This window comes from Monodon monoceros, unplaced genomic scaffold, assembly GCF_005190385.1.
Source record: "Monodon monoceros isolate NGI ecotype Baffin Bay Population unplaced genomic scaffold, NGI_Narwhal_1 Super_Scaffold_5, whole genome shotgun sequence".
NCBI lineage: Eukaryota > Metazoa > Chordata > Mammalia > Artiodactyla > Monodontidae > Monodon > Monodon monoceros.
Window position 1 is genome coordinate 68,791,526 of NW_021703782.1, and position 144,179 is coordinate 68,935,704.

The 144,179-nt window shown below is 39.9% G+C and overlaps 2 protein-coding genes and 1 non-coding gene across 4 annotated transcripts; 1 reads left to right on the forward strand and 2 right to left on the reverse strand.

Moving 5' to 3' along the window:
• Nucleotides 1-22,502: 22,502 nt before the first annotated feature.
• On the reverse strand, nucleotides 22,503-54,681 carry NMRK1 (nicotinamide riboside kinase 1). 2 transcript variants are annotated; one of them, XR_003790870.1, is made up of 10 exons: nucleotides 54,462-54,681; nucleotides 41,681-41,734; nucleotides 37,687-37,777; nucleotides 37,345-37,393; nucleotides 30,476-30,623; nucleotides 30,324-30,395; nucleotides 29,594-29,700; nucleotides 27,387-27,470; nucleotides 23,087-23,197; nucleotides 22,503-22,949 (listed from the first exon to the last, which is right to left on the reverse strand). XR_003790870.1 is itself a non-coding variant. In XM_029203711.1 (9 exons), exons 2-9 carry the CDS (start codon nucleotides 41,707-41,709, stop codon nucleotides 23,178-23,180), a joined length of 600 nt encoding a protein of 199 aa, XP_029059544.1. In that variant the 5' UTR covers nucleotides 41,710-41,734; nucleotides 54,462-54,681; the 3' UTR covers nucleotides 22,512-23,177. The 2 variants fall into 2 exon arrangements, 1 of the variants encoding a protein (XP_029059544.1); XM_029203711.1 differs by having other exon boundaries at nucleotides 22,512-23,197.
• A 46-nt stretch (nucleotides 54,682-54,727) lies between these two features.
• On the forward strand, nucleotides 54,728-103,586 carry OSTF1 (osteoclast stimulating factor 1). The gene is made up of 10 exons (XM_029202967.1): nucleotides 54,728-55,191; nucleotides 76,635-76,681; nucleotides 82,697-82,747; nucleotides 85,498-85,561; nucleotides 87,438-87,491; nucleotides 89,148-89,255; nucleotides 90,367-90,416; nucleotides 93,443-93,521; nucleotides 96,719-96,817; nucleotides 103,069-103,586. Exons 1-10 carry the CDS (start codon nucleotides 55,158-55,160, stop codon nucleotides 103,125-103,127), a joined length of 645 nt encoding a protein of 214 aa, XP_029058800.1. The 5' UTR covers nucleotides 54,728-55,157; the 3' UTR covers nucleotides 103,128-103,586.
• TRNAV-UAC lies at nucleotides 81,621-81,692 on the reverse strand. Its single transcript has one exon. It is a non-coding gene; the product is annotated as a tRNA-Val (tRNA).
• Nucleotides 103,587-144,179: the final 40,593 nt, after the last annotated feature.

Below are 144,179 nucleotides of genomic sequence, written 5' to 3' on the forward strand. Positions count from 1 at the left end.
TACATTTGTGACTCTACTTCTGTTTTGTAAATAAGTTCATTTGTACGCCCTCGTTTTTTTTTAAATACTTTCTCTAAGCAGTATTTAAATAGCCTATATCTAGTGGAATTTCTTTCAGGATTTCTAAAATGTACTGCTTTTACAAATGTCCTTGAGTTAAAGTATACAGTGAAAAAATGAAGCACAATTCTGGGTATAACTTTATATAATAAAATATTTAAATTCTCAAAAATAAATGAAGTGGCTTCATTTTCATAATAAATTAATAATTGAAACAAGGCAATGCTAAAAAAAGTACTGTGGTTATTCTGTGTTAATGTTACATTTTAATACAATGTTTTTATAAAGTTTAAAGTTATTTATTTTTTGAATAGTAATGCAGTAATACATGGTTCAAAATTCAAAAGGAAAATGCAAAGGGTTACAAATGTAAAGTTTCTTTACCCTGTCCCTAACCACCAATATCCCTGTCCCAGACACAATATATCAATTCCTTGCCTGTTCTTCCAACTTTTCTATCCAGTACCTTTTTTCTTAGAGTCTGGTGTTTGGAAGTTATATATAAATTCTCATAATATTAACTGTTACCAATGCTGTTTTCATATGCACACACAAATTATACATGTCATAATTTGTGACATATATCATGCTAACGTTTAATATTTTATATTTTAATTGTTTTTCCCTATTGTATCCCCTTATTTGTTCCTTACCTCAACTCTGTGAAGTAAGTCTTGTTATATTCCTTTAAGAAATGAAGGCAGACTCAGCAAAATTGTCTTACCCAGGGACACATAAATAGCAGAGCTAAAGTACATTTATTCATTCATTCTTTCCAGCAAATGTGTTGGTTGCCACCTATGTCTCTTGCACTGAGCTAAAGGCAGCTAGAAGCTTGTGGAAACATGGACTTCTCATTTTCACTTTGCCAGTAAGTAAGTGTGACCTGTTTAAAAAAGTTACTTGAGGTGTCGACTGTATTGTTTCTAAAATGGATGTAATATTACCCTTCCTACAGGGCCATTGGGAGAAATAAATGAGATAAAGAGCAAGAAATGCCTAGTATATCAGCTTAATAAATGTTTTCTCTTCAGAATACATTTTTGACCTTGTTTTAAAACACTTTTCTTAAGACTTCCTCTTCCTAACTTCTTTGCAATGAGTTTCTCCTATAGAAATCTTCCCAAACAATAGAGCCCTTTGGGCTGAAAGTTTGGGAATGTCTTCATCCCAAGGTCAATTAACCTCCAAGAATTAATAACCAAAACATACTAAGCATCCCTTAGTTTTCCCAGTCCTACCAACAAAGTTACGTCTTCATTATTCTCAAGGTTGTTTCATAATGAATAAATGTTTATAAATAAAGGCTTAGAAATCAGCAGGCCTATTCACCTGTTAATCATATTTCTATTCGCCTCATGTTCCCCAAGTGGATATCTCACGGAAAGTTGGCACTTAAATATTATGTTGGTTTACCTTTTAACCAGTTGCTTTCCCTACTAGACTCTTAAGTTCTTTGAGGGTGAGATGCATATATTGATCTGTTTTGTTCAAGACCATAACCCCAACATCCAGCACAGTGTCTGGCATGTGAAGATTTTCTAAAACCAGTTTATGGATTGAGTACAGGAATTTACAAGTGCCAGGCACTGTGCTAAACACTACATACATCATTGCCCTTAACTTAGTACTTAAAATAGTATTGTAATTCCTGTTTTTTTTTTTTAACAGATGAAATTTAAAGACTTTAAGTAATGCTATCAAAGCATACAGCTCCTATATGGTAAAGCCCAGATTTGAAAGCAAGTGGACAAAGCCCAAAATACTATTAACCACTGGATCTACTGCCTCTATTGAAGTTGATCTTTTTTATTCTTACATCAGTTTCATGAAGTCCTTTTACTTTTGGAAACCTTGCAAATAATTGTTATTTACAGTAATTTGACCTTCTAGGTGGGCGAGAAAAGGTATGTATACTTTACTTACGAAAAGCAAGAGACTAGATTGCTCAAGAAATATGTTTATGGAGATAAACTATTTCTTACTCTTTATGTTTAAATATCTTGTTTTTATATCAACAAAGATTCAAATTGCTATTGATCTAAGCACCTCATGGAAAAAGGGGACAGCAGCTAGGGACTTCCTCAGCTTAATATCAGGGTCCCCTTGTAATCATTATCATTCTGGGGTTTACAGTTTTTCTTCTTGGAATCCCTCTATTAAGTCTGCTCTTTATAAGTACTGTCTTTGACTGAGAACTAGCTAGTTTTGCCTTTGTATTCTTTGTTCTAATACCTGGATTTAGGCTAAGAATATCATAATTTGTCTTTAAATAACGACCATACTCTCCACTGTGGAACTAAAGATATGACTCCTGTAATGATCTCTTTTTCCCTCTAGAGAATCTTTATCTTCTTAATCCCAGGAGCCACTTCCAGTTGCAATCTTTGTGTACACATTATTTTAATGCTCTCAATAGTTACTCTCAAACTTGGGAAAATAAGTCATAGATTATTTACCGTACTGCTAGGAGTCACTACTTCTTTCCAGAAGCACTAAAGTAGCCCTGCAAATAAGTTTTCCCATCCTCTAAGCTCTAAATCATTTTTTTGTTGCTGTTGGGAAACATTTCAAGTTAAAAGAATCATTTGAACTGACATTATTCCATGCTTCCCTGTCCAGAAATCCAGGGCCAACCGACCCTATTGGCATATACCCACGCATGTTTAGGGTACCAGTCAAGCAAATGTACCCCCACCAAAAATTTAAGAAGAGTAACATATCTATTACTTCCCCCCCAATATCACACCCCAAAAAAGTGTCAGAGTAGTCATTGTGGAGGAAAATCAAAATTTGCACTTCCTTACACTTATTTTACAGGTTATCTTGGTGGTGGTGGTTTAAATTACCTATGGTGGTGAAGATGGGAGTACCGCAATATTTTCAGGCAAAAGGCCTATAACAGTCATCTAAAAGACCTGCTAGTACCAAGAATTTGTGCTTTGTCTGAGCACCTCCTACAAGTAAGAAAGGCACTTTCTGCTTCCTTCTTCTCTGCAGAGGCAGTCTCTAAGATCTTGTCCTGGTTTCTGTCTGCCCCTGGCACCTATCTGCCCCTTACCTTTTCTGAAATTATCAGTATTAATAAGGAATAATATTGGGCTAATCTGTTTGAATTAGCAGTCACTATTGTACCTCATCCTGACTCCTGGCTCTCCCTTTAAAAATCCCGTCAGTCACTTGGAGGTTTCCCATCTATCTAACCTTTAATGAGCTATAGCTGTGGTCTACATTTGCTGCTCAAAGGTGTGGACCCTATTCCAGCACCATGGACAAATCCTGGGAGCTTAGAAATGGAGTATTTCAGGCCGCACCTACTGAATTTGCATTTAAACAACACGCCCAGGTGTTTGATAGGTACGTTAAAATTTGAAAAGCACTGCTTTAGAAACAACACAGAACATACACATATGAATCCCTTTACTGATGATAGATACATGTCTCATTGTATCTTTCTCTCTGAGAGCCTATATTAGGTAGACTGCTCTCAGTGATATGAACAGAACACCCAACTAAAACTAGCTTAAATAATAAGGACATTTACTATCTAAAAAACCATGAAGTTCCAAGCTACATCACCTCCAGATTATCAACCCAGTCCTTCCCATCCTTGGGATCTGCTATTTTCAGTATGCTAGCTTAATCCCTCACAATCGTAAGATGGCTGCCACAGTTCAAGGCATCACACCCAGATACAACAAATTCAGCAAAGAAAGCCTGTTTCCTCCTATACGGGTCTCTTTTCTTCAGTAGGAACACTTTTCCTGGAAGCCACCCAGCAGACTTCCCATAGTGCTTCACATTCCCATTTCTAAACTAACAGTAGACAACAGATATAGAATTACCTGGACAGGCTTAGACTAATTAATATCATCTTCATAATCCTGAAATACAATCATAATTTTTTTTTTTTTTTTTTTGCAGTACGCGGCCTCTCACTGTTGTGGTCTCTCCCGTTGCGGAGCACAGGCTCTGGACGCGCAGGCTCAGTGGCCATGGCTCATGGGCCCAGCCGCTCCGCGGCATGTGGGATCTTCCCGGACCGGGGCACGAACCCGTATCCCCTGCATCGGCAGGCGGACTCTCAACCACTGCGCCACCAGGGAAGCCCACAATCAGAATTTTTATTTTCGCCTAAATTTATCAGGCCCCTCTTACCAAGAAGAAAACTAAACACTCTAAGCTAGGTGGGGATGGGGGGAGTTTGCTGCTAAGAAGGCAAATAACAGTACCTTTATCTTCACGTTTAAACAGAAAAAAGAAAGTAGGAGTGACAGAAATCCTCTCAAAGAACAAATCCTCTCTGATTTAATATATACCCACACTGTAAGCATAACTAACTTAATATGTATATATAATTAAGGTTTGGCTTTAGTTTCTTTTATTGTACTCTATGCTCTATGCCAAATGAATCCTTGTATGTAATTTACTTGCTAATAAATAGGCTGACATAAAAATTATTGGGGGCAGGGCTTGGCTGAGGTCAAGAATCTGGTCTATTGCAACACTTCCTAACTTATCTGCTAGCCTCCAGATTTCCCTCACATACGAGAGTGCCACAGGTATATGAGAGACTTCAAATGATTCTTTTCTCAATAAATAGTTTTCTTTTTTCAAAAGTGAATTGAGGGGCTTCCCTGGTGACGCAGTGGTTGAGAGTCCGCCTGCCGATGCAGGGGGCACGGGTTTGTGCCCTGGTCCGGGAAGATCCCACATGCCGCGGAGCGGCTGGGCCCGTGAGCCATGGCCGCTGAGCCTGCGCGTCCGGAGCCTGTGCTCCGCAACGGGAGAGGCCACAGCAGTGAGAGGCCCGTGTACTAGAAAAAAAAAAAAAAAGTGAATTGAGTAGGGACTTCCCTGGTGGTCCAGTGGTTAAGAAGCCGCCTTCCAATGCAGGGGACGCAGGTTCAATCCCTGGTTGGAGAACTAAGATCCCACATGCTGCAGGGCAACTAAACCTGTGCACCGCAGCTACTGAGCACACAAGCCACAACTAGAGAGCCCACGTGCCACAGCTACACAGCCCACACGCTCTGGAGACTGCGTGCCACAAGGAAAGATCCCGCATGCCGCAACTAAGACCTGATGCAGCCAAAAATAAGTAAATAAATAAATAAATACTTTTTTTTTAAAGTGAATTATGTTGCTCTTCTGATTCAAATCCTGCAGTGACGTTCCACTGCCTATTGATTAAAGTCTAAGTTCTTTAACATAACATATAACATCCTTCCCAGTGGGCCACAGGCAATCTTTCCAGTTATGTCCTATAAGTCCCCACCCATCCCCTCACCTTATCACCCACAATCACTCCTTCCCCTATGATCTCAGAGCTCTCCTTCCTCTGTTACTGAGTGCCTCACACTCCTTTGTAATTAGTTGCTAAAATATCTGGTTCCCCAGAAGAATATGAGCTCATTTATCTTCTTCATTTTGCATGACTGAATTTTCTAATTTTTCTACAAAATTTTATACCATAAGTTTTATATCAGCATTTTACTAAAAGTGTGCCTTAATAAAAAATATGTTGTAAACAAGCTTGCAATATTTTGGATGGACATAAAAAATCTTGGTGGGAGGAGGCATCAGGCTGCAGAAGAAGGAAGTATCTGTGGTGGATGTGATGTCCATGTTCAGATTTAATGTCTTTTCAGAGAGAAAAAAAAAAAAAAAGCCTTTTTACCTTCAGCCAAAGGCAGAATAAGAGTATGATGTCATACAGCAGAAAACTGAAGTTCTGAAGATAGAAGAATTTCTTTTGCAGAATTAGAGCCATCCAATAGATGAAGATGAAGAAATGAAAACTTACAAGCTGGAATCATGGCTAGGGAAGTGGCAGAATTCCATTATCTTACTAAAATCTCCAGAAAAATCAATGTTTTTTGGTGCGAGGTAATGTTTCTTTCCCGCTCTTGACCTGTCCATCTATGAAAAGGGAGTTCAGTCAAGCAATACCCCTTGACTTTCTCTACTCCTCTGCCTGGGGAAGGTGGGGTGTCTCATCTGATTGGAACATCTGGGAGGAATAAACTGGGCGTGCTCAACTCAGCTCCGGGCCTTATTTATCTTGCCCCTCTTGGGAGTAAACTTGCTTATAGTAAGCACAATTTCTTCCCTGTTACTCATGCCATAAAATCCTTCCCAGCTGGAAAAGCTGTCCTGGTCCAATACTGCTATGACTATATGAGTAAGTCTAATTCCGAATGGAGTTAGGAGGCCCATTTGACTCTCATGTAAAGATATATTCTCCAAGGTAGGCTTTATCAGTAAAAGAGGGGATATTTGGACTACCATCTGCCTCTGCTTTGTCTTATTGCTCAATTGTTCTGAACCCAGGTGGGAAAGAGGGGAGTGTAGTAACTATGTTTTTTGTATTCTTTTTTTTTTTAAGTTTTATTATGGAAAATTTCTAACATGTACAAAGTACTGAGGATAGCAATGAGAACTACCACACAGCTTAAACAGTCATCACTCATGGCCAATCTTGTTTCCTTTGTACCTCCCACTCTCCATTATTCTGAAGCAAATTCTAGATATCACATTATTTCACCCCTAAACATGTAGGCACACGCCTCTAAAACTAAAGAATGGGAACCAAGACATTTGGTGTCTATGCCTAGCTCAGTGGGTGGCAGTCCTCTGTATCTTCATTTCTGCAATTTGTTAAATACGATTTATAGGTGGTTGCAATGAAATTTTTTGTTTTTTAAGTAACCACAATCAAAAAGGAGGGCTAAATCCTCACAAGGCTCCAGGAGGGGAGCTCACCCCATAAATCCAGGCTGGCAAAGCCCAAGGCACCACTCAGGAACAATTCCCTTCAAGGTGGGGATCCCAGGCACTGCCCATGGTCCCTGGCCGTCTAGGGTGCAGTGGGTCCTTGTCCCCCCCTTATCTTCCATATTCTTGATGCTCTGCCACCTGGGGCTTCACTGACTGGGGAGAGACTGCTCCTCTCAGGGCTAGCTAATTGTCCAATAGCTAACAAATCCCCTGAACCTTTCATATACAAACGGGCCAATCCAGAACCCACATGCATCCTTCAACCACCTTCTTTATCAAACTCTCACACACCAAGTCAATATTCCCCTGCCCTAATCAACCCAGCGCCAGGTACTAGATAACTGGAGACAGTCCCTACATCCCAGAGCCTGCTGAAATTATTCAGACTAGCCAATCCTAAGCATGCTTACTCTGCCTTGCCTTTACTATGGAAACCACAATAAACGCTTTTGCCCACGCCTTCCCCTTGACCACCCCCATCTCCTGATTGATCCTGATGCTTCCCAGTATGGCCCTATGTGGTGAAGCATGCCCCTCTTCTTGAAGACGGTAAGTAAAAACTATCTTGTCAATGGCGTCTGTCTCCTGATCTCCTGGATAATACCTGGATAATAATAAAACCTACTTTTTAAAATGGGGATACCTGGATAATAATAAAACCTACTTTTTAAAATGGGGAGCGGTTATCAGGCTCCTCCAAAGGCCCCAAAAGATATCTTCAGGAGGTGGTACAAAATGTGTCTTTATAACACACTCATTGATATCATTTCCCCTTCTTTCTTGCCATATTTGTTTTTAAATCAGTAAGGTGGGAACAGAATTACCCAAAGAGCTAGGCCCTGATGAGCAACAATTTGCCCAGTTTTCATTTATTCTTGAGATTCTAACCACTGATTTCTAAAGAAAAATAACATTTCCAATAGTTTATCAGTCAATCTGCACCTTAAGTATAAAAAATTCTTAAGTGCTGTGAACACAAGAGAAATGTAATTCATGGTCCAAGCGTTCAAGAAGGTTATGGTACAGTGGGGAAGTAAAACTAGGAAATATTAAACAATTGAGATGATTTAGTGTTAAAGCAGTAGATTAAGTAAGGTATAATGGGAGTTAAGGAAAGGGAAGAACGGTTTGAAAGTAGCATGAGAGCTACATCTTAAAGGGTAAACTTAACTTGAAGAGGCAAAGAGGTGGGAGTATTCTTTGCAAACCAATTCAAATTGGTTTAAGTCAAAACGGAAAAAAATATTTATTGTTTCTTATTACCAAAGAGATCAGTCATATGTAGATCGAGAAGCTCAATTATATCATCAGGAATCTGTCAGTTGCTGTTTCTTGGCTTTGTCAAGCACTACTTTTTCTAAAAGTTCCTGCTGAAGGTTCAGGCAAGGCTCACATTGGGCCAGCTTGGGTCATATGGGGTTTTTTTGTTTTTTTAATTTTTTTAATAAAGTTATTTATTTTTGGCTGAGTTGGGTCTTTGTTGCTGCGCGTGGGCTTTCTCTAGTTGCAGCGAGCTGGGGCTACTCTTTGTTGCGGTGCACAGGCTTCTCATTGCAGTGGCTTCTCTTGTTGCGGAGCATGGGCTCTAGGCGTGCGGACTTCAGTAGTTGTGGCTCACGGGCTCTAGAGCACAGGCTCAGTAGTTGTGGCACGCAGGCTCAGTAGTTGTGGCTTGAGGGCTCTAGAGCTCAGGCTCAGTAGTTGTGGTGGACAGGCTTAGTTGCTCCGTGACATGTGGGATCTTCCCAGACCAGGGCTTGAACCCACGTCCCCTACATTAGCAGGCGGATTCTTAACCACTGTGCCACCAGGGAAGCCCCAGGTCATATGTTCTTTATTGAACTGATTGCTGTGACCAAGGGGTCATGGTCCTCTGATTAGCTGGGCTTGGGTCACATGTCCACCCTAGAGGTGGCTGTGGAGTCAGCCCCATGCAAACCTATGGAGCAAAGGTAAGAGTTTGATGATTCCCAAAGGAAATTCTGAACGATGTTACCAAAAGGTAAGATCAATTCTGGACAGGAAAGTATAACAATCTTTGGCGTGGTGCGGGAATAACAGCATGAGCAAGGTGGAAAGGAAAGCAAAGACCTGTCTGAGTATAATCCATATCAAGAAACAGAGGAAAATTTTGATAATTCAGGTGGTATAAAATTATTAGAACCTTTAAAAGTCAGACTGAAGAGACTGAATGACTCACTAAGCAGTGGAGATTCATTTTAGATTCTGAAGCAATAGAGTGATATGGTAAAAACAGTATTACAGAACAATTAATCAGACAAGAGCCAGTAGCTAAGCTGTTGTCAGGAAGACCAGATGAGGAGATTGTTCAAATAATCCTGAAATGACATGATAAAGATTTATGCTAGACAGTAATAGTGAAGGGAAGAGATTAAGGTAAATCTAGATATTACTTTCCAAGGAAGAAAAGACTAAATTGAATACAGGGATGAAGAGAAGAATCAGAAGGGATGACAAAGGTTGTAGCTACAGTTACAAAACTATTGCTAATAGAAATTTATAAGGAGAGTGGGTTTCCCTTTCTCCCAATGCTCCCACCTACTCTCTTAGCCTACGATTTCTTTCAGTAGCCTGGATATAGACTGCTGAAGGGTCTAAGTACTGAAAGATTATGGTACCTAACTCCACCGTCATATGTGATTCCATATAAAAATATTAAATGGTAAAATAAGCATAAGAAGTCCAACGGTCATGATTTGTCAAATGATGTTTTTTTTACAATCACAAAATTTTCTCATTAGAAATTTACTGGTGACCTAAATATGAATGAAATCCAAAAAACGTGATATATGAATACATATAGCTGATTCACTTTGCTGTACAGTAGAAACTAACACAACATTGTAAAGCAACTGTACTCCAATAAAAATTGTTTAAAATTAAATTAAAAATAAAAGAAATTTACTTATTGATACCCTAATTCACATTTAGTTTATATAATCCAGCACTACTTGTTAGTAATTATGTACTTATTTTCACCCTCAGGTTGAAAACACAAATTTTTAGACTAGTTTTTTTTTTTTTTAAGCAACTTTTAACAGTACCCTAATACAGCTGAAATACTTCCCCCCCACCAAAGGAAATGAAAACAGGGTATCGAAGAGATATCTGCATTCCCATGTTCATACCATCATTATTCACAATTGCCAAGACATGCAAACTACCAAAATGTCCTTCAACGGATGAATGGATAAAGAAGATGTGGTACACATATACATATAAATAAGAATTCTGAAATTCTTATTTATAACTGTCAGCTGTTTAAAAAATAAAAGCTTATTTATATAATCTTAGTAATTAGGACTATTCAATTGGGGGTACTAATTATACATAGGCAGAGGGAAGAGAAAAGAGGGAAGAGGAAAGATGAAAAGTACATGAGGTAAAGCTATCTCTTGATGGGGGATGGGACTCACATTAGCATTCAGGCAAAGACATTCATCTTCCCTTCTAGCTTCCCTTCTCTGGTCACTAGATCAGAGGATGGATTCCTCATTTTAGGAAGCTAGAGAGATTCAATGATTTGGTGGATAGAATACAGAGACTGTGAGAATTACCGAAGGAGTAAAGTCTAGAATGGAAAAAGAAAGCTGAGTAACAGCTCCTAATTTAAAAACTATTGATTACTGGATTGATGGAGCATGAATTGGAGTCATACTTGAATGTCTTGTCACTAACCTTCCACTGCTACAAATTTTAGACATTTTCTCTAAGTAACTAATATTTAAATAATGAATAAAAATAAATTTAAATAACAAATATTTAATGAACACACATTCTGTGCCAGATTACTATGTTAAATGTAAAGCGTTTGCATGGGTTAAAAATGTAATCTTCATAGCAAATTTATAAAGTAAATTGATCATTATCATTATCTCTATTTTATGAACAAGGTAACTAAGCCTCAACATAGATAATAACTTGCTTGAGGTCACAGAGCTAGATTTGATTCTGCTCTATGTGATGGACACTAAGCCCTGGTTTTCACTGCCACACTATACTCTTTTCCAAATAAATAATCTCTTAAATTTCTTATAGCTGGGTGACAATGCTCTGGCCTGAAAAACCAGGATTTTTATTGCTAAAGGAGGGGCAGTGGGAAATTGGGAGGCTTTCTCTGCCACATTCAATAAATCAGCACAGTTTTTCCTCTACTGTTGGAACAGATCACTGTTTCTTCAGCTGAGCACCAGATGAAGTAACTAGCTTGCATTTAGGGGGTGTATTTTCTAAAGAGTGAACCACATTTAGCATTGTGGGATGCTCATACTATATGTGTATGTGAGGCACTAGTGGGAGATCGTATAAATTCATGTCTTATCCCATGGTACCTGCCAAACGTACATTCATTTTCTGTCTTTCTGCCTCTCTTTCTCCCGTTCCTCCTTCCAGCTATCCCTCTCTCCCTCTTTACTAAGATTCTATAGTTAATTGGAATTTGTTGTAATAGCATATGATTTCTCTTCTGGTCTCTTTTTCCTTTTTTAATATTTATTTGGTTGCGCCGGGTCTTAGTTGTGGCACATGGGCTCCTTAGTTGCGGCAGGCAGGCTCCTTAGTTGTGGCTCACCGGCTCCTTAGTTGTGGCATGCGAACTCTTAGTTGCAGCATGCATGTGGGATCTAGTTCCCTGACCAGGGATCGAACCCCGGCCCCCTGCATTGGGACCTCGCAGTCTTAACCACTGCACCACCAGGGAAGTCCCTCTGGTCTCTTTTTTATCTACCTTTTGAAATAATTTTCACTTTGTAAAAGTTACAAGAGTGGTACAGAGAGTTTTCATATTCTCTCCACCCAGCTTCCTCTCATGTTAACATCTTGCTTAATCATAGTACAATGATCAAAACTAAGAAGTTGGTACGGTAGCATTAACTACAGAATTTATATGAATTTAATCAGTTTTTCCACTTACGTCCTTCCACTGGTCCAGAATCCAATCCAGGATGTAGCACTGCATTTACTCATCATGCCTCCTTTGTCTTCTCCAGTTTGTCACAGCTCCTCAGTCTTTCTTTTCCTTTCATCATCTTGACACTTTGGAAAAGTACCGATCATTTGTTTTGTAAAATAGCCCTCAATTGGGCTTATCTCATGTTTAGATTGAGGCTCTGCATTTTTGGCAAGAATACCGCAGATGTGATGGGCCCTTCCCAGTGCACCATGTTGGGGAGTACATGATGTAAATGGCATGTTTTTAATCAAGGGAGTGGCCTGATAAAATCTACAATTTTGAAAGGTAACTCTGACAGTGAGGTGCAGAGTAAACAGGAGTGAAGGAAGGTTGTTGTCAAGATACCAATTAAGGGGAGGTTGTCATAGAATAGGCAGGGTATGAAGGTAGTCTGAACAAAGACTGTGGCTGTAGGGATGGGGGTGAAAGTCTGAATATGAGATTCCCAAAGTAAAATGAATAGGATCTGTTTCCATGAGTGAAATGAAGTGACAGAGGAACTGAGGATAATTATTAGGATATTAGGATATCAGGTAGATGGTTGACTCCATTATCAATTGGTGGCCAAGATCTTTGTAATTCACATTCCCTAATAAGATTTTTTTAAAAAATAATATGCTGGTGTGTGGCTGCAATAAGATGTTGTTTGCATGTTTCTGACAAAAAGATACAGAAAGAGGGCAAGAAAGGTCTTCGGCCATTTATTTACTCCTGTTTTCAAGTTTCAGGTTTGGAAATTCAGCGTCTTTGTTCTGTATCTATGAGTGAGAGAGAAGTCAGCATCTCAACACAGCCCTCATTTTCACTGGGTAAAAGGGACTTTTCATACATACTTGACAATATTTGTGGAATAGTGCATGAAAGGGTTAGTATGTCTGAGTCAGGGGCAAGGGAGACAACAGAATGTGATGAAAGCCACTGAAAATTGTCTCATGGCCAGAAGTATTTCAAATAAACTGGCTCTGGTCTTAACCTGGAACAGTGAAGCCAAGATGGAAATTCAAGATGAAAGCAGTGAAGTTTAACCTTTCTTGCTCATTTCTATGTTAGAGATAGAAGAGAGGAAGAAACCTCGGATTTTCCTGATGTTGGAGAAACCTACCTGAGCTTCCACTGACCTAAAAGCTGACCTCACAGTGCATAATGGCGGGAAGAAGGGAGTTTAGCTGATTTGAAGCCAATGGATTATAATTGCATGTTAAACATTCATACTTCCCAATAAAACAGAGGTTTTTAACGGGGCTGCACATAAGCTTTTTAACTGAGCTGCACATAAGGTTTATCTGCAGAGCTTTAAAAAACTACAGATGCCCAAGACCCATCCCAAGGGATTCTGGTACAGAAGGCATATTATTCAGAATTTCTTTGACTGAAAGCAGCAAAAGAGCAACTCAAATCAGCCTCAGCCACAATTTGGAGTGAGTTGTGAATTATTATCTAATGCTGCATAACAAATTAACCAACTCAAACCTTAGCAGCTTAAAACACACCTTGTACAGTTTCTGTTGATCAGGATTTGGGGGCTGGCCTAGCTGGGGGTTCTGCCTCAGGTTCTTCCACGAAGTTGAAATCAAGGTGTCAACTGGGCTTCAGTCATCCAAAGGCTTGACTGGGGTTGGAGGACCCACTTCCAAGGTGGCTCCGTTACATGGCTGGCAAACCATTTTGCCATGCAGGTTTTTTGCACGGGGCTGCTTAAGTCTTCTCACAATTTATTGCCTGGTTTTCCCCAGATCAAGCAATCCGAGAGAACAAGGCTGAAGCAGCTTGATACGATTTTATGGCTCGGATGAAGGTGTCTTTGAGCAGGAGGAGGGGCATCATCACAGGTGGGATGTCTATTGTCGCAAAGACTGAGGACCATCCTAGAGCAAACATACCATATGTTCCAACACACCCATTCATTGTTTATAGGGTGAAAGTGATTAAAATGAGTATCAAGGGAAGGCTTGAAGGGGAAAGTATAATAATTTTAAAAACCTCAAGGGTTATGACTCACCTCTAACTGTGGTAATAGACTTAGATCTGTCTCAATAAGCCTTTAACATTTGCAGATCCCTTTAGAGTTTCTCAGATGATTTCATAACATCTTATTTGATCTTAAGAACAATGTTAGGTTTGTAGGCTGGCATCAGGAGGATTGGGACTGAAAGACAGAGCTAATAATAGTGAACACCCACCAGATGCCAGGCATTTGACTAGATACTTCATATTCATAAACTTTTAAACCAAATGCCACGAGGTCAATATTAGTAATTTCAATTTTGAAGGAGGCTTAGCTTCCTTGGGCTCAGAGAAGTTAAATGACATGCCCACAGGGCTTCCCTGGTGGCGCAGTGGTTGGGAGTACGCCTGCTGATGCAGGGGACGCAGGTTCGTGCCCCAGTCCGGGAAGATCCCCCATGCCGCGGAACGGTTGGGCCCGTGAGCCATGGCCGCTGAGCCTGCGCGTCCGGAGCCTGTGCTCCGCAACGGGAGAGGCCACAACAGTGAGAGGCCCGCGTACCGCAAAAAAAAAAAAAAAAAAAATTACATGCCCATAGCCGAGCATTGGAGCCAGAAGGGGAACCCAGATTTTCCTTCTCACAGTCCTACATGCTTTCCACTTGGCTGCTTCCCTTTCCAGCATAACAACCGCTGCTGCTACTTTCTCCACATGCTACACCTTTGACTTAACCTTCATCTTATGGTAGCATGGGACTCCCCAAAAGACAGAGGACTCAATAATTGCAGGCTGGTGCAGGGGTGGTGGTGGTGGGATGAACTGGGAGATTGGGATTGACATATATACACTAATATGTATAAAATGGATAACTAATAAGAACCTGCTGTATAAAAAAATTAATTAAATTCAAAAAAAAAATTGCAGGCCCAGACTTATAGTACTCTAAGAATGGTGTTTTTTGGGTTTTGTTCTGCCTTGTTATTTTGGTGACCACTTCATTACAAGCCTATTGGAATGAAAAAAGAAAGGCAGAGAAAAACTATATTGAACAAGAAAAGATACCTAGTTTGCAGTTTATACTGAAAAAATCCAATTCTCTAGGAATGTCTACCTTTGTTTGATTTTTATTAAAAATCTGTCTCCAAAGCAGACAACTTGAGTGGCCACAAATAACATCTTGGCATCTCATTTTCCCTTGTTGTCAAGTTGGGTAATATTTCTTAAGGTTGGCCTAACTTTCATGGGTGTGGAAGGATAGATGGCATGAAAGATAAGATGTACTTTGTGTTCCTACACGTGTTTGAGTGAAATAAATGATTTTCAAGAGGTAAACATCATCTCTATTACTAACGGCCTCAAACTTCTAACTGTTCTTCTAACTTATAAATATGCAATTACACCTCCATGTTGTTTGTGGCTTAGTAAAAGCAATGTGCAATAGTATTACCTGAGATAATCCAAAATAGATGTCAAGTCTCCCACCAAATAAATCTGCTATTTTTAGCAGCTGTAGGCTAGCTAGGCAATATTGCCTCCATCCAATATTGTCAGGGTAATCATAGCACCTTTTCTGAGCTCTGTACAACCTTTGCTTCAGTAAGGACCACATCAAAACAGAGGTCTGGAGGTTCTCTCCTCTTACATACCCTATATATCCTGGCTTACAGGATACTCAGCCAGTCATATCTTCAATGAAGTCTTATCCCTTAACCCCCTCATTCCAGTCCTACCAGTCGGGTACTCAAGCATTCCTGTTATTATGGTAGAGTATAGTAGTTAAGAGCATGAAATTGGAAATCAAATTTGGATTTGGCTCTGCCACTACTTGTACATCCTTGAGTCAGTTATTTTACCTCTTTGGGTCTCAGTTTCTTCATCTGAAAAATAATATTATCTTCTAGTAGGATTTAATGCGTATTAAATGAGATAATATATGTAGGGAGTTTAGAATGATGCCAGGTATATGGTAAGCACTCTACAGGTGAGACCTATTTTTATTATTGCATGTATTTTTCATAAAGCTAAGTTACCTCCTAAAAATTTGAAGACTCAGGAAACTGATTGTTTAACCAGTGGGTCAAATAAACATTTATATGCTGCCTACTGTAATTAGTATTATTGGGCTAGACAGAGAAGACATGAGGATCAGCATAGACCTAAACAAAGTAGCTTTAAGTGTTGATGTCATGAATCCCTGATGCCTTTCTGCCTTATTCTACCACATCCCCCATTTTTAAAACAGCGAAAGGGACAAAAAATGATTACCAGGGGAAGTAAGTTCCAACAGAGTCTTCTGCTGGGTCTTTTACAGGGTTGGGGGAGAAAGAGGGGGGGTGCAGGGAGAGAGAGGGAGAAGGTGCATAGCAACTCACTCACAAAGATAAGTTCAAGAAGTGTGTTGAACATGGAGTCTTGAGTTGAGTTGCTACAGATTCCAGGTCTCCTCTGTCAGCCTCCTATTTTGTTGACATCTGAGATATTATAATAAAGTGAGCACGGAATGGTCCAAAGTTAGAAGGCTACTCTGATTGGTTCTTGGATTTTTAACTATGAAGGCCTTTCATAGTGTATAAATGGGGTGGCCAAGAGCTGCAGAGGTATAGTTGCAAGCTAAGCACAATGACAACAGCAAGCCGAGTCCCAGAGTTTCAGGGCTAGCCTCATAATACAGAGTAGCACGGTGATTCACTATTTGGGGTCATAAAGTCTTGGGTTCCAAACCTGGTTCCAACAAATGTTAGCAGTATGACTCTGGGTAGTTACTTTATCTTTCAAAGCCTCAGATTTATACAGTTGTTATGAGAATTAAATAAAGTAATGCATGTAAGGTACTGTCAAAACATACTTCCCAAAAAGTTAAAAACATGACTCTCATACAAATATAAAGTGAGCATGCGTCAAAGATTCATTTCACATGTTAATGAGAGAACTGACAAGACGGTTTAAAGAAAACTGGAGAGAGCAAAGTATTTACAGTGGTTAAAGAAAAAGGCTTGAAAAAGCTGGCTAATTTAGATACAAAACTGGTTAATGTACAGGGCAATAAAACTGTAACTTTTGGGGTTGTCTTCTTTACCAGATAAATAATTTGCATCTCTAGTGAACAAATTTCATTTTCATCACAATCAGCAGTTGTTCTCAAGTGGGGGTGATTTCTCTTTCCAGGGGACATTTGGCAATGGCTGAAGACATTTTTGGTTGTTATAGCTGGGGGGTGAGGGTGTGTGTGAGTGCTACTGGCATCTAGCGGGTAGAGAACAGGCATGGTCCTAAACATCCTTCAACGTACAGGACAGCCCTCCCCCCCGCAAAAAATAATTTTCCAGCCCCCAATCCCAATAGTGCTGAGGTTGAGAAACCCTGTGTATCAAGTTCTACAAGTTAACATCTACTCTTATGAAATTTAAAATATCCTAATCAAGAGAAAATAGCAAGTCAAACAAAGATACACACTCCCAGAGAACTGGCTAAGGTGGGTTGGCTAGAAAATGCTTAGATAACTCTGAAAGGACATGCGGTAGCCCTTTTGCCTATTTCCCAGTTTTGGAAAGTTTTCTTGACAATACTTGACACCATACCTGAAACATGGTAGGTGTTCAGTAAAGGTTAGTTATTTCTATAAATTTATAGGCCACTAGATAGAAGTCCAAATGCCCATACAGTAAAATAAATACCATACTTTTACAGAAGCATCATCATTGTTGGAAATATTTTCCCTGTTGGATTTTTTCATCATGGTCACTTTGAAGTTTTAAGAAAGTCCTCCAATATAACCTTCAGACTTACAGATGATAGATCTATTAAAAAAGACAAGTCATGTTTAAAAACTTTCCTGAAAGCCTCATTCAAAACACTAAGCCCCTCCTCCTGCATGAAAAACTTATTGTCAAATTGAGACTATCCAAGATATCCTTAGGAAATCCATTTAAAGTCTGCTATAGAAAGGATAGTAAGGTAAAGATCATAGAATTGCAGATCGTGGCCCTTTTTATTGGCCAAAATGTGTATGTGTGTTTTTTGGGTTTTTTTTGACATTTTAAAAATTGAAGCATAATTGACATACAATAGTATATTAGATTCAGGTGTACAACATAGTGATTCAATATCTATATACATTACAAAATGGCAACCACAATAAACCTAGTTACCGTCTGTCACCATACAAATTCATTACAATATTATTGACTGTATTCCTTATGCCATACATTACAAAGGTAAAAAAAGAAAAAAAAGCAGCCACGCAATTTCCCAAGTTTGTCTTGTATAAATCAGTTGAAAAGTATATCCAGTGGTTGTATCTATCAGTCTGAGTCCAAAGGAAGAGGTTTTATTCCCCCCCCACCCCTTCCCCCCTTATTAATGACAGCCAGATCTTGTTGGAGAAGGCACTGCCATGGCTCACTGAGTGTCAAGGAAGCAGCTGTGGTGAAATGCTGGCAAAACTTGCTGGAAATATATCCCCTGGAATTTTGGGGAAATCCACCCTCTAGGCTGCCATGGAAAAGCTGTTCCCCAGCAGATGTCTCACCAGAGACACTCTGCTGCATTGCCAACCCACAGGAACCTAAAAGCAAAATCCATTTCCTGCAACGGCTCTCCAGTGCCCTCTATTGACAATGCTTAACATTGTTCCACTCTGCAAAGGAAAACTATTTAGAAGGCCCAGATTCATTTTCACAGAAAAAGCAAAAAGGCAGGATTTGGAGCTAAGAGTGAATAAAATCAATAACTGATGCAAGAGTTATTCTGTAATATTTTTAGGATCTGACAACACTGATAATTTCAGTCTGGTAGTGTCTGAATAACAGCCAGTTTGGGCCCTCCTGGGCCTGCAAGGTGCTTATTTGCCCACTATAGAGCAGTAACTCCTCCTGGGCCCTGAGTAGGCAATATCGACATCACCTGGGACCTTGTTAGAAATGCAGATTCTAGCACCCTACCCCAAATTAACTGAACCAGAAACTCTGGGATTGGGGACCAGCAATCTCTGTTTTAATAAGCCCTGCAAAGGATTCTGGTGCATGCTAAGGTTTGAGAACCACTGTTATAACAGTAAGTTCTAGGAACTTGCTGTGCAGGCACAAAGAGGAGAGTCAATAAGGATTTATCTGTATGAGTTTTAGTCTCAATTTATTTATTTATTTATTTATTTATTTGGCTGCTTTGGGTCTTCGTTGCTGTGCGGGCTTTCTCTAGTTGCAGCGAGGGGGGGCTACTTGTTGCGGTGCACGGGCTTCTCATTGCAGTGGCTTCTCTTTGCTGTGGAGCATAGGCTCTAGGCACGCGGGCTTCAGTAGCTGTGGCACATGAGCTTAGTTGCTCCGCGGCATGTGGGATCTTCCTGGACCACGGCTTGAACCCGTGTCCCCTGCACTGGCAGGCAGATTCTTAACCACTGTGCCACCAGGGACGTCCTTAGTCTCAATTTTTAATCTTGAAGAAGACAACCTAACTTCTCTGGGATCTGGAAGCTAGCACGGAAAATAATATTTTAATCTCTACTTTTACATTGATGATGTGTTTCTGGACTCGTGGGCATGAATGCATCAGCTATGTTCACTTTGGTAAGAAATTCTGTTTTTGATGTTCTCTTATCTGCAGGTCATGCTACCTTGATGCAGGCCCCAAAGCTGCTATTGCAATTTTCATCTGTTTCTGTGAGTACACAGAAGCGGAGAGTAATGCCCATTCTACATTTTCCATACCCTTGCTTTTCCCTAGGTCTCCACCATGACTGCAGTTACTGGAAGAAGAGCTAGAGCCACAAACCTAAGGCCAGCATAGCAGACAGTGGCATGGAGCTCACATTAGCTCACCACTGCTCCTTGCCCCTCAGATAACCTCATGAGTTGGCTTGCCTCCTTGACAAAGCTCCAACAGCCCAGAACAGAAAGCTTCATTTTCCCGACATAGGCTTTGCCTTTCCAATTTGCTCCCTTTGAAGGAAAGATGGTGAGATGCATGCTAGCAAGATATTTTTCTGCCGTTTTTCGCTTTAAAATGAAAAATATGTGTGTGCGTGTTCATGTGGTGTAGGGATTATGTCCTGTCCCTGGTCCTGCCAATAACTAGCTGCATGGGGTTGGGCAGGTCACCAACTCTGGCTCTAATTTCTACACATAAATATAGAACATTAGACAAGTTGATACTGCTCCAACATTTTATGATTCTATGCACTACCCAAGCGTATCCTTAAAAGGTAACTTGGTGGGCTTGAATCTCACCCTTTACTGTAACAGTCTGTGTATGAGGCCCTCTTCTAAATTTCCTCCTCTGGGTTTAACATTAAGCACAATGAAACCTTCCTACAGCAAATTCATCCTATAGGGATTGAGGTTATTTATACATAGAAGGTGAAGTCTTCAGCAGATTTGCTCCTTTTCAATAAATAAAGAGCATGTGTCTTTCTAAACAGATATCTATCCCATTAACTGCTTTGATAAGAGTAACTAAATGTGAAAGCATACACTGGAAATGAAGCACTAGTATTCTTTATTTCAAATTCCTGATTTATTTCTCACTCATAGTAGTAAGCAAAAATGTTTACTTCTTCCCCGTTTGAACGTTTACTTTTTTTTTTTTTTTCAGTACGCAGGCCTCTCACTGTTGTGGCCTCTCCCGTTGCGGAGCACAGGCTCCAGACGCGCAGGCTCAGCGGCCATGGCTCACGGGCCCAGCCGCTCCACGGCATGTGGGATCTTCCTGGACCAGGGCACGAACCAGTGTCCCCTGAAGCGGCAGGCGGACTCTCAACCACTGTACCACCAGGGAAGCCCTGAACGTTTACATTTTTAATGTTTGTTAAAGTGTTTTTTTTTCCTCAAGATAAAGAGTCTTTCTCTGACCTGTTTTCACATGCTGAAATGGGGGGAAATGACTGTCAAGTATGATGCTTCTCAATCAACAATTGCCCTCTGTGGGGGATGGTATTTCAGAAATTCTTGGAAAAAATAAAGTTTGAAAAGTCATATCTAGACTTTTACACTAAAAAAAAAAAAAAATCCTCTTGTTTTGATAACACAAATTACATCTATCTAAGCTTGCTAAAATCAGAGCCAGGGAGGATAAGCAGAGAAAAGGTTGTGCTAATACTTGGTGTTGCTTACCTATTTTCTCCTCCTTCCTTAGTAAAAGCTTTTTCTTTCCCGTGGCAACATCCCCAGACAATGAAACACAATGAGCTCAAACCTCTCAGAACGCCTCTTCCCAGCCTCTCTTTCAGTGAGAAGTGGCCATGGAGGCAGTTCTGGCTGTTGGGGTCACTGCTGGGTGACTCTGGGAGGCCTGCGGCTGGCTGTGCGTGCTCTACCCAGCTTCCTGCCTTTATAATTGACACTGTGCGGGGAGCTTCTGCTGCCTTCCTGTGACCTCCTGGGGTAGCTCCGAAGGCAAGGATGAAAGACCCTGGCTTTTCCATAACACTTTCAAGTTGCTAAATTTCAGAAAAACAGGTCTTCAATATGTAATATTTGGGACTTACCCTAAAAAGTTATTTATAGTTTATCTGAAATTCAAATTTAACTGTATGCCCTCTAATTTTCTTTTTTGTTTTTTTTCCCCCTAAATCTGACAACGCTAACCCTAACCCTAACTCTAACTCTAATCCATAATTCTTGGTTATGTAAAAATAATAAACCCCAATAAGCTACTATTAGTCAAGTAACACGTTGCTTGCATGTGAACTCATTCCTGACATAGTAGTAATTTATAACAAGTACCCAACATTTATTGTGTTCATTATGTGCCAGACACTATGCTAGTTAGCAGGGGTGTGTTTGTAATTAAGTCACAGAGGTAGGTCCTGCCTTCAAGCAGCTTGCAGTCTAGCTGGAGAGACAGCCACTAAATGAGTGATTCTGTAAGCAGCAGTATAACTACAATTGTGATTAACGCTTTGAAGGAAAAGTAGAACTTTGAGAGCACCTATGAGGGCGGGGCAAGGAGGAGGGAATCCTCTGAGAAGCAGCATCTTCTGAAGGAGGAGTTGTTAGCAGACTAATTGGAGGGAAGGGTTGCAGAAGTTTGCTCTAAGTATCGGGAGCAGCACATGAGCCCGCTGTGAAGCAGGAAGGGTCCTGGTACGTTTGAGGAGAGGAGGTCCCAATGGCTGAACAGCAGTGGGTTGAGTGACTGGAAATGAGGGTAGAGAGGCACTCATAAGCTAGATCAGGGAATGTCTTGGGGGCCATATGAAGGATTGTGAACTTTATCCTTACTCTCCACTAAACCCACACTAAGCACTGTTGATATCCCCTTCTTATAAAGAGGAAGTATAGACTTTAAATGGTTTGATCAAAGACATATAGCTATTAAAAGGATGAACTTAATTTGAGCCCAGGTTTGTTTTTTTTTTTTCAGTGTGTGTGACCAAAAAACCCCCTAGTCATTGGTGAGTGTAAGCTAGTTACAAATTTCTAAGTTCTGAGTGCTGATCAGATGAGTCTGTAGAGAATGTTTAAAGTTAATGTAAGAATATATTTTATATTTGTAAGGACTGAGAGGGTGTGAGCAATCTATCTATTATTAATAAATAACAAGTTGATCACTAATTTAACTTTCAGCATTGAATGAGGCCTCAAAAAAACGATACGATTATACAGATCTCCTGTTGTGTTTTTCAATGAAAGCTCCCCTGTATTACATATCACTGAAGTAACTGTAACTTATTTCTGCTATTTTAGACCAATGGTTTGACAAAAACAAAATAAAACATGCACATAAAAACCTTATTTGTAACAAAGTCTCAACATAAGTGACACAAATGATTCAGTGGTTTCAGACACATATAAAAAACAGTAACAGCGGCAACAAGGATAAAACACAAAAAAGATACTGTTGGCAAATTGTTGATTTATTCAATATGATTACCAATATGACTACTCCTGGTAATCCCTTTATTTGCAGGAGGTGGGCATTGGTATGGGATGGTAACCAATATTTTTAAAAAATTAAAAATAGAGAAATATCAAAAGAGTACATTGTATGTGAGGTAAATATTTTATAATTCTTGATATGATACATGCAACACATATAGATACATACACACAAACACACACATCAATAGATTACATATATACTGGATTGTGATCTATATCTTATTCCTTACTCCGGGTCCCATTCAGAAGAGTTTGACAATCACTGGTCTAGAGAAACTGACTCACTCTTTGTGAGCTATGCTGTGTCTTGTACTTCCTGGAGTGAGAAAAAAGTTAAAGTAAATTCCTGTCCACTGTCATGGATAACTACTTACTTTTCCATGTGTTAAGGAAATCATGTGTGATAGAACAAACAGAGAAGCAAATAAACGAAACAACAGGCTGTCATCATACCGAAGTACACATTGTATCTTGGTTAAGGTTCTTGCATAGCTTCCTTTGAATTTCCTAATTCACTCCAGGAAGGATTCAGTGCATTCCAACTCTACGCTGTCACTTGCAGACCTGGGGAATAATTATAAATAGAAAAGAAATTAATGGAGAATTCCAATTGTTATTTTATTAAATCTTCACACTAACATCTAAGGATGTTAAGATTACAGGGATTGTGGGGCAAGAAATGCTGGTTTTCTGTAAAGAACTAAATAGAGTCCAAGTCTCATTCATTTAATCCTCGTGTTAAATTTAAGCCTATTTTCAGCTATCAGATATCCAATATCATCTGCAATTGATAAAATAATCCTTGACTTCAAAGAATGAAATAATCTGAGAACTAGAAGAAAAACACAAAAGGTGGCTGGTACAGTAGAATTCTTGTTTTGGAATGTTATCCTTGGTTTGAGGAAAGAAGTATTCTTACCTTCAATCTTTATTTTTTTAATATTTTTTATTTATTTAAAGTAAGGAAGCCTTGCTGAATACTTAGTGACTTTGGCTTAGAAACTCAGTGATAAGCCTACCGCATTCTTATTACATATCTCATGCTGGAAAAGCACACCTATTTTAGGATACTATTTAATCTTTGAAGCATGTAAAATATAAAAATGATGATACTCTTTGACCAAGCAAGTGCTGCTTCTGAAAAATTTTAATTCAAGAAGAAGAAAACCAGTAATTTGTGCAGATATTTTTACCGCATGTTATTTGTCAATGTAAAAAGCTTTCTAACACCACAAAACATCCAACAATTAGGAAATGGTTCGATAATTTTGTTAATTTGGATATTATACTATATAATTATACTACTATTACTCTGTAACTGGAAACTATTTTAAATTCAATATAGAAAAATATCCCAAATTCATTTTATTAAATTTTTATTTTACAATGTTTGTTCCTTTGATTTGACATCTTTCTTCTGTAGTGAGATGTCACTGTCAGGTCTTATAATTTACTTTTAACGAGCAAAACAGAACTCAGCCTTGAATCCTTCAACTGGGAGAACTATTTAGTCTTATTCAGTTTCATTACATAATGGACTCTATAAAGCTTATTAAATATTAAATACTAATTTAAAAACAAAAGTAAGCATGGCAATTAACTATGTAAACCATGTAACCATATAAAAGACTGATGGGAATAGCAAAAACATTGGATATGTACTTATCAAAATGTTAACAGTGATGATTGGTGGGAATATAGGTGATTATTTTCTCCCTAAAAGATTAAAATTTTAAAAAAATTATTATGTTTTTATAATGAGATGAAAATAAACATTTTATTTAAAGGGAGTTTGAATGTTCCTGGTAGCTAGGGCTGCCTTGTCATAGGGAGAATAGGTAATGATTAGATTTTGCCTCAAAGTCTGGATTTAAATAAGGATTAAACATATAACTTTATAAACTTACTCTCCTGGGTTATTTGTTTCATTAATAATTAAATTCAATCTTTGTTGTTTGCCTTTCATTATTATTACTTAATCACAATTATGATTCTATATGCTTAGAATAGAAAATTAGTTAAACAGTTTATGAGATGCTATCAGAAGCTTGAGGTGTAGTCGACTGAAACATTGGAAAGGTCTCCTGGCTAGCTCAGACCCATACTGAGGGTTGAACCAGGCTATGCTGAGGATCCCTCCAGGCTGGCTTTGGCAGGTACTGTGGTTGAAAGAACTAGGAAATGTGATGTGTCATAAATAATGCAGTAACTTATTTATGCAACTGGAAAAAATGAACATAGATCTTGGAGGTAGGAAAAGCTGATCTTCTTTGGATTTTACGTCTTTTCTAACATTTTGCTATTATTTTTTTTTTCTTTTTAAGCTTTATGCAATATCTTGAACACAAGCAAGATAGCCTTACAAAGGAATACTTCCTTACAAACCTCTAGGATGTAGGCAAGGAAAGAGGAGGGTGTCACACACATAGAAATGTACTTTGCTGTGGGCTTTCAGCCCTCATCAAAACATGCCAGCTATTCTTGGGCCTTGGACCAGATAGCACAAGCTGGTACTTGGTATGGAATTAGGTGCAATTTGCCTGAGCTACACGATCAAGGCTCCTTCATTTTTTTATAAATAAATAAATTTATTTATTTATTTAGTTGCAGCGCTCTTCGTTGCGGTGCGCGGGCTTCTCATTGCGGTGGCTTCTCTTGTTGCGCAGCACGGGCCCTAGGCGCGCGGTCTTCAGCAGTTGTGGCACGAGGGCTCTAGAGCTCAGGCTCAGTTGCGGCTCAGGGCCTTAGTTGCTCCGCGGCATGTAGGGATCTTCCCAGACCGGAGATCGAACCCATGACCCCTGCATTGGCAGGTGGATTGTTAACCACTGTGCTACCAGGGAAGTCCCAAGGCTCCTTTACTTTTATCAGCAGGTGGATCATAAGGGCAAACTTCAGCGTGTGACTTGGTCATTAAAGGAAAATTGGACCCAAGCATTAGCCATTATTGAGAGTATGGAAAGGTACAGATGTCCAACTGCTGAAACACCCAATAAGTATCTTATCAAGGTCAGCAAGGGAGCCAATAACTCTCAGAGAAGTGGCTCTGGCTCAGGTGCTATCGTTTACAAAGGCTGAGCCCCTGTCTTCACCCTACACTCTGTATCCACTTATGCTGGTGCCTGAGCTTCATTATGGGAGGCCTATCAGAGTAAAAGATGGCAGGGGTGAGCAGGCATACCTGAGCAGGCAAGGATTTTTTTTTTTAAACATCTTTACTGGAGTATAATTGCTTTACAATGGTGTGTTAGTTTCTGCTTTATAACAAAGTGAATCAGCTCCTGGCAAGGATTTTAAGTTCCACTTAAAGGAAGAAATTTTAATATGGTCCTGAAATTTCTTTAAATAGGTTCATGTCTACATGAAGGGCTGACCCTGAAATTGGGAATGTGTCAGGATCAATGAGCTACCTGGCTGGGCTTAGACTGCTAGTCAGATAGGAATTTACTGAGGGCATAGGAAATCTAATTCTTATTGAGAGATTTTGAGATTCGGACTGGGGGATTTGTTTCTCACCAAAAGAGCATGTAATATTGTTCACTGCCAAACTGGCTCATATGTCATCTCTTGAGCCAGCTGATGACTGCATTTTGTATGTTAGCCATGAAAACCCTTTTAGTTCAAACAGTTCCAATGAAACAGCTAGATCTATAGTTTTGTTTTCCCAGCACACTTTGTCATCCTTCTTCTTCTGGTTTCTACCTCCTGCCCTGCTTTCCCTTGGGGAATTTCTCCCCTTAAGTCAGGAGGTCTTAGGAGAGGTACTCAATTACAAGATGAGTACATGATCCAGTCCTAGCCAATCAGAATAAACCATCTCCTCAGGCATAGTGACTGGTTTAGCAAAAGTCATGTGACCCAAGCAGGACCAATCAAAATCTTTCCTGGGACTTTTCCACTGGGCTAAAATGGAAAACTGCTTTAAAAAATGTTCAAAATAAAGAATTTTAAACATATGCAAAACTAGTGAGAACAATATATAGACCCCCTGTACTCAACACCCAGCTTCAACATTTATCAACTCATAGACAATCTTGAAAAAGAATAAACTGTCTTTTTACTGGGGCTGTTGGACCTAGGAGGATGGTGTTGCCAAAAGACATCATATCTGTCAGTGGAGACAGACTGACTTCAAAATATACCCAAACAGAAAATGAAATTGAGGCAAAACCATGAGGACCCCATTTGAGCTCCTTAATACAGCTAAGCCTGAAGCCATTGCCACTCCTGTACTTTATTTCTGCTTAAGCCAGATTTAGGAGGATTTCTGTCACTTGCAAAATGTATCGTCTGATATGAAAACCTTGAAGAAACACTCAGTAAGTAATTTAAAAATTTTTTTGTTTATTTTGGGAAATAGAATTTACGAAAAGTCTTTAGGAGGAATAAATGAGAAAGGGAACTTTATACATATTAAAAGAAGATCACCAGCATTTTAACTTCACTAGACTCAAAGGATAATTTCAGTCCCATTGAAATAACAGCCATCTACTAAAAATTTTAAACTAAATAACATAAATATCATTAAGAGATATAACAAAGGGTGAATATTTTCACCCTTAAAAAAAACCTCACAAAGTAATCAAGTCCCTAGACCCATTCAGAGTGTCTGATTCTGTACTATCTTCAAAGCAATGCATGAATAGATACAATCACTCCTACATTAGCTGTCTGGTATACCATTCTTGGGTATGTAATGAACTATTTCTCCTGGCTGCTCCTTCACAATCCACTTTGATTGGACAATACTTACACTTTTGCTTTGCTAGTTCTTGTATTAGGTCTTCATACACTTGTGAAAAGAGGTCCTCTTCAGATTTTGTTCCATCTAGGTAAACTGAGAAGGGGGAAAAGAGAGCAGTTTAAATGCTAACAGGCTTATTAATACAGGATGCTTACTCTGGCACTTGGCATCTCTTGAGAACACCAATAGGTTTAACCAAAGAACCCAGGAACATAACTTAAAAAGAAATTAATAGCCATTAAAGAGAGAAGTATATCACAGCCAGGTACAACGGGTAGGAAATTTTGATTTATTGCAGAGAAAATTCAAACTAGCTGATGTGAAAATTAAAAAAGGAAGAAACAGAGTTAAGTGGCACTGTGCATATGGCACTTTAGGAGCACTGAAGAGGTCCCTTCTCAAAACAATCATTTATGGCATTCCCTGGCAGTCCACTGGTTAGGACTCCAGGTTCAATCCTGGTCCGGGAACTAAGCTCCCACAAGCTTCACAGCATGGCAAAAAAAAAAAAAAGAAAGAAAGAAAAAGAAACCACTTAAGGGAGTAGTTCTTGAGCTTACTTATACATCAGGATCACCTGTGAGGCTTCTTAAACCATGCAGGGGGTCTGAGTTCACATGTGTACTGAATCTGAATTCTCCAGGCCCATGAAATATATATTTTTAACAAAACTGGCATAGTCAGTTTGGGATAAAAAGCAGAAGTTATGTAGGTTAAAGGAAAGAAAGGGCCTTCTAGTCAGAAAACTGCAGAGGTTAGGGAGGTAGGAGGAACTTTGCCTGTTAAGGAAAAGATGCTCAGTTTGGAAAGGCTAGAATGTGGGGAGGCAGGAACAGTATAGAGATGAGATTTTAGAGCTGTGCCTTAGTCTTTAGTGGCCTTGAGGTCTGGCTGTTTGGATTTTATACTGAAGGGCTGGAGACTCTTTGAAGGTATTTAAGCAAGGTAGGAGCATGGTTGGATTTGCATTTTAGATGGAGAGAGAGAGGGGTAGTAAGAAGACATCCCTGCAACCAATGGTCCATGTTGGGAGTGGTGTGGCCAGAATGTCACGAGAGGCTCTGTGGATGGGGAAGAGGGGTTGAACTGGACTGAAGAAGGGATCATAATAGCCGCCAGATCATGGGGAGGCCCTGTGTGCTTTCTGTAGCTACCAAAGAGGCCACGAGGCTTCTCACAATATGCGCAACTCCCTTTATTCTGAAAAGATACGTCAGTTTTGATTGCTCTACCCCATCCAAAACCCTTCTCTCTCCAGCCTCCTGCATCTTCTCCACGTGGTACTCTATATCCCAAGGATCCATTCTTGGCCCAGGCCCATAGATCCAGATATTTATTTCTAAATCACTGCTTTAAGTCCCTCAGGCATCTCAACTTCATTATGTGCAAAACAGACTCGCATTCCTCCTTGCAAATCTGCGACTCCTTCACTTTTTCCTATTTTCTGAAATAATGCCAGCCAATTCCTGAGCTGTTGTCCTTGTTACCTCAATTGCCCGCACCCTCCATGTCTATCCTATCATGCAGTTCTTCTGAGTACATATGTCCAATATTGCACCCTCTACATCTACCTTTCACATAGCCAGAGGGATCTTACTAAAACAAAAATTTTATATCTACCATATCCTTGTATAAAGCCTCTCTGTAGAGGGCTTCCCACTTTCCTTAGGATAATGACCTAAGTCCTTAACTGGTCTACGGTCTTGCAGGGTTTGGACCCTTCCTGTACCAGCAACATCACCTCTTGCCTTGGCTTTCTCTACCACAACCTTCCTTCTGGTGCCCCTTGGTCTTTTCATGCACCATACCCACCATCTGGGGTGACCTTCTATCTCCCCAAGTTACCTCCCTTTGTCCAGTTATATCTATCATCTCGTTTAAATATGGCTTCCTCAAGGAAGCCTTCCCGGATTGCTGAGACTTGGGCGGTCCCCCTGAAGCTCAGTGTCACAGTACTCAGCACAGCTAAAAAGGATAATCTTGTGCGTCATCCATTTAACATCCATTTTCCTGATAGAATGCTGGTTCATAAGAGTAGAGACTGAGTCTGCCTTATTTCCCTTGATATCACCAGGGTAGTGCCTTGTACATGGAAGGCATTCAATCAATATTTGCTGAATGAATGACCATCTAGAAGTTGGCAAACTTGCACAAGAGCCATAGAGAAACAGAAGGCAGGAGAGCCAGTGTGGAAAAGGGGAAAAAAAGGCACTTACCGATTTCCCATGAGATGTTCTCCATTTCTTTTCTGTGCTTTAGATACATGGGCCACACGTGGCCCTCAAAGTACCCTGGGGTGTCTGGAGGCTCGTAGATCCTTGTACTATCAAAATACGTAGGAAACTTTACGTTGACATAAACACAATTAATATAGTAAAATAATGGTCAGGACAACGGGGAAATCACTCAGAGACTGAGTCTTAACAGGATTACGACTACACTTTTTAGACTCAATGCCAGTTACAAAGACAACACCCAATGGATTTAGTCCCCTGATCTAAAAAATGAACTCTAATTCACTACCATTCATAATTATTTTCCCCCCTCTAGTGATTTATAAAAGAATTGAGAGACAAATGTTAATGTAAATAATGATAGAGATACTGATATGTTGTAGTAAGCTTTAAACTAATCGGTGTTCTCTGTGGCTGTAGCAGAATACAGGCCCCCTAATTTAAAACCATAATCAACATGGGATTGCTTCATATGAGGATTTAGGAAAGATAAGCCAAAGAGCTTGTACAAGAGCCTTTTCTTAGAAAAGTAATTTGCATTACTCCATGTGGGTGACCATTTATGGAAAAAGGTCTTGCTCTTTGTATGAAGAATTGAGGCTTCTCTTGCTTGAAAAACGACATATACACATTGCTCAATAATGCTGTTTCCTTGTTTTTCCTAAAGTTTGTCTTTTGAATTACAATCCACAAAGGCAATTTCAAAACTTACCTCCTCCTCCTCTTACATTCTTCATACGGAATGGTCAGAAAATAGCTTCTATTCCATATAGTGTCAAGGGGCCTAAATTAACAGCATATTTAGTGCACAAAGTTTTTTTTTCCCATTCACTCAGAGTCAATATTAGAGTGGGGAATGCTTACTTATAATTATAGAGAAGGAAACCTTCGATAATTAAGATGGGAATTTCCTCAGTGTTTCCCCTGTCCCTTGATGCCAGAGGGTGTGCTGCGCTTTCCATCCAGCGGGAAATGGCGGACATCATCTCCTCCATGTTAAGTGCTTCAAGCACTTCAAACAAACACAAAAATATGAAATCAATACAACAAAAGTTTTACGCTGTGGCTTTTTATGATGAGTACAGCCAGTGGTCTATAAATATATAAAATAACACTATTTTATTTACCCTTCAAAACACCTAATTAGGGACTTTCCTGGTGGTCCAGTGGTTAAGAATCTGCCTTCCAATGCGGGGGACACGGGTTCGATCCCTGGTCTGGGAACTAAGATCCCACATGCTGCGGGGCAACTGAGTCTGAACGCTCTAGAGCCTGCACGCCACAACCAGAGAGCTCACGTGCCGCAACTACTGAGTCCACGTGCTCTAACTAGAGAGGAGCCCACATGCCACAACTAGAGGGCCCACGCACCACAATGCAGAGCCTGTGCACCGCAACTAAGAGCCTGTGTGCCGCAGCTAAGACTAAAAAAACACCAAGTTAACAAATGTTTTAGACAAAAAATATAAACTCTAATATTGATAAAGTGGTATGCTTGATATAGTTTCATCCTGGAAAATTGTATTTATCTATTTATTTATTTGTGGCTGCACTGGGTCTTTGTTGCTGCACGTGGGCTTTCACTAGCTGCTGTGAGCAGGGACTACTCTGTTGTGGTGCGTGGGCGTCTCATCACAGTGGCTTCTGTTGTTGCGGAGCACGGGCTCTAGGCCTGCAGGCTTCAGTAGTTGTGGCTCTTGGGCTCTAGAGCGCAGGCTCAGTAGTTGTGGCACACAGGCTTAGTTGCTCCGCGGCATGTGGGATCTTCCCGGACCAGGGCTCAAACCTGCGTCCCCTGCATTGGCAGGCAGATTCTTAACCACTGCACCACCAGGAAACTCCTGGAAAATTTTAAACATATACAAAAGTAGAGCATAGAGTACAATGAGCTCCCATGTCCCCATTACCAGCTTTGACAATTATAGACTCATTGCTTTATTTATAACTTCTATTCTCCCTTGACTATATAAAAGTTTAACATTTTTGGATAACAAAATATTTATAAATTAGTTTGAAAGATATGACACACTGGTGAAAATACCTGCAATGTATTTGGCAAAGAATGGATATCTTTAATATATAAAGAGCTCTTACAGATAAATAAGAGGAGGAAAATCATTAAAAGAATTTACAAAGGATACAAGTATGTCACATTCAAATTCTAAAATGTGCATACTTTTAGAGTTTACAGTTGTTAATGCTAGAAAAGTACCCTATAACAGTGATTCCCAAAGCATGTTATCTACACTAGCAGCATCAGCATCATCTGAGAACTTATTAGAAATGCAAATTCTCAGCCCCACTCCAGAATGACTGAACTGAGCCATCTGTTCTTAAAGGTTTTTTAGTGGAAGGTTTTAAAATTATGAATTAATTCATTTAAAAGATATAGAGCTATTAAGATTTTCTCTTTTTTTCTGGTGTTTGTTTTGGTTAATTTGCATTTGGTAAGACTGTCAATTTCATTTAAGTTTTCAAATTTATTTGCATAAAATTCTTCATAATATCCTCATCTTTTTAATGTTTGTAGTATTTGTAGTGATATTAACCTTTTTGGTTTTGATATATGTAATTTGTGCCTTCTCTATTTTTTTTATTGATCAGTCTTATTTAATTTTTTTGAGGACCACTCAGATTCTTCAATCTGTAGGTTTATATCTTATGCCAAATTTGAGATGTTTTACATCATTACTTATTTGAATACTTTTTCAGCACCACTCCTCCTCTCCTTCTGAGCTTCCAATGATATAAATGTTAGATCTTTCATTATTGTCCCACATTTCTGCTCATTTTCTTTCTTTTTGCCTGCTTTGTGTCTTCATTGCTGCACGCAGGCTTTCTCTGGTTGCGGCAAGTGGGGGCTACTATTCATTGTGGTACACAGGATTCTTATTGTGGTAGCTTCTCTTGTTGCAGAGCACAGGCTCTAGGTGCATGGGCTTCAGTAGTTGCAGCATGCAGGCTCAGTAGTTGCAGCATGCAGGCCCTAGAGCACGTGAGCTTCAGTAGTTGTGGCACATGGGCTCAGTAGTTGCAGTGTGAGGGTTCTAGGGCATGTGGGCTTCAGTAGTTGTGACGTGTGGGCTCAACAGTTGTGGCTCGCAGGCTCTAGAGAGCAGGCTCAGTAGTTGTGGTGCACGGACTTAGCTGCTCCACGGCATGTGGGACCTTCCCGAACCAGGGATTGAACCCTTGTAACCTGCACTGGCAGGTGGATTCTTAACCAATGCACCACCAGGGAAGTCCCTCTGTTCATTTCTTTTCAGTCTACTTTCTCTTCCTTGTTCAGATTGAATAATTTCTATTGTTCTGTCTTGAAGTTCACTGATTCTTTCCTCTGTCATATTTATACTGCTGTTACACCCATCCAGTAAGTTTTAAAATTTCAATTATTGTATCAGTTTTCAGTTCTAAAATTTCTATTTGGTTCTTTTTCACATCTTCTCTTTCTGTGTTGAGGCTTTCTAATTTTTCACTTGATTCAAGAATGGTCACAGGTCTTCCCTGGTGGCACAGTGGTTGAGAGTCCACCTGCTGATGCATGGGACACGGGTTCGTGACCTGGTCTGGGAAGATCCCACATGCCGCGGAGCGGCTGGGCCTGTGAGCCATGGCCGCTGAGCCTGCGCGTCCAGAGCCTGTGCTCCGCAACGGGAGAGGCCACAACAGTGAGAGGCCCGTGTACCAGAAAAAAAAAAAAAAAAGAATGGTCACAAATGCTCACTGAAGCCTTTTTATGAATACTGCTGTAAAGTCCTTGTCAGAATTCCAGCATCTGTGTCATCACAGTGTTAGTGTCTAATTCTCTTTTCTCATTCAAGTTGAAAGTTGCCTGGTTCTTAATATGACAAATGATTTTTAGTCTCATCCTGGAAATTTTGGGTATCATGCTATGAGGCTCTGGATCCCATTTAATCTTTTTTTTTGCAGGCAGTGTCCCTGTTTAGGTGTAGTGTGCAAGTCCAGGTGGGGTGGATGTTCAGCTGCCTGCTGGGCCTCACCAATACTGAGGTGGGGGGTGACTGTGGGGGGAAAAGAGGAAAGCACGCAGGTGTGGCTTCATTACAGTTCAGTGAGGATAGAAGTTCAGCTCTCAAGTGGGTCCTGCTGACAGTAGTTGACACTGCCTGGTTAAGGAAAGTGGAGTGCCAACTAGCACCACCTCACACTGCCTTATTCGGTCTCTTTGCTGCCAGGTAGGTGTGGAAGTTCAGCTCCGTTTGGCACCACTGATATGATCCCTATGACGATGTGGAAAGCCAACGCACCATACCTTGCTGGTGCTGATGGGTCCAAAAGTCTAGCCCTCCACTAGGCCCTGCTAACACCATGAGGGGAAGTTGGTTTTTCCTTTTGTTTGCCTACAGTAAGGTGGATATTAACAAATTAATTTTCTATTCTGTTAGGCCACCCTTTTTCTAGTCCTTTGACTATACGGAACAGGTTTCTTGGGAATTTTGGGTTGTACCTATTGATGGTTCCATGTTGTACACTTCTCCATCACCAGTCACCCCCTTCCAGATATATGAGAGACAGACAAAAAACAAAAATCAAACAGGAAACTCACAGCTATGTCATTCCTCAAGATCCAAAGTCCCCAGTCAGTCTTCTCTCTTCATCTTTCAGAGTTTTTCCTTTTTGTTGTATTCCATCCGTGGTTTTTAGTTATAAGAGGGAGGAATAGCAAGGAATGGGGCCAAGCCATCTTGGCTGGAGCCAGAAGTACCATCAGTTTTAATGTATTTCCACTATCATTCAGTTAAAAATATTTTCTAATTTTCATTGTGATTTATTCTGCGACCCCTGGGATATACAGAAGTGTTTTGCTTCAGATCAAATGTGATGATGTCTGGAATTTGCTTCAAAATAATATAGAAGGAGCAGGAGGGTGAGGATATGGATGAAATATAATTGGCCAAGAGTTTATCATTTTAAAAGCAGGATGGTGAATTCATGAGAGTTCATTATGCTTTTCTGCCTTTCTTTGTGTATGTTTAAAATTTTGCATAAGAAAAAGTTTTTAAGAATCAGAAAAAAGGTACTGATTAATTTTCAAACACTTGGGAATTTACTATTTACTCCTTTGCTATTGATTTCTAATTCAGTTATCTGTGATTAGAAGATATCTCTATATTACTTCAATACCTTGAAATGTATTAGGACTTGTTCCATGTCCTTGTGTATGCCTTCCATTTTGGTTAATGTTCCATGCGTTCTTGAGGAAAAAAATGTGTGCTCTGCTGTTGTTGGGTACATGTTCTATATATGTTAGTTTGGTCAAGTTTGTTGTGTTGTTCAAATCTGTTAGACTCATAATTTTTGTCAGTTTGTTCCATAAGTTACTGAGAAAATTGTATTAAAGTCTCCCACAATACTTATAGATTTGTCTGTTTGTCCTCTTAGTTTTGTCAGTTTTTGCTTAATGTATTTTGAGGTCATTATTATTAAGTGCATACAAATTTTAGATTTTTTATATTCCAGTTGAATTGATTCATTGAGCTCTCTTTATCTCTAGTACTACTCTTTGCCTTAAATTTTACTTTGTCTGATATTAGTACAGTTACACTAATTTTCTTTCAGTAGGTATTTGCATGGTATATCTTTTTCTAGCCTTTTACTATTTACTTTTCTATATCCTAATGTTTAAATATATCTCTTACAAGGAGCTTATAGTTGGCTTTTTAAAAAAAATCCAGTCTGACAACTTTTGAGTATTTCATTTTAGTTAATTTAACTTAATATAGCTACTGATATGTTTGATTTAAGCTATCATTTTACTATCATCTTCTATTTTTCCACCATCCTTTGATATTTTAGTTCTGTTTTTTACCTCTTTTGCATTTATCAGTTATATTTTAATGATTCTACCTACTTATAAATGTGATAGCTATATACTTTATTACTATTGTTATTATTTTTAAAAATATTTATTTCATTTATTTGCAGCAGGCGTGCTCCTTAGTTGCGGCAGGTGAGCTCCTTAGTTGTGGCGTGCAAACTCTTAGTTGAGGCATGCATGTGGGATCTAGTTCCCTGAGCAGGGAACGAACCCGGGCCCCCTGTGTTGGGAGTGCGGGGTCTTAACCACTGTGCCACCAGGGAAGTATTGATAGCTATATACTTTAAAACTATTGTTTTGGTAGTTATCACAAAGATTTCAACATTACCTTGACTTACCTTAAATTTGTACATTTACCTAAAAGTTCAGATTTCTCCTTAAGATAGATTCCTGGAAGTGGGACACCTGAACACATGGCATGAATATTTTACCATCTTTGGGACATGTGCTCAACCTCCTTTCCAGAAAAGGTTGTACCAATTTATATTCCCATCTATAAGTTTTTGTTTTATTTGGCCTATGCCATTACTAATTATTAATCTTTTAAAAATCTGTTGATTAGGTAAGCGAGGAAAAAATAAGTTATAATTCTTTGACTACTTTTCTCTTTTTCAAATTAAAAAAAAAATTTGGCCACACTGTGCAGTATGCGGGATCTTAGTTCCCCAACCAGGGATCGAACCCGGGCGCTGGCAGTGAAAGTGCCAAGTCCTAATCATAACCGCGGGCCTCTCACCATTGTGGCCTCTCCCGCCGTGGAGCACAGGCTCCGGACGCGCAGGCTCAGCGGCCATGGCTCACAGGCCCAGCCGCTCCGCGGCACGTGGGATCCTCCCGGACCGGGGCACGAACCCGTGTCTCCTGCATCGGCAGGCGGACTCTCAACCACTGCGCCACCAGGGAAGCCCCCCTTGACTACTTTTGAGGTTGACTTTTTATTGTACGTTTATTAATCATATAACCTTTTGCTTCTGTGAATAATTATTCACATCATTGGACATTTTTCAATTGGGATATTAGTGTTTTTCTTATCAGTTTGTAAGAACTTATTTAGATTAGGAGTAATTCTTCGTCAGTTGTTGAAAACCGTTTTTCCTTGTTTAACTCTTACTTTGTAATAATCTTCCTTAATAACCTTTAGAAAAGGGGGGAGAGAAGAAAAAACTATCCTGGCTGCAGCTCAAGACACAAGAATAGATACAGCCAGTCAAGGATTTTGCCTCTTTTAAAACTATCATGTTTCTGTAAGAACTGATTACACAACATTTTTCCTCCAAGGTTATCAAAGTTAAAAATAAAGAACAAATTTTATGGCTCTTTAAGAGAGCTCTCTCTATTGCTAGTTTGCATAAGCACTCAATGATCATCTTGTTAATTATAAATGTTGATAAGACCATTAAATATAGTTTACTAGTACGGCATTCCTTTGCAGGTCTATATAGATGTTTTTCTGATGGACTTTCCTCCGCTGGCTTCAAAGCAGTGTTAGACTGGGCAAGAGGGTAAAGTGAATCCATCTAAAAAATATTCACTATTCTTTTTGAGCAGTGAAAAGACTCAGTACCTTGGTCACTGAGAAAGTAAGCTCAGAAGATAGAGAGCCCTAAAGTTCGCTACAAGCAAGAGGAGTAGACTAACAGAGACCCACCTTATCCCACCTTCAAAAGAAAAATTTATTTTCCAATGTTTTCAGTTTTAATTATAAAAGTGGGGAAAAGGTTTCATTTATTTAAATAGCTGAACATAAATCAGAAACCCTTACAAAAGCATGCTTAAAGTACAGCAACATAATTTAAACTTATTTTGAGACTCTCTTCAGAGATAACAAAGTTATTTGGGTTTGAAAAAGGAAACAAACATTATTGCATAATGTTTTGTAAGCTCATCTACTTACCATCATACTGAAGAAATCCATTTTCATCTGTCTCTATCTCAGACTCTGGCTGGAAAAATAATAAAGTACCCATAAAAACTGTGCAGTACAGAAATAATGCAATCATAGAATGAAGAGTTGATAAACCTTTATTTTAACAAATGCTTTGGATGGTGAGGATAAATAAAATTAGATTAGCTCCCATAAGTGTGCCATCTAGTGGAGAACTAACACTACTGCATTGAGCCTCCCTTCACTACAAAAGCACAATCACTCAGCAAATGCTTCTGGATGTAATTCAATTAACTTTGCTACTATGACTTCTTTTGGTTAAATAAATTATCTGAGAAGTTTTATAGATACCTTAAAGAAATTATCCTGAGATATGATACTGCAGTTTGGAAGGCGTTTCTGCAAATTCTTAGCCAGTGTTGTCTTCCCACCATTTGTCACACTGAACAACAACAAAAAAAGAAAACAAAGTAAGAAAATACCAAGAAGGAAGATGCATTAAAAGAACATAAAACATTTTAAAGTGATCTTAGAAAAAGGATATTTAAAACAATATGTAATATCTAAGAAAAAATATTTCTTTCATAGATAGGACTTTGTTGGCAAAAATCATAGGCTCAAGATGCAACAAATGATAAGAAATAAGCTGGAAAGGATGGAGCAGAAAGGTAACTAATATTGGGCAAGTGAACTGCGTAATACTAAGACTTAATTACAGCTATTGCATTGGAAGCAAAATAATTTTTTGTCTATGCTGAAACATTCACAAGGTTCACATGCCACACAGAGAATATGAGTAGCACACTTTAGTGCAAGTATATAAAACTGCACGTGGTCACTGTGATTTTGTTTCAATGCACAGTGAAGAAAAATGGAGGAGTGGCTTATTACAAGCCCACCTATCATGACTTTTCACCTCCTTTGGAATGCCTCCTTTTCCCCAATCTCTCTCCACTTTGGCGCTGGTTGGGAGGTCCATTGTAGCTTATCACATCCTGTCAGTTACTTGTCCCCTCTGGCTGGACTGTGACATCAAGGAGAATGGCGACCCTGACCAACACCTCTGTGTATGTATCCAGTTTTCCAGTACCCAGAACCATGCATTGTTGGGGGGGAAGCACTTCTCCACTCAGTCACTCAGAGAGTTTTTTTTTTAAAACCTGGGGCTTATGTACTTCCAAAGAGTCTATGGACAGATTCAGGATCTTTGTGAACTTGAAAGATATTATATCTTTATTTTCAATAAATTCTAACAGAATTTTGGCATTTCCTTTAATTAAAATATAAGTCACAAGCAACAGTATTATTAATAGTACCTGTGGCTTTTTCACCAACAGAAATCACAGACAGGTATTTTCATATCATGTTGCACTTGGGGCAGACATCTTGAAGTATCATTGACACTCTATTACTTGAAATTTACAGCAGCTTTTAGACTCACCACAGGACACAGTTATTTAGTGAGTTAACAAAGAAGCATGTGTATCATAATGCTACAAATTTTCTTTTAAAAATATTTTTATAACTATATTATCATAACTGGTTTCCTCTGTATTTCTGTATTTTATTTTGTGCATTTAAAACCACTACTCGGAGGAAGCAAGACTTCGTCATACCACCAAATGTCTACAGCACAAAAAACTTCTGACTGCACATGAATTGTGCTTATTCCGAGGTAAGATGAATTGCAGTATGTTTATAATCTAGAAAGGGGAAAGGAACTAATACTTATTCATCAAAATTGTTTATTGGATATAATTCAATTATTAGCCAAATATCTTACACCTACAAAGTATTAACAGAAGAAACTTGATTCACACTTTTTTTGTTTTTTCTGTTTAACCTTAGATCACACAATTGGGTAGGATATGGGCAATCTCCTTAAAAATGGAAAAGTGGGTGGGTATTACCCTATGCATTGAGAAAATACTGTTATGAGAAATTTTTTCCCCCTTTACCGAAAATGTCTGTAATCCATGTTGAATGCCCATAGTTCGATTATTGAATTTTGGTTTAAAATACATAGTAAACAGGGATAACTTTATTACAGTATGAGCAACCTGGCTAGAAAATGTATCATTTTCTAGACTCACCTCTTTAGTTAAGATCATGCAATTGAACCAACAGTAATTAGATCCCTTCTCACTGACTTAGTTAGAGCCAATGAGAAATAAGCACCCCATTTTTGTAGACCTGGTAGAGATGGACCAGCTAGAAGGCAGTCCAGGTCAGAAAGATGAGGGAGGGGGAAAAGTAAAAGCTGTATTCTCATAAAACTTGCTCAAGGTAACGACTAGCAAGTAATGGAGATGAGATACAAAGTCCAACTCTAACACCCATGGAGTTTACATTTTTTAACATTAAGGAAGGAACTTTGTGAGAATGATGAAAGTTGTAAAATCTTTCCCCAGAAAAATGAACATCTTCACACATGCATTAAGTTTTCAGGAGGTTCATGGATGCCACTTGAATCCTCTAGAACCTTTACTATTCCTTGCAGTCTCAACTGAATATTTAGTTCATAGGGCAGCAAGTGGTAAGTACATGAGAGAGATACAGCACAGTGAGTTTGGAGGAAGGAAGGCAGGAACTGCAGCTGAGTCTGGCAGGGGCTTTGCAGAAGCAGCAGCACTAAAATGAAATCCTGGCACTTGCTGAGGAAGAGACAGTGAAGAGAGGCTTTCTTAGGAAGTTATGCATAGAACCAAATGCACGTGGCACGAAAGCATGACACAGGTTTCTAGACAGAGGGCATTATACTGGAATATTGAGATGAGGAGAATTTATTCACACACGTGCAGAAGAGAAGTCGGATTGGATTCTGTAGTGGACCTGGTAGTGGCCTCCCCAGGTTCCACCCCAGTTTCCAAGGTCTGGTTGGGATTGACCCCGCTCTCAACTCCAGAGCAAGGGCCCCAATGGCCTAAACCAATCAAGGCAATCCCCTCGCTTTTGCCACAGTAACTGTGGCTATGTGACCCAGGTGGTCCTGTCAAAGACCCTTGACCTAAGGGAAGCAAAGCACTTTTTTCCCCCTAGTGACAGGCTAAGGAGAAGCATGAGGTCCCAGGAGCTGCTAGTAGTCCCTTGCAACCAAAAAATGCAGCCAACTTTAGGATGAATCCAAAAGGAGGAAGACACAGAGAAGAGGCAGAGAGAAACAGAGTCTTTGGTGACACCACTAAGCTCCTGTATCAAATCTTTCCTGTACCCTGCCTATCTGCCCACCCCGAAGCTAGTCCATTTTATTATTTTTGGATGGTCCTCATATATCAGGAAATTTAGACTGCATTTTAAATAACTGGGAACCACCAAATATTGTTCATCAGGTGAGAGAAAATTTAAAAATTCTGTATGAAGATGAAACTGGCAGAGGTATGCAGGGAAAATTAAGAGGAGGAGATTGGAATTAGGGAATGAGGGCTTGAATTAGGATGGTGGCAGTGAGTGTGGAAAGGAAAGGAGGGATGAGAAGCAATGCAGAGAAAAACTGAACTTGGTTCTGATTAGATGCGAGCAAGTCAAGGCAGAGTTCTGGCATTTAATTCATTCAATGTTACTTCTAATTGATTAATTAGAAGTAATTAATCTAATTAATTAGATTAATTGTAGTTATGTAATGCAATAATACATTGATTTCCCCCAAATTATAAACCTTTAATTTCAATAGTCTTAAGTATTTTATTAACTAGACTACACATAATGTGAAAGGACTCAGAAGAAAGATGAACATAATACACTAGCAAAACAAATAAACAAATAATGTCCTTTTAAGTCGCTGTTGTCTTATTTGATTGCCCACTTCTTGGTACCATGGGTAGGGTGACCATAAAATTTAGGACACTTCTGAGAGGGAGAGGGGTGAATGATTAATAATCATGCCAGGGAAATAAGGACTACCTCAAGATGAAAAGTATGGGGAAAAGGGGTAGAGGTGAGGTGATTCCTTATTCCACATGTCCAAAGCTGGGCATAACTGGCAAGAAATGATAGATTTTCTCCTATGTCACACTGGAGAAGCAGCCATACGGAGAACGATAAATCACCCTGAACCAACGTAGCATTAGATCAGGCCTTGCCTCTGGTGTCAGCTTTAGAAAACAAACAGTAAAGCAGGTAAACTTTGTGTACCGACTCCCCTGTTTCTGTTTACAGGAAACTCTCCCATTTCCTGTTGGCATTTACATAGCCAGTGCTCCACCGTTTTAAATTCAAGTGTCCTGTTCTCTTTTCTGGGACTCAGGAATCCTTCTCACTGCTTCTCCTTCCCCCACCACATCCACATGGAAACACCCTTTGGACATCCTGAGTATCTCAATCAGCTGTTTGTAGCAAAATTACTCACCCACCGATTCCAATGACAAATGTTTTCATAATTAGCTTTGAAAATCACGTCTTCCTAAAATTAAAAAAAAAAAAAATCGAAAGCACATCACTTAGGTGTCTAAAGAGATAAGAGTCCTAACTTACAAGGGCCAGCTGAGGGGGAAAGATGTCAGTGATCTTTGGGTTACCCCCCTAGGATTACCCACATTCTGTGGGAAAGTTTCACACTATACTGGCTTCTCTCTGCCACAGTCTCCTGCTATGTGCCAACAGCTGGAAGTGCTCAGGGCCTGTAAGCAAGTCAAGTGAACTAAAGGGGCCCCCATGGCCAAGCATACATCCTTGAGGGTCTGTTTTCAAGGGCATGGAAGAGTTGCTGAGCCACAAGGCACACTAGAGTTTCATGCTCCCCTCAGGCAGGTGGCCTGTCACCTGCATGACTCAGTCACCCAGGGATGACCCATTACCCCCAAGGCAGAGAAGTGGCAGAGATGGCCTCTCTCTCCTTCTGAAATGAGGAGACAGTCACTGCTGGCCAGAGGCAAGAGGAAGTGAATTCCCTTTAAGTATGCTATTTCCTCACCCTAGGGCCAGGGTAGACAAGCTTTCAAAAATGAGCCAGTTAGTAAATCTTTGAGGCTTTACGGGCCAAGAGACAAAATCAAGATTATTATGTAGGTACTTATATAATAAGAGAGAAAACATTTCCACAAACTTTCTGATGGAGGTCAAAACATAATAATTGAGTACAATTTTTTTTTCCCGTAATTCATGTCTACAAATGAAAATAGAATTCCTTTTCTATTGGGATAACATTTCCCTTATTGGATATCAGAGTGAGTGTCTCCTATTACAAAAGGGACTGTAGGTGTTCAGGCAGAAGGCCAGGTTTTATTTTTTTGATTTTTTTATTGAAAAAAATTTCTTTTAATATTTATTTATTATTTGGTTGCACCAGGTCTTAGTTGTGGAATGCGGGCTTCTTAGTTGCGGCATGCACGTGAGATCTAGTTGCCTGACCAGGGAATGAACTCAGGCCCACTGCATTGGCAGTTCAGAGTCTTTTTTTTTTTTTTTTTTAACATCTTTATTGGAATATAATTGCTTTATGATGGTGTGTTAGTTTCTGCTTTATAATAAAGTGAATCAGCTTTACATATACATATATCTCCATATCTCCTCCCTCTTCCATCTCCCTCCCACCCTCCCTATCCCACCCCTCTAGGTGGTCACAAAGCACCAAGCTGACCTCCCTGTGCTTCACAGCTGCTTCCCACTAGCTATCTATTTTACATTTGGTAGTGTATATATGTCCATGCCACTCTCTCACTTCATCCCAGCTTACCCTTCCTCCTCCCCGTGTCCTCAAGTTCATTCTCTATGTCTGCGTCTTTATTCCTGTCCTGCCCACAGCTTCTTCAGAACCATTTTTTTTTTAAGATTCCATTTATATGTGTTAGCATATGGTATTTGTTTTTCTCTTTCTGACTTACTTCACTCTGTATGACAGAATCTAGGTCCATCTACTTCACTACAAATAACTTAATTTCGTTTCTTTTTATGGCTGAGTAATATTCCATTGTATATATGTGTCACATCTTCTTTATCCATTCATCTGTCGATGGACACTTAGGTTGCTTCCATGTCCTGGCTATTGTAAATAGAGCTGCAATGAACATTGTGGTACATGACTCTTTTTGAATGATGGTTTTCTCAGGGTATATGCCCAGTAGTGGGATTGCTGGGTCGTATGGTATAGTTCTATTTTTAGTTTTTAAGGAACCTCCATACTGTGGCTGTGTCAATTTACATTCCCACCAACAGTGCAGGAGGGTTCCCTTTTCTCCACACCCTCTCCAGCATTTATTGTTTGTAGATTTTATTTATTTTTTGGCTGCATTGGGTCTTTGTTGCTGTGCGTGGGTGTTCTCTAGTTGCGACTAGGTGGGCTACTCTTTGTTGTGGTGTGCAGGCTTCTCTTGTTGCAGAGTATGGGCTCTAGGCGCGCAGGCTCAGTAGTTCTGGCACACGGCCTTAGTTGCAGCATGTGGGATCTTCCCAGAGGAGGGCTCGAACCCATGTCCCCTGCGTTGGCAGGTGGATTCTAGCAGTTGAATTCTTCACCACTGCGCCACCAGGGAAGCCCCTGTTTGTAGATTTTTTGATGATGGCCATTCTAACTGGTGTGAGGTGATATCTCGTTGTAGTTTTGATTTGCATTTCTATAATGATTAGTGATGTTGAGCATCCTTTCATGTGTTTGTTGGCAATTTGTGTATCTTCTTTGGAGAAATGTCTGTTTAGGTCTTCTGCCCACTTTTGGATTGGGTTGCATGTTTATCTGATAATGAGCTGCATGAGCTGCTTGTAAATTTTGGAGATTAATCCTTTGTCAGTTGCTTCATTTGCAAATATTTTCTCCCATTCTGAGAGTTGTCGTTTCATCTTGTTTACAGTTTCCTTTGCTGTGCAAAAGCTTTTAAGTTTCATTAGGTCCCATTTGTTTATTTTTGTTTTTATTTCCATTTCTCTAGGAGGTGGGTCAAAAAGGATCTTGCTGTGATTTATATCATAGAGGGCTCTGCCTGTGTTTTCCTCTAAGAGTTTTATAGTGTCTGGCCTTACATTTAGGTTTTTAATCCATTTTGAGTTTATTTTTGTGTATGGGGTTAGGGGGCATTCTAGCTTCATTTTTTTACATGTAGCTGTCCAGTTTTCCCAGCACCACTTACTGAAGAGGGTATCTTTTCTCCATTGTATATTCTTGCCTCCTTTATCAAAGATAAGGTGACTATATGTGCATGGGTTTATCTCTGGGCTTTCTATCCTGTTCCATTGATCTATATTTCTGTTTTTGTGCCAGTACCATACTGTCTTGATTACTGTAGCTCTGTAGTATAGTCCGAGGTCTTGGAGTCTGATTCCTCCAGCTCCATTTTTCTTTCTCAAGATTGCTTTGGCTATTTGGGGTCTTTTGTGTTTCCATACAAATTGTGAAATTTTTTGTTCAAGTTCTGCGAAAAATGCCAGTGGTAGTTTGATAGGGATTTCACTGAACCAGCAGATTGCTGTGGGTAGTATAGTCATTTTCACAATATTGAGTCTTCCAATCCAAGAATATGGTATATCTCCCCATCTGCTTGTATCATCTTTAATTACTTTCATCAGTGTCTTATTGTTTTCTGTATACAGGTCTTTTGTCTCCTTAGGTAGGTTTATTCCTAGGTATTTTATTCTTTTTGTTGCAATGGTAAATGGGAGTGTTTCCTTAATTTCTCTTTCAGATTCTTCATCATTAGTATATAGGAATACAAGAGATTTCTGTGCAGGGCTTCCCTGGTGGCGCAGTGGTTGAGAGTCCGTCTGCCAATGCAGGGGACACAGGTTCGTGCCCAGGTCCAGGAAGATCCCACATGCCGCGGAGCGGATAGGCCCGTAAGCCATGGCCGCTAGGCCTGCGTGTCCAGAGCTTGTGCTCTGCAACGGTAGAGGCCACATCAGTGAGAGGCCTGCATACCACAAAAAAAAAAAAGGAGATTTCTGTGCAATAATTTTGTATCCTGCTACTTTACCAGATTCGTTGATTAGCTCTAGTAGTTTTCCGGTAGCATCTTTAGGATTCTCTATGTATAGTATCATGTCATCTGCAAACAGTGACAGCTTTACTTCTTCTTTTCTGATTTGGATTCCTTTTATTTCTTTTTCTTCTCTGATTGCTGTGGCTAAAACTTCCAAAATTATGTTGAATAATAGTGGTGAGAGTGGGCAACCTTGTCTTGCTCTTGATCGTAGTGGAAATGGTTTCAGTTTTTCACCACTGAGGACGATGTTGGCTGTGGGTTTGTCATATATGGCTTTTATTATGTTGAAGTAAGTTCCCTCTATGCCTACTTTTTAGAGGGTTTTTATCATAAATCGGTGTTGAATTTTGTCAAAAGCTTTTTCTGCACCTATTGAGATGATCATATGGTTTTTATTCCTCAGTTTGTTAATATAGTTTATCACATTGATTGATTTGCATATACTGAAGAATCCTTGCATTCCTGGGATAGACCTCACTTGATCATGGTGTATGATCCTTTTAATGTGCTGTTGGATTCTGTTTGCTAGTATTTTGTTGAGGATTTTGGGATCTATGTTCATCAGTGATACTGGCCTGTAGTTTTCTTTCTTTGTGACATCTTTGTCTGGTGTTGGTATCAGGGTGATGGTGGCCTTGTAGAATGAGTTTGGCAGTGATCCTCCTTCTGGGATATTTTGGAAGAGTTTGAGAAGGATAGGTGTTGGCTCTTCTCTAAATGTTTGACAGAATCTGCCTGTTAAGCCATCTGGTCCTAGGCTTTTGTTTGCTGGAAGATTTTTAATCACAGTCTCAATTTCAGTGCTTGTGATTGGTCTATTTATATTTTCTATTTCTTCCTGGTTCACTGTTGGAAGGTTGTGCTTTTCTAAGAATTTGTCCATTTCTTACAGGTTGTCCATTTTATTGGCATAGAGTTGCTTGTCGTAATCTCTCATGATCCTTTGTATTTCTGCAGTGTCAGTTGCTACTTCTCCTTTTTCATTTCTAATTCTATTGATTTGAGTCTTCTCCCTTTTCTTCTTGATGAGTCTGGCTAATGGTTTATCAGTTTTGCTTATCATCTCAAAGAATCATCTTTTAGTTTTATTGATCTTTGCTATTGTTTCCTTCATTTCTTTTTCATTTATTTCTGATCTGATCTTTATGATTCCTTTCCTTCTGCTAACTTTGGAGTTTTTTGTTCTTCTTTCTCTAACTGCTTTAGGTGTAAGGTTATGTTGTTTATTTGAGATGTTCCTTGCTTGTTGAGGTAGGATTGTATTGCTCTAAACTTCCCTCTTAGTAGTGCTTTTGCTGTATCCCATCGGTTTTGGGTCATCGTGTTTTCATTGTCATTTGTTTCTAGGTATTTTTTGATTTCCTCTTTGATTTCTTCAGTGATCTCTTGGTTATTTACTAGTGTATTGTTTAGCCTCCATGTGTTTGTATTTTTTACAGACTTTTTCCTGTAATTGATATCTAGTCTCATAGCGTTGTGGTTGATAAGATTTCAATTTTCTTAAATTTACCAAGGCTTGATTTGTGACCCAAGATATGATCTGTCCTGGAGAATGGTCCATCAGCACTTGAGAAGAAAGTGTATTCTGTTGTTTTTGGATTGAATGTCCTATAAATATCAATTAAGTGCATGTTGTTTAATGTATCATTTAAAGCTTGTGTTTCCTTATTGATTTTCAGTTTGGATGATCTGTCCATTGGTGAAAGTGGGGTGTTAAAGTCCGCTACTATGATTGTGTTACTGTTGATTTCCCCTTTTATGGGTGTTAGCATTTGCCTTATGTATTGAGGTGCTCCTATGTTGGGTGCATAAATATTTACAATTGTTATACCTTCTTCCTGGGTTGATCCCTTGATCATTATGTAGTCTCCTTCTTTGTCACTTGCAATAGTCTTTATTTTAAAGTCTGTTTTGTCTAATATGAGAATTGCTACTCCAGCTTTCTTTTGATTTCCATTTGCATGGAATATCTTTTTCCATCCCCTCAGTTTCAGTCTGTATGTGTCCCTAGGTCTGAAGTGGGTCTCTTGTAGACAGCATATATGCAGGTCTTGTTTTTGTATCCATTCAGCCAGTCTATGTCTTTTGGTTGGACCGTTTAATCCATTTACATTTAAGGTAGTTATTGATATGTATGTTCCTATTACCATTTTCTTAATTGTTTTGAGTTTGTTATTGTAGGTCTTTTCCTTCTCTTGTGTTTCGTACCTTAAGAAGTTCCTTTAGCATTTCTTGTAAAGCTGGCTTGGTGGTGCTGAATTCTCTTAGCTTATGCTTGTCTGTAAAGGTTTTAATTTCTCCATCAAATCTGAATGAGATCATTGCTGGGTAGAGTAATCTTGGTTGTAGTTTCTTCCCTTTCATCACTTTAAATATGTCTGCCACTCCCTTCTGGCCTACAGAGTTTCTGCTGAAAGATCAGCTGTTAATATTAAGGGGATTCCCTTGTATGTTATTTGTTTTTCCCTTGCTGCTTTTAATATTTTTGCTTTGTATTTAATTTTTGATAATTTGATTAATATGTGTCTTGGCATGTTTCTCCTTGGATTTATCCTGTATGGGACTCTCTGTGCTTCCTGGACTTGATTGACTGCTTCCTTTCCCATATTAGGGAAGTTTTCAACTATAATCTCTTCAAATATTTTCTCAGTCCCTTTCTTTTTCTCTTCTTCTTCTGGGACCCCTATAATTTGAATGTTGGTGCGTTTAATGTTGTCCCAGAGGTCTCTGAGACTGTCCTCAATTCTTTTCATTCTTTTTTCTTTATTCTGCTCTGTGGTAGTTATTTCCACCGTTTTATCTTCCAGGTCGCTTATCTGTTCTTCTGCCTCAGTTATTCGGCTATTGATTCCTTCTAGAGAATTTTAAATTTCATTTATTGTTTTGTTCATCATTGTTTGCTCTGTAGTTCTTCTAGGTCCCTGTTAAACATTTCTTTTATTTTCTCCATTCTATTTCCAAGATTTTAGATCATCTTTATTATCATTATTCTGAATTCTTTTTCAGGTAGACTGCCTATTTCCTGTTCATTTGTTTTGTCTTGTGGGTTTTTACCCTGCTCCTTCATCTGCTGTGTGTTTCTCTGTCTTCTCGTTTTGCGTAACTTACTGTGTTTGGGGTCTCTTTTTCGCAGGCTGCAGGTTCATAGTTCCTGTTGTTTTTGGTGTCTGCCCCCAGTGGCTAAAGTTGGTTCAGTGGGTTGTGTAGGCTTCCTGGTGGAGGGGACTAGTGCCTGTGTTCTGGTGGATGAGGCTGGATCTTGTCTTTCTGGTGGGCAGTACTGCATCTGGTGGTGTGTTTTAGGGTGTCTGTGACTTTATTATGATCTTAGGCAGCCTCTCTGCTAATGGGTGGGGTTGTGTTCCTGTCTTGCTCGTTGTTTGGCTTAGGGTGTCCAGCACTCTAGCTTGCTGGTTGTTGAGTGGGGCTGGGTCTTAGCATTGAGATGGAGATGTCTAGGAGAGCTTTCGGTGTTTGATATTATGTGGAGCTGAGAGGTGTCTGGTGGACCAGTGTCCTGAACTTGGCTCTCCCACCTCAGAGGCAGAGTCCTGACACCCAGCTGGAGCACCACCACCCTGTCAGCCACACGCTCAGAAGAAAAGGGAGAAAAAAAGATAGAAAGAAAAAAATAAATAAAATAAAGTTATTAAAATAAAAAAATAATTATTAAAAATAAAAAAATCAAAAATTAAAGAAAGAAAGAAAGAAGAGAGCAACCAAACCAAAAAACAAATCGTCCAATGATAACAAGTGCTAAAAAGTATACTCAAACAAACAAAAAACGGACAGACAGAACCCTAGGACAAATGGTAAAGCAAAGCTATACAGACAAAATCACACAAAGAAGAATACATATACACACTCACAAAAAAGGAAAAAGGAAAAAAAAAAATCTATATATATTAAAAAAAAAAAGGAGGAAGAGAGCAACCAAATCAATAAACAAATCTACCAATGATAATAAACTCTAAATACTAAACTAAGATAAACATAAAACCAGAAACAAATTAGATGCAGAAAGGAAACCCCAAGTCTACCGTTGCTCCCAAAGTCCACCGCCTCAATTTTGGGATGATTCGTTGTCTGTTCAGGTATTCCAGTGATGCAGGGTATATCAAGTTAATGTGGAGATTTAATCCACTGCTCCTGAGGCTGCTGGGAGAAATTTCCCTTTCTCTTCTTTGTTTGCACAGCTCCTGGGGTCCAGCTTTGGATTTGGCCCTGCCTCTGCGTGTAGGTCACCTGAGGGCGTCTGTTCTTGGCCCAGACAGGACGGGGTTAAAGGAGCAGCTGATTAGGGGGCTCTGGCTCACTCAGGCCGGGGGGTGGGAGGAGTACAGATGTGGGGCGAGCCTGCCGCGGCAGAGGCCAGTGTGACGTTGCAACAGCCTGAGGCGCACCATGTGTTCTCCCAGGGAAGTTGTCCCTGGATCACAGGACCCTGGCGGTGGTGGGCTGCACAGGCTCCCGGGAGGGGAGGTGTGGGTAGTGACCTGTGCTCGCACACAGGCTTCTTGGTGGCGGCAGCAGCAGCCTTAGCATCTCATACCCGTCTCTGGGGTCCGCTCTGATGCGCATAGCCGTGGCTCACACCCGTCTCTGGAGCTTGTTTAGGCGGTGCTCTGAATTCCCTCTCCTTGCGCACCCTGAAACAGTCATCTCTTGCCTCTTCAGCAGCTCCAGACGTTTTCCCGGACTCCCTCCCGGCTAGCTGTGGTGCATTAGCTCCCTTCAGGCTGTGTTCACGCAGCCAATCCCAGTCCTCTCCCTGGGGTCTGACCTCCGAAGCCTGAGCCTCAGCTCCCAGCCCCAACCTGCCCCGGCGGGGGAGGAGACAAGCCTCTCAGGCTGGTGAGTGCCAGTCGGCACCGATCCTCTGTGCGGGAATCTCTCCGCTTTGCCCTCTGTACCCCTGCTGCTGCGCTCTCCTCCATGGCTCCAAAGCTTCCCCCCACCCCACCCCCCCATCTCCACCAGTGAAGGGGCTTCCTAGTGTGTGGAAACCTTTCCTCCTTCACAGCTCCCTCGCACTCGTGCAGGTCCCGTCCCTATTCTTTTGTCTCTGTTTTTTCTTTTGCCCTACCCAGGTATGTGGGAAGTTTCTTGCCTTTTGGGAAGTCTGAGGTCTTCTGCCAGCATTCAGTAGGTGATCTATAGGAGCTGTTCCACATGTAGATGTATTTTTGATGTAACTGTGGGGAGGAAGGTGGTCTCCACGTCTCACTCCTCCGCCATCTTGAAGGTCTTCGGGTGCGGAGTCTTAATCACTGTGCCACCAGGGAAGTCCCTAGGGGGCCAGGTTTTAGCTGCAGCCCATTGCTTATTGACCCCTGGTATGAGGGGTGGAGGACAACTTCATGCATGGCCCCCTAAGGCTCACCAAAGCAGTCCTGTGGATATTCCAAGGACCACTGTCATCTCTTTAAGTGAAAAGATGAAGCTCAGCTGCAGGGAACCTTAGCATAGTGGTTCTAGAAGGTTGCCTCTGACTGATGCTGCTCTTTATTCCTGACTCCTCTGGTGGGGTGACCAGGAACCTAAGCTGTGCCACCTGGGGTGTGTGGTGGCTGAGCTGGAGGCTCTCAGCTACCCTCCCAGTTCCTACCCTGTGTCCCCTGTGGGGAGATAGTAGGAAAGAGCGTGGTGGAGAGAGGGCTGTTGTTCCTTGGCCTGTCCTCAGTTTTTTCAGAACACAGTTGGCCCTCCATGTCTGAGGGTTCCACATTCGCAGATCCAACCAACAGTGGTTTGAAAGTGTTTAGGGGAAAAAATTTAAGGAAGTTCCAAGAAGCCAAACTTGAATTTGCCGCACCAGCAACTATTTACATAGTATTTTCATTGTATTTACAACTATTTCCATAGCATTTACATTGTATTAGGGATTACCTGTAATCTAGAAATGATTCAAAGTATGTGGGAGGACATGCATAGGTTATATGCAAATACTTTGCCATTTTATATAAAGAACTTGGGTACCTGCAGATTCTGGTATTCCTGGGTTGGGGGGTGTTGTCCAATCACCACCACCCCCCCTACTAAGGAACAGCTGTATTCCAAATTGAGTGCAATTTAGTAAGGTTTGGTTCCACTTTCATTTACTAGATTACATGAGACAAGAATGTGATTGTGACAGAAATAAAATAACATATCAAGTTGGACATCTGAGTTTCACCAGGAGCTGCATTGTTGAATATTTATCTCCATCCACATTGCCACAGTATATCAAGGGAACAATTACATATAATGAGTATTGTAAAATAAATTTTTACATTGTAATTTTTCTGCTTTTGAATTATGTTTTACCTTATTATTACCTTTAATATGTCAGTGTAAGGCTGCCAACTATCCTTTTTTGGGAAAGGAAAGGTTGCCCTTTTACAAGCAAGATGGTAGCTTGCTTACATTTTTTGGTGCTAAATGTCCTTTCTCCTATGAAATTATGCTGGCTAGGTAGTAGTAGATTGATGTCCTCACTTGGCAAAATAAGAAAAAAATTCATGAAAGTTTGTTATTCCTTGCTTCCATGTCACCTATTTTTGGATAATTCATCAGAGCATAACTTCTCAAGCCTGGAGAAATACAGCCTTAGGTATCACACAGTCTACCCCTTCATTTTGCAGAAGTTGAAACTGGCCCAGACAATGGAGTGACTTGTTCAAGATCACACAGACAGTAAATGGAAAACTAGAGAGAGTTCCCTGGTGGTCCAGTGGTTAGGACCTAGCGCTTTCACTGCTGGGGCCAGGGTTCGATCTCTGGCTAGCAAACTAAGATCCTACAAGCTGTGAGGTGTGGCCAAAAAACAAAACTAGAAACAAAACTAAACCAAGTGAGTTAACTTCTTTCCATCTTTCTAAGCTGCTAAAAAGCACTTTATTACCAAGAGCAAAGGAAGGATGTTGCACAGGTGCTGGCTTAATTGTGAGGCTCTCATGTATAATAGATGTTATTTTTATTGATGTATTATTGATGGGGTATTTTCTGTATCCACTGAATGGCAAGGACTACTAGTCTCCTGTGCTTCTTGCCACACCTATGCGTACACATGAGGAAGCTGTGCTGATTACATAGCATGTAAATAACAAGGAAGTGTGGCTGAAGCACTTGAAATAGGCTTGAGGTGGTTATTTGGGTGGAAAATCTAAATTCAGAAACTGACAGTAAGGGAGTCAAGAATCTTCTCATGAAATCTCCTGGGCTCGGGAGAGAACTCCCACAGTCAAATGCCAGTTTTTACCAAAATAGGAACCCTCACTTCTATATTAGTTAGCAGTTTTAGCCTTTCCAAGACAGTGTTTGGGTAAATATTGGGCACAGTCCATTAGCAATGAACAGGTGACACTGTGGTGGGAGGTTAGGGAATTGAGAGAAGCAGAAGCAAGACCTATGGCTGGGCTGAGTGGCTGGGGTGTGGGATGGGTATAGCAATCCCAGAAGCCATGTATTTCAAAACCAGTGTTGGATGCACAGGGCAGCTTCAGGTGAACTCCAAGTTCAGCCCTGGCACTGTCCATCGCCACACCATGTTCTATTATTTCACTGCCTGTTGTCCCATTTAAGAACTATTTTAAAATCACATTTAAAAAGCTTGCACTCGAGAGGTGCCAGGCTCCAAAAATACGTAGAAGTAGACTTCAATGAATGAAACACAATCTCCATCCCCTACAAACTGTAAATCACTAGATGTCTCCGGAGAGACAACCATTTGGACTTTCTAACCTCATCAATCCAGGGCAGCCAATTACTAGGAGTACATACCACTGCCACTCTTGTGGGATATTTATGTACAGTTGACCCGTGAACAACTCCGGGGTTGGATATATCAACCTCCTCACAATCAAAAATCCACGTATAACTTTACTCAGCCCTCTGTATCCACCATTCTGCATTCTCAGATCAAAACAACCTTGGATTGTGTAGTACTCCAGTATGAATTTAGTGAAAGAAATCCGAGTATAAATAAACACACGCAGTTAAAACTTGTGTTGTTTAAGGGTCAACTGTACTTTATTCTCCCAGTAAGTGCAAGGCTTTCCTCAACAGCAGAGTGAATTTGCTTAGGAGGAGGAGAACAGATGAAGATGGCAAACAGCAAATCCAAAATGAGCACTTTTAATTTTTTTATACTTTTTTTAACCCTAAGTAAAATATGTTGTTGAGTCCTTTTTTCGTAACTGGTATGTGTTTACTATATTTAAATTATTTCACTACTAAACACGGTACATTTTGGATTCTAAAAGAGTGAAATGTTTCAGGACTTCTCACTCATTTATTTAATTCAATATTTTGATTATCTTCTATGTGACAGGGTAGTCTTTTTCTACTATTTTTTAAACTTTGCTCCTTTTTGGTAAATGCCAAGGCTGGCGTGTTTGAATACACAACCCTTGCCCAGTTCTCTTGGAATCACTCTGTCACTAACCCCTAGTAGAAACTTCAAAGCTTCATTTTACATAGACTCTCACGTAAAGTTTTTCTTTTCAATTTTTCTTCCCCCAAACATACAAGCGATTTATCATATTGCCTGTGCTATTCTGAATTTACACACGGTGCATTTATTGTCTGCTCCAGCCCTTACATCTCAGTGGAAATTCAGTTGGCTAGGTCTGGGGTCGGCAAACTTGCTCTGCAAAGTGCTAGATGGTAAATGTTTTTGGCTTTGCGGGCAGCTGCTCAACTCTGCTGTTAGGAAGTGAAAGCGGCCGCAGACAATACATAAGCAAATGACAGTGGCTCTGTTCTAATAAAACTTTATGGACACTGAAATTTGAATTTCATATAATTTTCACGTGCCACAAAATCTGCTTCTTTTGATTTCTTTTAAGCCATTAAAATAAACTTGAAAACCATTCTTAGGCTGTACAATAACAAGCAGCAGGAGGGCCGCAGTTAGTCAACCTCAACGCTAGAGGAGTCAAGCTGTCTCCTCTGGCAGGGATCAACACCTGACCCTGACCTCAGTGACTTCTCCCAACCACCTGTCCGGTCTCTAGAAGGCAGACTCCCGTTTTCAGGATTATAAGGGGGCGTGAGGGCACTACACCATCACAAGTGCACGTCCTCCTTGGCAGGCCACTTATCAGCCCATTTAGGGTGGTAGGAGTCCCAAAAGGGCTTGCAAGACACAACGGGGCTCGGGCTCCAGCGCAGTAACACTCTGGAAACACCTCCAGGCCCCACGGAGTCTGCGCGGCGGGGCGTCAGGCAGGTACTCACCGGGCGCCAGTTCGAGTGGTCCCAAGCAAAGCGGCACAGGCGACTGCCAAGCGCGCCTGTCACTAACCCGCCGCAACTCCCGAAGCTCGTTAACCGAGAGGCCCACGGCCCCTTCTCCCGTGCCCCTCCCGGGTGATAGGCGGCGCAGGGCAGTGGCGGCCAACTTAAGGCTCTGCCCAACCCTGAGCGGACGCAGCGCCCGGCTCAGGCCGGCGTTGGATGGGGCGGGACTCCGGCGAGCGTGGTTGCGCGCGCGCGCTCCTGCCCAGTCCAGCCCTTTCCCGTCCGGAGCGCGCGCGGCCAGGCCGGCCCCGGCGCGAGCCTGCGGCGCCCCCGTTCGGCTCCCGCTGGTTCGGCCGCCGCGCGCGCCGCTGTGCGCGCCGCCCGCGCTCCTGCAGCGGCGAAGCTGGCAGCCGGGGAGCCAATTAGCGCTCCGCGAGGCAGCGGCTACTTCCTCGTCTGCCCGGCTGCGCGCTCTCGACAGCTCTGTCGGCCGCGGGGCGGGGCGGGGCACTTCGCTGAGCTGCTCTGCCTGCCTCTGCTCGTCCGGCTTCCCGGGGTGGACGCAGGTCCTTGAAGGCGCACCACTGCAAACCAGACATAAAGAAACTCTGAGGCGCCCGGAGTGCCGGCTGGAGGGGCATTCGGTTGGCTTTTCGTGCGTGGTCTTTAGAATCAGCCGCTCCAGGAAGAGAGATGTCGAAGCCGCCACCCAAACCGGTCAAACCAGGTAAGGAAGGTGCTCGCTGGGTCCCCTGGCCGCCGCCGTGCCCTGCGCTCCCTCTGCCACTTGGCAGGGCAGATCAGGCACGTACCCGGCCCCGAGCCTCGCTTTCGATGCCACCCACCAGGGTGGGAGTTGTTAGCGTTGCTGTGTTCGCTGCAGGGGACGGATCGTTTTGGATAGCAAGAAGATTTTCGAGGAATTTTTAAAATTTGATTTGTAAAGAGGAGTCACCCTCGGCTTTGCAGCATTGTCATTAGCTGCAACTTTCCAGTCGACGTGATGGCTACGTCCCATTGAGATTTCCTGGAAGACAGGGCCATTGATCCCCCTTAGGAAAAAAAATTAAATAAATGTCTTGAAATGGTTTTTTAGCCACTTCCTCTTTTTTTTTTTTTTTTTTTCAGTGTGTGTCGCTGTCAAGTTTGAGCTCTTGACCGGCCAAAGCGAACGGGAAGTGCGCTGCTGGTAGGGTGGGGTGGGTGAATGAGTGTCCGCAAATTGACCTCGAGATCTTGGGAAAAGCTTTTAGAAAGCTGTACTCGAGCTCCTGACTAGAAGAATCTAGGCTGCGGCAGAGTAATCTCAGCTATTACTCTTCGGAAGTGTCACTTTATCACGCAGTACAAGTCGTTTGCCTGCGCTCCCTCAGTGAATTAGGCGAGTTAAACTGGAGAGGGTGAGCTTACTAAGTTCCTCAAGCAGCTTTCTTGGCCGATAGTCCTTGTTCATTTTTTATTCGATCCTTGGAATATTTTCTGGGACATGGAGAAAGGAGAATTTAAAAGCGACTGAGGTATTTCAGTTCAACACTGTAATAAACTCTTTCGTGCATTCATTGAGTAGGTAGTTACTGAAAACGTGGGAAATGGAAGAGAAGTGGATCTGAACTTTTTTCTTCCAATCTCATGCAACTTCATTCAGTATAGCACAGGCTGAAATTTATCCATTTACATCAAATTTCGAAGTAACCTTGATTAGGAAGGAGTAATTTCAGTGATTAATTTTTTTCTTGATTTTTCTAAACTTTAGTCAAGCACTTCAACTTTCATGGTTATCCAGTTTTCTTCCTTTACCATCATACAGTGGTAGTTTCAAATCATTTTATTTGAAAATTATGTACATACTCACATATATGACATAGTCATTCACTGAGGACTTAAATTTTGCTGGGCTGGGTGTGACTTTGTTGGCACTTTGGCTCCGCTGTAAGCAATGGTGGAGAAAGGCTGGAAGTGGGCTCTGTGCTTCTTTAGATATGGAGTCTGATGAGGAATTTGCATTTTAAGTCTGTTTGTAGGACGCAGCAGCCTTCTAAACTCAGATGTAAATCAGGACCTCAAGTAACCAACAAAGAAGAGTTGTTCTTTGATAGCTAAACAGAGTACTTTATTTCAAAGAAGGTCCTGAAAAGCCGTTCATGAGGTTTTTCATCTCTAGACGTTAAGTGATGTCTGTGCTGTAGCAGGAGGGACATCAACGTGATGTGTATGTGTGTGTTTGCCGAGGTGTCGCTTAGGGATCACACGGTCATGGCCGTGAAAGCCCGGAATACTAACCAATAAGGCCACTGAGGAACTCCCTCACAAAGACTTTTTAAAAAGAGACTTTATTCTGAGTCTTGAGGTAAAGATGGGCCAAAAGATGTTGAATGAGATTTGGACTAGAATCCTCTCATTTTAAGCACGTTTGATAACCTTCCTCTGTAGTTGGAAGCCTGATGTCTGACCTTGACCAGTTCTTTTAAATGGCTTATTGATTTTGGTGGTGGAAGTAAAGTGGCATAAATATTTCGCTTGTCTTGGGAAAATAAATTAGTGGGACTTTGAAGAAGCATATGTCAGTGTTTTGGGTTCTTTCATATTTACAGTAAAAACATCATAAAACTTCAAAGATGTCACACATATGTTGCTTATGTAACACCTTTGAGAGGGAAAAGGTTTTCACCTAAAATGATCTGAAGTTTTGTATAATTTTTTCTTCTCTGAATAAATGCATTAGTTAAAGGTGAGATACGGAGTTGGCTCGAGGTGTGCACATGAATAATTCTCCTTCATAAACTTGATGCTCTGTTAATACTTGATGGCAGAATGAAGTGTGAGAAACATCTTGAAAACTCCAGAATGATGATGATGATTTTAATAGTAATAGTTAACATTTACTTGGCCTTTAGTGTCAGGCACTGTGCCAAGTACTTTGTATGCTCTGTCTCATTTAATTGTTCTAATTTCCCTATGAGGTGGATCCTAATATCCCCATTTTATGGATGAAATAGGACTTAGTGAGGTTAAATAAACTTTGTAAGGTCTCAAAGCTAGGAAGTGGTTGGTTTGGCCTGGGAATGGCACAAAAGCCTTAACTGGAGTCTATGCATTTTGGGCAGAGAAACCTGTGAGGGTTCTATTAGGTTGGACCGGGTTTACTTGGGCAGCCACCTTTATTAACTTATGCAGTTGTATTATTTGCATTTGCTGTGTATAGCTCCCCTCTTTAATTGGATCTGTATTAGACTATTTGACACTTAAAATTGTTTTTTAATTTTATATTGGAGCATAGTTGATTAACAATATTTGACACTTTCTGAGAGTAGAATAGTCTCTTGTTTCTTTGTAACTGCACAGCAACTAAACTTTGTATGTGTGGCAGTTACATAAAAAGTCTTGATACATAATAAAGTCTTTGTCTAGAAGAAAGCAGGGGAGACTGTGATTGGGCATATCTTGTAGCTTCACATTAAATAGCAAAGGCTGGAGGCAGTGTCCATCAACACGACTTCTGGAAGTAGTGGGGTCCCCTCCCTCTTGTGTTTTCAGCGTTCCCATGGTTTGACTTCAATGGGACTAAGTGATGAGCTTTTCTGACATGCCTCTGTAAGGGAGAAAAAAACTTTTCCTCTACCCACTTAGGTTTGATACCTAGTTACTGTGAATTAACTGAATTAAAGTAACAAAAAACCAGATTAACAGGAGGAAAAGGCATACAAGTTGAATTGATGTTTTTAATTTTATGTGTATAAGGGCTATACAGAAAAGAAGGGAAAATCCAAAGAAGTGGTTAGAATTGGACATTTATATACCACTTTAACAAAGGGCAACACATTGTAGAGAAGTGACTAAAAGGAAAGAGGCGTTGAACTTCTGGGGGAGTAAATTGTGGGAAGGTAGAGATATGGGGAAACTAATGGAAAATAAGAGTTATTTTAGTAAGGTTTGCTTATGCAGACTCATCTCTGTGCCATCTCTATCCCTGGTGATAAGGGTTCTTCTCCTCTGTCTTTAATGGGGGACCTACAGGAGGAGGATACCTTCATGGGGAATTTATGCCTTGCTTTCAGGCAGATGGGGGAGGGCTCAGAGGCCTTCCTGTGTCTGCCTTTTCTCAATTGGCTTCAACTCAAAATAATCCTTATGCCAAAGTGGCATACTTTCGGTTGACATTTTCTGATCCCCTTCACCTCATACTTCACGTCCAATGAAGACCATCGCCAAATTTGTCCTCACTTGCTTAATGGCCAGGGGAAGCAAAATACATGGGGGTAAGGAGAGGAAGAGAGAGAGGGGGCAGACACACCCTTTTAGTGGGCTGATGTGAACTATTCAGTCAAAATTCTCTATTGACTTGTCATTCATATTTCAATAAAGCTGGGGAAAAAAGATTATCTATCAGATAAATTAAGGGACTTTGGGAAAAGAGTTTCAGACACCAGTATGGAAAGAGATTTCTGATTCTTACTGCATGGTACTCTATTGTACTTATTTAACCAGACCCGTATTAAAATGTGCTTCGATTGTTTCCACTCTTTTGTTATAACAAATAGTGTTACAACAACCTTGTTGCTTACCTGTGTGAGTATATCCACAGGACAAAGTCCTGGCAGTGGGATTGTTGTGTCAGAGGGTATGTGCATTGCCATATTCACAGACATTTCCAAAATGCTCTCCAAAGAGGTTGTACTAATATACTTTCCTACCAAAAATGTGTGAGCACGCCTTACACAGAAAAATTACAACGCATGTGATAGGAGATATTATCAAAGTGTGGTCAGAGGTCTAGGAAGTACAAGGCAAGGAGCTTGAGGAAGCCGAAAAGGTGTCACAGAAGAGGGGAAAATTAAGCAGGGTCTTGAATGCTGAGTAAGAATTTGGTAGGCAGAAAAGAGGGAAAAGTCGTTTGACGTGGACAGAAATGAAATAACTTCGCATGACGTCCTGCCCACGTTTGATTGACTGCGTAGGAGCTGAGCTTCGCTCACAGAAGCCAGGGGGATTTGGTGTGGAACTGTGAACCAGAGAAATTTGTTCTGAATTAAAGAGAAGGCCGTTTGCCTAGCGTAGCAGGTTGTGGAAAACAGTATCGCTCCACACAGAAAGCAAGCATTTGAACGTCCACATGTGAGCCATCTACTCACGTGCTTATCTGTTTGTTAGAGTGTTAACAAGAGCTGTGGGTGGTAGTTTGCAGAAATGAGCTAAAGAGGGCCACAGCTTCAACTCACTTACACAAGTCACTGGTGGGACTGCTGAGGCCACCTCCTTTTTATTAGTTCTCGCCAGTTGTTTCCCACTCACTGTTTGAGTATCTGTAGAATTTTTAGAAAGTTACAAGTCAAATCCCTCAACTTGCTCTCAGGGTAAGAGTTAGGGGAGAGTTTTGTATTTTGATTAGCATGTTCAACTTGTTAGCATCCCTTAGAATTTGATAAATTACCTTGGTTTTATATTCTTGGAACGAAAGAATGTACTCATTCTTTTCTTTTTTTTGTACCCCCCTGTGGACATGAATTTATTAGAGGAGCCAGGTCAGAGTGGGTACAAGTTGCAGGTTGAGAGGAAGGGGCAGGGGGCATGGGCAGCCCTGCCAGCCTGAAGCCAAGAAGACAGGAGGCCGGAGCGGGCACAGCCAGTAGAGCACTGAGTCAGCAGGCGAGCAGACAGGCTGTTCTTCACCCTCCAAGTGTCAGGGCCGACGGCAGAGCAGCAGCTTCGAGAGGGTGTGGAGAATGTAGGTGCCTGGCTCCAGTTGCGGCTAGGTGGGCAAGACAGTGAGGAAGCCCCCCACCCCAGGGGTCTTCAGCCACTGAGAGACAAGCTTGGGAGGGAGGGCAGTGCCACTCAGGGTTTTGGGAAGGGCACTTGGGTAAGACGGGCAAAAGGTGGAGGTGGTGGCTGTAGCAAGAGGGCAAGCCACAGAGGGGACAGTGGGATGGCGAGAGGCCGGGGGTCCCGGGGTTGGGGGGAGGGATCTGAGGGTTCCTTCCCAGTCTGGTGCTCCTGTTTCCCAGGAACCTAAAAGCAATTTAAATTCAAATTCAGGAAGACCCTAGAGATGGATCTAGGGTCTCTAGACCAAGTTGATTCTCTTGCTGGAGGGTCTGCCTCCAGCCTCTTACAATGATCTGAAAGCAGCCCTAGAGAGTCTTTCTGGCATCCCTTCACTCCAGGGATTTTGGTAGGTTCTGAGAAACTCATGGGTTCTATTTCAGGATTCTCTCATCTGTGAGGAGAGGCTTGATTCAACTCACTTGTATGAGACAAGGAAATTACTTCCACCTGGAGGGTGTTCTGGAGTGGCTGTTATCTTCTTGGAATTTCTTCACCCAATCCATGCTTAGGGGGAGGACCCCTCCAGATTCCAGCTCTCTGAGCATAGATGAGGGCAGCTAGAGGCTGAGAGGAGCTCCTCCAGGCTTTTGGCACAGTTGGCAGGTATCTCAAGACTCCAGATTTGGAAGATTCCAGAGTCTCATATTTCCTTTCTCGGAAACCAGACTCTTAGGACTATCTCTAAAATGTTGCCTATCCATGTTTACAGGGTTTGGGGGCTGCTTTTTGGGCCCATTGTTTTGATGAGTCAGTGCAAGTTTGTTGACAGTAGCCCTGGGAGGACCTAAACTGGTTTTTCAGGCAAAGAAACTGGCTGGGAAACATAGCAACAGACACCATTCCCTCCAAAGTTCGTTTCTGAACGGTATACCAAACCGGAGATAGTTTTCAACGTTGTTTTTCTGTTGAGGAGTAAATCGTTCTCTGTTATTCGTCTGTACTCAGGTTCTAAATCTAAGACACCCAAGCAGCTGCTAACCACCGCCTGGGCCTACGTTAAGCAGAGCCGTGAAGTGGGAGTCAACTGCTCGGGGTGACTGCCCACTTCCTCTTTCAGGGAGTCTGTCCCATCCATAGGGCTGCTTCTAGTTCTTGCCTAACACCTTGCCACTCTTGAGGGCCAATTCTATACCTAAATATTGGGTCTCTAAATGGTCCCTAGGACTTGACACTGGTTTAGTAGGAGCTCTGTTCTCCATAATGGGTTCCTGCCCATTTCCTGATTCGTGGTTGGTACTGGGTCTCTCTGATGTTTTGACATCTAGCCAGGCACTCTCTTATTAACTGGCCCTGGGATATCTGCTGCCCTGAACCCTTGTCATTATCTTGCTTGGACACGTGCTCCATGTTGTACGGCCCTTTGGCTAATGCACCCGTGCCTTTCCAATATGCTGTGACCTTAAGATTGGCGTCGGTCTGTGTCTGCTCTTAGATGGATTTCCCCTGGGGCACCCATCCTTCAGACCTAACCTTTGGCACACCTGAGTGCCGTAGCCAGTTGTTGTTGGAGCTCTGATTTTGGTACCTCTGGGACCAGGGCCACATGCCCAGAGAGCCTTATAATATCCCGCTCAGGACCATTCTGGTTTTCGTTGCTGACATCACCTGGAACTTGGTTTCCTCTTGTCTTAGTTCCACGGGCCTCTGAGAATAAACTCACTGCTTCACATCTGATGAGTAAATTCACCTGCAGTATTAAACCAATCATTGATTTATCAAAATCCCCTTCCCCAATGTGCTTACATTAAAAAATAAGCTATAAGTAAGATTCCTGAGACAGAAATTCGCTTTTCAAATGAACTAGTCTTTAGTAATAGGAATTTAAGCATAAAGATGGGCTAATTAGGGCAGATATTCTAGGACCAAGCTGTGATCTGGAGGAGAGGGATGCAGAATATAGTAATGGGAAATGGACATTAGTTTTGGGGTGAAGTTCTGGTCCCAGTTTTTTTTTATTAACTTGCTAGGTCACTTTGATAAGCAGTCCCTAGACTGTTCTGGGCCTCAGTTTTTCGTTTGATTCTAAATCTGATTCTGAATCTTTATTGCCTTAGACTGACTTTTCAGATAATTCCCCAAGTTTCGACATGATTTCATCCTGTGCTTTTTATAGAGGCCCTGGACATTTTCGATAAGCCCTACCCATCTTCCTGCTACTATCAGTGTTCAGTGCCACGTGAATGCAAACATGGAGGAATTAAATACTTTTTAAAGGCAGTTCATAAATCCAGATTTCTATGAGAGAGAGAGAAAAGAGAGAGAAGGATGGGAAGTGGGTTAGGGTGGGGACATAATGTATTCTTAATTAGGTCTGATCTGATTTCATTTAGGTCTCTGGCTACACAGGGCAGTGGAGTTTTGGGTTTGTTTTTTTTTTTTGCAGCTGCCTAGAAGGCAACATTGGGATGGCTCTGCAGAAATGTGTCTGGGGTCTGCATGCGCGGATTCCAGTAAGACCCTCGCAAAATGTAGCCATCATGTGGACGTTTGTGTTTGGAAAATGTATAACATTAATTATAACTCAATAATATCAGCTCCATAGATTTGAGATCTAAGAATATATCTTCGGCTAGTTTTGTTTTTTGTTTTTTTGGGCTGCGTTGGGTCTTCATTGCTGCGCACAGGCTTTGTCTAGTTGTGGTGAGGGGGGCCTACTCTTTGTTGTGGTGCGTGGGCTTCTTGTGGTGGCTTCTCTTGTTACAGAGCACGGGCTCTAGGTGCGCGGGCTTCAGTAGTTGTGGCATGCAGGCTCAGTAGTTGTGGCTCACAGGCTCTAGAGGGCAGGCTCAGTGGTTGTGGCACATGGGCTTAGTTGCTCTGCGGCATGTGAGATCTTCCTGGACCAGGGCTTGAACCCATGTCCCCTGCATTGGCAGGCCGATTCTTAACCACTGCGCCACCAGGGAAGCCCTTTGGCTAGTTTTTAGAAATTAATTCTCTGTGTAAAATACTGTTCAGAATCCCCTTTTCTCCTTGTTTTTTTTTTTCCTGTCTTTATTGGAGGTGATAATTTTAAGCCATGAATTCAAGTTCAGACCTCGCTGTATAGAAATTCTCACATTTCATTCCAGGAAGGAGGGTTTTCAGTGCTTCTCTCTAAAAGAGGATTGACAGTCTTCCTCTAAGAGAGTGGTTCTCAGCCGACCCATCGCTCTGTCAGTTATGTAGATCTGACACAAGAAACCAACTTTTTAAAGAAAATAACATTTACATGCTTACAGGGCTTCTGATATAATGACAGTGTTAATAACATAGAATTGTACTGACGGGAATAAGTTTTATTGCTATAACTTTAGAACTCACACACAAAAAATTTGTTTCATAGTTAAAAATTATTATAGTGCTCTTGAGTGTTAATTTTCCACTAAACATCTTTAAGACTGTAGGTAAAGAACTTCAATTTGTTAGGACAGATGACAAGAGAAGGCGGGGTACTTCTGCATCTGGACGGTGGGTACTGAAGGAGGGCAAATTCCTAGTAATTATTATGAAAGCCTGCAATTTGGATGACCGTTGCATATTGGTGGAAAGCCATTGCCCTAGAGAGCATGGAGTTTTCCCTCTTCTGTCCCTGTGGGCAGAGAGGTTATTTGCACTGTCTACCCATCCACATTGTAAACAGCAAATAGTTCTGCAAGGTCAAGGGAAGGGACCAGCAGTATTCCTAGAAGTTTAAGAACAAATTCCAATGTCTCAATACTTTGCCTTCCCCCATGACCCTGTGTTAATAAAAAAGAGAAGTGATCTTCTGGGCATCCATTAATGAAAAAGAGTTAAGAAAAAGTCCAGAGCAATTTGCAGTCTCAGGAGTAGGTGTGAAAGGTGCCTTGGGCCTTCTAGTGGCTGAGGTTAGTCACTGAAAATAAGTGTAGAACCCTCAGGAATGTTATCACAGCTCTGCCCAAGGCCTTGAGTAGAAAGGAGATTTTCATAAGAATGGTCCTGTAATTATTACCCTATGTTAATTATAACCCCAGAAAACTAGACCTTTTTGTTTGTCTCTCTGTAGCCTTGTCCTTCTCTAGGGGAAATCCTAAGGACTCCCTTCTCTCTTCCTCTGTTCCTCCTCCCAACAGCTGATCTGGTTTGGGAAAATACCTGAACATTTCTTGGGGTTAAGATTCTCCCCTGACCTTTTCCAGGAGTCACTTGGTCTCTTTGGGTCTTCCCAGACCTTCCAGCTGTAGCCCCTCCTTTCCATAGACAATCTTGACTTTCAGGACCAGGTGAGTTGGGCAGAGGAACTCATCACCTAGGGCATCCCCTTGCCAGGGCTGAGTCTTCAACAATGCCAGGTCTGGCCCTGGAATGGCCGATGGGCGTAGCTTCCACTAGAGGTGTCCTGTCCAACGTTTCTGGGGCCACTGGGCAAGGCTCACCACTTTCATGCCAGGAACGTGACCCTTTGGAATACTTCATAAACCTTTTGAAGGAGCACTGTTGTGTGACTTGAGAAAGGATGCAATTAGGGAAACAATTTCCAGTTTAAAAGCTGTTGTCTTAGTGAGTAGATGATCTTAGAAGGAATGAATGTCTTAGACATCTTGTTGGTTTCCTATAGATGGCTTCTCTGAATTCACTTCCCTGGTTTTGATTCTGTTATAATTTTGGATAGGGACTTTTTTTTTTTTTTAACATCTTTATTGGAGTATAACTGCTTTACAATGGTGTGTTAGTTTCTGCTTTAAAACAAAGTGAATCAGCTATGCATATACATATATCCTCATATCTCCTCCTTCTTGGGTCTCCCTCCCATCCTTCCTATCCCACCCCTCTAGGTGGTCACAAAGCACCAAGCTGATCTCCCTGTGCTATGTGGCTGCTTTCCACTAGCAATCTATTTTACATTTGCTAGTGTATATAAGTCCATGCCACTCTCTTACTTCATCCCAGCTTACCCTTTCCCCTCCCCTTATCCTCAAGTCCATTCTCTACATCTGCGTCTGTCTTTATTCCTGTCCTGCCCCTAGGTTCTTAAGAACCATTTTTTTTTAGATTCCATATATATGTGTTAACATACGGTATTTGTTTTTCTCTTTCTGACTTACTTCACTCTGTCTGACAGACTCTAGGTAACCATCCACCTCACTGCAAATAACTCAATTTAGTTTCTTTTTATGGCTGAGTAATATTCCATTGTATATATGTGTCACATCTTCTTTATCCATTCATCTGTCGATGGACACTTTGGTTGCTTCCATGTCCTGGCTATTATAAATAGTGCTGCAATGAACATTGGGGTCCATGTGTCTTTGGGAATTATGGTTTTCTCTGGGTATATGCCCAGTAGTGGGATTGCTGGATCATATGGTAATTCTATTTTTAGTTTTTTAAGGAACCTCCATACTGTTCTCCATAGTGGCTGTATCAATTTACATTCCCACCAACAGTGCAAGACGGTTCCCTTCTCTCCACACCCACTCCAGCATTTATTGTTTGTGGTGGATAGGGACTTTTTCAGAGTCTCTCATATGTGCTGCAGAAGAAAATTTTAATTCTTTTTCTGAACTGAGAGGGGCTCAGTTTCAAGGTTATTGCTTATTCTTTGCCATCTAATTACTTTTTCTAGTTGTGTTTGATAATATTTTTCACACATCCAGAGTTTGCATTATTATACAAGAGTTCTAGGATTAACTAGAAATAGTAAAATGCTCTCGCTACAGATTTGACCCCTGTGTGTCCATCCGGTAAGCATGAAGTGAGTACTTTACTTAAGCTCTGTTCTATATCTCTAGAGATTCTCTTATTCTTCCTTTAGATACAGTGTATATCTTTGTCCCTATATCAGGTTTTAAAGGGGTTCTGCTTTAAATAAAGGAAACATTTTTTTCATCATGTTATCTTGCTAGCGTGTGTCTTTATAGAGGGCTAAAACCATTTTTGTTGCTGTTTTTGCAAATTTTTATTTCCCATGTACTAATTCCCAAGGAATTAGTCATTCATGTAGTCTGAAGTTTAAGCTTGTCCATTTATTATTTGCTCAAATTAAAAAAAATCTCTTGAAATAAAATAATTTCCAAGGCCGTTTTTTAATATATTCTGAGAATATTTTATTATTGCAAGGAGTACCAGATATCTAAATCTGAAAAATTTCTATTTGGTGTCTAAACACTGGTTACACACATTCATACAGTAAATGTAAGGATAAGTATTTTTGGTGAAAAATTTTTCGTTGTGTGTGTGTGTGTGTGTGTGTGTGTGTGTTTCCTTGGGCCTGATGTGCAAAATATTTCTTAATGTGGGTATCAGAAAAATTTGAGAAATCTCTAGCCCATCTGTGCTCTGGTCCCCAGCCTAATCTCTCACCATTTCTCCTGCCAGGCTTCAGGCACATTGATCTACGTGACATTCCTAGGCCACCCTTTCTGGCCTCCAGCCCCTCTGTCTGTATACTGCTGTTTCCCCGGTCTGCCCTACCCTGTCGCCTGCTTCTCTTTGCCACTCCTGACATTTTTCCAAAAACAAAGTGTGTGCCCTCTCCCATACAGCCAGCACTGACCTAAGAGTTTACCCACTGTCTGTGTTGCTTACATGATCCCTGTATTCTCATTTTTGTGAGCATACTTGGCATTACAGTTGCTTGTCTTTCCACCAATTCTTTTTTTTAGTAGTGAGATCAGAGAGTCAAAGAGGACAAAGGAGGGGAATTCCCTGGTGGTCCAGTGGTTAGGACTCCATGCTCTGCTTGCTGAGGGCCCAGGTTCGATCCCTGGTTGGGGAACTAAAATCCCACAAGCCGTGCGGTATGGCCAAAAAAAAGAAAAGGACTCATGTTAATAAATACTCTGCCGATAAATAAAGTACACATAATTTTTAGGTTGTCCTTCAATAGGGCATTAAAAGAGACCATGTTTTCCTGGTTATGTATGGGATTTGTATTCTTTGTAGACAATTAAGAAAATAGAGAAGAAAATAAACATGACTCATAGTTCTACCACCCAGAGATTACATTGTGTTGTTTCCTCCCAGTTTTTCTTCTGTGAATATCTTTATATTACATAGCTGATTGTATGTATAAATTACCACCAGTGATATTATATTTACATAACATAAGCATATCCCCCCAAAGCTAATTTTTTTAAAGATCATGATAAATCCTTTTTTTTTTTTTTGCGGTACGTGGGCCCCTCACTGCTGTGGCCTCTCCCGTTGTGGAGCACAGACTCCGGACGCACAGGCTCAGCGGCCATGGCTCAGGGGCCCAGCTGCTCTGCGGCATGTGGGATCTTCCCGGACCGGGGCACGAACCTGCGTCCCCTGCATCGGCAGGCGGACTCTCAACCACTGCGCCACCAGGGAAGCCCCCATAAATCCTTTTATTATTATTATTGTGGTAACCTGTATAACAACATATGTATACATTTAACATGTTCATGCATTTCTGTAATTCTATATTCATTGCTGTTATGGACTGAATGTTTATGTTCCCCCAAAATTCATGTATTGAAGTCCTAACCCCCAGTGTGATGGGGATGGGGCCTTGGGGAAGTAATTAAGGTTAGATTGGGTCATGAGGGTGGGGCCCACATGATGGGATTAGTGTTTTTGTAAGATGAGGAAGAGAGATCTCTTTATCTGTGCCTGTACAAAGGAAAGGCCATGTGAGCACACAGTGAGAAGGCAGCCATCTGCCAGCCAGGAAGAGTGCTCTCACCAGTACCCAAATTGACCAGCACCTTGATCCTGGACTTCCTAGCCTCTAGAACTGTGAGAAGTAAATGTTTGCTGCGTAAGCACCCAGTCTATAGTATTTTGTTGAGGAAGGTTGAGCTGACTGAGGACAATGACTATAGGTTTCAAAAATGACAACTTAAAACTCTCATTGAATTTTTTTTTTTTTTTGCTGTACGCGAGCCTCTCATTGTTGTGGCCTCTCCCGTCGCGGAGCACAGGCTCCGGACGCGCAGGCTCAGCGGCCATGGCTCACGGGCCCAGCCGCTCCGCGGCATGTGGGATCCTCCCGGACTCGGGCATGAACCCGTGTGCCCTGCATCGGCAGGCAGACTCTCAACCACTGCGCCACCAGGGAAGCCCCCCATTGAATTTTTTAATAGCCACTAAGGGATATAATATTAGATGTTATGCTTTGTTTGCTTAACAAAAGCATTTCAGTTTCTCTGTGGGGGTCTTGTGAATGATAAATTATCTAATATACAGGATACATAGGGTATATATATAAAATATAGGATATATATATCTAATATACAGGATATATGTAATATATAGGGTTTTGATAAGGCCGTCTTGCCAGTGAAGATAAAAACTCAAGGAATAAGGAATAAGGTAAAAACTTATAGTAATTAATAAAAGCTAACACTTATGGGCACATACAATACCTCAGGAACTGCACTCAGTACTTTACATATATAAATTTGTTTAAACCCATTTAATACCAGTGTGCCAGCATTAAAAGCTCAGATCTTTTGGAGCCACATCCAGAGTGTTTAGAGCATGAGCCCTGGAGCCAGACAGCATGGGTTTAAACCTCATCTCTGCCGCTTCCTAGCTGTGTAGACCTGGACTAGTTACCCCTTCTAACCTCAGTTTCCTCAGCTGTAACATAGTCTTAATAAAGTATTTATGTCCCAGGATTGTTTTGAGGATTAAAAGAGTTGCTGCAAGTCAGCACTTTGCATGGTGTCTGGTCCGTGGTAAGTGTCCCATACATGTGAGCTTAAATGGGTCATTCCCTTTTAGATTAGAGGTTCCAGTGTTAGGGAATTTTCTATTTCAATCTTGGATGTATGCACTCATTTCCCATAGGACGAGGCCGAGCCCCAGACTGCTTGCGGGGCCAGTGAGAGGCAGGCCCAACAGCTCCTCAGCCTGTGACATATGCTTCTTTGGTCTGACTTGTCCTTCACAGGAAAAGGGGGACCATGGGATAGAGGGCAGCAGACTTTTTCTGTAAAGGTACAGATAGTAAATATTTTAGGCTTTGTGGGCCACAAATGGTCTCTGTTATAACCACTCAACCCTGCCATTGGAATGGGGAAGCAGCAGTAGAGGATACACAAATATTGGCTCCGTTCCAGAAAACCTTTATTTATGGACACAGCAGTTTGAATTTCAGATAATTTTCATATGTCATGAAATATTTTTTCAATCCTCCCTCCCCCGCTCCCTCCCAACCATTTAAAAATGTAAAGCCATTCTTTTTTTTTTTAATCTTTATTGGAGTATAATTGCTTCAAAATACTGTGTTAGTTTCTGTTGTACAACAAAGTGAATCAGCCATATGCATACACATGTCCCCATTCTTAATTCTTAGCTCACAGGTTGTACAGAAACAGGCGTTGCTGTGATGAGTCAGCCCTCAGACTCATCTTGCCCTTTTGCAGAAGGTGCTGTGGGCTTTTTTCTTTAAATTCCAAGGACTGAAATACATAGTTTTCTTCCATTCTTCCCCCCCGGTCTCCTTGTCAAACTGACTCTGGAAGCACGGTGTCTAGAGATGAAGGGTTTTACAGGCCATTGCTCTTTTGTCTAATTTTTAACCAGTCAAGACATGGTTGGCAGTGAGCTTGTCTTTTGAAATTTTGAACCCTGCTCTTACGGACTTCTGTGTTATACCGCAGAGAAGAAATAAAAATAACCAGCAGATATGGCCCCTCAAGATGTGAAAGTAACCAGCTTTGCCGAAAGGCACTGCAAAGTATAAAGCAAAGGAAAAAAATGGATAAGAAAGGCACACTGTTAATAAACAGAACCCTCTTGTCAGAAAACACACTGCCTACTGTTTTTAATAAGTCTGCCATTCCTGCAGCTGCAATCAAGACACGTTTCAAATTCTTTAGTGTTTTTTTTTCCCCCTTTGGATTGCATAGGGTGGAAGCAGGGAAGAGGTGGTAGTGGAGTAAGGAGAGATGAAAACATTATGTTCATAGTCTTTTTTGTTAGTTATAGCCTTTAAAGGTATATGCAAATAGAGTTCGTTGGATTTGATTTAATTCAACCAAGAATATAAGTATGAGGGAAGAAACTTATTCTTTACATTGGAAACTCTTGGACATTGCTCTACTCACATGATGATTTTCTTTGCAAGAAAAAACATTTATTTTTCAAGAGCACTGGGCTTTTGTGGACTGACAAATAGAGATCGTCACCCTGAAGTCTGTTCTGAACTGACCACCTCATTTATGGGCGTTGGAATCCACAAAGCCCAGGGGAGCCCCGTGTTGGCCTAACAGCACAGCTGTTTCCTTTCACCCCAGCAATAGAAATGATGACCTTGACTCTTGGATACTATCACATAGACTCCTTCTTTTTTGTTTTTGAGCAGAAAACATCCTGTTTCATCATGCTTGTTTAATAGAATAATTTAAATGTGCCTCGTAGAAATAACATTAATACTTTTACTTACCCTGAGGCACATTTTTTTATACTCACAGGATATAAATTAAGATTAATACTCCCTGCATTTGCTTAGATAAATGTGAGAAATATATGTACATAGTAAATTCTTATTTTTCTATAATTTTTCCTTGTTCAGATAATTCTCTTCCTCATCTTTCTTTTTGATTGGTTATAATTATCTAAAATTCATTATAATATCCTCTTTTGGGGGTGATGGGAGAATATTATATTTTATATGCTAGCTGAATTTTGAGATTCATAAAGTAGAAGAATATTACCCATTCTTTAGAGTCCTGTAGCAAATTTCTAACTTGATCAGATAGTATAGAGCAGTGGCTTTCAAACTTTTTTTGACCTTGACCTCCAATAAGAAATATATGTGTTTTACTTCATGACCTGGTACATTCAAAAATACACACACACACACACACACACACACACACACACGAGCATAGGGGTACACAGAAGTTTACCTTCCCCTCATACTTCTTCCAAAGTCTGCCATTCAGCTTTGGATGACTGACCAAATGATGGAATGCCTACTTCAGTGTCAGTTTTGGCACACCAAGACTTGTACTTGATGAAGGATTGTAGATTGCATAGGTATCCCTTATGCCATGCCAGTGATGCAAACAAGGCATGCCATTTGGATTTACTGTTCTCTTAATATTCACTTTGAAAGATAGGTACATACTCTAAATGTAACTTAATTCAAATGGCCTCTTTGTACTTTATATATGAAAATTCTCTCAGTCAACTGAAAGTATAAATGTACATTTTTTATTGGAGAATAAAATATTGTGATAATCAATGATGATTGTGAGGCTATGAATTTTATATGTCCAAATGTTATTATATAAATAGTAAAAATCATAGGTGTGGATTGACAGTGTTGAGAGAATACAGTCCCTAATAATTTGGGGGAAACAATTGTCTCCTTTGCGGGATTGCTTTCAATGAAATTGCATCACCAGCGTTGAGCAAATCTTCAAGCGCAGGAGATGAAGAGGAGGTAAGTCTTGACTTCAGTTGGTTTCTATTAGGGAGGAAGGACAGCTTACTAACTTGGTGGCAAAATCATCATCAGAAACAGCTACACTGGCAGAAGTAGCACCATAATGTCTTGCTTTTACACAGACCTCATTTTAGAGAGAACATTTATCTAGTTTTGCAGAAGTTTTATCAGGGTGCAGTTGACAGTGCTGAGGAATTACGTTTCCTGCCCTTTTATATCAAACTTTAAATATGGGTCTACCAGGATTTTTAATAATAAAATTGTAATCATAATTAATGTTTGAATAAAATTTCAGATTTATTCTTCTTTCCCGGTAGTTCATTCTGTAAAGGCAACATTTAGCTTTGGCAAATGTTGATTTTAATATTTGGCCATTTGGCATTATGCCAAAGTGTGTATTTGGTAAATTTCTAAAATAAACATTCATTTCTGCATCCATCTGTCCAGTCCTCCTAGTGAAACAAAAGTTTCACAAAGCCATAATTATTTCTATTATTTACAGTGTACTCTGGTCTTTTCTGTTTTATTTAATATTTTTAAAAGCCACTAAATTAGTTTTACCATCTACTAATATGTCATGATCTAGAGTTTAAAAATGTTGAGCCTCACTCTACTCTGGGGATAGTGACATTGTCTGGGAGGGGTCATTTTTGTATGCAAAATAAGGATGGTTTTCTTCCTCAGAAATGCATTTAAGATCTCAAAGACATGTTAAGACATAAAAAATGAATTAATGCTACTGCCAAGTAATTTTCTATAGTGGTTGTACCAGTTTACACACCTACTGGCAATGTCTGAGAATTCCAGTTGTTCCATATCCTTCTTAACACTTAGCGTTGTCAGTGTTTTGGGGTTTAACTATCATAGTGGGTGTGTAGTAGTTATCACAGCCATTTTAAATGAAGTCCATCTAAAATGTCTCATGCCTCCCAACAGTTTTCAGCAGAATGTAAATGAAATAGTCGATCTGTTACAGATGACTAAGTTCTGATGTTTTGAATAGTCATTCTTCTTGCCATTTATGGTATGTCTGTCCATTGTGGTGAGCAGTCTGCTTTTAATGCTGTCCTAGTGGCTCACTCTAGAAGCTTTTCCTCCACTCTTCCACCAACAGAGAATAAAGTAGATCAGAAATTGTACGTTTGAGTTTGTAAGCCCCAAGTCCTTCTATGTGCTGCTTCAGGGCCTTAGTGCTGCAACAATACATATTCTTTTTGCAGACCTCAGAAACAGCAAATTCTCTTACTCGTTGCCTGTTCGAGACCCCATCCCAGATCCCCTTCCCTCTATCAGCCTCAACTGCTATGGACAAGGATTAGTTTATTGAAGTCGGGGGTGAGGGGAGGTTGGGAGGTGGTAGTAGGGGAAGCGGTCAGCCTGACTCCAGAGGAAAATAGTGTTTGGCTGATGACTCAGCCTTTCACTACAGGGTCTAGGTGGGGTTGCAAACAAAAGAGAAGGGTGTGCCTGGCAAGGTGGGGAGCCAGCTGCTGTTGGTGTCATAGGAATTTGCTTATCTTGCTTATGTTAGGAGGCCAGCCCTGCTGAAGTCCTTAACACCATTCACATGCTAGTTCATGTTTATGAGAGTCACGTAAAGCATCAGGCAAAAGATTGGGCCTGTTTCCAGTCTTAATTCAGGGTGAATTCCAGGGTGACTTCAGGTAATTCATGCCATCTTCTCAGTTCCACTTTCTCCCTTCGTTGTATGTAAACAGACTTCTGCGAGAAAATGGTCAAGATGAAGGGTATCTGGAGAAGGCATCTAATTTAGCCTCTCTGCACATACAAGAACACAACTATTTTACGTTGTGAATCTGCCTTCATTAAATATGTTTGGAATTGATCAGCGCCTGCTCTTGATGACTTATTAAGATTGTTTTTTTGTTTGTTTGTGTTTTGGATGTCTGCAAGGACAATACTATAGAAACACAGAGTACCCTGATTTTTTTCCCTTTAGTACTCTGTGTAAACCTGTGCTATAGAATCTTGCACACAGTTGAATTAAATATGATGTAAAAATGATCAGTGAATTAAGTATTATTAATTGCTATTCTCTTGAGAGGCTATATCCAGGGTTGAAAGTCATCTGTTTTGCTTCTTTATGCTATTCTTTCATAACCTCTGCCTGCTTCTTTGTATTCTTTCATTTCTACTTGACTCAGCTTTGAGAATGGAATAAATTAAGGCCTAGAACTTTTATAATATATGAGTTAAAAGGGACCCACAAGGGGCTAATGTCTCAACATTAATTGAGAAAAAGGATCGTGTATGTGAAAGTGTTTTCTACAGCATTACATAGAGAGAGCGTTCCCTCGTATAATGGCCTAGAGGGTTGCCTGATGTCCTCTGTTTAGTATAAATCAAGATGCAAATAAATCTCCAACTTCCTCTTAAGTTGTGAACATTTTAAGTAAGACAATCGCAAAAGATACAGTTACAGAAATCAGCGGCTTAGTCACACTCCAAGTTTTCTTTTTCCAGGTTTTAAAATTTATACTGAGTTTTCTCTAAGCTCGTTAAGTTGACATTGGATCTTGTTTCCAAAATCATACATAGCCTGTCTCATCCCTGCCCTTCCCTCAAAGGAGCAAGAAAATTCTGTCATTATTGAGTTTGGTCACGAGTGGATGCTTCCTTGTGTAACTTCTCTTTGGAAAGTTTGAAGTAATCAAGATAGTTAATCTCTCCTCTCAGAGAGACAGGTCGGCAGAAAATATTTCTCCTGGCAGCTCCCCCTTCCATTTAATGTTTCCTTTCTTAGGCCTAAGGCTGTGGGGTAAAAAACAAACTCCAAACAAAAAAGAGTTTTCACTTTTGCTTCTAGAAGTGGCACTAGAATTCAGATCGCAAAAATAATGTTTTCTTGCAGCCACACTAAGTAACAGGGGATTTGAACGGCTCTTCTATATTAGGGCATTTAGAAGAAAGAATGATTCCCACCCCACTATACCCGCAGTGAAAGTATCTTTATTGTTTTCATTGATAATAAAAGTGATACACGCTCAGTGTAATAAATTTAAACAATGCGTGTAGAGTAGAATGTGAAGATTCCCATAATTGGTGTTTTCACTCAAGATGTTTGTTTGCTGTCAACATAAATAGATGGTACTTGGCATACTGTTCTATAACGTGTTTTTTTTTTTTCCACTGAATATTTTGCAGGCTTTTTGCTACATCAGTGTCTGTGGGTCTGTCTGCAGCATTCTTTTTAAATGACTTTATCATAAGGTTGAATCAGAGTTGATTTACATAGTCCCTTCTTAATGGACATCATGTCATTTCTCATTTTCTGATGTTCTAAATTTGTGTCATTCAGTATGCTAGCCACCAGCCACTTGTGGCAATTTAACCTTGTTCAAATTAAATAATGTGTAAAAATCAGTTCCTCAGTAGCCATATTTCAAGTGCTCAGTAGCTATATGTGAGTAGCACAGATGTAGAGCTTTTCCATCATTGCATAAAGTTGTATTGGACAGTGCTGTTCTAAACTACTGGTTTTCAGACTTTTTTTTGAGTACATGTTTCCATTCCTTAATTCATCCTTTCTTCATTCATTCAATAAATAATTATTAAGTGCTTCCTATGTGTCAGGCACTGTGCTAGGTACTTGGATATATCATTCATAAAACAAAACACCTACCCTCATAATGCTTAACATTCTATCAGCAAAAGGTTTTGACTACTCCCAGTAAATGTATTTATAAGTTGTATTTGTATTCTATCATGCTGTTATATTTTATTTACTTATTTATTAAATATTTATTTATTTATTTATGGTTGCATCAGGTCTTAGTTGCGGCACGCAACTAAGATTTTTTTCATTGCAGCACTCAGGCTCTTCGTTGCGGTGCGTGGGCTTCTCTCTAGTTGTGGCGCACGGGCCCCAGCGCTCATGGGCTCAGTAGTTGTGGCATGCGGGCATAGTTGCCCTGCGATATGTGGGATCTTAGTTCCCCGACCAGAGATAGAACCTGCATCCCCTGAATTAGAAGGTGGATTCTTAACCACTGGACAACCAGGGAAGTCCCAATCATGCTGTTATATTTTAAAACATGTTAAAATAGGAATGAAAATGAATAAGATAAAAATGTACATAATTTCTGAAGTAGTCTTCCTGTGTCCCACCTTGGGGACCACTGTTCTGAATAATGCCCTTGGACTAGGTGGTCATCTCTAAGTGTTCTTCCAGTACTGAAACTGAACTGTTATCACATTTTTAAGTAGGTAGTTCTTCTATTTTGATATGTGTAGGCTTTTTCTGACACTGTTTGAATTTGTTCTTATACTTATATATTTATTTAGCAAGCATTTATTAAGTTCGTACTGTATGTCAGGTAGATGCCAGGAGATTGAACAAGTCAGGGTTCCTGCCCTCAAATGAGACAGGCCAGCAAATCAGTTATTCTGATACCAGGTGTTATGGAAATGCAGCAAAGGGACATAGAAAGAGAGAGATGGTTTGGCAGAATGGACAGCTCTCATGAACATGACTCATTTTTGGATAGTTATTGAACTCTGTTGTGGGACTTAATGGAATCACAGATTTCTCCAACAGGTACAATTTTTCTCCCTGATATTTTCTTTTCTCTTGGAAAATATAAAATCCTAAGCCATTAATTTAAGAATATTCAACTACTGTTGATTGTCCCATTAAGTATCTCTTTATGTTAAACTCTCACCTTTCTGTTTTTAAACTTAGATCTTAGGGTTGGAGAGGTTCTACCTAGGACAGAAGCTAAGTACAAATAATTAGGTAGCTCCTGTTGTTTGAGAGGGGGAAGGTATGTGTTTATTCATACTTTCATTTAACAAATATTTTAAAAATACCTCCTATGCAGAAAAAACACTTAATTCCAAAATAAATTTCTCATAGGGGCTTTTAGTTAAGGAATTCTGAAGAATATAAAGGAAAATACTGTTTACAGCAAATTTAGAAATGAAAGAATTGATCATGTGTTTTTTCTTTCTTTCAGGGCAAGTTAAAGTGTTCAGAGCTCTTTATACGTTTGAACCCAGAACTGTAAGTATGCAGTTTTTCACTTTCAAATTGACATAAAAACCAAAAGGGATTTCATTTAGATACTTCCTCTGTCCTAAATGGCCATCAGCTGCTTCAGCCCTTCATTTGACTAAGGACAGAGTCCTCTGTGGTCCAGCCCCCTTTCTAGTCCTGCCATCCTCCACTCCTTCCCCTTCGTGGACCATTCCAGTCTGGATTTGGTGCACAGTACAACTCATCTCTGAACTCTTTGTAGACTCATGGTTCTGCACCTCTCTAAGCTTTGATCACACACTTCCTCTTCCATAAAGACTTTCTGATCACCCCCTGGAGGAGTGGGATGTCTCTCCCGCCTCTGAATTTCTGCACGTGGCATTGCAGTCTTGCTCACCAGCACAGTGTCTAGGGTGCAGAACACAGGGGTTTAGAACTTAGAGTAGCTTTTAGGACCCGCTCTGCCTCTTTTAGCAGCTGTGTGACCTGGTAAATTCAGAAATTGCCTAACCTCTGTGCCTCAGTGTACTCATCTGTAAAGTGAAAATAATAATAATCTCATAGCGTTTCAGTGAGAATTAAGTGAGATTGTGTAAAGCTGCTGTTACTGTTAAGGAGTCATTGTTACTATTAGAAGGAGTAGTGGTTGCTATATTCATAGACTCTTAACACACACTTTTGATTGGTTGATGTATTGATTACTTTAATTCACCTCCAGTTCTTTTCCAGGATGGAGTCTCTCTACTGTTATTTATTTATTTTTGGCTGCATCAGGTCTTCGTTGCTGCGTGAGGGCTTTCTCTAGTTGCGGCGAGCAGGGGCTACTCTTCGTGGCGGTGCGCGGGCTTTTCATCACGATGGCTTCTCTTGTTTGGGAGCACGGGCTCTAGGCACGCAGGCTTCAGTAGTTGTGGCACATGGGCTCAGTAGTTGTGGCTCGTGGGCTCTAGAGCACAGGCCCAGTAGTTGTGGCACACGGGCTTAGTTGCTCCGTGGCATGTGGGATCTTCCTGGACCAGGGATCAAACCCATGTCCCCTGCATTGGCAGGCAGATTCTTAACCACTGCACCACCAGGGAGGTCCCTCTACAGCTTTTTAAAAGTCTTGGTTATTATTGAATGCACAGGAGAAAATAGACATTTAATTCACTAGGTTTTTTGAATATTCCACATTTAAAATGCTATTTTTAATATCCATGGTCCCAAGGATCCTAGGCTGTAGAGCAGTGCCGCTAATTCATCCTGTGTGTGCTGGATGGTCAGTAATGGCTACCTCATGCCCTGCTGCTCCCACACTCTGCTCCTCTCCATCTTCCCTCAATACAGATGTTGAAGGGGAGGTGTCTGGCTGATCAGGTCCCAGGGGTCTTCCTGACTGCTTAAGTGCCCATGCTGTACCAGTTGTTCAGTATTTTGAATGTCATCCTAGAACTAGGTTCATCTTAACATTCTTTTCTGAATGAGAATTTCTTTTGGACAAGCTCGGTTTGGTCTTTCTCCCCTGGGCCCAGTGGCCATCTTCTCTAGTGGGATGGGTGTACCCCAGTATATCCTAAACTCACCTAAAAGTCATTGAGACAAAGAAGTTGGAAGGGCTGAGCTGGACTCTGTGAGACCATCGCTGACATGTACAGCACCCCAGAAATACCTGGGTCCAGTTTTTAGCTACTGTACTACTCTCAGGAGATAGGGACAGCAATACCCAACTCATCTCGGTGATCCACTGGGAAGCTTGTCACTCTTGGTTCTTCCTGTCAATGCATTTCTCTCCTCTGTCGTGCATGAAGGCAAGGTAGTCCTGACATCACCCAGCCCTGTTTGGTTCTTATTTCTTACCCAACCCCCAATCCAATAAAGTGTCATATAGAGGCCTGGTAAGACTGGATAGACCAGTGTTGCACTGATGGAGAGAGAACAGCATTTCCTGTGTGCTGGAGGTATATTGATTTCTGCAAGGAAACCAGCAGGATCCTCCTCTCTATCATGTAACATTTGCTGGACTCCTCTAGGTTTATAGCACTATATGTAGGGGAAGGAGCCCTAGGATGGGATTCCAAAAGCTGAAGTAGGAGCCCAGCCCTACCACTCACTAACTGTGTGATTCGTGGCAAGTTCTTCAACCTCTCTGAGCCTGGCTGTGAGATGGAGATTATACCCATGACCCAGCCCTGCCTTAATGGGCTATTGTAGGATCAAATGACGTTAAGTATGCTTTGCAAGTATAAGGCACTGCTGTTGATTTTGTTGTATTGCATTATGTTGGGGTGGGGAAGAGAGAAACAACAGATAGTTTCCACAGCCATTGCCTTTTATCCTGATCATGACACCATGGCAGCCAGTAATGGCTATGCATGACCCTTCTGTATGAGAGAAAGCAGAGGTGGTGATGAAGGGCAGGGACTCCAGAATCTCAATGTCACAGTTCAAATTTAGGGTCTACCATGTACCTGCCGTATGGCCTTGGACAAGTTTCTCATCTATAATGTGATGATAAGAATAGCACCCACCTCACAGTGTTGCTGTGAGATTGTAAGTGTCCAGACCAGTGCCAGGTACATGATAATACTGTAAAGTGCTAAATGAAAACATCTGTGGAGAATTTGATTTTTTTTCTTTTTCTTTTTATTAATTCTCAGGGCTCCAGGTTGACAAATGTGGAAAATTTCAAAAGGACGTCACGGTCTTTCCAAAATTTTTCATAAAATACATATTTGCATAAACCAACCAAAATTAATGCCTTGAGAATTATATGTTACCAAGAATATATGGAACAGGATATACATTACCAAGTGGGTACTCATCCCTATAACATCCCAGTGGCCAACAATTTACTTGTTCTGATACCTTGTGGTTCTTCAAGGAGAGAGGAAAAGAAGAATGTGGTTAAAAACCAAAGAACAGACTAGAAATAGACAAGTGCTTACTTGATTGTATCACTCTTTTCCCATCATAGTCCATGAATACGATGCCAGGAATTTAAAAGTCGATCCTCACTGAACATTTACATTGTGTCCTGCAAGTGGTTTCTTAATGGAAAGTGTGAATATCGGAGGTACAAATCTATCTGAGTTTTAAAATCATGAAATTACCTTGTTGTTTATATTGCCACCAGCAGTCTGAAGAATTTGGTAAACGACCTCCTCAGCTACATTAGGAAGAACCGCCCCTAGCTTCTTTGGAAAAAGATATTTTAGCGGGGGTAGCATTGTGTGTCTGGGAGCTATTGATTAAAAAGAAAATAAACGTTCCACTCTCTTTTCTCAGGATGAAAACTTAGCGAGACCTTTTTTTACCTGACTGAAATCGACTGCCTTTTGTTGCTCCCTTAGTTGAAAAACAAGTCTGATCTAACGGGTAGCTGAGGCAGGCACCGCTATTGAAGAGCAGCCATTAATTTAAAATCCGAAACAGCGCAAGAAGTTTTGAAATGACTGTACTTGGTGACAGTTTCCAAATCATGCATTTTACCAAACCACAAAAGAAAAGAATTATTTACAAATACCATATGATTTTAAAAATTGAGGTAAAATTCACATAACACAACATTAACAATTTTTTGTATTTAAAGTGAACAGTGAAGCATTTAGTACAATCACAAGGTTGTACAGCTATTACCTCTGTCTAGTTCCAAAATATTTTCACTGTCCCCAAAGAAAACTCTGTACCCATTAAACACTGACTTCCCATTCTTCCAGGCTTTATTCCTTTTTATGAGGAAGACTAATTACAGAGACTTGTGTATGTTCTTTGTTTTTTAAGTTATGTGTTTGGCACTTTCTCAAAATGTGCCTTTTGTTTCAAGGGTGAATGATCTTATTAAGTGTGGAAATTCAGGCAAACTTGACTTTTGTGATTTTAGACATGACTCCTTCACTTCAACGTAAGCACTGGTTGAGGAGGATTGATTGTTAGACGTAAGTGGGCAAGGTTAGCTTCTCTTCAAGACATTGAACTCTTTCAAAACTCCAAGAAACTCAGTCATTCCAAAAAAATGCTAAGATTTCACATATATTCTATTTTCTTTACTTCCTTGCATCCTGCTTCATTCTCCCCACCCATTCCTTACTGTTGTAAGGATAGCTACTCCATCCCACCAGCTGGGATGCTATGGTGGCAGTGAGTCACCTTTCTGGCCTCTGAGAAGTGAGCCAGTTAACGGCAGGGAAGTGCTAAAGTAAACAATTTGTTTCCCTAATCACTTTCTATATCCATCACATATTGGTAGTAATATTGATCATAGATCATCAGGACATTTTAGGGAAAAATTGAGAAAAGTCTTAGAAGGCTTTACTTTTTTTCTTCCAAATGCCTATTTCCAATAATATTAAAATGTATGTCATTGATCTACACAGGCTCAACTAATTTTGCATAGATATGCTATGTGTAAGTCTAGTCTCTGTAGATCGAAGTGTAAATTAAGAAATGCTTCAGAAAGTGCTTTTTAGAGGAACTCACCTTTTTTAGTTTCATTAATCATCATTTGCTAATTTTTATATTTGAATGCATATTGCATCTAAATATTTATGAGTTGTGGTTGCTTAAAGCATGATATAGCTGATATAGTCTTCATCTATATTCACGGGGAAATAGTTATAAAAATAATAGAGATCATCTTTGAAACTCAATAAATGACTGTTGCAGAGTCACATTTACTGCTGTAGTCTGCAGCTGAGAGAGATAAACGAAAGGAAAGAATGAAATAATTTGTTTCACTAGCATAATTTTTATTTGTGTGGAGCAGTAACTGGAATCAAATATCAAAGCCTTTTAAAAAAATTTTTTTCCAACCAGCATTATGAAACTAATATGTGCTCATGATCTTATCCTATGTAAAATTTTGTGCCCTACATTCTTCACTTAGCATGACAATGTAAACATTTCCCAATATCTGAAACTTGCTCATCAGTAGACATAAATATACGCATATATATATTCTGGCCATGCCAGGCGGCTTACAAGATCTTAGTTCCCTGACCAGGGATTGAACCTGGGCCACAGCACTGTAAGCGCTGAGTCCTAACCATTGGACCACCAGGGAACTCCCTAGACATTTTATTTACTCTTACAGTCATGCTGATAAGTGTTATCTACTGATGGGAAAACGATATTTAATTAAAGTGCCTGGCTTTATTCAGGGAGTTTGTAGGACATTTGGCTGGTATAAGAGCATGTATTGTCTGTGTAATTAATTAACCCCTTAGAGCTTGCTTAAGGTCTAGAATGAGTTACTGCTTCATATCTTTCAGCTCTTTAGTCTTTTTTTTTTTTTTTTTTTTGTGGCACGCGGGCCTCTCATTGCTGTGGCCTCTCCCGTTGCGGAGTACAGGCTCCAGACGCACAGGCTCAGCGGCCATGGCTCACGGGCCCAGCCGCTCTGCGGCATTTGGGATCTTCCCAGACCGGGGCACGAACCCGTGTCCCCTGCATCGGCAGGCGGATTCTCAACCACTGTGCCACCAGGGAAGCCCTCTTTAGTCTTATTAATGGTTGAATTACGTATTAACTGTTCTCATATATAAGATATTCATTCTCTCTGAACATGAAGAGTTAAGATAATGGTTTTCTCAAAATAAGTAGAGAGCGATGTTGATATGAAAGTGTTTAAGGATTGAAGGCTAATCGTTTAGGAGAGAGCCAAGCTTCTAGCTATTTTTCATGGTTTTAGTTATAGACATTTATCCTTTTATGAAAAAATATATATCACCTTTTGAAATTTTTACAATGAAAAAGTTTTATTAATATTCTATTTTGGTATAAAAATGCCTTGCTTTCACTGGGGAAGAAAATAAGGTGTGTGTGTGTGGGGGGAGGAATTCTTATTTCTTATATTCTTTGAAGTTTATCGTGGGAAAATTCACATTTCTGTGCATGTGTTAGCTTGTCAATAATGTTATATGGTTTATGTGCAGATTTAAGTATATAAAAACTACGCTGTCTATAAGGATTTTAGAATGTGGAATTTGTATAATTATCATCATCATTGTATTCTAATTCATGAAAAAAATCACATGGAGTAAAACTTAATTTTTTTTTTTTTTTTAGCCAGATGAATTGTACTTTGAAGAAGGTGATATTATCTACATTACTGACATGGTAAGCCCAGCCAATATTTTGTCATACCACGCATGAACTAAAGATGTATAAGACTATTTTGTATAGCTGTAATATTGTACATTATTTACATGTATATCTGTATAGAAATACATATACCCAAGTTCACTCACTGGGCATAATTTGTAATAACGTAAGATTGGAAGTAGCCCTTACTCCATCAATAGGAAAATAGTTGAATAAACGTTGCTCTATCTACAAACAGGGTATTATGCAGCTATAAAAAGGAGTGAGGAATATCTCTGTATGATATTATGGAGTAATTTAAGTGAACAAAAGCAAGGTGAAAAAAATGTGGATAGTGTGCCTTTACTTATGTAAGTAAGAAAGGGTGAGAGGATATACATATACTTATTTTCCTCAATTTAAAATAAAAAGTCAAAGGAGGAGTCATAAATTTTTAAAAAGTAGTTTCTTCTCTGAAAGGAAAGGGAAAAGGGTAGAGGAAACATAGATGGAATATAGACTTTTTAAAAATTACACCTTGTTTTGGAGATCTGTCTTTGGAATCATGTAAAGTTTTGCATAGTTATAAAATTAAATTAAATGATAAAAAGCAATCCCTAAAAATTAAAAGCACAATGAATCAAATGAACTTAGTTGTACCCCAGGTATTTGGCATGACACACAGAGAGGAACTATTCCAAGTGACTTTAAAACTCAGCATTTCAACTGAATATCTCTAGTAGAATAATATGAAGAACAAAAAGAACTTCTACCCCCAAATTATAAACAGTTTTTAATCATGATGTTGGAGAAGTGTTGGTATTGTTATTCTGAGATTGATGCATGTGTGTTGCATTTTAGAGCAAATGAGTCATTAAGTCAATGACGTAGAAAACTGGCAGTTTCAGCCTGCAAGAAAGGATGTACAGATAGATGTAAGATCAATGAAGTTAAGTAGCTCTGCATTTGAATTGGAAGTATGTTGTATATTATCTAAAATAAAATAAACAAAAAGATTTCTGCTCTGTCCTTTGAAAAGGCCAAAAAAAAAAGACCAACCTAATAATAATATGTTATTTCCCATTAAAAGGAACAAAGTTCCTTTGAGAAATGTCTGGTACCAGGTTGGGGGCAGGAAAGGTACAAGATAATCCCAGGACATCTCGTTCTTAGAAAGCAAGGAAACTCCCAAAGACTACTAGGGTCACACTGGAAAGCCACAGAACTAAATTGAAGAGGCTGCCGCTGGTCAAAGATAGGACAATATGAGCAATCAGTTAGGGCAACAATCCCAAGGATTGAAACAAATCTACTCTGTTTAAATTCATGAGCTCCTAACGATACTTAAAAACAAAAATCATTGGTCAACCTGAGAGAATGCTAGGGAACTAATTTTTTATTCTGATGACTGTTAAGGAAAAGAATCAGTATTTATTCTGACAACTCTAAAGGAAAAGAATCAGTATTTATTCTGCCTTTCTCCATGAACTTTATCTCTGGGTAACCTGAGAGTTGATGAGGGAAAGTTCGTCTTTAAAGTAATATTCTAGTTATTTAAATGAAGAAGGAATGATAGAATTAGACTGTCACCATTTGCAACCCTTATGAAATAACGGATCCAAATAATGCTCATCAGTGGTTACTAATGTTACAAACTAATGTGTGTCTCCTGATGGAAGAATCAATGCTACACATGGAATAGTCTTGCTAAAAAATTGAATCTGAATCTAATTAAGCCTCTAGAACTAACGACCAATTTATAGGCAATACAGGGAGCAGAGGAACACATTTTTTTATAACAAGGGATACAACAAGGAAAATCCAGACTCTTCCAAACTCTTCGGAACAAACTAGTTTCTATGAAAAGTCTATTGTGAAGGAGTGAAAAAAAAATGAAGGGGGAAACTATACACTAAAAGAGACTTAAGAGGCAAATCAATCAATCATACTGTATGGACTTTATTATAAGACATACTGGAAATTTTGAGTATTGTAGATATTTGATGATATTAAGGAATTATTAAGCAAACAAAATAACACATAATAATGATGTTGTTATTATGGAAAAGTCCTTATCTTTCAGAGATTCGTATTAAAATATTTACAGATAAAAGAATATGATGTCTAGAATTTATTTCAGGATAATCTGAAGGGGAGGGAGGTTGTAGGTGAGGATATGCATGAAACAGTGTTGGCCATGAGTAAATAGTTCATACAGTTAGGAAATGGGTATGTGTAGGTTCCTTACACGGTTCCTTCTACTTTGGTATAGGTTTGAATTTTTCTATGATAAAAAGTTACCAAAAAAGCAAAGGTGAAATAAAGAGATCTTTAGAAAACCAAATATATGCATATCTTGAGACTAAGAGAAATTAGACTCTGGACCAAAAAATCCTACAGATAGTCTAAACTAAACATAATTTTTCCCCTTCTCTTTCATATTATCTCTGTTTGATTTGTTTGAATGTGGAGTCTCTATGATGAAGTGTCTTTGATTTGTTGCAGGCAGATGTGTGTATATTTGTAATTTAATGATAAGGGGAATGGACATCCATAACTAGGGAGTGAGGAAGCTTGATCAATGTGACCAGGGCTGATGGACATTTGGTAAAGCAGTAACTCTGCATTTGAATTGGAAGTATGTTGTATTTTATCTAAAATAAAACAAAAAGTGTCACCTGCTCTACCCTTTGAAAAGGCCAAAATGAGGCCAATATGCGCCATATGGTTTTAAAAATGACTGAATGTAAACTGGATTCGGTGCCACTTAAGTCTTCTTTCACCAGAGTGATACCAATTGGTGGAAAGGCACCTCCAAAGGCAGGACGGGACTAATCCCAAGCAACTATGGTAAGTATGGCAGCGGTGGCTTTACTTGGGCTGTACTTTGTGTATTTTCAGTTATCTGGTTCCTGAGGCCTTTCTGCTTCCTGCTGTGGCTGAGAAATCAATGGAGTCATTGCCAGCCTAGGGCATGTTCTACTCTGAGCCTCCTCTTAATAGAGTGGTCATGGATGCTGGATGTACTTGAACTTGACTCCTTGGCTTAAGAAAATGCATTGTAACATTCTTGAAAGAACCTAAGGTTTCCAGGGAAATACTTATGGTTTTACTTTATTCAACACTTAGAACATTTTTCTTTTTCTTTTCTTTCTTCTTTGTTATTTTTAGACTAGCCCCCCTTTCTTTTGTGATGAAGTAACCTTGCATTGTTATGTTAATGTTTGGGGCAGTGATGTTCATTAAATGAATATTAGGGCAGTTTGAGGCACTTGAGCAGTGAGACACACTTCTAGTTGGAAGGGGGACAAAGCAGACTTTCGTAGAAATCAGCAGAGTAAAGTAAAAAGCGCACAGGATTGATAAACAAGGGTCCTGGGTTTTAATCCTTCTTCCACTTCTAACAGCAAGGGACCTTAGTTAGGGTACTTAACTGCTGCCCCTGGGACCGTTTCTCCATCTGTATAACAAGAGGGTTTGATTTAAATCACTTATAAGGTTCCTTTGGACTTTAGCATTAGATACTTCCTTAGACCAATAGGGCTGACATCAGGCACCAGTTCCAAACACTGGAAGGGGACTTAGAAATTTCAAGGAAGGCAATTCAAAGCTCCTAGGGGAGGGGAGGGGAGGAGGTAGAGGGGAGGAGAGAAAGTGGGGGGAGGGAAATGAGTGAGACCTGGGGCTCAACACATGGGCCCCACTTACCTGGTCTAAGGGCCATATCATTCTGGATTTTAAAAGACTTTAAGCATTTCTACACTCCTCTAACCTTTGAAATCCCAAATAAACAACTTCTCCAGCTGGTCATACACTGAGGGTGCAAAATGTTTCTCAGTTGCTAGATCCCTGGTAGCCAAGGGAGTATCTAGTTACAGCCCTTTGTGGTGGGAGGGGTGGGTGTGAAGTCTCATTTGAACAACAGTCTTCATGTGGTCACTTCTACTGATTCTAGGACAGCAGTGAATACACCTTCCTTAGGGGCAGGTAGGTATGCTGATTGCCCATTCTGAATATAGAAAGCAAAATATTTCTCCTTTACCTCACCCTTCATATCCACACACACAAGGGAGACAATTATTTTTAGCCATCTTCAAAGCAGGGTGTTTTTTTTGTTTGTTTGTTTTTGTGTGTGTGGTACGCGGGCCTCTCACTGTTGTGGCCTCTCCCGTTGCGGAGTGCTCCGGACGCGCAGGCTCAGCGGCCATGGCTCACGGGCCCAGCCGCTCCGCGGCATGTGGGATCTTCCCGGACCGGGGCACGAACCCGCGTCCCCTGCATCGGCAGGCGGACTCTCAACCACTGCGCCACCAGGGAAGCCCTAGGGTGTTTTTATAGAATGTAAAAACGAACCTCAAATGCTTTCTTTTGCAGTTTCCTGACTAAATTTGTTGGTGAAATATTTGAGCAAACTGGTAGGCAGACCTTGGATCTGTTTCTTTCTATTTATATTTCCAGTTAATTGCTATGTTTGTTTCTGTTTATACTCCCAGTTAATTGCTGTGTTATTGTCTTAGCTTGGCTTCTTTTGACACATAATTCAGCTTCTTTCAAAGCACAAAACATCACTTTTGATTTTCTGCCATTTTTTAAAACTCACATTAAGTAAGGGAAGCTGTATGGTGGAAGGTCCTGGCACTTCTGAAGCTGGGACACTGAACTGGCTTCAGGGAATCCTTTGGGTGGCCCTCTCAACATTGATTTGCATCTTTTTTTTTCCATCTAGTGGCTGAGCAGGCAGAATCCATTGACAATCCATTGCATGAAGCTGCAAAAAGAGGTAGGTCTGATTCTTTTTGATTGAGATAAACAGTAAAACACAGACATATTAATTATGTAGTTTGATGACTTTTAACAAATGCATTTACCTGTGTAACCAACACCCAGATCAAGATCCAGAACATTTCTATCATCCCAGAAAGTTCCCTTCCCAGTTAAATCCTTGCCTCGCCCAGAGGCAATCTCTGTTCTGGCCTTCTTTCACTCTACAGAAATGTGTGATTTTAATTTTTAAAATGTCAGTCAACAAATAACTTTTGAGTCTTACCTGCCCTGTGCTTAGCTGCAAGTGGAAAGTCATGCTCTGTGACTCGCAGAGCTCAAAGTCTGGCAGGGGAGAGATGTGTGTAGCAGATCATTACAAGATGGTGTGATAAGTATAGCGGTTGAAGTGTGTTTCAGTTAAACAGGCTATAGAGGCCAGAATGAGTAACAGGAGGGCAGAGGGTGGGGGCTTCTCAGGGGTCCAGCACCTGGGAGAGTGTTGGTATATTGCAAGTATGAATGGTGAGGATGGAGTTGGGGAGGAAGGAAGCACCAGGGATGGGGCTTGTACGTGGGGCTTTGTCCCTTAGATCAGTGGCTCTCCACAGAGGGTAATTCCTCTCTGCAAACCCTGGGACATTCGGCAGTATCTGGAGGCATTTTTTTGTTTGTTTGTTTGTTTGTTTGTTTTCTTGCGGTACGCGGGCCTCTCACTGTTGCGGCCTCTCCGGTTGCGGAGCACAGGCTCCGGACGCACAGGCTCAGCGGCCAGGGCTCACGGGCCTAGCTGCTCCGCGGCATGTGGGATCTTCCCAGACCGGGGCACAAACCCGTGTCCCCTGCATCGGCAGGCGGACTCTCAACCACTGCGCCACCAGGGAAGCCCTCTGGAGGCATTTCGACTGTCATAACTGGGGGGATGCTGGCACCTTTTGCGTAGAGGCTGGGGATGTTGCTAAACATCGTGCAGTGCAGCCCCCATAACAAAGAACCCTCCAGCGCCAGATGTCAGTAGGGCCGCTGTTGAGAAACCCTGCTGTAGATCGTGGGGAATTTTTTATAAGGCCACAGTAAGCTCTCTTTCATTTAATTGTAGATATTTCTGAAATCTGAATGTGCAAAAGGAAATTATTGGTTTAGGATTGTGCATAAGTAGAACTACTAAATTGACATTTAAAAAATTCTTTGTAAACTAGATATTTAGGGCATTAGCCAGAGGATATTAAATGAGTAGTTATACTTTAACACATAAGAGCAGCAGCTTTGAGTAGGTTATTTAGTTTTTCTTTTCTTATAGGAACTGAAAATGCATTTTAAATATGAATATGAGTAGTGTCTGCTTGTTCTTAGGTTTGAAATTTTTTCCCGAAGTTCCAGGATTTCACAAAGGAAAAAAAAGCTTTTTGTACAGAGTAAAAATACCTTAAATGGACCCATTTAGGCAACTCTTCCCATTAACCTACCATTAAAAATTGATGTTAATGCTTTCCATTAATAAACTGGAAGTCAAAATGTACCATAGAGAATGCATTATGGGGCAGGTTTTAATTTCAGACTTACTGATTAATCCTTTGCAAATGCGAATTTATGCAGGATGAAATTGATTGAAAAGCAAAACGAAAAAAACTAAAAACCTTTTTCATGTGTTTTTATAAATGTAAAATGTTTTCAGGCAACTTGAGTTGGTTGAGAGAGTGTTTGGACAACCGAGTAGGTGTTAATGGCTTGGACAAAGCTGGAAGCACTGCCCTGTACTGGGCTTGTCACGGGGGTCACAAAGGTATTACATTTTGTTTGTTATCATAAATATCTGTGCTACTGAAAATGTGCTTCATCTAGGGGAGCCAGACTTACACAAATGAAAAAAAAAATTGGTTATTCTTTTTAAATTTTTCAGAATGTCAGCCAAAAGCCCAGTCCCTGGAAGCTCTGTAAAACAGTAGGTAGAATGTGATTGGTCAGCCTCACTACACGGACCTTTTCACTTGAAGAAGTGCAAGCTTCCTCTCCTCTCTCAGACTTGCAAAGGTTACAGGAAAACAACAGTAATATAAAAACAAACCCCACTGTCTGATCTCGCAGAAGAAAGGACTAGAATTGATTCCTCTGACTTAGTTTTTCCCAGGAAGCTTTTTTTTTTTTCCGGTACGCGGGCCTCTCACTGTTGTGGCCTCTACCATTGCTGAGCAGAGGCTCCGGACGCGCAGGCTCAGCGGCCATGGCTCACAGGCGCAGCCGCTCCACGGCATGTGGGATCTTCCCAGACTGGGGCACGAACCTGTGTCCCCTGCATCAGCAGGCGGACTCTCAACCACTGCGCCACCAGGGAAGCCCTCCCAGGAAGCTTCTATGATTTACATTCTAAGTTTAAGATTTAGGAAAGAGACAGCATTTGCTTGAGTTAGTGATTCAGTTGACAACTTCCTCTGTTATAATCAATAATAATGACAAATGGAATTTCTAGCTGTATTTCAGCCTGGCTGAGAACCTACCACACCCACTCTCTTTCTCCCTCTTTCTACAACACACAGAAAATGATCCCAACAGTAATGAGAAAGAAAGAATCCAACAAATTAAATAGCGTGGCCAAAGGAAAATTTAAACACAGATTAGTGGTATGAATATTAAGTGCCCCAGCAAATGTAAAAATATTCCTATCATAGATGTCATGTGCAAATACAAAAGCCAAAATATTTGAAAAAAATTTTCCCTAAGTAATTCTACCTTTTATAGTCTTAGGTCTTCTATTTACATAAATGTTGAAAACTTTGTTATAACTATTTTCTTGATGATTCTTCTAAAAAGAATCCTCTCTTTTAAAATTATTATGCCGAGTCTTGTCAGACTTTTAGTCTCATTCTTTAAAAAAATCTTTTCTATTTGAATTTCAGATATAGTGGAAATGCTGTTTACTCAACCAAACATTGAACTGAACCAACAGGTGAGATTGCTTATGCAGAAGTCATTTAACCCACCTACCTTGCTCTCCTGGTACAGCTTATGTGTGTGTAAAATCCAATCTTGGTGTCTTGGAACTCACCTTTTCCCATTTATTATTTTTCATAAAACTTTTAATCAAAATACAACAAGCACATAGTTAAAAAATTATGATTACATTAAAGTCCAAATTGCATAAAGCCCCAAATTCCTGCCATACTCCTCCTCGTATATCACTTTCAGCTTTTAGTGCTTTCCTTTTACCTTCATGTTACTAAGGAATATGCTTGTGGAGCTGTCTCATAATTCATCATCTTCATAAAGTATTTTGGTATCCTATCTGGTAGGTGAAGGTTTACGCTTGTCAACCACCCAGCTGTCATCTTCCAGCACCCAGCGCCCAATCTTTCCTCCTTCGGTCCTCCTAATGTATCATACATAGCAAAGTTCTTGGTTATATTACTATATAATGCTTATGGTATTATGGCTACTTAAATATCATTCACTGCTTGTGTAACTTTTTTGTTTCTGTATTTATTGACTTTTATTTAGTGCTTTTTTTTTTTTGTATTTCACAAAGACCTCTACACTGTTTTATACTCTCTTGATATACTTTTCTAAATTGTATAAGATAATTGCTCTCTTTTTTTTCTTCCTGGAATCACACTGAAGCCTTCCATCTTCATTCTCTGATCGGAGCAACTTGGTCTCTACTGCCCTTTGCTGTCTTCCTGGGAAACGCTTCACCTCTCTCCTGTGTTGTGTCCTCACTTTTTGGATCCTCTGTCTTCTATTTGTTGAAGAATACCTTCAAGTAAATTCCTGAGAAAGGGGAGCTTGGGCTTGACTATTTGGCTGATAGAATTCTGGGTTGAAAATGACTTCCCTCAGAATTTTGCAGGCATGGCTCCATGGTATTCTAGTTTCCAGGGTTGCTTTTGAGAGGTTTGTTGCCTTTTTGAGTCCCATTCTTTGTGTGTTAACTGCTTTTTCCCTTTTTTATTTGGCCGTGCTGCGAGGCTTATAGGATCTTAGTTCCCTGACCACGGATTGAACCCAGGCTCCTGGGCCCTCAGCAGTGAAAGCGCAGAGTCCTAACCACTGGGCGGCCAGGAAATTCCCTGCGTTTTCTCACGATTAGAATTTTACTCTATCCGTGGTATTCCAAACTTTCACAATGATGTGCTTTTAGAATGGGTCTTTGCCTGAAAATGGTAGTGAACTCTTTCAGCCTGGAAAAATATCTTGTATTATTTCTTATATATTTTTATCTGTTTCCTTTGCTCTTTGGTTCTGGAGTGCCCATTAGTAGCTATGTGGGACCTCTCAGATTGAGCCTCTGATTTTCTTAGTTTTCCTCAGAGGTTTTCTCATCTTTGTGCTTTATTTTGGTCGCCTTTTTAATTCCCCAGAGCACTGTATTAGAGCTCTGTTGCTGTGTGACAAATTGCCACGTATTTAGCAGCTTAAAATATACCCATTTACCTTATGCTTTCTGTAGGTGAGAATTCTGGGTGGCATAGCTGGGTTTCCTGCTCAGGGTCTCACAGGTGGGAATCAAAGTATTGGCTGGAGTGGGGTTCTCATCTGGAGCTCGAGTCCTATTCCAAGTTCATTCATGTTGCTGGGAGAATTGTGTTCCTTGCATCTATGGTACTGAGGCCCTCAACTTTTAGAGACCACCCCTCCTGATGGACAGTTCACAACATGGCTGTTTGCTTTCTTCCTCAAGGCCAGCAGGAGATTGTGTTGCTGGTGCTATGCCTTTCCTTATAAGGGCCCACCTGACTAGGTCAGGTCCGCCCAGGGTAAACATCAACTGATTAGAAAATATGGGTGTGATATCCTGCTATATTCACTGGTCTCACCCACTCTCAAGGGGAGGAAATTATACAGGGAGCTGTATCCCAGGGGGCAGGGAGCTTGAGGGCTGTCTTAGAATTCTTTCTACCACAAGCTCCCCCTTTTACACTTATTTTTACTTTTACATAGCATCTTTTTCTCATTTCCTAACATAATGTCATATTATATCTCTGATATATTAATTATATACCTATTTTAAAACATTTTCTGCTATTCACTACACTGTGTCTTTTTCCTCTGAGATCCATTAGCTTTGTTTTGATCTTTCTTCGGATATTGGAGGCTGTCCTCAAATATACAGTACCTTTGTCTGTCCATTCATGTGTGAGTGTGACTGAAAGCTCTGTGTGCTTGTGGGGCTTATTGACTGGTGGTTTCCTCCGTAGGGTGAAGTGGTGAGGTCCTGGATGTTCTGCCGGCTTATACCCAGATGCCAGTTAAAATATTCCCTTCCTCCCCCGCATTGGGACTGTTCAGCTCTCCCAGAGAAGTATTCTCCAGCCTCCTCCCTGGGCGTAGATGCTAGACTGTACACACTGGGGCACTGGGGTAGGTAAAGGCAGCTGGGAGAGGGGTCTTACTGCTCAGTTTGCAGGTTTTTCAGCTAGCCCCCTGCTTTTAGTTCCTAGCCTAATTGCCACCTTCTCTTGTGCCTGCAAGTTCCATGAGCTTGGAAGCTATCTGGTTAATTTCTCAACAGGGTAATTCTACCATCTGTACTGGGTCATCTGGCAGCAGGGAGAAAGGAAGGTGATCTGGGGTTCTGGGGTTCTAATTACTCCTGAGAAACACTTTCACCCAGTACTCTTGGTTTCACTCCCATGCCTCATTCCTGTTCCCGTGTCTCCAGGCATCTCCAGTTCCTAATTCATGCTGGTTTCTGCGGAGACAAATCTGCTTGTTTCCTCCTGGCGTCTCCCTCTGCAGGCATCTGCACTTCCACTTGTGATCTGCCGAGTCAGTTTCTCCTCTTCCATCCCATTCCCTTTCCCCAAATGACTCACCTCTCATCTTTTGAGTCTCCTTTCCCTCTTTGGAATTTTATATGATTTTATAACTTCGTTCTCATTTTAGATTTACTTAGGTTAGAGTAAACCTAAATTCATGCGCGGTTTCAATCCACACTCTCTTTTTAAAATGCTGCTTTCTCTTGTTATATCACCACAGAACAAGTTGGGAGACACAGCTTTGCATGCTGCTGCCTGGAAGGGTTATGCAGATATTGTCCAGTTGCTTCTGGCAAAAGGTAAAGTGTGCTTAGTTTTTCTGGTCTTTGCTTACCCTGAAAAATAGGCTATGTCCACTTTTACCACTTGAAATAGTAGGGAAAATAATAGGCTTCTTATTTTAAAACTGGAATTTTGGTCTCTACTCTGCATCAGAGTTGTTATGATAAGATAAAATTGAGGTGATTTGTGTAAGTTTTTAATTTTAACTCAAAAGCTTGGTAAGCTTTAAAATCACATATATTACCCTTAGTAAGAACTTATTGTGCATTTCTGCAGGATTAAAGGGCCTCAGAAAGAAGGGGTGTGTGTGTGTGTGTGTGTGTATATGTGTGCATGCGCACACATGTGCATGCACACATACAGAGGAGATCTCTCTAAGAAAGCTGTATGGGTAAAGTTGCTGAGGCCCCTGTTCTCACAGGAAAGCTTGATAAGAAAGAATGCTGTGGCTGTGATGTCCTGCTTTGAGCTGAGCAGATGCTAGATGTACAGAAAATAAGAAGATACGTTGATTCCCTGTTTTTACACAAGTCAGAAGCAGCAGTGAAATTATGGACTCACCATCCATTCATCCGTTTGTCCCACAAATATTAGTTAACCCTTATAGAAGGCCAGGGATATCACCCCGTACTGCACCCTGGTCTAGAAGACTGTAATATAGGATGCTTGAATCCCCTGCCTACCTGTCACATGGATGCAGTATCATTAGGGATCCTTGGAGCAATGTTGTGGGTTATATGAGAGGAAATGTTTTTGATTTAAAGGATGTTGATGATATAAACTCCAGGTGCAAAAGATCAGACACCTTGAGGACCACCGTAGTGCCCCCCAAAGGTATGCCACCATCTGCACTGTCTGCTATGGCAGCCACTAACCACACGTGCTGCTGAGCCCTTGAAATGAGGCTAGTCTGAATTGAGATGTGCTGTAAGTGTAAAATGAATACCAGATTTTGAATACTTAGTAGAAACAAAAAGAGTGAAGTATCACAGTAATTTTCATATTGGTTACATGATGAAGTGATAACACTTTGGATATACTGGGTTAAATGAAATATATTATTAAAATGAATTTCACATTTTGAAAACGTAGCCACTAGAAAAATTTAAATTACATCTATGGCTCACATAATTTTCTGCTGGGCAGCGCTGGTTGAGAGGGACACAGGAAATGGTTGAGTTTCTTCTCTAGCATCCTGTCTCTGAACATTTCCCGTCCTGACAGAAATCATGTATGTGAGTTCTCAAGTGTAAAGTAAAGTATGATTAGTCACATAACTATGAACCTGCAGGATTTTTGACCTGTAGTACAGTGAGAGAATGAGGTTTTCCCTATAACCCCAGCTGTGGATATCTAAATCTGTTCATGAGAGATTTTCACACATGGTCACCGTATTCCTAATTAAACATATTATTGTTTTCTTGACAGTATTTTTGTGCCTTTGAGTCTTAGGACATTTATATTTTGTTTACTGAAGAGGATGTGGTTGTAGAGAAAATGGCACTCTCAAACACTGTGGCAGAAAGTGTAAATTGATAAGCCTTCTTGTCAGGCAGTCTAACAGTAGCTAGCAGAATGAAAACATACATATCCTTACATTTCAGCACCACTTCTAGGAAACCGTCCTTCAGAAATGCATATAAACAAAGATGTTGTTCAAGGAGGTTCATGGCAGCATTGTTTGTGATAGTGAAAATTAGGAAAAGCCTAAACACCCCTCAGTAGAGGAGTGGTTAAATAAATTTTGGAATACGCACAAAATGGAATAATTATAAATATTTAAATAGATTGGGTTATAAGTATGTGTACTACTAAGGAATGAATACAATGATATATTATTAAGTTAAAAAAATCAAAACCAGTGGTTACCAGGGAGGAGCGGGAGGGAAAGGGGTAAGATAGGGGTAGGGGATTAAGAGGTACAAACTACTGTGTATAAAATAAATAAGCTACAAGGATACATGGTACAACACAGGGAATATAGCCAATATTTTGTGACAATTATAAATGAAATATAACCTTTAAAAATTGTGAACCCCTATGTTATATACCTGAAACTTATAAATATTGTACATCAACTAAAAAAAAAGGAAAATATCATTGGCCAAAAAAAAAAATCAAGTTACAGACTAATACATGGAGTATGATTTTGTGTATATGTCCACATATGTCTGTGAATGCATTCTTGCACATAAGGGAGATGGGAACTGATGCCCACTTGTTGGGAATGGTCACCTCTGGGGAAGGTAGAAGATGGGGAAGGAAGGGGTTAGTTGAAGGCTGAAATGAGACATAAGCTTTTGTTCAGCATACATCTGTATTTTTGAATCTTTGACAATGAGAAAGATTTATGAATTCTGATGTAATTTATCACATAATAAAGACAAGGAAAAAAGGGAGTAGACGATGGGCTGTGGGAACAATGGATTGCCTCTAGATTTTAGGGTTACTAATTCTGCTAATAAGCATGAGAGTATACTTAAGATAAATATTAATCTCCTCAAGCTCAACTTACGTGGTCTTTTCTAAAGACCTTCTTGAAAAGAAGAGGCAAAAGGTGTATTGAATTTAATCTCCAAAAACTCGTGCCAAGGCACGTTGAGTCTAACTGATTTACTGTCCACAGGGACAGTCAACTCCTCACTGAAAAGTTCACATGCAATTCTATAGGGACTCGAAAGGAAGGCTATATTTTAATTGTGTATAATTATTACAGGTGCAGCAATAAGCTCCCTGATTAAAGCTGCCAAATATGCTATTACTGTTTTGAGAAAGTTTTACTGTTTGGAAAGAGCCTAGTTCGGGGCCAGAATGGTTCTCTAGTCAGTTCTGCCAAAAGTGATTAGTTTTGATGGAAAGAGGATTGGCTGCTATATAATTAACACTACTGTTTGTTATATAAGAAAGTTGTTAAGAGAGTAAATCCTAAGAGTTCTCATTACAAGGAAAAAAAATTTTTATATTCTTTTAATTTTGTATCTATATGGGATGATGGATGTTTACTAAACTTACTGTGATAATCATTTCATGATGTTCGTAAGTCAAATCATTATCTGTACACCTTAAACTTATACAGTGTTGTGTGTCAATTATATCTCAATATAACTGGAAGAAAGAAAAGAAAAAGAGAAAAAAGAAACTAAAAAAAAAAAAAGGTTTAGCTGCTACTATAGAGTCTTCAAAACACCTAATTTACTTTCTTGTGTTGGGGAAGGTGCTAGAACAGACTTAAGAAACAATGAGAAGAAGCTGGCCCTGGACATGGCTACTAATGCTGCCTGTGCATCTCTCCTGAAAAAGAAACAGGGAACAGGTACTTGATTTTAATCCTTCTTCCTCCTGATGCCATCATGACTAAGAGTTATCGATTTAATATTAGGGAAAATGTTTTCTTGGTAAATTCTTCAGGTGATTCTCAAGTTAGATTTTATATCCTTGGTCTGAATCAGAACTTCAACATGGAAGAATACCTTTACGCAAACAAATTTGAAGAGACATCGATTTTTTGCTATGATTAGTATGTTTCTTTTATTCCTTGCAATCAAGTTCTAATTACTGTGCTTTCCATTACAGTCCTTATCAGAGAACCATTGTTTCCATATTCTCATTTCAGATTTGTTTTTATGAGTGGTTATCACTAAATATTTTTTTAATTATGCATTCAAGAGCTTTATGATTATATTTTGTTTCTATTTTAAATGAGGGTATCAAAATTATTTGTAATCAAAATTTTGTAATCAAAATTATTCTAGACTTTGTAAATGTATCGGTATCTCTTCACAGTTCTATGCGTGGTTTTTTAAAGATAAGAGTGTATATTCTTTTTTTTTAATTAATTTATTTTTGGCTGTGTTGGGTCTTTGTTGCTGCGCACAAGCTTTCTCTAGTTGTGGCGAGTGGGGGCTGCTCTTCGTTGCGGTGCACGGGCTTCTCATTGCGGTGGCTTCTCTTGTTGTGGAGCACGGGCTCTAGACGCGTGGGCTTCAGTAGTTGTGGTACACAGGCTCAGTAGTTGGTGGCTCGTGGGCTGTAGAGCGCAGGCTCAGTAGTTGTGGCGCATGGGCTTAGTCACTCCGCGGCATGTGGGATCTTCCCAGACCGGGGATCGAACCCATGTGCCCTGCATTGGCAGGTGGATTCTTAACCACTGCGCCACCAGGGAAGTCTGAAGATAGAGTGTATATTCTTAAAGATAATGCCTATTGATGTGGGAGAAGAGGTTTGAAAAGTTCACATGCGGTTCTATAAAAATGAAGAGTTTGGTGGTTTTGAAAAGGTGTTAAAGGAAAGAAGAGGTGTTAAACACATTTGCACTGTTCATAATTACTATTCAGAGATTGGCTGTTGATTTGACTTCTCAGTATATAGCCTGCTGAATGTGCTCCCCTAGATTCATTCTAACATGGTGATTCCAGAAAGGAGTACTGGGAGTGGCAGGGTGTGAACTCTTCTTCCCATCCACCTCTCCTCTGTCCCTCTTTCATTTATCATCAGCCTCCTGGCCCATGAGAAACCCAGAGAGGTAGAAAAAAAGAAGGGTGGAAGATGCTTGGTTGGAGGGAACATTTGATCTCTTTTTTCTCACTTCTCAAGCCTTATTCTACTTAATTATCTCCTGTTTGGCACTTTAATTCCACTTTGAAGTATAAGCCTGTAATGGATACATTTTTACTGCCGTTTTCTAGAAAGGAACTAGTATAATGGAGGATTCACCTTTTGCAAGTCTTTGCATTGCTACTCATCATTCTGGACTCTTTTAGTATCGCTTTAGAGTCTGAAGTTTAGACTGGTTCATGTTGGTGGAGAATCACCAAGACAACTTTTTAGAAATTTCCATTATAGAGGCTAAGTGCATGTGTTTTCATTTTATCCTTAGGGTATTATCATTTTCAGAGTTCTCCAACTTGGGTAATGAGATGCTCATTTCTGTTTCTATCATTTGAATCAAATTCCCATTAATGTTTGAACCCTTGGAAAACTTATTTCTCCCTCAGGTATCCCTTGATTTATGAGAAGAGTCAATATTATGCTGTCCCATATTCCATTTCTAGCATAAGCAGCAAAGTATATCAGTCCCCTGGTTTCCTGCTGTAGTCAATTAAAGAAAGCAAACAGCCCCCCTCTCTTTGTGGCTTACCAAGGGAACTTCCCAGAATCATCTTCCTTACCTATCATCAAATTCCCATCATAATTCTCACAAATCCATTGTTCTGTTTGTCCCTTATTTCAGATAAGTGTTTGTTCCAGATTCTTATTTAACCTCAGTTCAGGTATAATGTAAACTATTAAGCAGTTAGGGACTTCTTAATTATTTAAGCCATGAATGTTTGCTGGCAGAGCAAGTCTTTCTTTAAAGTAATTACTCATGCATAGATGTGTATAGGTTCTACCAAATGAGTGAGAAAGTGTTCACCAGCTGAGTGGTGCTCCCTAGCTAAATTTTGACTGAGAAGCCGTATTTGCAGCCATGTGGGAGAAACACTTTTACTTGAGGTGGACCTCTCATGCCCTGCTGCCTTGGTTGGGTCAGGAAGAAGGACTATGACCTAATTTCCTTTCTCTGCCACTGACTTCCTGCCGCTATATGGGCACCTCCAAAACATCCTGACTGAGGAGTAAGGTTTCTTATGAGCTAACAGTTATCAGAGTCTCATGCACACTATGAGTTTGATGGTGACAGACAATGAAAATATCACACCTGCTCAGACCCCAGAGAGCTACACCCAGAAGCCTCCACATGAACAGCTGGAGCTGGAAGAGGCAGGTGGCAAACTTTTCTCTTTTTCTCCCCATTTTTCTGTAGTCTTTGTAGAAAAGGGCAGGGACGTTGGTGTTCTGTTTCTCTGTTTACTCCAAGTTTCTTTAGTTTACCTTCCTAAATTTGTGCTCTACTGATTTCAGTAATGAGGTAATTAATCTTGGGGCCTGGCACACAGAGCCAAGAAATGAATCTTCGTATTTCATTTTTCATGTTACCTTTTTCTCTGTTTTCTTTTTCTTCATTTGCCCAATTATCCAGTTTAAAAAATTTTAATTTGTATTTTGATCCTCGTTGGAATGAGAGTTTGAATATTTGGCCATATAGCAGATTGCCAGCATGAGCTCTAAGCCAGAAGAGGTATATTCTGACATCGTGGTCCACTTTTAAAAGCACATCTTGAGGGCTTCCCTGGTGGCGCAGTGGTTGAGGGTCCGCCTGCCGATGCAGGGGACACGGGTTCATGCCCCAGTCCGGGAAGATCCCACATGTGGCGGAGCGGCTGGGCCCGTGAGCCATGGCCACTGAGCCTGCGCGTCCGGAGCCTGTGCTCCGCAACAGAAGAGGCTGCAACAGTGAGAGGCCCGCGTACCGCAAAAAAAAAAAACAAACAAACAACAACAAAAAAAAAAACAAAAGAAAACACCACATCTTGAATTTCTTATAGGGACAAAATAATTTACATGTTACAGTTACCGTGAAGGGTAACTTTAGGATACAGGGTGGGGTCAAGCCATACTTGAGGATTGAACCTTTCAGTTCTTTTTCCAATTTTTAAAAACTAGGGTATAATTTACATTAAGTAAAGTACATAAATCTTAAGTGTACATCTTGATGATTTTTTTTTTTACTGTGCTTACACTTTTTTTAAAATTCATTAACCTGATTTAATCTACACTGAAATTAACCTTTTGTTTTTTTTCCGGCTGTGCCACACGGCATGCAGGATCTTAGTTCCCCAACCAGGGATTGAACCTGGGCCCCCTGCAGTGGAAGTGCAGGGTCCTAACCACTAGACCGCCAGGGGATTCCCACTGTGCTTAAACTTATTAACCATAACTCAGATGATAGAGGACACTTCCCGCACAACAGAAGCCTCCCTCAGAATCCTCTGCTTCTCTCACCATAGATTAGTTTTGCCTGTTTTCAAACTTGATATAAATGGGATCAAACAGTGTGTGCTTTTTGGTGTCTAACTTCTTTCACGTAACACGTCTATGAGATTTTACATGTTACTGTGTTTATCCCTCCACCGTTTGTTTATTTATTTGTTTGTTTGTCTATCTAAGTTCTGGTGCTTTGGAACATGTAAATCCAGGGCAGTGAGATTGAGAAAAAAAATGGAAGTGAGGTAGGGGAGGCTGAGAAGCACTACTAGGGGATACATTACCATGATAGTCATGCCCCAAGACGGGCTATGAAGATACCGCTCATTATCAGCACTTGGCCATATGAGAAGTTTCCAGAGAAACTGTGCCTCAGAGCAGTCCACAGAAGGAAGGAAGGAGAAGTTTATTTGCCTGGCTCTCACTTTCTGTTTGGTCAGAATTTGCACCGTGGCCAGTCATCTTCCTCTTGCTTAAAGCAAAGTGCCAAAGTAACCATTGAAGGACAAGGAATATCTCCAATATTGAAAAACACAGGTTTGTAGTAGCAAAGTAGAAAGGGGAAGAGCTTTGCTATTTGTCTTTTTGTCTTTAGCTTAAAAGGCTACTTTTACCAAGTTCATGGCCAGTCCTGAAGTTTGTGGGTGTGTATGGAACAGAACAAAATACCTTCCTCCCAGGTCTCCAGAACTCCTCTTAAGGAGAATGGAGAAGAGTACAGTCAACCCGGAGACTTCTAATAGTTTGGAAGCTGAAGTCATTGAAGGCCACCTCTGTTCTGCGTAAAGCCACTTGTTCTTTTACCTTTCTTTCTCTCTTGTATAAGATAAATCGGTTTCTATATCCCTGCCTTCTCCCCTGCCCCTTCCTTTTTTTTTCAATAATCATTTTTCTAAACCTATGAAGACTTAAAAAAACTACAGTATCATCAAACATCTTGTGATGGTCTAAATTTACCATTTTCTCTTACATGTTTTTTATTCTTTGCTTATTTATTTATGTATTTTTAAGTAGGGTCCAAACTGATAGCTATGTCTCGTTTCTTTGTTTTTCAATTAATGTTTCCTTTCCCTCTCCTTTTCCTCTTTGTTTAGCCTTGCAGTTTATTTGTTAAAGAAACTGGGCCAATTTCCCTGAATTTCCCAGTGTAGACATTGCATGCATGCATTCCCATGGTGTTGTCATGCTCCTCTGTCCTCTGTATTTTTGTCAATTGGTGTTACATCTAGAGGTTTGATTAGATTTGGATTCTATCTATCATCTGTCTATCACCTATCTATCTATCTATCTATCTTAGGGATAGAGGAAAGAATACTTCATAAAGAAAATTGTGTTCTTCTATCAGAGGCGCATAGTATCTGTTTGTCACTTGTCCTGCAATGTTAGCATCCATGGATGATCATTGTCTAGATTCATTATTTCACTAATGGTTGCAAAATGGTGATATTCTAATTTTGTCACTCCTTTCTTGGTTATTAGTTGGAACATTCTATAAAGAAAAATTTCCCCTTATCAACTCTTTGGTTACTCGAGCAATAGTTTGTATATCAGGGGCAGAATAAAGCCTTGATTTTTATTTACCTTTTAAGAGTTTTCAAAATAACCTGCTGGTTCCCTGTTATTTTTCGAAGGGGGCCAATGAATTCTCTTTGGTGTGTGTTGAAATATTTGCTGTGTTTTAATCCAGCATAGTTTCCTTACTGGTAGCCTATCTTTGGCTAGTGGAGGCCTCTTCTGGTTGGATCCTGAGCCCTTTTAAAATGATGCTATCTTTGCTAGGATCCTTGTTTTATGGCATAACAAGAGGTTTCAGGTCTCTCTTTTACAGTTTCTTCCCCAGACTTGGAATCAGTCATATCTCCAATGAGCATGGGCTTATAGTATTTAGAGACCATGTTCTGGGTGCTATATATAACATACATTTATTGAGCTCTAACAATGTGCTTATACTTGCATTTCAGTTTTCCCCTTAAAACTATACCTCGTGTAACCTGTTGCTATAGGAATTTGACTAGACAGTTTGAATTTGACTGGACAGGTGAACAGTTAAAGATCAGATGTCTTCCTTTTGAACTCTGTTTAAGGTTGACTTAACATTTGATGGGGTTCAGCTCTTTCTATTTTAAAACTTTTATTTTTCAATTCAGTTTCTTTTGCTTCTGAGTATACTTTATCAATGTTTTCTAAAATGAAACTGAAGCTTTTGTGTTTTCATTCTCTTTCTTTTTCTTTTCCTTTCCCCCCCTCCCTCATTAGTTATCTTTCTACCCAGTGACCTTGCCCTCAGGTAAGGCCACAGGTTGTCGACTGACTGAAGCCACCTGTGCACTTGTCATTGGGAAAGGAGGTTGGATGCACAGTTGTCAGGGTGGACGGGCTTCTGGTGTGTTCGACATTGGTCATGGTGCATGTGGCTGTCGTATTTTGTTTAAGATAGACTAATGGTACCTCAGCACCATGTGCTTTACTTTTCTGCATGTCTAGGTAACATGCAGACAAATGTACTTGTCAGCCTCTGTGGCAACAGAAACTAATCAGTTAGACTGGAAAGCAAAAGTAGAAAAATATCCTTGGAGAAAATACAACCCGTAGGTCTGAGGGAAGATTACAGTGTTTTGAATTGTCAGGAGCTTTGAAAGTGAAAACAAAATCTGAGCCATTTGTAATTTCTCTGTTTTGCTTTTCCCCCATTCCTTTTAGATGCAGTCCGAACATTAAGCAATGCCGAGGACTATCTTGATGATGAAGACTCAGATTAATTCCTTTCCAGAGCTTTGAGATCTAAAACTTGTGTTGCTTTTGCCATTTCAAAACCTTGTCTTTGCCAGAAGAGTGTTGGTAACTGTAAAAAAAGAGAAAAAAAAGTCTATATGAATGTGGCAGTATTGCACTGTTTGAATAAAACATGTAAATGAATAGGTCTCACCTTCAGTTTGCCAATAAGTGACTGGATATTTTGCTGTATAAAGTACATTTTTGTTCACCAGAGTAGAACAAGAAGAGATTATTTCTATTTATCAAGCTTAAAAGAATTTTAAGAAATTTTTTCTTTAAAAAAATCGGGATTTTTTTTTTTTTTTTAAAGTTCTTTACCTCAAGGATTGAGATATTTTGAATGGATTTTTCAAGGGGGGAATGCTTATTATAATAATAAACTGAAAGACTTAATAGAAAATCGTCAGCTATTCTGACAAAAATAAACATTTTAAGAGACTTTATTTCCTTTGTTTGTGGTATCACTCTTTGCTGGTAAATAAATAAAGCTTTTTATATTTATATTTAGGTAAAGACTGATTTGATTTTTTAAATAACATTTTGTATTATTAGCACAGAAGAATCATAGTAGCCAAATTTTCTTTCTTTCTTTTTTTTTTTTTTTTCTGGATACAGTGTATTTTATTGATGGTACATGACAAAGTAGGGTTCCCTAAGCCCCTCCCCTTCTTTAGGGGGTCTGGGATGGAAATCGTGTGGAGGTCGGGAGATTCTCAGTGTCTTGGGGGATCCAGTTGGCATAGTAGCCAAACTTCTGTTCAGCCTTCTATATCTGCTTTGATTAAAGTGAAGACAACAGTCATTGAGGAGATACATTTCTAATAAAAGATATAAACTTTAATAATTATGAGACTTTCAATTTTCTCTCCAATGTTGGCCTTAATATGAAGAAACCCAGCAACTCATTAAAGTTTGCTTAAGGTTTAAAAGATTAAAAAATTGATTTCCTTATTATGGAAGCTGCTATAATTTTTCATAATGGAGTAGCGTTCAGTTTTTCACTTTGGTGACAATTATTTTCTCTAAACATGGCTCTACCTCGTAATGATCTGGATTCTTTTGCTAAAACATCAGTTTAACATTGCAGGGAGCCTTCTGTACTACTGAAGTGACACTTCATTTGAGATTCTAATCTTGTATCACTGCAGTGATGATATTAGAAATGACACAGCCATTGGCATTTGCCCGGATTCCAGGCCCCAGACCCAGAAGTATATTTTGCAAGAAGCCTTTGATGCTAATTTCAAAAACACACATTGATGAAGAGAAGAAAATGTCTGAAGAAGGAAGTGGGTTAGCTCAGGAAATGAATAACTGCCTTTAGAGGAGTTTCCTCTGTCTGTGACTTTGGCTTTTCTCTCTGTGGGTGCTTTGAGAAAGGATACCCTGAGAAGCCTGGTAGAGGTCTATCAAATACCCCAAATACATTTTAGTAGAAAGACATCTGTATAAGTAGTAACAGCGAAAGATGAGCACAAAATCTAAAATTAGTATTTTATTTTCAAAACAAATGTGTAAATTTTAATTAAACATTTTTATTGCTTCATAAGCATAAACTTGAATATATGAAATTCTCATTGAAATTCTGTTCCCACAGAACCTTTTAAGGATTTGTTTTTTAAAATAGGGCTTGTGCCTTAACAAAAAGCTTTTGGAAATCTCTAACTTTTTACTCTTGTATACTTTGGACCGGGGGTAATCAGGATAGATGCCAACTAAGCACTCAATTTTTTTTTTTTTTTTTGCAGTACATGGGCCTCTCACTGCTGTGGCCTCTCCTGTTGCGGGGCACAGGCTCCGGACGCGCAGGCTCAGTGGCCATGGCTCACGGGCCCAGCCGCTCCATGGCATGTGGGATCCTCCCGGACCAGGGCATGAACCCGTGTCCCCTGCATCGGCAGGCGGACTCTCAACCACTGCGCCACCAGGGAAGCCCCACTCAATTTTTTTTAACATCAGTAGAGATTACACAGTATGTAGGAATATAGACAATTTTTATGAAAATACTACATGCTTGTTGTAGACTTATAATGTATTTGAGGAAAAGAAGCCTCACTGTCATTGCTTTTAACATTATCAAAACTAAGAGAATTCTAGAAAGTTGGCCAACTATGTATAGTTTTTTTGGCAGTGGAGGGTAGACTTAGGTATATGCACAGTTTTTTTTTGGTTGAAACAGCACAATGCATTTGGCTGTGGTTGAAACTCCATGGGAAAATTTACTTTGCTGCTTGTTTATTCAGTCTAGCTTATCTGAGCTTTTGCAGAGATTGTTTAATGCTGAACTCAGCAAAAAAATTCAGTTCCAGGAACTTGCCACCACTCTGACTCTGTGCAGAGGAGAGCTTTGATTATATTCTAGAAATGACTTTGAAGGTTTTGCTGTAACCCAAGCTTTCTGACAGTCACTGTGGACTGAACTCCTTCCCAGACACTGCATCCTTTACATAGAAAATACCTTTCAGCCCCTTGGGCAGTGGGAGACTTGTCCAGCTATAGGCCCAGTAACCTCATGCAAAGAACAGTTTTTATCATAGTTTCCCATTTTAGTTTCTTTCTGGGACTGGTGTCTTGCAAATTATTTGTTGCTAGATTGCCATGCATTACAGTTGTCAGTTTCTGTTTTTTCAGTGAGCACCCCCATTGGCTGCTTTTTAAAATAGGATTGGGTATGTTGTTACCCAAAGGGAAATGTTGAGCAAAGCAGTGGTGACCATATTTTTTTTTTATCTTAAAAATCAAACTGGAAATAATGCTAAAACTGAAATCTGAGATAATTTTAGGCAGAGTTGAAAACATAATGTTTCCATATAAACTTTCCTCATGACTGTTCTTTATTGTGTAGAATTTCTGATTTACTGATATTTTTTCTTTTGTGAATCACGTATTTTTCATCTTTTCTTTGTAAATGATGATTTCTGATAGGCTACAAGAGCCTAGCATTTACATCTGACCATCAGCATTTCCCTGTTGACTTTTTTGTGTTTGTTCTCGTGAATTTTATGTTGTAAATATGTGTGTAGCAGTAATACACAGATAGCCATACATTGTGCAGTCAAACTTCGAAGTGTCTGATTACTAAAAGTTGAGGTTTTGGTGGGAGAGGTATTGCAAAAGATTTTGCTCTATTTTAACTGAAAATATAGCTTTGGTGAACAGTTTTCTTAAATGAAGGAAAAATTACAGACCACAAATTTACGGTTTCTGTCTCCTTATTTCTTAATAACAAGTCTGTACATCTTCTCCCTTAAAATGACATAAAATTAAATAAAACAACCATTTATTAAATGCCTACTCTGCTAGTTCTGTGCTAGGTACTTTCATAGACTTGATGTCACTTGATTCTTACAGCAACCCTGGGGCGGCGAACATTAACGCCCCTACCTTTTTACAGAGAGGCTGAGGTTTGAAGAAGTTAAGTAAGTGGCTCAAGGTTACCCTGCTGGAAGGTGGAAATGCAGGTCTGGCCGACTCCTGAGCTCATGCATCTGCTGCCTACTGCAACTGACAGGTGACGCCATTCACATGCTGCCAGAAAAATATGTAGACAGAGACCAGCTCCTTTTCCAACTCAAGCTTTGGATGTAGTATCTAATAAATTGAGCTAATGTAATTGAATGTGTTATTTAAACCAACCCTCTAAAAAAGCATTTTTTTTTTTTAATAAAGGATCTCCTTTTTTTTCCCCCAGAAAAATTTTGGCAAAACTTTTTGGTTCCCAGTAACCCTGAAGAAATATGATTTAATGAAGCAGGTCGTACCCCTAAGTTTCCAACATTTCCAACTCAATGCATAGACTGAGTATGAAAGAAGGAAAGTCTAGATTAGCAGCTGTTCATCTTGCTCTGAGTTTGCATTGCTAAATTCAACATTTCCCTCAGAGAGTCTGAGGGCTCCTCACATATTTCCACCTCACCATGAAAATAAATGCGTCCCTGGGAAGGGTCGGAGAATGTTTCTTACCCAAGCGTGGGAGGTCATCATGGACATGCAGGTAACCTCACGCTTCCGAGGCAGTTCCGCTGCGTCTTCTGCCAATGGCCATCTGCTCATTGTTCCCCACAGGCTCCCACCTAAACTTGCACTGTTGCCAGCTAGGAGCTGGAGTGAGGCCAGGTTCCTGGCTGTGGCTGGAAAAGAAAACTGGGGAATCTAAAGGTGCGAGTTAGAGAGACTGAGAGGAAGCAGGAAGGAAGATGGAAGAAGAGACAAGGAGGAAAGAGGCTAAACAGCAAAGGAGAAATGGTGACCTTTCCTAAATTACCCATAGTTCTGATATGAAATCATAAGAATGCTTCAAGAAGTGGCGAAGCGTATGGCCTTTGGAGTAGAATTCTCTGGATTCAAGTCTGGTTCTGTTGCCTGTTGCTGAGTGACCTGGACAGGTTACCTAAAACACTCAGATTCCTTAACTGTAAAATGGAGGATGTAATAGTACCTACTGCTTAAAGTTAAAAGGATTAAATAAAATGATCTGTGGAAATGACTTAGGAGAGTACCTGGCTGAGTAACTGCTAAATAAATGTTGGCTATACTCATAAGCTTGAATGAGGAAGTTTTCATGAAAAACAAATAGATGTGTACAGATGAAGAATGTATTAACACTGTTTTTCAAAGGCACCATTATTGTGAAGAGTGGGATTCCCTAAAATGCTTTTAAAATGGGTGGAGGACAATGATATTTCCTTACAGTCATTTAGATGTGTTTACTTGTGATAGTAGCATTTTTCAAGATAAATATACTTTCTGTGAGTTACAGGAAGAGATGTGTAACTTGAAAAGACCTGGTTATTACTGTTGTTATTATTAAAATAATTCAAACGTCAAGTGAGGAGAATGTCTCTGCCACTGCTTCAGCTTTATATTGTTGCTTTGGAGTGGTTTGATGGGCTTAGAAAGACCATAGGTCCAATATTTGGTATGTGGTGATTTCTAATTGGAATTGGATGATTTCTAATTTGGTGTTAGCATCTTGCTCTTACATACGCCTTCAAAATGGGAACAATGTGTCTATTTAAATGGATAAGCTTTTCAGCTTTGTATGTTTCCCCTGTAAGGTCTAAGCTTCAAGAATTTGGTCTCCCAGTGTCAATGACATACAGTAGAGAATCTAAGACACCTGGAAGTAAAGTATCATAGAATCCTCACTAACTTTGAACAAGAAGGCGATAGTATAAGAACTAAATTGGGTATTTCATCATTTGCCACTCCAGGAGGGGAACTGTTGGGGCCACCAGGAAAATGCCTTCTTATTCCAAGAGGAAGTTTCAGATGTAGAAGTGAGGCCTGTTTGGGTACTGGGTGGTGTGGAGAATCAGCCAAAGCCAGTCATTGACTGAAACTAGAAATAGCTGCAGAGAAGTCCACAGCTCCGAAAAGCTCTCAGGTAGAGAGGATTTGTCACCATGACACCAGGACTCAGGGAAACCTGGCCTGTAACCCTTGCCCTGTCATTTCTGAGCGCTGTGACACTAGCCAGGCCCCTTGATGCCCCTGTAATGAGGATCAGGTGACATTGGCTCCTTGTGTGAATGCCAAGTGTCATTGCTGCAATTTTTTAGAGGACCTCGATCAAGGATCTGATTTTTGAGAATCTCAGATTACAGCATAAGTCACTGTGGTTGCTCTGTCAGTTTTCCATCATGTGATACCCCCTGATCTGCAGCAGGACACATGAAGAACCCCTGCACTTAATCTCAGAGCTGGGGTTCAGATGGTGGATCTCAGGATGAAAGGGCACTTGGAGGTCTTCAAGCCAGCTGAGTATGAGTGTGCTGTGGTGCAGTGGGAGGTTTTTGCTTATCTTTAGGTCTGCATTCATCAGTGCTGGGGATACTGCTTTTCTATGAGTCATGTGATCTCCACGTTTTGTTTTTTTTTTAACATCTTTATTGGAGTATATAATTGCTTTACAATGGTGTGTTAGTTTCTGCTGTATAACAAAGTGAATCAGCTATACATATACATATATTCCCATATCTCCTCCCTCTTGCGTCGATTTCCACGTTTTTAACCACTTGGTCACTGCTTTCAGATACTGTATCAAATTTGTGAATGCCTTTCTTCTCCCTCTTAAAAATGGAAACTCTGCCTTCTCTCTCTCTCCATTTTTCATTTTTAGTTAGTAATGGTTTCTTCTGTACTGTTATGTGAATTCAGTTACTACCACTACATCTGATTATTTAGCATTTATTCCCCACTGGGAAATTTCAGCAAGAAAACTTTTTGTACGAGAATTGTTCTTAAATTGCGTCCTTGAACATTCCTCAGATGTTATTTATTCAGTCTAATTTCTGGCCCCTCTCCACTTTTTAATAGCTGGAGCTTGAGGCCCAGAAGTGACGTCTTAATTAGAAACAGTAAATTAATGGCAGAGCTGATCACCAAGGAGGAATCAGATGCAGAGGATTCGAAATAGCTGCCATGGGTGTTTCTTTCTAAATCATGTTGCTGTGTGAGAGACTGTTTTCCTACTTTAGGCGTTTTTTTCCTCTAGAGGATTTTCCAAGTTCTTTATCTTCAGCTCTGACTCTCCGTCCTCTTTTTTTTTTCTCTAACTACATTTTAGCCACACACGGGGGAATGGGAAGGGCCTAATTGAATCAATTTTTTAAAAAAATTTTATCTCCTGATAAAAGGTTAGTATGGGAAGAAATGGAAATGCTAGCCAAAGTGAAATCTGAAAGGATTGAATTTATCATCTGTGTTTTGTGGCTGGCCCCTATTACCTATCCTAGATGAAAAGGAGTTGAAACTCTTGTGTCCTAATTTTACTTATTGAGTTACTACAATAAGATGACTCAATTCCATAGAGTATGTCCAATCACAGAATATCAGTGTTCATTGTGTTTTCTCTCTGTTTCATCTCTCAGCAATGAATATTGCTGAATATTCAGCAAATATTGATAACACTTCTGCATTTAAGGAATTCCTTTTTAAGCTGAAGAATAACTAAATATGTTGAATGGTTTTACTTAGTATTTGTCTAACAGCATTGTCGTTAGACCCACCTAGGAATCCTAAGAATGAAACCATGGTAAAAAGGTAAATATTTGTGTCTATTATGTTTCCTTTGAACCAAGAGCCCAGTAAACTTTGTAATGACTTCAAGTGAGTAAGAATAAAAGGCCAGTTTCACTTCCTCAGTTTTCATTGATGTGCCTTGCTTATTTTAATGGCTTGCCTGTATTTTTTATTGTTGTGTTAGTAATGATTTCACGTAAATTCATACCAATAGGAAAAATCTCATTGTGTTCAAATTAGTTTGTGGATCCCTTCTGCTGCATACAATTGCGGTTTAATACTAAAACCGTAACAATATACATCCAGTACTATCAAATTTTCCTTTTTACTGCAAGTTTTGTAACAAACTTTATTCTCTATATGTCATTTTTATTTCTCTTTCAACATAATTTCTTTATTGTGAGAAAAGTCACCAATACTCATTTTTAAAGAATACTTTGATTATATACTATTTTCTTGTTCTGTATTTTATAAAATCCATGAAAATTCTCTCATCTCCACACCAGTAAGGAGTTTTAATTGTGATCTGAGGAATTGTCTATTATTTGATTTTTTAAAAAATTGGATTACATCATGCTGTTGCTTAAAATACTTTTAAGGTTTTAATTTGAAGTTGGAATGGCCTGTTCTCGAACATTTTTTTATTGCCCTGCATGTATTTTTTTTAATGAAGAAAAATTGGTTTCATTTTAAAATATTGATTAAAGCAAACTAATATTTAAATGCAATTGTTGGATAATAATAAAATTATCACTATCTACATTTCCTCCTTTTAGAACTTTAAAACCTGTATTTGTTCTTTCTTCCCTGTTCCTTTATCCCTTACATCCAATTTACAACCCTTGTCAATCCTAACTCCAAAATGATGTCTCTCAATCTGTGCTTTCCTTTCCATTTCCACTACTACTGCCTGGATTCTCAAGGAGGAGTTTGTGACCCTGTTTTGGGGGTAGCATCTGAGTAGAGGTTGCTGGTAAATAAAATAAGCTGGAAAGGGATGTCCTTGGGGATTTGAGGACAAACTGCAGTTAAGAGACAGTATAATTATAATTAGGAAGAGCCAAAGTTGCAGCAAGGAAGATGAAGATGTGCCCCACATTTGTAAATGAGGCAAAAAACTCAGCTGGTGGGAATAAAATTAAGATGTGGACCAGGAAAACCTTATACATGGTCTCCAGGGTACCTTGCAGGTGTGGGTCTAGCTGCCTAGAAAGGCTTGCTGTGCTATATGGCCAGCACCCCAGCTCAGGCTCTCCCCAAATGCCTTACCAGCTAACCAGACTCACTTTCTGCACTCAGGCACTTTCTGTTCCGTTCCTTCCTGCACACTATTGACATAATTATTTAATTGACCATTTTCCATAGGGAATGATCCTCTGTCCTCTCTTGCTCTTGAAACTGAAATCCAAGGCAACCTCTGCTCTGAAGCATTTTCTGTTCAGTTAAGCTGGAAATTATCTCTTTCTCCTTTAATTTCCTATAACATTTGCTGTTTTTACTTTTCAGTTATCATATATCAAATATTTTTGTGCCATAGTTATTTTGTGTTTATATTCGCTCCTTATCTCATTGAGCTCATTGTTTTTGCCTCAGATAACATAGCGCCTGGCATAGAGTAAGCGTGCTTTAAAAAAAAAGTTATACTGTAAAATTGATTTTTTCCCCTTTTCTATGTAGAGTTCTATGAATTTCAACACGTGTATATATTTGTATAACCACCATAATCAGGATACAGAACAGTTCCGTCACCCCAGATAACTTTATGTGCTATCTCTTTTTAGTCACACCCTCCCCCTACTCCACCCCAATCACTCCATCTACTGTCAATCCCTGATCTGTTCTCCATCCCTGTTTTGTCTTTTCCAGGATGTCATGTAAATGGAGTCATACAGTATATATAATCTTTTGAGACAAACTTCTTTCACTCAGCATAATGCTTTTGAGATTATCCAAATTTGTTGCATGTATCAACAGTTCCTTTTTTAAAAATTGCTGGGCAATATTCCACTTCATGAATGTAACAGTTTGTTGCTGAACATTTGGGTTGTTTCCAGTTTTTGGCAATTTTGAAAAGCCATAAACATTTATGTACACGTTTAGTAAGTGTTTGTTTTTTTTTCTTTTCTTTTCTTTTTAAAATGGAAAGCATATCAGATTTCCGCCTATTTCCGTCTTCACGAAGGGGGCGAAGCAGCAGAAATGGAACAGGTGCTTGAATTCTAACCTCCCACGGCTGCATGGACCTTTTCTTGCGCCCATGATTTCCTTACCTGTCCTTCAAATATTTTTCCATTTACTTTGGAAATCTACATTTCTTTGGCAACACACCCAAGGCCCAGGTGCACGGATCTCTGCTACCACCTGGGTGATAACCAAGCTGTACCTCTAAATCCGCGATTTTCCGCAAGCATTCAGCAGCCGGTCCAGAGGGTCTCCACGCAGGGCTCACCCCTCCGGACTAGCATGGGGTCCGCGCTGGCCAATGCCGTCTACCCGCCGGGGAGGGGGACCCGCAGGCAGAAGCACAACTACTTGGACCGGAGCGCCCGGGGCTCTGCAGCACCAGCTGCCCCGAGCTCGCCACGCTGGTCTCCGCCCCCAAGCCTGCGCCGGGTCATCTCGCGAGATCTGGACTAGGAGATCTCATACCACCACGTGCAGTACCGCGTGAGCGTCGCAGCTGTCGCTTTAGCACTTCTAACACAGCCTCCCTGCGACCTTTGTCGCGTACTCCGCTGTGCCTTCTGCCACAGGGGTAGCGAGCACCCCTGCTGCTGCCACATTTCTGAGGGCGAGTCCCCAGGCTGCCGGCCCTTCGCCCGGGGGGACTGGAGCCCAGGCCTTCATGTCCAGCGCGGGCAGCGCACCAGCCACCAGGCAAGTGCCTTTTCAGTGAGTCGATTTCAACCGCTTGGTCTTATGGACTGCCTTATGTTAGCAAAACTTGGGATAGGCCTCAGTGGAGGCTGAGAAGGAAAACCTTCGTTTCCTTTACTGTTCACGCTCTGACACCAATGTGTGGGTTTCCCCACCAAGCAATTCTCCAACTCTCCGGAGTGCAACCGGGTGTCCTATAATTCAGTTAAATTGTGATACTCTCTACTTGGGGTTAGGGCTAGATACCACAGGTTAAGGGCTCGGTCCTACAAGACTGCCTCTGGCCACTCTTCATATGCCAATCAAAAGCCCAGGTTGTCACCTGTGCACCTGGGTGGTAATGATTCAGATATACCCATGACCCCTGACCCCTCTTGAGCTTGATAATTTGCTAACGTGGCTCACAGAACTTAGGAAAATGTTTACTAGTTTGACAGAGCTGCATAGGGCAAGGTGTGGCAGAAAGGACTGGAGGAGTCCCCACCTCTCTGAGTGTGCTGCCCTCCCAGTGCCTCCATGTATTCACCAACCCAAAAGTTCCCCAAATCCTTTCCCTTAGGTTTTCTTACAGAGACTTCATTACACAGGCATGATTGATTAAATCATTGGTTATAGGTGATTAACTCAACCTCCAGTCCCTCCTTCCTCCCAGAGGTGGGGAGGCTTGTTTCCTTGGTTAAACAGCTGTCATCCTGAGGCTTTCCAGGATCCCCCAGCTGTTAGTCATCTCATTAGCATACAAAAAAGACATCACTTCTGAGGTTACAAGAGTTTTAGGAACTGTGAGCCAGGAAAAGGGGAGGGAGACCAAATGTATATTTCTTATTATGTATTCTCTCTCTATATATAATTAATGTATATGTTATACATACAGTAAATTATATATACAAGTTGCATTGTGTATATATATATATATATATATATATAATGAGTAGTTCTAAAATAGGCATACAATGATCTTTCAGATTTCAGGAAAACAGGATTACTTCCGGCTAGTTATGGGTGTCACTGAGGTATGATCAATATTATTTGGATTCTGAAGTCAAATTGCTTCCCAAACAGGGGCTTGACACTACAAATCAAGGAAATATAAGGACTTATATAAAGATTTGTTTGTTTGTGATTTATATACAACTGACCATTTTTGAAATGCTTGTTTATATCATTTATATCAAGAGGTACAAAATGTCAGTTTATATCATCACTAGAATCATTCCCTATGATTCAGAAATACAGAACATTTTAAATATAGATTTCTTAAGACATCGTCACTTTAGACATCCTCAGAAATTTCAAATAGAGCCAGACATTCTCAGAAAAAGTCAAAATAGTACAAGACATTCTGACTTCCCCTTTTACTAACAGAAGGCAGTATGTTTTACAAATTATGGCATAGAGAAAAAGACATTCATTTTCAGGGAGAGCTGAATTTTTAGTCCTGGATTGGCTACAAACTAGCTGAATGACTTCAGGCAAGTCACTTAACCTCTCTGAGCCTGTTTCCTCATCTCTAAAATGAGGATACTGTTGGCTACCAAGCAAAATCGTTATGCAGATGTCAAGAGGTAATGTACAGAAAATGCTAGTCATATTATTCATTTAATAAATGTTAAGTTCTTGCCTTCTTTCCTTCTCTGAAATTTAACTTCATTATCTTTAAAATTTCATTTTCAATTATCTACCATGGGTCAAACTAGAGCATAAAAGAGAATGTAAGACATAATAGTTTACTTGTTGATCTAGAAATTTTGGGCCTGAAAGATGTATCTGTTCACAGTTCACACAGTCACAAAAAGTAAAAGTAAAAATTTAAAAATCCAAAACTGGAAAAATTTTATAGTAAATCATTTGGTCTTAGTTCTACACTTTAAAGATAAGGAAGTTTTTTCTATTTGAAATTTCTTTGAAGGGTGTGAGGAGGGAGGTTATGCATTGTGATCCAGGCTTACAAATTAAGGAATATATTTCATTATAAATGAGGAAAAATGCCATTAAATGTTTAACCTTGAACTCAAAGATTCCTATGTGCTCTTTAGAATTTATTCTTTAGTCTGAATTCCAGTGGTTTTTTCTTGGCCGTGCTGTGCGATGTGCGGGAGCCTAGTTCCCTGACCAGGGATCGAACCCACGGCCCCTGCAGTGGAAGCGCAGTCTTAACCACTGGACCGCCAGGGAAGTGCCCCCTCCCACTTTTTTTTTTTTTTTTTTTTTTGCGGTACGCGGGCCTCTCACTGTTGTGGCCTCTCCTGTTGCGGAGCACAGGCTCCAGACCGCAGGCTCAGCAGCCATGGCTCATGGGCCTAGCTGCTCCACGGCATGTGGGATCTTCCCGGACCAGGGCATAAAACCGTGTCCCCTGCATCGGCAGGCGGACTCTCAATCACTGCGCCACCAGGGAAGCCCCCCACCCTTTTTTAAGACTTTATTTCTTTAGAGCAGTTTTAGGTTCACAGCAACATTAAGAGGAAGATACAGTTTTTTCCTATATCACCTGACCGCACACATGCATAATTTTCCCCATTATCAACATCTTCTGCCAGAGAATACATTTGTTATAATTGATGAACCTATATTGACACACTGTAATCACCCAAAGTCCACAGTAGCGTTCACTCTTGGTATGGTACATTCTGTAGTTTTTTACAAATGTATAATGACACGTATCCATGGTTATAGTGTCATACAGAGTATCGTACAGCAGTAACACTGCCTTAAAAATCCTCTGTCCTTTACCTAATCATCACTCCTTCCCCAACAACCACTGTTAACCACTGATCTTTCTACCGTTTCCATAATTTTGCCTTTTCCAGAATGTCATGTAATTAGAATAATACAGTATTTAGCCTTTTCAGATTGACTTCTTTCACTTAGTAATATGCATTTAAGGTTCCTCCATGTCTTTTCATGGGTTGGTACCTCATTTCTTTTTAGCACTGAAGAATATTCTATTGTCTGGTTGTGCCATAGTTTATTTATCCATTCACCTACTGAAGCATATCTTCATTGCTTTCAAGTTTTGGCAATTATAAATAAAGCTGCTGTAAATATTTGTGTGCAGGTTTTCGTGTGGACATAGTTTCTAATTCCTTTGGGTTAATATCAGGAAGCATGATTACTGGATTGTATGGTAAGAGTATGTTCGGTTTTGTAAGAAACTACCAAAGTGTCTTCCAAAGTGGCTGCACGGTTTTGCATTTCCACCAGCAATGAATGTGAGTTCCTGTTGCTCCACATTCTTACAGAGTTTGGTGTTGTCAGAGTTTTGGATTTTGGCCATTATAATAGGCGAGTCATGGTATCTCGTTTTAATTTGCATTTCTCTGAATATGTGGAGCATCTTGTCATATGCTCATTTGCCATCTATCTGTACATCTTCGCTGGTGAAGTGTCTATTATGGTCTTTGGCCCATTTTTTAAATTGAGTTGTTTGTTTTGTTTTCTTTTTTATAAATTTATTTATTTATTTTTGGCTGTGTTGAGTCTTTGTTGCTGCACGTGGGCTTTTCTTGTTGTGGCGAGCGGGGGCTACTCTTTGTTGTGGTGTGCCAGCTTCTCGTTGCAGTGTCTTCTCTTGTTGCAGAGCACGGGCTCTAGGTGTGGGCTTCAGTAGTTGTGGCTCGCAGGCTCAGTAGTTGTGGCACACAGGCTTAGTTGCTCCACGGCACGTGGGATCCTCCCCGACTAGGGCTCGAACCCGTGTCCCCTGCATTGGCAGGTGGATTTTTAACCACTGTGCCACCAGGGAAGCCCCTGTTTGTTTTATTATTGTTGAATTTTAAGAGTTCTTTATATATTCTGGGTAACATCTTTTTCTTTTTATCATGTATGTCTCTTGGAAATATTGATATTTCTCCCAGTCTGTGGATTGTCTTCTTATTCTCTTGACATTGTATTTGACAGAGCAGAAGTTTTTAGTTTTATTGAAGTCCAGCTTATCATTTTTTTTTTTCATGGATTGTGTCTTTGGTGTTGTATCTAAAAAGGCATCACCATACCCAAGGTCCTCCAGGTTTTCTCCTATGTTATCTTCTAGGCATTTTATTGTTTTGCATTTTACATTTAGGTCTATGATCCATTTTGAGTTAATTTTTGTGAAGGGTATAAGGTCTGTGTCTGAAGCCCACTTTTAAAATTAATTCTTATGGATGTTCCTAAAACACAGAGAAGATGAGAAACCCATAGGACTCTAATCAATATGTCAGACAGATGGTCAGGAGGAAATTTAGAACTGGATGTTGAATGACTAATATTGCTAGGAGTCAGTTGCACAATAGGCATTATTATCTCTCCAATAGGCATAAATTTGATGGCAGCAAATGTCCTTATTTTCCAAAGAAGAATATAGTGAGTTGAATTGCAGAAACTATAGGTAAATGGGCTTTACAGCAATCATTGCCAAAATTATGGAATGAATTATAAAGCAAATAGTGAATATAGAAGAGAAGGACATTCTTCTATATAATCACAACACAATCAAGACATTCAGGAAATTTAACATTGTTATCATGCTAGTTCCCCAATTGTCTTACTAATGTCCTTTATAGCATTTTTCTTCTTAAATCCAAGACTTTTTTCTTTTGTTTTTACACAGATAGTAACTTATTTTTCCTTTGTTTATTTTTTGTTGTTATTGTTTAAAATTTTATTTTGATGATAACATTTTCTCTTTAAATTTAGATCCTCCCTCCCTCTTCTTTTTTTTTTTACATAGAGTGTCATATTTTACAGTCTTTTTGGGAGGAGTTTGTTCTGTTTTCATTATTGTTATTACTTAAAAATTTATCGTGGCAATTATTCTCTATGTATACATGAGACCTTTATCACTTATTTTTTAATTATCAAATAGTATTCCAGTGTTTGGCTGTACCATTATTTATTTGACAAGTTTGCAACTAATGAATATTTAGACTATTTCCAATCTCTTATGATTACAGACAGTGCAGTGATAAATAACATTATATGTATGTCATTTTATACATGAACATACCTATCTGTAGGATGAATTCCCAGAAGAACTGCTGAATATGTACGTAAGTTTTCATAAATATTGTCAAATTACCCTGATAGGATAACTGCCCTATGTCAGTAACGTGTGAGAATGCCTGTTTACCCAAAGCCTCACCAACAGAAAATTTATCAAAAGTTTGTGATTTTAGGGCATTATTGATAGGTCTTCTGTTTGCTGAAGATTTCTCCTTTAAACTTTAGTTTTACCACCCTTAAATCCATCTTTATAGAGCGGCCCATAATTATATTACCACCTCACTGCCCCTCTATAACCACCACTCCCTCCCCAACTCTGCTCCAACCTCGCTCAACCACTGGCAGTTCCTCCGTAATGTACAGTGTTTGTCTCACCTCCAGCCGTGTAAAAGCTGTTGTTCTTGCCCAGAATACTTTGATCCTTTTTAGTCTTATTTCTTTACCTATCCTGGTCTGGATTAGGTACTTATTTGTGTGTGGCTTGGCTTCCCAAGTTTACATCTATCCCTGAATTTATCATGGTTGGCATTAGGTATATCTGCCTCTTCTACTGGATTGTAAGTTCCTTGAGGTCAAGGACCTTGTCTTAATGTTTGTTGACCAGAGCATTAGCACAGAGTCTGGACCAGGAGGAAATGTTAGCTCAATAAATATAGTTCCCTACTAAAAGGCATATATTCTCAGGATATACATCTGCTCACATTCGTTAGTATACATGTGTTTATTTATATATTTTTTAAACTGTGTTAAAATACATAAAACATAGAATTTACCATTTTAAACATTTTTATTTATTTACTTTTTATTTTTTAAAAAATATTTATTTATTTGAATTTTCTTGGAATGAGGATCCACCTTAAATCTGGATTGCAGTTAGTCATCTGAATCTTGGTCTTTTTTTTTTTTTAATATTTATTTATCTATTTAGGCTGTGCAGGTCTTAGTTGCAGCACGCGGGATCTTCCTTGCAGCATGCAGGATCTTTAGTTGTGGCATGCAGGTTTCTGTTTTATTTTGTTTTTGTTTTTTTTTAGTTCCAGCATGTGGACTTCTTAGTTGCAGCATTTGGGCTTCTTAGTTGTGGCACGCAGACTCTTAAGTTGCGGCGTGCATGAGGGATCTAGTTCCCCGATCAGGGATTGAATACCGGCCCCCTGCATTGGGAGTGCAGTCTTACCCACTGGACCACCCAGGAAGTCCCTAAACATTTTTATATGTATAATTCAGTGAAATTAATTATATTCACACTGTTGTGCAACCATTATTACTATCTGTTTCCAAAATGTTTTCATCACCCTAAGCAGAAAGTCTATAATCATTAGGAAGTAATTCCTCATTCCCCTCCTCTCCTAGCCCCTGATAACCCCTAATTTACTTTCTGTCTCTTTGAGTTTGCTTCTTCTAATATTTCTTATGTGAAATCATAAATATTTGTCCTTTGTATTTGTCTTACTTCACTTAGCATAGTGTTTTCAAGGTTCATCTATGTTGTAGCATGTATGAGAACTTCATTCTGTTTAATGGATGAGTACCATTCCATTGTATGGATAGACTACATTTTGTTTTTTCATTCATCTGTTGATGGATGGACACTTGTATTGTTTCCATCTTTTGACAATTGTGAATAGTGCTGTAGTGAATGTTGCCATACAAGTATCCATTTGAGTCCTTATTTTATTTGTTTTTGTTTTTGTTTTTTTTGGCGGTACGCGGGCCTCTCACTGTTGTGGCCTCTTCCGTTGCGGAGCACAGGCTCCGGACGCGCAGGCTCAGCGGCCATGGCTCACGGGCCCAGCCGCTCCGCGGCATGTGGGATCTTCCCGGACCGGGGCACGAACCCATGTCCCCTGCATCAGCAGGCGGACTCTCAACCACTGCGCCACCAGGGAAGCCCGAGTCCTTATTTTAAATTCTTTTGCGTATTATACTTGGGAAAGGAATGCTGGGTTATATGGTCGTTCTATATTTAGCTTTTTAAAGGAACTACCAAAATCTTTTCCACAGCAGTTATACTGTTTCATATCCCCACTAGCAATGTTTGAGAGTTCTAATTTCTCCCATCCTCATGAACAGTTATTTTCCATTTTTTATATTTTCCATTGTTTATAGACATCCTAGTAGATGTGAAGTGGTATCACATTGTGGTTTTAATTTGTATTTCCCTAATGACTGAGGATGTTGAACATATTTTCATGTGCTTCTTGGCCATTTGTACACTTCTCTGGAGAAATGTCTATTCAAGTACTTTTTCCATTTAAAAATTGGGTTGTTTGTCTTTTTTTATTCACTTTTAGGAGTTCTTTATATATTCTGGATATTAAAACCTTACATACATGTGACTGGCAAATATTTTGTGACTGGCAAATATTTTATCCCATGCTGTAATTTTCCTTTTTACTTTCATGATAATGTCCTTTGATGCACAAAAGTTTTTTTTTTTTTGAAATATAGTTGATTACAAAATTGTGTTAGTTTCAGGTATGCACAAAAGTTTTTAATATTGATTTTTATCTTTTGCTGCTTATGATTTTAATTTTGGTATAATATCTAAAACTTGGTTGCTAATTTCAAGGTCATGAAGATTTACCACTATGTTTTCTTCTAAGAATTTTGTAGTTTCAGCTCTTATGTTTAGATCATTGATCCATTTTAAATTAATTTTTTATATATGTTGTGAGGTAGGGGTCCAACTTCATTTTTTTTGCCTGTGGAAATCCAGTTGATCCAGCACCATTTGTTGAAAAGCTTGTCCTTTCCCCGTTGATATGACAGTCCTTCATAGATTTTTGAATCTATTGGCCATACACGTATAGGTTTATTTCTGGACTCCCAATGCTATTCCATTGATCTGTATTCTACCCTTAGGCCAGTACCACACTGTTTTGATTACTGTACCTTTGTAGTAAGTTTTGAAATTGGGGCATGTGGGTGCTCCAACTTTGTTCTTCTTTTTCAAAACTGTTTTTGGCTACTTGGAGTCCACTGAAATTTCATATGAATTTGAGGATTGACTTTTCCATTTCTGCAAAAAAGGCCATTGGAATTTGATAGGGATTGCATTAATCCATGGTTTGATTTACGTAGTATTGACATCTTAACAATTTTAAGTCTTCCTACCCATGAACCTGGGATGTCTTCTCATTTATTTAGGTCTTTAATTTCTTTCAGCAATGTTCTATAGTTTTCAGTGTACAAGTCTTTCACCTCCTTGGTTAGATTTATTTTACCTCCTAAGTATTTTATTCTTTTGGATGCTATTGTAAGTGGAATTCTTTCTTGATTTACTTTTTGGATTGTTGATTTTGAGAAACATACTGATTTTTGTGTGTTGGTCTTGTGCATCCATTTCCATCTTAGTTATTTATGTCATCTCTTTTTTCTTTGTCAGTCTAGCTAAAGTTTTGTCAATTTTTTTGATCTTTTCAAAGAGCCAACTTTTGATTTTGTTGATTTTCTCTATTATCTTTCTATACTTTTTTCTCCACTCTAATTTTTATTATTTCTTTCCCTCTGCTAGCTTTGAGTTTAGTTTATTCTTCTTTTTCTGGTTCCTCAAGGTATAAATTTAGGTTATTGACTAGACATATCTTTTCTTTTCGAATGTAATTCTTTACAGCTAGAAATTCCCCACTAAGCACTGCCTTCACTGCATTCCATAAGTTTTGGTATGTTTTGTTTCATTTTCATCTGTCTACAAGTATTTTCTAATTGCCTTTGTGATTTTTTTCTTTGTTCCATTGGTTATTTAACAATGCGTTGTTTAATTTCCACATATTTGTGAAATTTTCAGTTTTCCTTTTGTATTGATTTCTAGCTTCATTCCAGTATTGTAATCAGAAAAGATATTTTATATGATTTCCATTAAAAACTTTATTGAAACTTGTTTTGTGGCTTATCACATGCTGTAGCCTGGAGAGATATTTTGCAAAGTTCCATGTACACTTCAGAAGAATGTGTATTCTGCTGTTGTTAGATGGAGTGTTGTATACGTGTCTGTTAAATCTACGTGGTTTATAGCATTGTTCAAATCCTCTATTTCCTTATTGATCTTCTGTCTAGATGTTCTACCCATTATTGAAAGTATATTAAAGTCTCCAACTGTTATTATAGAATTGTCTATTTTCCCCTTCAATTTTGTCAATATTTGCTTCATATATTTGGGACTATATATTGCATTTATGTTTATAGCTGTTATATCTTCTTGATGAAGTAACCCTTTTAATCAATATATAATATTCTTACTTGTTTCTTTTTAGCAGACTTAAAGTCTATTTTGTCTGATCTTAGTATAGGCTCTGAGCTCTCTTTTGGTCACTATTTGCATGGAGTGTTTTTTTCCATCCATTTATTTTTAATCTATTTGTACCATTGGATTTAAAGTGATTCTTCTGTAGTCAGCATATAGATGGATCACAGTTTTTCATTCATTATGCTAACTCTGCCTTTTGCATAGAGAGTTTAATCCATTTACGTTTCAAGTAATTGCTGATAAGGAAGGACTTCTGTCATTTTGTTATTTTGTGTATATGTTATATCTTTTTTGTTCTTCATTTCCTCCATTACTGCCTTCATTTGTATTTATTTATTTCCTTTTTTGCAGTGGATTGTTTTGATTCTCTTCTCATTTCCTTCTGTGTGTTTATTTAATATATTTTCTTTGAGGTTACCATGGGGATTACATCTAACATCCTAAATTTATAACAATCTAATTTGAATTGATAAGAACTTAACTTCAGTAGCATACACAAACTGCTTCTATACAGTTCCATCCATCCTCTTCTTATGTTGTTGTTGTCACAAATTACATCTTTATGCATTGTGTGTCCAGTAATATGTTTATATATTTTAAAGCACTTACCTTTAATCCTGTATGAAATAAAAATTGTAGTTATAAATTTCAATATAATACAACTTGATAAAACAACAATAATATTTGCTTTTACATTTACCCATGTATTTACCTTTACTAGAGATTTTAATTTTTTTTATATGGCTTTGAATTACTGTTTAGAGTCTTTTCATTTTTACCTGAAGGATTGTCTTTAGTGTTTCTTGTAGGTTAGGTCTACTAGTAATGAACTCCTTCATTGTCATTAATCTGGTAGTGTCTTGATTTCCCCACCACTTTTTAAAAATTTATTTATTTTTATTTTATTTATTTATTTACTTATTTTGCAGTACACAGGCCTCTCACTGTTGTGGCCTCTCCCGTTGTGGAGCACAGGCTCCGGATGCACAGGCTCAGTGGCCATGGCTCACGGGCCCAGCCGCTCCGTGGCATGTGGGATCTTCCCGCACCGGGGCACGAACCTGTGTCCCCTGCATCGGTAGGCAGACTCTCAACCACTGCGCCACCAGGGAAGCCCGTCCCCACCACTTTTGAAGGACAGTTTTGTTGGATATAGAATTCATGGTGGACAGTTTTTTTCTTTCAGCACTTAAATCTGTCATCCCACTGTCCTCTGGCCTGCATGTTTTCTGAAATCAGTTGTTAAGCTTATTACGGATCTGATGTATATGATGCATCACTTCTCTCCTGCTAATTTCAAGATTCTCTCTTTGTCTTTTAACAGTTTGATTATAAGTGTCTAAGTGTGGATTTCTTTGGGTGTGCTACTTGGAGTTGATTGAGTTTCTCAAATTTGGGAAGTTTCAGCCATTATTTCTTCAAATATTCTTTCTGCCTTTTTCCCTATGTCTTCTTCTCAGGCTCCTGTAATACATATGTTGGTCTTCTTGATGTCATTCCACAGGTCCCTTAGGCTCTGCTCATTTTTCTTCACTCTTTCTTTTTCTGCTTCTCAGACTCAATAATTTCAATTGTAAAACTTTCAAGTTTGCTGATTCTTTTGCCTGCTCACATTTGCTTTTGAATCCCTGTAATGAATTTTTTTATTTCAGTTATTTTACTTTTCAGCCTCAGATTTTCTGTTTGACTCCTTTTTATAATTTCTCTCTTTATTGATATTCTTAATTTATTCACTCATCATTTTCCTGATTCCCTTCAGTTCTTTTTTTTTTTTTTTATCGGTACGCGGGCCCCTCACCGCTGTGGCTTCTCCCGTTGCGGAGCACAGGCTCCAGACACGCAGGCTCAGTGGCCATGGCTCACGGGCCCAGCCGCTCTGCAGCATGTGGGATCTTCCTGCACCGGGGCACGAACCCGTGTCCCCTGCATCGGCAGGCGGACTCCCAACCACTGCGCCACCAGGGAAGCCCCCCTTTAGTTCTTTTTTAAATTTATTTTTGTTTTTTAAATTTATTTTGGCTGTGTCAGTATTTAGTTGTGGCACATGGGATCTTCATTGTGGCATGTGGGATCTTTTGTTGCAGTGCACGGGCTCTTTGCTGTGGTGTGTGGGCTTCTCTCTAGTTGTGGTGTGTGGGTTTTCTTTCTCTAGTTGTGGTGTGCAGGCTCCAGAGCATTTGAGCTCTGTAGTTTGTGACACGCGGGGCTCTCTAGTTGAGGCGCATGAGCTCAGTAGCTGTGGCTCACGGGCCTAGTTTCCCCGCAGCATGTGGTATCTTAGTTGCCCGACCAGGGATCGAACCTCCTTCCCCTGCATTGCAGGATGGATTCTTTACCACTTGACCACCAGGGAAATCCCTCCTTTAGTTCTTTGTCTGTGTTTTAATTTAGGTCTTTGAGCACACTTCAGAGAGTTGTTTTAAGTATTTGTCTAGTAAGTTTGATATTTGGGCTTCCTCAATGATATTTCCTCCTGTCAATTTTATTCCTTTTGAATGGGCTATATTTTCCTTGCTATTTTTGTATGCCTTGTGGGTTTTTTTTGGTTGAAAACCAGATATTTGTATATTATAACATGGTAACTCTTGAAATCAGATTTGCTTCCTTCCCTAGAGTTGGCTTTGTGGGTTTTTTTGTTTGTTTTTTGTTTTGTTTTTTTTTTGGTTGTTGAAGGCTATAGTAGTATGTAGTGAATTTTTGAAAATATTATTGCCAAGACTGTCTTTCTTTGTTGTGTGAAGTCACTGAAGTCTCTTTTCCTTTGTTGTGTTCAGCTAATGTTTTGACCGATTTCCTTGAATTCTAGGAGCTAAAAATAACACAAACAAACCAGCCAAAAAAACCCCACAAAAAACAGGGAAAGGAAAAAACCACCTATCCCAATCTTTACAGTTTTATAAGTTTGGTTGTGTGCTGGGGCCCTCCTTCAACTTGGCCATGGATCAGCCCAAGGTGAAAGCTTAGGGTCTTCTAAGGTCTTTTCTCCGCATGTGTCTTGTCCTGGGCATGCATAGCTTTCTAAATCCCAGTGTACCCAGATGCTTTGAGTGTCCTAATAACCCAAAACACTTTCCCTAGCTTTTGCCTTAAGCAGTATATTGTACATTTAGACTGTGATCTTTTGCCCCAGGTATCTGTGAGTTGCTTGTTTGGCTTATAATGGTTTTGAGCAGTGCTGTGCCTTTTGCCAGCCTGATTTCTGAGTTAGGCAAGACAGAGAAGATTGCCTTACATTGGTCCGTCCCATAACTCCAGACTAAGTCCCGTAGACTTAGAACAGATGTACACAATTTGTGAATAAGGTCTGCTCTGCTCCCTCCTGGACAAGTGTACCATTCTGGGAACATAGGTATCCACTGTTTAAAGACCAAAACCACTGCCATGCCAGGCAGTGGATAGACAAGGACAAGTAAAATTAGAAAACGTACCTAACATTTTTTTTTTTGCGGTACGCGGGCCTCTCACTGCTGTGGCCTCTCCCGTTGTGGAGCACAGGCTCCGGATGCGCAGGCTCAGCGGCCATGGCTCACGGGCCCAGCCGCTCCGCGGCATGTGGGATCTTCCCGGACCCGGAGCACGAACCCGCGTCCCCTGTATCTGCAGGCGGACTCTCAACCACTGTGCCACCAGGGAAGCCCCCATACCTAACATTTTGAAGTGCCTTTTTTTTTTTGACTCAGTATTTGTTTGCTGCAGTTCTGACAAATGTGGTTCTGACAGTTTCTGCCTGTTTTTCATTGTTTCTATGGGAAATGAGAGCTGGGAGCTGCCTCATCTTGTTTACACTGGTTAGTGAGCATGTTTGACTCTTCAGGATCTAGAGGCAACCCCTCTCCTCTCCGTCATCCCTACCCGGACCCTTTGACCCTGAAAAAGGAAAATGAGACATTCTAGGGAGTGCTAAAGAGGCACCTTTTCCTAGTTCTCCAGCCCTTTGTTATTTGGTCAGAGATTCTGAAATCTCATTCTTGGCTCGTGTGCATTGTTTAGCTTTGGCTTTGAGGCTTCTGCAACTTATGTCTGACACTTTCTCTCTAACCCCCACCCTCTAAATTGAGGATCTCCTGATCCCTTATTTAATGTTTCAAATGTGGATGGTTGTATCTTGAAAAATATTTCCTGCATGCATAAAAATTAATTGAATTTCTTCAGGAAAACAGTGGAGAAATTAAATTAAATTTCATTTTTTTCCAGTTAGTCAGCTAGGACACCACCTGCTTATCGAGCCTTTTTCTCTACAAAGGCTTCAAGATTCTTATATGCTTGGAGAAGATTTTTGGTTTTGATTGACTTATTTTTCATATTCAGGTTATTATACAACAGCCAACAAATAAAAGACAAAATTAAAAAATCATGAAACAAAACTGCCATGAGACAAACAAAAAAATCATAGTTTTGGTCTCTCCTCCTACCCTAGTTGTGCTATTTTAAGTCTTAACTTTAAATTGTTGACCCCTGTGGGTGAATGGAGTGTAAGTGCCACATACTTAATACTAAGTGAGTAAAACAGTATTTATGAAGTTACTCAAAAGGAAGGAAGAAACTCAGAATGATTTTTCTTTTGCACAAAAGCGCTATTAAGGTCAGTTAATGGCAGACAGTTGTGTCATTATATAATTATTTGGGGTTTAGTACTATCCTTCAGGGTATTTTGAATTTAAATAAACAGTTGAACAAACCCACAGGATAATGGTATGCTTTTGTAGTTTGTTTTGACTAGGTTGGCTTGGCCCAAGTGCTCAGTATTCAAGGATAGACAGCACGGCTATTGGTGGGCTTTGTGAGAAAAGCTCACTCATTTATTCATTCATTCAGTCAGTCAATCAACAAATATTTATGTAGTGCCTAATAGATGCCGGGTATTGGTGATGAATAAAGGTGATATGGTTCTTGCTATTACTGAACTGAGGTCTAGTTTAGGAGACAAACAGTAAACATATAAACAAACAAATAGTATGACTTATGATAAGTGGTATGCAGGGATGGACTAGGTGCTGTGTTAGGGAATAACAGGTCTAGTTACTTCAGTTGAAATACTCATTTGAGAAGATGGAGTTAAAATGAGACTGGATGAGAAGGATCTCTCTAGGCAGGGGAGTGGGGGATGGTGAAGCTTTCAGATTCCGGGAAAGGAATGTGCCTTAAAGCTGGAAAGAACATGTTCTGTTTAAGATATAGAAAGTAGGGCAGGATGAGAGTGAAGGAGAAAGAGAGTCCTTAAGACATAGTTGGACAGTTAGGAAGGAGCCAGATTATCTAGTTCAGTACCAATCCTTGAATTGCCCCATAAAGGGATAAATACAGAAAATGAAAAAAAGCACTTAAAATCTTTAAAATGATTTGACAAGTGGTTTTATATCTATAAAAATCTAATAAAAATTTGGACTTGTATTTGTGTCCTTTTTTCTGGCTTATTTTTTTTCTAGTAATTCATTTCCATTATATCTTATAAAAGTATCTATCAGAGACGGATTGGAAATTAAAAAAAAAAAAGAAACGAGTCTTTACCATAGATAGTTTGAGAAATGCTGTTGCGGGGGCCTTATAGACCCCAGTAAAGGGTTAGATTCCCTTTTAAATGCAAAGGGAAGTCATTGAGAAGTTTTAAGCAGAAGAGTTACATGAATTGATCTGTCTTTTATAAGAAGACCACTATGGAGCTCATTTGGCTAGCACACATGTCAAAAAGTGGACTCCCTGGGCAGGTGGGGGATATATTCCTTAGGCATTTTACTGACATATAAAAAAGAACAGTAAGACAAGAAGATTTATGAGAACAGAAACATTGCCTCTTAGAAAGAGTAAGGTCTGATACCTAAGCTGTTGTTATAGTTGAATAAGAATTCTGTAACTCTTTTTCTTCTTGAGTCCTTTGAGGGAGGAAAAATGGAAATACATACGTATGAAAAACAAATTATTTTTCAAAAGAGCTACAGTGGTTGCTGTGTGAAGAGTATATTGAGGGTTGTCAAGGTAGGGATGGGGAGAACTGTTCAGAAGACCTTGGCCATGTCCAGGGTAGCTTGCACTGGGGTTCTGGCAGTGAAAAGGTAGGTAGGAGATGAATTCTAGATATATTTTGTATGTGGACTCAGCGGAACTTGTCAATGAAGATTGGATATGGTGGATTGAAGGAGAAGTAGGAGTCAAGCATTATTCTTGAGCATATGACTGGAGAACTGGTTATATGGTGATTCGTCATTTACTGAGATAGGGAAGACTCAAAGAACAACAGATTTCAGGGTGCAATGGGAGCACAAGAGCAGTGTGAGTAGGGGCAGAATCAAATACTGTATTTTCTACATGTTGAATATAAGATATGTGAAATATACAAGCAGAGATGTCAGGCAGTTGGATATATGATGGTGGAGCTCTGAGGAGAGGTTCTGGTCTTAAGATATACATTTGGGGGTGATCAGTGTATAGGTGGTATAGGTGGTATTTATTTATATGGGAAGAGAATGGTTGCCATTTCTGGAGCTTGAGGACCTCCAACCTTTAGAGGTGATGTCAAGGAGAAGGGCCAGCAAAGGAAACTAACTTGGAAGGAGGAGACAGAGAGAGGAGGAAACAAGAAGAGTGCAGAGTAATTGAAACTAAGAGAGAAAAACATTTAAAGGAAGGAGAGGATAGGTTAACTGTGTGAAAAGCTACTGAAAGAAATAATAAGATTAAGACAGAGGGTGGTAACTGGTGTTGGCAGCATAGAAGTTCATCGGTGACTTTGTGTTAAGATTCTAATTATTCTTATAAAGATAAGACAGTTTTCCTGTAAGAATGATCTGTGTGGAGGTGGGGATTTTCAGTGTTATGATAGCCTCACCCTTAGTCACTAAAGCCGTTTCCCAGACTAATGGTACAAGCACTCCCATCAGTGTGCCAAGACTGGCTCTTACCTAGGCCTGCATGCCCAAGGTAGCGTTTTGTAGATATTGCATAAATGCCACTAAGTTCAAGTTTCCTCCCACACTCATTTCCTTTTCTTCTGCTTTAAAATACTGTGGCTTGTGCATCAACTTTCCTGTGCCCCCCAACCAATAGAGGTCATGTCTTTTCATGATCAATATCTGTATATCTCCTTTTGCGTTTATTTTTATGGCACCTTTAGACTTTTCACCTTGACACAAACATGGAGGTTCTGTAGGATGGTTCTTCCAGTAACTACTCCTCAGCGGCACATACTGCAATTGTTGGCAAGAGTTGCTTCTCTCCCGAATGCTGCTGGCTGGGTCTGATGATTCTTTAACCTGCTTCCCATCCGGATATTTGCCCAAGATCCTATAACTAATAAGCTAGGGAGATGTGAATTGAGTCAAGATCTGCCTGACTCCAGAGCCCTGCTTTCAACTTTTGAGCTAAATTGTTAATGCAATCCCACTGTTTGGATCTCAGTTAACATGAAAAAGTAAATTTGTGTTAACTGAGTGTGCTGAACATTTAGTTTTTCAGACCTTAGTTGCCTCTTTTTATTCTAAGGATTATGGTGGTTCGTAAACAGATAAGGAATTCTGGAATCACCCAGAAAGTAAGCATAATCAGTGTACAGTGTTACAGTGCTCACTTATCCATATCAGCTCTCTGGATTGTACCTGAGATCACTGAGGGAAGCACAAAGAGGTTCTGAGAAGTGAGAAATGAAACAGAAAGCACACCTTGCAAAACTGTACCATAATTTGCAAAACAGATAAACTTGTACCAAACCATGACTACAAGACAAACTGTCTAAGCTCTGATCCCTTTGTTCAAGATAAGTCACAAACTTGATCAAATAGTAACTGTATAAGGACTTGTATCTTTTAGAGATAAAAAACACTGATTGTTCCAGTAACTCACCTAGTTTGCAAATTTTGACTGATCCCTGCCCAAGACCTTGCTAGTTATCTTCTGTCCTGAAACCATTTAATGACAAACCCCAGGCCCCAAAACCCTGTAAATACCCTTCTCTAACTATCCTACTTTGAGATGTGTGTGCTCCCTCCTGCTACAGGAAGCTAATAAACCTAACCTTTTTTTTTAAATTAATTAATTAATTTATTTTTGGCTGCGTTGCTGCGCATGGGCGCATGGGCTTTCTCTGGTTGCGGCGAGTTGGGGCTACTCTTCGTTGTGGTGTGAGGGCTTCTCATTGTGGTGGCTTCTCTTGTTGTGGAGCACAGGCTTTAGGCACCCAGGCTTCAGTAGTTGGTGGCACGCGGGCTCAGTAGTTGTGGCTTGCGGGCTGTAGAGCACAGGCTCAGTAGTTGTGGTACATGGGCTTAGTTGTTCTGCGGCACGTGGGATCTTCCCGGACCAGGGCTCGAACCCGTGTCCCCTGCATTGGCAGACGGATTCTTAACCACTGTGCCACTAGGGAAGTCCCAAACCTAACCTTCTTTTGACCAAAACTGTGTTTTGGTGATTTTTGGTGAGTGGACTTCAATAGCAGAAAAAAAGAGTAGTGAGATAGAAAATTAAAAATCAGGTATCGTACCTTGAGGAATATATTAGTTTGCTAGAGCTGCTCTAACAAAATACCACAGAGAGAATGGCTTAAATAATATAAATTTCTTTCTTCATGGTTCTGGAGGCTGGTTGATCGAGATCAGCGTATTGGCAGGTTTTGTTCCTCTTGAGACCTCTCTCCTTGGCTGAAGATGCCTCTCTTCTTGCTATATCTTTCCTCTGTGTGTATGCATCCTTGGTGTCTCTTTGTGTGACCAACTTTTCTCTTCTTATAAGGACGTTAGTCAGATTGGAGAAGGGCTCACCTCAATGGCCTCGTTTTACCTTAATCACCTTTTTAAAGAAGTGTAACCACAAGCATAACACAGTGAGTAAAACCTTTTTTCCTCAGAATGAACACTTTGTATCATGTGTCTTTCATGTACCGAGTAAGAAACCTTTACATCAATATGCTATTGGATCAAATCTTTACCTGAAGAGCCATGAAGAGATACCTACCTACCTGGTTAAAACAAAGAATCTCCCAAGTTCAATGGTGCCTTAAAAACACTGTTGTTGCTGGTCTTACATTTACTTTTTCAACAAAGTCTGTTTGTACAGAATTCTCAGCCTTCCACCCTTGACAATAAGAATGCCACTCTCATTCCGGCATAAAGAGGACATCTTCAGATACAGTCACATTCTTGGACACGTGAATTTGGGGGGATACGGTGCAGCCTATAACAAGGAAAGTAGATGTTTGGGGCTCTTTTGGATAAATATACTGGTTTGGACGTGAGGGTACTGAAGGAGCAATCTTTTTTTCTTGATTCTCTACTCTCATCATTCAGGGAAGTGTGGGCCATCCCTTGGTTGAGCTGCCCTCAACTGGAGGATTATGAACAACACATCAGGTGCATTATCAGGACAGGCTCCCTGAGTGAATTCCGTGAAATGAATCATCTCAGATTTTTTTCCCACAGTGAAACATGCTGGGTAATATTCCCCGGTACAACACACCCATGGTCAGTTCTTATTGCCCTCAAGCTAGCTCTTGCTGCCCCTTTCTCAATCAATTAAGTATATTAAGTGCAAGTGCGTAAGGGTGACATTATTACAGAGAGAGCAAGGCCATTCTAACTTTTTTTTTTAAAAAAACACACACAAATGGTTTGCAAACTTTAGCTGTTTCGTACCCATCAGTTTGTTGTCTGGGTGTCTTCATATCCTTCAGCCTTAGGAAGTTACCTGATCCTAATAGAATTTTTCCAACATTAGTCCCATATGCTGTTGGAAATCTGTGTTCTTCCCAGTATTTCCAGAGATCTCCAGAAATTTTTATTTCTTCAGGTCACACCTGCTCTAATTTCTTGGTTCTTCTGAATCCTCCTAGTTTTTTCCCTGCTGTGACCTCATCTTCCCTATTAATCTCTTCCTCTTGTGAATACCAATACAGCCCTGGGAAAGCCCTGTAGTAACCACAAGATCACATTCCTTACATGGATCCTCTGTATGCTTACCATGTACATTTTGTCAGAATTGCACTTTCTTTTGGTCTGGTGTCACAACTTTCCCATTATTCAACTCTACAGATTTATTCTCATGTTTATATTTCTTTAATTGTTTCAGTGTGATTGGGAAGGAAGGAGAGAGAAATGTGTATGCTTGGCTAGCTGTCTTGAAAACTAGCCATCACTGCTAGTTTTAAAAGGAAAAAAAGGTGTGTAATAATTATAGGTTAATGTCAGAGAGTTCAAATTTCCATATCAATATTCATGATTCATTAAATCACACCCAGGATTTCTGATTTGTATTGCAATTACTGAAATAAATTTCTGCACCCAAGATGGAGCTGCAACTGCCTGGGGTGCCACGTCAGCAAACTGAAACTTAGATCTTTTGTGTCTCTGTAAATGCTCTGCTTGATCAGAAATGCAGTATATCCAGTCAGCCGAACCCCAAATGCCAAGCCAACTCTGGGAAAATGTTGAACAGGATACGGAGTTTATTTGTCTGGATATATCACATAGACATCTGCAGTGTATGATATATTAGATGCTCAGTATATGTTTAATCAGTGAGCAAGAAAAAGGATTAAAATGTTTAGTTTTTATTTTAAGTTCTGACATTGGCCACTAGAGGGCACTAGTTGCAGTGATAAAAATTAGAGTTCCTAAAAAATTATATCCAGAATTTGATATCCATAGTATTAATTCTAAAATCAGCTTTGATCACACTTTATGTGCAATCTGATTTCTGATATTTAGTCTGAGAAAGGCAGCTTTATTTGGGGGCTACCCTGCATTTTCTGCTAAAATCTGCAAAGTTTCCAGTATGAATAAAACTATAAGGAAAAGGATTCAGAATAATGGAAAGATTTTTCCTCAGGGAATATGAGGAAAGAAAAACCAGTTACATAGTGGAAAATAAATAGAAAAACATAACAGTCAAACAGATAAATGAAGAGAAGGTATTGAGCGAGACTATGTAGAGGAGAAAAGGAAAAGAGAGTGGAAGGTTCATGTGAAATTAAGGGGAGTATCTTTTGATGTGGAATTTTTTCATTCATTCTCCCTTTAGCAGTGCTTCTCAAATTTGAGTGTTGAAGTGGGCCGAATAGTGGTGTCCTTAAAGGATATGTTCCTAGAACCTGTGAATGTGAGGGGAATAGGTGTCTTTGCAGGTGTAGTTAAGTTAAAGATCTCCAGGTGGACCCTAAATCCAATGATGGGTGTCCTCATAAGAGACAGAGAAAAGCCCCGGGCCCACAGAGGAGAAGGCCGTGTGGAGATGGAAGCAGGGATTGGAGAGATGCAGCCACAAGGAATGTCAACAGCCACCAGAAGCTGGCAGAGGCAAGGAGCAGAAGCAGCCTTCGGAGGGAGTGCAGTCCTGCTGACACCTCCAAAACTGTGAGAAAATAAATTTCTGTTGTTTTAAGCCACTGGTTTCCTAGCAGCCCCAGGAACTGTATACAGGTGTGCACCAGGCTCACCTGGGGGGGTTGTTGAAACAGATTGCTGGCCCCCACTCCCAGAGTATCTGGTTCAACAGGTGTGAGTCAGGGGTGAGAATGCACGTTTCTGACGAGTTTCCATGAGATGTTGGTGCTGTTTATCTGGGAACAACATTTTGAGAATCACTGTTCTAGACCTCTGATTTTCAACACTGGCTTTACGTTACAGATTTACCTGGGATGCTCTTAAAACACTCAGAGATTCTGATTTTTAATCAGTCTCTAGCGGGACTTAGGGATCAGTAATTTTAAAAACTCACCAGGTGATTCTAATTATAGCTGGCAAAGAACTACTGCAGACCTGCCATTTACTTTACAGTTCCTCCAAAGTAGCCTCGAAATGCCTGAAAAAGGGCATTTTTATGAGACTTTAAAAGCAGTAGATTGAATCATTAATATAAAGTTAACAGTGATTATTTATTTTTAAGAGGTCAGGAATGAGAATCTATTTTAAAAAATTATATATTGGAGTATAGTTGATTAACAATGTTGTGTTAGCTTCAGGAGTACAGCAAAGTGATTCAGTTATACATATACGTATCTATTCTTTTTCATATTCTTTTCCCATTTAGGTTATTACAGCATATTGAGCAGAGCTCCCTGTGCTATACAGTAGGTCCTTGTTAGTTATCTATTTTAAATATAGCAGTGTGTACATGTTAATCCCAAAGTCCTGATCAATCCTTTCCCTCCACCCTTCCGTCCTGGTAACCATAAGTTCATTCTCTAAGTCTGTGAGTCTGTTTCTGTTTTGTAAATAAATTCATTTGTACCCTTTTTTTTAGATTCCTCGTAAAGCAATATCATGATATTTGTGTTTCTCTGCCTGACTTACATCACTTGGTATGATAATCTCCAGGTCCATCTATGCTGCTGCAAATGGCATTATTTCATTCTTTTTAATGGCTGAGTAATATTCCATTTTATGTATGTACCACATCTTTATCCATTCCTCTGTCAATGGACATTTAGGTTGCATCCATGTCTTGACTATTGTAAACAGCGCTGCAATGAACATTGGGGTGCATGTATCCTTTTTTTTTTGATCATTTTTAAAAAATAAATTTATTTTATTTATTTTATTTTTGGCTGTGTTGGGTCTTCATTGCTGCGCATGGGCTTTCTCTAGTTGTGGCATGCAGGCCTCTCATTGAGGTAGCTTTGCTTGTTGTGGAGCATGGGCTGTAGGGCACGTGGGCTTCAGTAGTTGCGGCACACAGGCTCAGTAGTTGTGGCTCGCGGGCTGTAGCGTGCAGGCTCAGTAGTGGTGGTGCATGGGCCTAGTTGCTCTGCGGCATGTGGGATCTTCCCGGACCAGGGCTCAAACCCGTGTCCCCTGCATTGGTAGGCGGATTCTTAATCAATGCACCACCAGGGAAGCCCCTGGGGTGCATATATCCTTTTGAACCATGTTTTTCTCCATATATATGCCCAAGAGTGGGATTGCTGGATCACATGGTAGCTCTATTTTTAGTTTCTCAAGGAACCTCCATACCGTTCAATGAGAATCTATTTTAAAATGATTTCCTAAAATTATAAGAAGATCTTAGTATTACAGTTAATTCTCAGAGAATGTGGGTCAAAGGATGTGCTACTTTTTGTTGTTAGCATATTATACTGACAAATGGTTTGGTACAATTCTTCTCTGCAATTAATTTCTGAGTAATATCCCTAATATGATGCTATTTGAGACTTTGTGCTGTTAGAAATGCACATCTTGTAGAGTAGGATTTAGAACTTAAACACTAGAGATATAAAAGATGACATTGCCAAAGAGGCAGAATCAGCATGTAGAGGGGTTAAAAGCACAGATTTTGCATAACAGACTTAGATTGGAATTCTGCCACCATCATTACTATGAGTATAGCCTGTGGCAAGTTACAACTTTAAAAAATTTGTTTTATTATTGGTAAAATGGATCCTCATGCTTAAATGATATTCCTTAGTTTTTCAGTTTTAAATATGTTCTACTGATTTTCTACTAGAGAAGTTGAGATTTTATCTCTCTTGTACTCCCTTAACACCTGCTCCCATCAGCCCCATCTAAGCTTCTGCTCCCATCTTCCTAATACAGTCATATTATACATTTTTAGTGAAATCAATATTCACTATTTACATTATTTTGATCATGTAAATATTGTTCACAAATCATCCTAAAGTATATGATTATAGTTCCTAACAGTTTTCTTTTCCCTGAAGTTTATAATTGCTGTGTTTTTTCATATGTGCCTGTCATTACTTCTTCCCCAAACGTTCTGTCAGAATGGTAAGTGTCTTTTTTGCATAGCCACAGTCATCAGATAATCCATTACCTTTGTCCCCCCACCATGGAAACAACTCTTTTGGAGCCTTTCATCCTACTGCTCCAGTCTGGGTTGGTTGGAAGAGCTGCCATCCAGGAACCACTCTCTTCCAAATTCCCTTCACCTCTCTCCTTGTTTAACTCCTTGTTTTCTGGATCTTGTGGCTTCTTGGTGTGTTTCTTTTTTTTTGGCTGGAATTTACACTATAATAGCTTTCTGGGAAACAATTCTTGAGAGATATATTATCTGAGGAGTACCTTATATTCTAAAAAGTCTTTTATTTTTTGTTTGATAATGGAGATGGGAAAGAATTCTAATTTGGAAAGAATTGCTTCCTCAGAATTTTCTATGCCCCCCTCTCCCCTTATTTTTGCTTGTTAGACATGTGATTATATTCTTATTCCTGAATCTTTGATGTATCCTCCTTTTTTTCTATTTAAACTTTTATGATCTTCCTTTTATTCCTGGTATGCTAAATTTTATGATGAAGTGTCTTGGTATTTTGGGGTACTTCATGGGCCTTTTCAAACTGTAGATTTGTTTTCTTCAGTTCTGAGAAAATGTCTTCTATTATATCTTTTATAGTTTCCTCTTCACTATTTTTTGTTGATATTCTCTTTTTCTGGAATTTCTATTATTCAGATGACAAACTCCTCAAAATATACTCTAATTTTCCTGTCTTTACTTTCTATCAGAATAAAAAAAGAAAAAAACTTAATGGGAAATTTTTTGACTTAACCTTCCCAGCCTTCTTTTGAATTTTATTTTTAATTTTGGTTATGACGATTTTAATTTTTCAAGAACTCTTCCATTTTCTTTTTGAAAGTTCCCTTATTTTAAGAGTTCTGTTGTATGAAGGTTATACATTCTCTCATTTTTTTGAAGTTGTTAATTATTACTTTAATAATTGTTGTTTTGTTTCCTGTTCCCTGTATTTTGTTTCCTCTGAACTCCTTAATTCTATTTTGTTTTTCCGCTTCTGTTTTTTACTTTAGAAGTATGCTACTTACTTATCTGTTGTCTCTAAGCCGGACACTTCCTCTTGCATACTTGGTTCTGTACTGTAGCATCTGGGAGTCTACAAACTACATTTCCCAGGCTCCTTTGCCAACTGGCTTCCTCTTAGGTTCTGTCATTGAGAGGCATTTGTGAGAGTTCAGAAGTGAGAGGAAAAGATACATTTTCTGTTTTTGGCTTGCATAGTAGCAGATGGTTGCTGGAAGCTGCTGGTGGTTGCTGTGAGGGTTGTGGGATTGTGCAAACTACAAACTCCAGCGGTCCCTTAAGCAGCAGTAGCACCTCTTTGGCATTTCCGCTTCTATGTCTGGGGAGCCCTAGGCTGCCTCCTTATAAGAGAATGAAGGAAAGTGAAATGGTCATTGATTTGCTATTTATGAAGGTTAAATCCAAACACATCTCATTTTCAAGGAAATCAGCTCCAGAGACAGTAAATGGGAAATCAGTTCACCTCACCAATTCTGTACTCTCTTGACAGAATTGATGTAAACCTTGCTCTATCCTTCTTGAACAAGAGGGATAAATTGTATTAATATGCTGTATATTTTACGTGAACTACTGGAGAGAGAAGCTAAAGGAACGTGTTGAATTTGAAATAGATTGGTAGCATCTATAGAAAACTTGTTTATGATACAGCATTCTGCTTGGCCAGGACCTATGGTTCATCAGGAAAATGTTACATCTGAGTTGGAAGTAGGATTTGAGGCCATTTATTTCTCTGTATATGAAAACACATTCAGTTTTCTTTTCTATTCATACTAGATTATACCTTTCAAAGGCCATGGAGTCTTGCTTCAGTTACATTTGTCACCAGGTTCATTTCCGCCTCTGTGTGCAGTTACCCAGGTAATGTGTGTGTGTGTGGGGGGGGTGGGTTGTGTATGTATGTAACATGATTAGTGCTGAGCACTGTTGCCATATGGTTCACCAAAGTTTTTCCATGTTAATTACGTTTATGAGTCAATAAAGAGACAAAGATAAAGGCAGAAGAATTAGAGCCAGGCAGTTTTTTGGTATGTGTGTAAGCACAACACAGTTTTCCCCCTACTTGGTTAAGTAAGGAAAGCTGGAAAACTCTTAAAGAGGCTCTGGCCCACAGACATTGAATCAGAAGGGATTCCCGATCCAAGCCATTAGGACAATGTAAGTTAGGCAAGAACTGCATTTTTTCTTGACTGTATGTCTCAAAAAGCATATTATTTAATAAACTGTCAGTCGAATTCTCTGGAGTGAGAATTGCATTCAACTGAATTGGGCAATCAGTATAAACTTCTATGTGTGTGTTCATGGGAATCTGCATATTTGTTTCTGTATTTGTGCAGAATCTGTGTATAGCAAATCTAATGTGGCTTAACTCTCCCCATTTTGGCATAGAGAAAAAAATATTAACTTGGAATCAGAAGAATTAGGATCTAGCTCGAGGTCAAAAATACTTCTTGCACATGAAAAACCTCCTAGGAGACATAACAACAAGAATGTTCATCAGTTGTGTTGTTTATAACAATAAAATCCAAAAAAAAAATTCACTAAATTTCTAACAATTGGGAGTTGTTTAAATGAGTTATGGTAAATTTACATAATGTAATTTTTCAGCCATTTCAAATACTGCTATAGACTAATGTTTATTGGCATGAACTGATATTTTCGTATATAGATTTGCTTCATAAGATGTTCATTTAATTCTTTTTTGCCTATTTAACAGCTTTAATATTTTTTAACATATTTATTTAACAGTGTTAACATATTTAACATTTTTCAGACAACTCTTTAAAAAAAGTATTTGTTTTTCACCCAAGCAATACTAAATAAATATGCTATAAGAAACATTATGGTTTTAGGCTAATGAACACTCACCAATTTTCTCAACACAATAGTTTCTGATCAAATAATATAATATGAAACAGTGAATTGGGCACCATATTTGGGGATTCCAAAATGATTGCTTTTTACATGTTCACTAATCAAGTGCAGTAAAGATACAGCATCTCTGTGTGCTCTTTCCATATGTTACTAAGGACTGGCAGATTTAGCCTTTATTTTGCCTGAAAAATGGTTTCCAGTGTTATAACTTATATCTAGGTCCCATTTCAGTGCAAAATAATGACCATGAATACCCCAAAGTTTGAAAATCTGGTAAAGAAAATGGTACATGGAGAATTCATCTTCTGAAAGAGTGACTCCCTGAAGCAGTGCCCAGTCAATACCTACTATCAAGACTCTTCATTTTGTGAGAATAACAAATCTTTATTATATTTCAGCCAATGTACAAACCATATTCATATCATTTCATATATTGTTGTCTATTGCTTATATAACTTTTCATTTTTCAGTTAGCAGTGTGAAAATTGTCTGGGTATTATAGGTTGGGATGGAATGTATCAATTTTCCCCATTAAAATTAATGAAAATATAAAAATTACTGTTTGCTCACTTTGCAGGGATTTCCAGAATTAAATAATGTTGTTGTGCAAGAGAGAGATGAATGATTAAATTAAATAAAGCAGGTTGCAAGCTACGGGTAGCAAAAGTTAGGAATAGTAGAAATATATACATGTACATATAAATAGATAATGAACTGAAAAGATGTATACCAGAATTGTCCCCAGTAATTATGATGTTGATTGATGGGTGCTTTAGGTTTTTGTATTACATCCAACTGCTTTTTCCCTATTCTTTCCTTCTTTCTTCTTTTATTTGTTTAGGTGGCAAGATAATATTTTGAGAAATAAACTAATATTCCTCCCTACCCTGCCCCTCCCCCCCATAGAATTTGTACCTCTGTGTCAGCTTGATGTGTTATGAAATTCACCTTCATGCCATGGGGATGGGCTGACACAGAGCTGATTTTAACTTGTATTTTTGAAATCAAGACCTTGCAAAGACAAAAGTGTCCTGCATAAAGACTGGATAACGTCTGCCTGGAGTTGGGCAGAAGAGAATCAGAGGGAAAGTGTGAAGGTAGTGGGTCTGAGATGGACCACGTTCTAGAATTTAGAGGGAGGAGGAGAGTGACAGAATCCTCATTTCATCTGAGGATTTAAGAGCAGGAAAGGACTTCTTTCAGAGGAATTAAAATGCACAGGTAAACAGAGTCACCTCAAAATGACAGTAGCTGTGATCTTGATAGCTGCTGATTTAGGGGTCTTCACATGTGGATGAGGGACAGAAGGAGAGAAAAGATGAGGGAGAGGGATGGGGTGAGTTTCTTCCTAGACTCAGAGATTTCTATCTCAACCATAGTTGAGTAAGGTTCTGGGTCAATAAGACCCAGATGTACATCATTTGATGATGTACAGAATATTATTATCTCCAAATAACAATAATGACAACCACCATTACAATACACAGAGATAAATTTCCCGGAATTTGCCTGTCTTCAGAACACATTTATAGTTGCTCTCAAGCCACTTCAGAAAAAAACAGAAGTAACAGTTTTGAAAGTTCAGAGATTCATGAGGCTTCGTTTCTATTAAACAAAACATGAACAAAATATGCCCGTCTAGTTCCACATGAGGTTGAAATGTGACTTCATTTCTAACCTGCCAAGTCGCCTAATTTAAAAAATAGCATGGCGTGGGGCTTCCCTGGTGGCACAGTGGTTGAGAGTCCGCCTGCCGATGCAGGGTACGCGGGTTCGTGCCCCAGTCCGGGAAGATCCCACATGCTGCGGAGCGACTAGGCCCGTGAGCCATGGCCGCTGAGCCTGTGCGTCCCGCAACGGGAGAGGCCACAACAGTGAGAGGCCCGCGTAACACACACACACACAAAAAAAAATAGCATGGCATGAATAAAGTATCTCTTTACGCCTCTAGTAATGAATTCTGTCCTACTATTTACATCTATTAAAAAAGTTACAACTCAAGGGTAAAAAAATTTGCAAATATGCATTGCTCTTATTTCTCACGTTGTTTTCCCTCCATTTCTCTTAGAGTTTGTTCTGCATAGTCAGCCCTTAACTCTGCACCCCAGGGGCAGCCCCCTCCACTCCTCTGAAGGTTCTCTTTTCGAAGTCATCATCCTCCTCCTTGCTGCTTAACCCTTGGATCCCTTCTCTGCCCTTGCCTAACTTACTCTCCCATCAACATCTGGCACTATTGCTCATGCCCTCCTTCTTGATATCTCGCTCCCCCTTTGCTTTGTCCACTGTGGTTTCTTGGATTTGTCCTTTCTCTTTTAATCTTTCTTAAGAGCTCTTCTTTTTCCTTTTCCCACTCCTTAAATATTGGTGATCTTTTGACTTATGTCCTAAATTTTTTTTTCTTTTTATTCATTCTCATATTCTTCCTGAGAAATCTCATTTCTTTTCAAGGCTTTGATTATTACCTTTATGCCGATTATTCTCAAATCTGTATCTCTGGTAGAGCTTTTTTCTCGTGAGCTCCAGATTGATGTATCTGCTCACTGGACATCTCCACAAGCATATCCTGTAATCTCTCAAACTCTGTCTGCACAGAACTGAACTCATTATCCTTCTCCATAAGCCTCTTTGTCCTGTGCCTCTCTATCAGTGGCTGGTACCCCAAGCCATCCAGTGACCAAGCTAGAGCCCTGGATGTTCCATTGGACTCCTTCCCTTCCCTGAATTCCCATCTGTATTAGTCTGGTTAGGCTGCTATAACAAAATACCACAGTATTCTGTTAGGTTCTGGGGGACTTAAACAACAGAAATTTATTTTCTCAAAATTTTTTAGGCTGGGAAGTGCAAGATCAAGGTGCTGGCAAATTTGGCTTCTGGTGAGAGCTGTCTTCCTGGCTTGCACATGGCTGCCTTCTCACTGTGTGTTCACATAGGGGAGAGAAAGAGACAGACAGACAGACACACAGAGAGACAGAGACAGAGGGAGGCAGAGAAAACTCGCTCTGGTGTCTCTTCTTATAAAGACTAATTTCATCAGATCAGGTCATCCTTATGACCTCTCTTAACCTTAATTGCTTCCTTAGAGGTTCTATCTCCAAATCTAGGCACACCGAGAATTAGGGCTTCAACATAGGAATTTTGGGGGGGACACAAACATTTGGTCAGTAACACCATCCATCAATCATCAAGGTTTTCCCATTCTTCCTAATAAATAGTGTTTAAAACAGCTACTTCTCAACTCCTGTGGTAATTAATTTAGTTCTGGACACCATTTCCTTTCACTCTATTGACCACAGCAAGCATCGTTACTTGTCTCCATGCTTCTAGTCTACCTGTGTCCCATCTAGTCCCTATGCTTCAGCTAGGGTGTCCTTTCTCAAATGCAAACCTGATCATGTCACTCCTCTTTTAAGTCTTGTCTGTGTCCCTCCATTACTGTCATGATGAAGCTCAGATCCCTTAATTGGCTCTCAAGGCCCTTTGTGAGCTGGGCCTTGCTTGCCACCCTAGTCTGTTCTCACTACTCCCCACCTTGTGCTCAGTGCTCCAGCCTTAAAAACAACACAGTTCCCCAAAGAACCATGCTCCTTCCTCCTCCCCTTTTCTCTCTCTCTCCCCGCCTCCCAGGCCTTTGCACGGCTGTCCTTTCTGCAGGAGCAGCAGTTGTGCTCTCCTTCGCCTCCCTCCCTCCCTCCCCTCCTTTCTTCTTCCCTCTGTTCCCCAGCAGTTCCAGAGTCCAGCTAATGTTTGTTCATCTCTCAGGTTTCAGTGTTGACAGCAGTTTCTCTGGAAAGCTTTTCCTACCCTCTAAGGCTGGCTTGGGGTCCTTCCTCCTTGGATACTTACCTGTCACTCATTACTGTGTCCCCAGAGTCTAGCACAGTGTTTGGCACATAGCAAGACTTCCATATTTACATGTTTTAAAATGAATGAATACATCTTACCTAACCTTTAGGTAAGTTAATCAGTCAATAAAGCTCTTGTGTTCTGGTGACAGTCTCTTCCACCTCGGAAGGAAAAAGCAAACTAGATGCACATTATATCAACATGTGCCTTAGAGGAGTTGGCTGGAGATACCATAGCACAGAGGTCAGTGGGGTAGGAGCTAAGGGTCATGGATACACCCAGGTGAGGTCAGCCAGTGTGTAGGAGGGAGGTTTGTCTTTGTATACCCTCATTTCCTGCACAGGCCCCTCCCTGACAGTTCCCTGTCTCCATGGAAACGAATGCCTATAAACGTGAGTGATGTTTGAAACAGTCAGCAACTGCTATGCTTATATATATAAATAGGTGAATAAGAAAACAAGAAATGTATTTTTTTAAACATCTTTATTGGAGTATAATTGCTTTACAATGGTGTGTTAGTTTCTGCTTTATAACAAAGTGAATCAGTTATACATATATCCCCATATCTCTTCCCTCTTTCGTCTCCCTCCCTCCCACCCTCCCTATCCCACCCCTCTAGGTGGTCACTAAGCATGGAGCTGATCTCCCTGTGCTATGCAGCTACTTCCCACTAGCTATCTATTTTACATTTGGTAGTGTATATATGTCCATGCTACTCTCTCACTTTATCCCAACGTACCCTTCCCCCTCCCCGTGTCCTCAAGTCCATTCTCTAGTACTTGTGCGTCTTTATTCCCTTCTTGCCGCTAGGTTCTTCATAACCATTTTTTTTTTTTAGATTCCATATATATGTGTTAGCATACGGTATTTGTTTTTCTCTTTCTGACTTACTTCACTCTGTATGACAGACTCTAGGTCCATCCACCTCACTACAAATAACTCAGTTTCATTTCTTTCTATGGTTGAGTAATATTGCATTGTATATACGTGCCACATCTTCTTTATCCATTCATCTGTCGAAGGACACTTAGGTTGCTTCCAAGTCCTGGCTATTGTAAATAGAGCTGCAGTGAACATTGTGGTACATGACTCTTTTTGAATGATGTTTTTCTCAGGGTATATGCCCAAGAGTGGGATTGCTGGGTCATATGGTAGTTCTATTTTTAGTTTTTTAAGGAACCTCCATACTGTTCTCCATAGTGGCTGTATCAATTTACATTCCTACCAACAGTGCAAGAGGGTTCCCTTTTCTCCACACCCTCTCCAGCATTTATTGTTTGTAGATTTTTTGATGATGGCCATTCTGACTGGTGTGAGATGATATCTCATTGTAGTTTTGATTTGCATTTCTCTAATGATTAATGATGTTGAGCATTCTTTCATGTGTTTGTTGGCAATCTGTATATCTTCTTCGGAGAAATGTCTATTTAGAGCTTCTGCCCGT

Bases quoted from the DNA above. Each gene is read 5' to 3' on its own strand.
- NMRK1 (XM_029203711.1), bottom strand. From the start codon at position 41,709: ATGAAAACATTTGTCATTGGAATCGGTGG. The intron at 37,778-41,680 runs GTGAGTAATTTT...GTTGTTGTTCAG, and splicing joins TTTGTCATTGGAATCGGTGG to TGTGACAAATGGTGGGAAGA. The intron at 37,394-37,686 runs GTATCTATAAAA...TTATTTTTCCAG, and splicing joins CTCAGGATAATTTCTTTAAG to CCAGAGTCTGAGATAGAGAC.
- OSTF1 (XM_029202967.1), top strand. From the start codon at position 55,158: ATGTCGAAGCCGCCACCCAAACCGGTCAAACCAG. The intron at 82,748-85,497 runs GTAAGCCCAGCC...TTCTTTCACCAG, and splicing joins TTATCTACATTACTGACATG to AGTGATACCAATTGGTGGAA. The intron at 96,818-103,068 runs GTACTTGATTTT...CATTCCTTTTAG, and splicing joins GAAAAAGAAACAGGGAACAG to ATGCAGTCCGAACATTAAGC.